A 120,368-nucleotide genomic window follows, 5' to 3' on the forward strand; every position below is an offset into this window, starting at 1 on the left:
AGCCCTGGCTGGGATGATTTAGCTGGGGATTGGTCCTGCTTTGAGCAGGGGATTGGACTAGATGACCTCCTGAGGTCTCTTCCAACCCTAATCTTCTATGATTCTATTCTATGATTTTAAAAGCTGACAAGTGTCAGATGATCTTCAAGTCTAAAGAGCGATCAGATGAGAAGGAGAGTTCCCGAAAGAATGACCATTCCTTTGAATGGGGCATGAGGATAAGCTAAGCACATGTGGTGGAGGAGCATATTTATAGCCATGCCGCACACTTGGATTAGCATCAGACACCTTAACTGGGAGGCAAAGTTGGATATGCATTTATTTTGGAAAACAGGTAAAATGGATTGCTCGCCCCACCACCTGCACTGACTCCAGCCCTGTACTCCTTTTACAAAGATTCTTCCAAAGGAACCAAAGTCTACCCTGGCTGCATCAGAGATTCCAATAACATGGCCATATTTTCACTAGCACCTAACTAGAAATATAGGATTTTGAGTCAGCTCTCACCTTAAATCCCAGAGTCCCAGTGCGGAGTCTGCCTGGTCAGCCAGTGTGACACTGTCCATTAGGGCAGTGCAGAGCTTTTCATTGCAACCTGTTGGCTGGATGCATTGTACAAATAGAAAATAACACTACTACCTGGGTCCCATGTCCCATAGTGGATTCTTAATGTGCTCGCTCCCTGGTGCCTGGCTGGAACAGCCCAGACTGGACTCAGGGTGTTCACTCCCTGCTGTATCAGAAATAGAACTATCTGAATTTCTCTGCTCTCCCTTGCATAACTCCTAACAGGGAGCTTTAGTGCTTAGAGCAGGGCACAGGGTACATGGAGTCCTGGGTTCTCATTCCCATTTTGCCAATGACTCACGATGTCTCCTTAGGCAAGAGACTTTGGCCAAAGTTTTCAAAATTGGCCTCTGATTTCGGGTGTCCAGTCTGAGGCACCCTGGGCCTAATTTTTTTCAGAGGTTCCGAAGTCAATGGGAGCAATCCAGTGTGTGAAGTCAGGCACTCAAAATCAGAAACCACTTTAATCACTGTGAGCCTCAGTTTCCCCTCTGTAACGGGGGGCCAAGGACACCTGCCTTTGCACGGCACCTTGGCTCCCTTGATGAAAGGCGCTCTGGGAGTGCAAAGTATTATTCTGACTAAAGATCATCATTTTGCTGCATGACCAGGTGCAGACACAGCCCAAAGATTCCATCTATTTATGCCTCCTTGATGTTTCATTTCTAGTCCTATATTCAGTTCTCCCTCTCCCCCTTCCCCCCCTTGCCACACTGCCTTTCATCCTCATCCCTCAGGCGGCCTGCAGCCAATTTGGCACTGAACCCGTCTCTATGGAAACCAGCGAAGATTATGAAGCTGCCACAGATCTAATCACACTCCCCCCAAGACTTTAAGGAGCAATTCACTTTCTGGATTTTGTTAACCTGCATTACGGTGACGATGCTTTAAATGGTGCGACAAAAATGGGAAATTAAGTTAACCAGCAGAATCACAGAAGGCTAAGCCCTGGGCTCTGTTCTGCCCCCGCGGCCTCATTCGCCTCAATGGAGCTGAATGTGTATAAATAAGGGCAGGCTTTGGTGAACAGGAATGTGAAATGGCAACATCTTGCCAGTCCCCTGGGGGGCACTGCAGAGTTGTTCCCAATGGTGTATAGTGAACAGCTTGTCTAGTTCACTTTTCACTAACTCAAGTGATGAGGCTTTCACCACTTCCCCTTGGAGCCCACTCCACTTTCTAACAGGTCTCATGGGGAGGAAATTCATCCTGCTCTTCAGTTTCCCTTCTCTGTTACATCCCAGCTAGCTTCCTCTCTATATTCTCTCCTGACCTCACCTAATGAGCCCTGCCACTTTTGAATGTGGAAGGTTGGCTGCTTTAGTGCAGTTCCCATTTCATACCAGCCATGCATTATTCCCGGAGATCTGTCAGTGCTTTGTGAATCCCAGACCTTCCTCTCTGCACCTCCAGTTCATCCATCGGTCGGTCTCCAGCATGTTCTTCTCATTTCCGCTTGGTGAAGGAAGGGCTCGGGGGAAGATCTTCCACATTGACCTCTGTCTCCAGTTCTCTTTCCCACGTTTGATGATGTTCTTGATTCCTCCAACTGTACCATCACTCAAAGTCTTTGTTCCCATCTGAACAGCTATGGTGACCAGATGTCCTGATTTTATAGGGACAGTCCTGATTTTGGAGTCTTTTTTTTACATAGGTTCCTATTATCCTCCACCCCCATCCCGATTTTTCACATTTGCTGTCTGGTCACCCTATGAGCAGCAATAAACAGAAATTCTTCAGAACTGAAAAATAATAAGAAACAATCCTTTGCAGTCGCCTAGGGCTTTTCATTCCGGGATCTCAGAGGTGGGCAATCATTACTAGCCCATTTCACAGATGAAGAAACAGACATACAGACAAGGTATGACCAACCCTTTCAAAAGTGGCCACTAATTTGTGGGTGGCTTTGCCTTCTACTCCTTCCACACAAGTCAAAGGCATCTGGGGATGCTCAGCACCTCTATAAAATCAGACACTGGGTGTTCCAAGCAGGGCTCCCAAAAACTGAGATGCACAAAAAGTTCCATCTTGGAGATTTTCTCAATGATATAAACCCCCACCATAATTCCCAGCCTAGCTGACTCCCTATCTGCAACTTTTCGTTTAACTAGCACCTTCATTCCAACGCTCAACTAAAGCTTCCACAGATGTTAACAAAATAAAGCAATAATCATTAGGAAAAAATGTATTAACTCAACAAATAAAAAATAAAAAAGGATATGTTAATCTTTACCAACAGCTGATAGCAACTCAGCCAATATTAGCTGAGTCCCTTGCCTCAATGCATTATGAGTTCATCTGCTTGCCGATGTCAATGTCTGAGATGGACCTGAGAAGCTCTGGCAATGTCAGACAATTCATTCTCCCATCTCCATCCTGTCTATGTGATGAAGGAGAGGGTCATTTCTCCTTTAATTAGTAAATGTCCCATAAAACGATTGGGTTTAATTCCTAGCCGTTGACTCATCCCACTACTGTCTGGCTCAGGGATTCCTATTCTAGAACACAAACATTTCTCTTCCCGGGAGTTTTGTTGTGAAACATACGAGTCATTTGAGGGGAAGTGCTGCTGGGTCTTGTCTTGCATCTCTCCATAGAGAGAGAGTGGTGTTCACCGAACAAAGGCAGGAGAAATAAAAGAAAGACCAGAGGAAAGGCAGAGATGCCTTCCCCTGCACTTGCCCAAAGTGTTATCATCCCCTTAAGAGATGGTGTTATTCACGCTTTTATATTTACACTGAGATAATAGACTGCAAAACAGTCGAGGTCAGCACTGCAGCTTCTTCCCCTGCAGGCTTTTGTGGAAATGAAATTATGAAAAGATCATTACAAGCTCATTTCCAGTATTTGCTGGCAACAGAGGAGGGAAGCAAAGGAACGTTTTTGGATGAGATAACTTCAAATACATTTAGCGCCCAGCTCTGAACTCCGAACTCAAGAGCACTCATTGAATCTGATTGTTCTGGGACAGGCTTGCTAGCTTCAGTATCATTTTTTTTTGGAAGGGACGAGGGTGGGATTGTCATTGTCAAATCTTCCTTTCGTGCTGTTCTCAGTACTGCTGGCTGCAGATACCTCCACCAGATGAGAATGTTGTTCCTAAGATTAGGAAGGATGCTTGGGTGGATAGGGAGCTAGCCTGTGCTGTGGGAAACCTGTGTTTAATTCTTTGCTTGGCCACAGACATCCTGTGTGACTTTGATTAAGACACTGAGACCCAGATCCACACAGGTATCTAGGCTCTTAATTTCCATTGATTTCAGTTGAATGGAATAAATAACTTTGTGGACCTGGGCCCGAGACACTCTGTTTGTCCTCTGTAAAGTGGGAATAACACCTTTGCCTACCACAGCAGAGTGTTGTGAAAGTAGGGTTGCTAATTTTCTAATCACACAAACCAGAACACCCTCGCCTCCCCCCTGCCTCATCCCTTCCCTGAGGCCTTTCCCCCGCTCACTCCATCCCCCCTCCCTCCATCACTCCCTCTCCCCAACCCTCACTCACTGGGCTGGGGCAGAAGATTGGGGAGCAGGAGGGGGTGCGGGCTCCAACTGGGAGTGTGGGCTCTGGGCTGGGGCTGGGGGATGAGGGGTTTCAGGTGCAAGAGGGGGCTCTGGGCTGGGGCAGGGGATTGGGGTGCAGGAGGAGGTTTGGGATGTGGACTACAGGAGGGAGTTTGGGTGCCGGAGGGGGCTCAAGGCTGGGGCAGGGAGTTGGAGTGTAAGAAGGGGTGAGGGGTGTGGAAGAGAATTTGGGTGCCGGAGGAGGCTCAGGGCAGGGGCATGGGAGTGAAGAGGGGAGGCTCTGGGAGGTAGTTAGGGTGCAGAGGGAGCTCAAGGCTGGGGCAGAGGTTTGGGGTGAGAGAGGAGGTGAGAGATGCGGGCTCTGCCCAGGCGTTGCTTAAGTCAGGAGGCTCCCGGTAGCAACCCACATGTCACTCCGGCTCCTAAGCTCAGGGGTGGCCAGAATTGCGTTCAGTAGTTCCTGGGAGATCAATGCCGATTCCGGTAGACTCCCGGCCAGTCCAAGAGAGTTGGCAACTAGGTGAAAGTAAAATATTAAAGACTGCAAAGGACTCGGATACGAGGTAATGGGGCCACATAGGCACCCAAGGTATCTAGATAAAGGTTTGTCATGTCGCCCAGCTACCTGCTGCCATCCTGGTCTGAAGTATCAGGGCTGGGGTGCAAACCGTCCAAAGAATATGATTACATCATGCCAACAAGTATCACTCCGCTCCAATTAGATCTCCAAGACAGCAAAAGCCTTTAGGGCTTATTGAGCCTGGCTCGATGCCTTTCAATAAGGCTTTAGTGGTGTGACAAGCTTTACCAAAGCCTATGAAAAAAGTCAGGCCCCTGAGTCAGGGCCATGCAGGAACGATCCATTTGTCATTACTCTCTGTTCATGATCAGGTGCTAAGAAGCTCTCTGATGCGATGCCATCTCATGGGTATGGGCGCACGCCAGGAGTCTGTCCCTTAAAGTTCAGCTGCTCTCCTGAGCCCAGGGACTGCTCTTTGTTAGCCACCCCGAGGTACAAGCTTCCCTACTTTTGGAAGGACCTTGCCCCTTTCAGCTCCGAACAAGCCAGTACAGGGTCAGAGGGGAGCAGACACTGCACCCTCCGTAGGGGTTATGCTGTGGGCACTCTTCCCTGGTGCGGCAGGGGGAAAAGGCTCTGGGGGTCTCTGCACCATCCCCACAGCAGCCTGCCTCTGTCTGTCATCTTTGCCCCCAGCCGGCTCTCTTCGGCCGCCTCCTTTGAACTGAACAGACAATTTCATTACAGGGAGGTGAGGCTCAGACCATCTTATCCCAGCCCAAAATGTCGCTTTTTGTAGCCGGGGAACTCCCTCTTCTGAGGAGAAAATGGGGGCTGGCTCTAGGATGTAGTTAGGTTGGGTTTTTTTTGGCGGGGGAGGGGATTGACACAGAGGGAGGGAGGCAGTCTGTGGTCACACATTTAAAGTGACAGCACACTCGAAGGCGATTGACTAGGAACTTTAAAATCATTTAATGTGTGTGCAATGTGTTTTTTAAAAAATCATCGCTCCTTGGGCTGGGGTGGGAGCCTGAGGCCATGGGTCTCTGGAAGGGTCCCAGTGGGTGCTAGAACTCCCCTAGCAGGAAGCAGCTGTTAATGCTTTGGCTGCAGATCAAGGCACCTGGGGCAAGAGAGGAGGAGGAACAAAGGAGACCATGGGGGTTATCCTGGAAGATTCCTCTACCCCCTCACATCCCATAACACAGTGGGATTTGCTGCAATGAAATCGAGCTGGCCACTAACTGTGAAATGAGAGCTGAGACCACGGAGCACAGGGTGTGTGGCTGGGGGGGTGCATGTGCACTCATGGGTGGGCGCAGGTGTGTGGCAGGTGGTTTGTGTGGTACCTACACAAAGTCTTTAAGGTTTCTGAGCCACAGAATGCTGCACAACCCCATCTCCTTTCATCTCGAGCTGCCCTCCTGGTGCCATGGCCAGGAGCCCCATGCTGATATGAGCATTCCCAGCTTGTTCGATTCAACTGCATCCTGCTGTGCATGTGGCTAGGGCGGAATGGCAGGGAGACACCAGACAAGTATAATGAGGCTGGGGGCCGGGGGGGAGTGTCAGGAGATTAACTGAGCAGACCAGGCCAATTAGTGCCAATGTTAATTAGCAGTTTAGGTCAGAGCCTCCCGTGGTAACCGTTTATGTGGAAGTGCAGCTTATTAAGCTCATAGATCCATCCAGCTGCTTTGAGATCATCTATGGGCTCCCCCAGACAGCAGCTGCTGGAAGCCAAGAATAAATGAGGAAATTCTCTGTCTAAATGATCAAAAGGAGAAAGAGGGGAAAAAAAGCCACCATTCAAACCTATCAAAATACAATTTATTTTAAATCAAACATATCCGTGTTACAAACAAATCAGCCCTCCAAGACAGACGTTCACTGAAAGGAAGGTCTGATTATACCCCCTTCCTTCTACTGCTTAGTCTTGTTTTGCAAACGTGAGCGGAATGGCAAGCTGTCTGGTAATTGAAATCTCAGAAATGTTCTGTTCTAGCAAAGGAAGAAAGGTTGGGATTGTATCCAAAACAAACTCTCTTCCTCGCTGGGTGAGTCACTCCAGAACGGATGCGTAGCTTTCTTCACTCTGGATTCACAACCTGCTCCAGAGCCCTCTCTAAAGCAGGGATCCTCACCCAAGAGGCCTTTCTACAGCTAAGCTCTCAACCCGAGGCCACCTGTACAGCACTAATCCCCACCCAAGTTCCTCTCAAGTGCACATTTTGCTGGGCTGGATAGGACCAAACTATGGGAGAACCCTGCTGTAAGCATGTCCATCCCCCTAAACTACACCAGATGCGCTTCACCATCATACCCAAACACAGTGGCACTGGTGCTCTTGGCAGGTGCTGGCTAAAGGAAGGCACGCAGCCTTGTAAAAGTTTTCACTGCGCTGTGTATTAGACCCTGAAGACCTATGGTGTGGTGCACCCAGACAGTTGGGACGCTTGCAGAGCGAGAAACCAGAGTAGTCACAAGTAGCAACATACTAGGGACCCTCCTCTGACATAGATTCTGAAAGAAAGGACCTCAGGAAATATATTATTGTAGATTCCTTTGAGAGATCGTGAAGGATTTTGAACCCCAGCGAGAGCAGACTGGAGTGAACATGATGTTTGCAAGCTATCATTCTAAACAGTCTGCTAGTGCTCTGTATCTCCCTCCCACCCTTCGCCTGCCTTCTTTATTAGGGCAGGGACCATCTCTGTTCTGCATGTAGCACAACAGGGTCCTGAACTCAACTGGAGCCTTTTGCCACTCCTGTAATACAAATAATTATTAATGAGGCTAGTGGCCTAAACAGAGCATCTTGGAGCCTCAGGAGCTATCAGGTTCTAATCCTGGTTCTGACACTACCAGCTCCGTATGGCCACAGGCAAACCACTTAAGTATGTTATGGCTGGTTTCTATAGCTCAGTGGTTTATGCATTGGCTTGTTAAAGCCAGGGTTGTGAGTTCAATCCTTAAGGGAGCTATTTAGGGATTTAGTTGGAGATTGGTCCTGCTCTGAGCAGGGAGTTGGACTAGATGATCTCCTGAGGGCCCTTCCAGCCCTGATATTCTATGATCCTAAGAACTGATGCTGTATGTGTTAGAGGCAGAGCCCCCATAACAGATCACTTTCCCAAGCAGGTGCAGCAGATTGGATCTGCTTTCTGAGCAGCTCACACCTTCAAGGTCCTGAGTCACTTTGGGAGACTTGGTGTATTTGTTTTAATTTTTATGAGTTTAGCGCAGAAATGGAAAACCCAAACCTGGGGGGGGACAACACAGCTCCCTCCAGCTAACACAGATCACTAGGCTGAGTCAGAGGCAGTAGCAGATTCTAAATCCAGACCTGGATCAGAACTAGTTGTGCATATGGTGCCATGACTAATCTCACGTTGTTTTCAGGTGTTAAATCATGTGGTCCAGGTTTGTTTATTTATTTATTTTTCATCTGCCCAGATTTCTGTGGGCGATAGCTATGGCAACAGGAATAAGGTGAAACTCGTAGTGAGCATTCACTGGGAATGCTACTTAGGGGGTTGGGACCGCCACGTGCATGTTTCTGAAAATAATGATGGAAGAACCTCAAAGAATTTGTGGCTCTGTTCAGAGAAGCACTTTGAGTCTCAGCCAGAGCTTACTGGAAATATCTATATCTCTTCAGACTTCAAAATTGGGGCTGGAAGCCTTATGGTAACAAGTTACTCACAAGATTCCTGGCCGTGTGGGCAAGAAATACCATGCTAAGAGTTTGTCTGGCAGTATTTTGACCTTTCTGCTTCAGGTCTTGGGTGGAAGCAGGAGATAGTCTTACAAAGGAAAAACAGCAGGGAATATTAAGGGAACTTTTTCAAACCTCAAAACCTTCTGGGAATGACATATCGAACCCTCATTGCCCTCCTCAGCTGAAAACTCATAGCCCAGGTCATCCAATACACTGCACCTTCCACACTCCCCTGCTAAATGGTCTGTCACAGGCTGGGTGGCTGGCCCCTTTAAATGAAGCAGATCCAGCACCCATGTGGTGGAACAGATACTCCCAGTTTTGCCATTTAAGGGACAGGGCAACAACTTGGCCTGTAAAGAACCCAATTGCCCCTAAGGGGAAACAGAAACAGCAAGAAGTGTCTGGGGGAAAAGGCTGTTAAAATCCCCCCCTCCCCCCATGAGGTGAGGCGAGGCAATGAGGGAACTAGAGGAGAAGGGCTTTTAGGGAGAAACCTCTGAGAGCTAGTGCTCTGTTAAAAGAGGAAAAAAGAATCCTGCCATAGGTCCTGAAGCAGGAGGGACAGAGAGTCAAAGGGAAACATCCCCTGGGAGCTGTAGCGCAGGGTGTTCTGAGGGACTCTGTTGGTTTAAGCGAGTCTAGCTGTGACCAGGTGGCCTTCACAGGCTGGGGACAAGCCATTACCTGACCTGGTTCTTTCTCCCAGAACTGTTTAACAAACCTGACAAGTAAGCCCAGGGAGAGAGCAGTGAAAAGCCACACAGGCTGCTGCATCATCAGCAGTTGTAGCCCAGCTGTTACTCCATTATTATGCATCAGGAGGAGAGTGACACACACAGCCACAGGCAGAAGGAGAAGGAAGGGTGGATTGTTGTGAACTGAGCTGCTCTCCGAGGCTCAGATTTAATTAAGACGTAGGGGCGATTTCACTGGAGCAAGGGAAGAAAATGAAAAGTTTGTTATTAAAAAACTTTTCAAGTCACAGGAGAGGACAGAGGCCTTTAGAACAAGTAAGCCTAGCCGGTGGTTGCGTGCACACATGCTACCAGCTCTATCTACAATCTGTCTGTCGGTATTATTGCAATATGTGAAAGGACAGAAAAGATTCTTATGGAAAAAATAAAGTCTCTCAAGCAGGTATTTTGTGAGCCAAGCTTTAGCCCAGTGAAACGTTCAGCTCCATCATTAAAATATTATTGCCATTCATCACCTGTAACATCAATTAGCAGGACACTGAACTTCCCCACGTAATTAATTCCCTTGTGCATCCAGTTTATGGGGTTCCAAAAGGAGCCACTTTTGGGGATGGGGATATTGACCCTCCACAACCTTAATTGTGGCCCAAATCCTACTGCTTCTGATGCCCCTTTGCTTTGGATCCTCTACCCATGAGATCACTGCTGGGAAGAATCGACAGATAGTACGAGCCAGTGAGAAGAATCAATCAGGGGCATTAGTAGCATATGCAAAGGAGGAGGGGGTGTAATATTCCCAGATAACTTAACTGCTATAAAAAATTTATTCAGCCCTCTCCCCAGCCCCTGAGGTCTCCTGATAGACATATTTCACCACTGTTAATAGCATCATTACTGGCACTGAGGCAACAGCAGGAGGTGGAGCAGAAGCTGCTAACAGAATTACCAAGTGGGGTTTGAGGTGTTTTTTTTGCTTCAGGATCTGGAGGCAGTTGAATTATAGTCCTGGCTCAATGCCCACACAAAAGGCTCAGTGAGTAATTCAGAGCCCCCAGCACAGGGCAGGTTGTGGGTGAGGCTGGGAGAAAGCACTGGTCCGCAAGATGCTCTTTCTCCCTCTCTCCACTTATTTCATTCCGGTTCCCTTCCCCTTGCCCCAGCCTCTCTCCTTCTCTCTGGGAAAACTCCCATTTCAGCTAAGATTTCATCGGGGCCTTTTTCATCCTCCTCCTCCCCTCTTTTTTCCCTCCCTCGCTCCATATCTGCTTTTTCTCCTTTTGTATTCCAGCTTCCTTCTCTGCACAGGGGCCCAGACAGGCGCTGCGAACCTCTTTTAAGAACAATGTCTCACTTGCCCTGATAAGCATCATTTGAAACCAGCCTGGTAGCTTAGTTCACACCCAGGGTACATCTAAACTGCAACCAGAGCTGTGACTTCAGCACTCATAGGCATACGGGGACTAGCTTGGATCTAGCTAGTTCCAATGACCATAGCAGTGGCAGCATGGGCTAGCCACTCAAGTATGTACCCAGGATCCTGAGTGGGCTGGTACAGCCCCTGCTGCCGTTGTGATTGGAGCTAGCTAGATCAAAAGTAGCTTGGATCTGTCTACACCTGTTGCAGTCACACCTCTGATTGTAGTGTAGACACTCATCTCCCCCTCAAGTGTTTGCATCAGAAACAGAAAAATCTCTGCAAGCCAATAGCTTCCCAGCTGTTGTCTGTAGCTCTTTGGTGGTCCGTAGGGGCCTTGATGGAGGTCCGCAGACAGGTCACCTGGTACTGGTTCTTCCTCCTTATTCCCAGCTTCTAAAGTGTATTGATAGGCAGCAAAAATACAGTAATGACTTTCCTACAGGTAGCAGCATTGCTTGCCACTGGGATGTGATAGGATCATTAATGGAAGTGGGGTGGTCCGCAGGAGGCCTGTTTATAGGCAGTCTCCCTGAGAAAATGGGAGCTGCTGGAAAAGTTTGAGAAACCTTGAGACACAGTTAGAGGCAGGGGACAAGAGGTCCTTGCTCTATGTGCTAGATCTCATGCAATTCACAGTGTGTGAATAGTCAGTTCAGCTGCAGCCTCTCATGCATTTTCCACAGGTTATCCCTGATGGTTACTCTTGTATTTTAGGGAATGGTCTCTAATGTGTAAGGTCTCGGGGCAGGGACTGTGTTTGTTCTGTTTGTACAGCCCCAATCACAACAGGGTCCTGGTCTGTGACCAGGTCTCCTAGGGCCTCCACTGGTACCAAGAACAATGTGGTGACCCCATTCCATTGGGCTACATGATCCACTCCAGAGGTTGTTTAGAAACCCTGGGTTAAACTCAAACCACCCTTGGTTTAACCGCAAGCCCCAGTGGTTTGGACAAACGGAGTCTTGAGATGGGCTCACCAGTTGGGATCTGATTAGACCAGGCTCAGTCTTGAGTCTGAAACTCGAAGGGTCTGAACCAAAGGCCGCAGGAGCCTTCCCAGTGACTTCAACGAGCTTTGTCTCAAGACCAAAGTGACCACAAAATGAGCCGTTTTCATGGTTTCAATAGGTTGGGTGAATGTTTCAAAATGCTGTAATTCTTTTCCTTTGCTGCCTCTGTGCTCCCTCTCTACAGAGGGGATTGGGAGTGACAGCATCCAACCACCATGATCCTCCAGCCTAAATGCTCGCTCTGGGGAGATTTCCAGTCAAGGTGTACAGATCCAAGAGGTCCCGGTAGCTGGGACAGACCCCCAGGATCCATGGCACTCCTAATAGCAGAGCCATTCGCTATCTGATGGGAAGCTGTTTGGGCTGCTGAAAGTCTCTCTCATTTCCTCATGTTTCAGCACACACAGTGATCGCCAGCCATCAAAAGCCAGAGAACAAAGCTGCACGGATGAAAAGCTGAGAGCGTGGGAGAGGGAGTGGGGCTTGTAAAACAAGCGTGCAAGGTATTTTGCTTGAGTGGCCCTGGGGTCTGGGCTTCTGAGGCACGGCCTCTGGAAGCAGCAGCGTGTGCTGCTCCCCGGGAAGGCGGTCGGATCTGGCCCTGTCACTGAAGTGATGGCAAGGAGATTGCAAAAGCCTTCCCAAAGGGACCAATTAGAAATGAAAAACCTCACTTCAGCCATCTCGGCATTGTTTTTATCACGTCCCCTTTCTGTGTGTTACTAGAGCATGCTGTTGTTTTGAATGAAACAGGCAGATCTGGGTTCAGCCTCATGCCAGTCGTGGGGGCCTGGGCCAGAATCATTTAGCTGCACCCCTGAATATAGGATCCCAGATCCAAGTGTACCCCACAGAGAGAGAGAGGAAGTAAGAGAGTGAGTGTGTGTGTGTGTGTGTGTGTGTGTGTGTGTGTGTGTGTGTGTGTGTGTGTGTGTGTGTGTGTGTGTGTGTGTGTGTGTGTGTGTGTGTGTGTGTGTGTGTACACATACGTACCCACCTTAGCTAAAGGCCAGTTGCCTTTTTACTCATGCGGTAGAGACTCATGCACTAGGCTCCAGGTTCGATCCTGACGATCACGATCTGTTGGCATTACACAAGCATCTTATTTTGCAAAAGCAAAATCCAGCTGAGGCGATTTTGCAAAGCAGAACCTCCCTTGATTTTGTTGGTCTCTAATCTCTGCCTCTGAAAGCCCATCTGGTGCATTTGGGGAATATGTTCTCAGCTGCTGCTTCTCCTACTACCTCTACAAAACATTCCAGAAGAACAGAGCTGGGTGATTGCTAAGAGAAACCTGGCTTGATGACTACTGTTGAGACTAATTTGCCAAAATCAGTGCAGCGGGATCTGTGGGGTTGTGTTATTAGTTATTCTGCTGCTTTCTAACAAGCCCTGGGCATTGCTGAAACATTCACAAATTGCCAGCGTCTCATGAATGTGAGTGCAAATTATTATTGGTCTGAAAATCCACACTAGGCAGTGTCTCAATTGCCATTTGCCATTGGCTAGTCATCACTCTAATGTAAAAACTTTGTCATCCAATGCGAGGGCAAACTCAATACCACGTGACTTAGGTAACACACCCCAAATAATGCATCGATGAAGTAAACACTTTGCAAATGTCCGGTAGGCTGGAAATTGTTTGTCCAAACTGGCCAGTGAATGAGTTCTTTTGGTCATGGACTATCTATTACTCAGTTTGTGCAGTGCCTAGCACAAAGGGGGCCATATGCCTGTCGGCTCTACTGGAATACAACTACAACAATAACAGTAATAATCAATTCAAAGACAAATTGGCTTGAGTCACAAACAGAAAGAGCGGGGGCTGACGTCACAAGGAACGTTATTCCCAGTGCATAATTCAACCCGATGTTAATTCCACCCATGACTTGTCCTCTGCATGAAGATGCTATGGGTCACATGATCATCTTCAACCCCCTCACCTATCCTGAATCTTACATTCTAAGATCCATCTTTCGCTCTATGCTTAGAAGTCACATATCCCTGAAACCTGTCCCCATAGTTGCCTCTATTCTAATGTCCAACACCTGTCTGCTGCAGGCATGGAGTTAGTTGCTGGCTTTTGGTTTTTGCGATCAGTCCCTGAATTATTTCTTGATCTTAGTGTTGTGGTTTGGAAGGCCATCGTTCGGCCCTTTCTTTATTTCTTTCCATTATTCCTTGTTCAATCCTCTATGTCCTCTGTCAGCCCCTACTTCCAGGCTTTCCATGGGGTCTCTGGTCTATTGGGTTCTCGTTGCAGCTAGAACCAGACGTGCCAGAGGACCATGAAAGAATTGGTAGTCATGAGCTCAGTTTTGCAGCATCACTTTTGGTTAGCTCAGATGAATATGCAATCTTCTTGGTGATTTTCTGACTGCAACTGAACTTCTCTAGAGTTCACCCATCGTTTGCCCACTCCAAAAATTCAGTCAATCCCAAGGGGGGTCTTAGTTCCCGTGATGACTAGTAGCCACCCACCGGACACTGATGGAACTGAAGATAGAATGGTAACTCGTTTCTGAGAGCTCCCTACATCAAAGCACTGAGAAAAGATGGTGAAGGACACAATGATGAGCTCTACTGATTATGTTTGCACTGCATGGGTAATCAAACAGCACTAGCTAATCTCCCAAAGTCCTGGTCCAGCATCCACTAGGCTCAGAGTAAAAGCTGGGGTGGGATCTCTGGTTTTCCATAGTGCTGGCTTGGGAGCTGGAGAGGATGTCCCAAGGACGTTACAGAGGGCAACACGGCATTCTAGAGAGTGCATGATGGAGCCTCCCTTCTCCTTCCACATTAAGTTCAAGTGGCTGATCCTCACGTTTAGCTCTGCCCTTGTCTACACCACTGCTCTGGTCTCCTCCTACATCGCTAGCAGGGCCAGCTCCAGCTTTTTTGCCGCCCCAAGTGGCGAAGTGGGGGAAAAAAAAAAGATAAAGCCGATCGGCGGCACTTTGGCGGGAGGTAGATCGCACCACTTCATTCCTCGGCAGCAATTCGGCGATGAGTCCTTCGCTCAAAGAGGAAGAGAGGGACCAAGGGACTTGCTGCCAAAGACCCGGACGTGCCGCCCCTTTCCATTGGCCGCCCCAAGCACCTGCTTCCTTCGCTGGTGCCTGGAGCCGGCCCTGATCGCTAGCAGCTCCTGACGGTCTCCTGACTGCTGCTTAAGGGCACCTTCGCCCATTTCAGACTTCATGCCTTCTCTCAGGCTACCTCGTGAGCTCAGAACAGCTTCCCAATGAATAGCCACCAAAGGCCTGGTTGGCTTCCCCCTGCAGGCAATGGGAGTCTTTGCACTGACTTTGGTGAGAGCCGGATGGGATTTAAAAAGCCAGCAAAGCCCCATTCAGGCTGCTGCATAAAACAAGACTCCAGCCTGTCTTTGATCTCCTCTGGATTGTGCCAGCTCATGCATCTGGGCTGTGAGCTCTTCAGGGCAGGGGCACTTACCTTTCAGCAGACCTGCCTTCTGCACGGCACCCTGACCCACCTTGGACATGCTGAATACTGCTGTTGCTAAAGAGGACGTTTTCAGCAGGATGCTGCATCAGGACTGAGAATGCCGGTGCTTAATCTGGAGCATATAGTGGCCTCCCCTTATGCCAGGCTGTATTTTCTTTGACATCACTGTGCAGAGAGCTGAGCGCAAGTCATTGCTTTCAAGATTTCTCTGCTCTATGTAGGTTTTTATACTCCCCCCACCAACCCCTGGCCTGCATTATCTGCCCACCATTCTGGCTGGCTTGCTTCAGCTTTTCATAACTGCAGCTGGTTGGATTTTACAGCCTGGCAGTCCTTGCTGTTACAGGAGGGCTCTCTATCTGTAGAGGGTTCATTAACAGAGCCACAGCAGAGGGTGCTCATGAATATGCAGCACAGCTGCCAGTTTTTAGGATCAAAAGCTCTGGTTGCGGCAGACTGCAACTGGCTTCTTTTGTGCAGCTCTAACCACTGGACACTGTTCAGATCCTGGGTTCACTAACATGTGGGAGCTGGAGACAGAATTCCCAGCTCGAGGAGACACCTGATGGATCTCGCACACCAAATATAGATGTGTAGCCATGGCGGGGGGCTGGGCTAGCCGCCCCGCATAGGGCCTAAGGTCTTGGATGGGATCGTACTGGGGGCAGCTAACCATGCACACATACTTCTGTCTGAGCTCATGTGTGTTGCATTGTTTTATATTTGAGTAATCCATTGGTCATAATAACTATTCATTGTTAGTAACTTCACAGCAGTCTTTATTAGATACATGGTTAACATCTAGACAGAGCATCTTAACTCTGGTCCATCTCTGTCTACCCTAAACCCACCCACCTCCTCACACGTCAGTCCTCACACGGTCAGCTCCCACATGCTGGAGAGGCCGATCAGCCTCTTAAAGCCACAGTAAGACCACACCGCTGTGCCGCTTCGAGCTGGAAATGGCCCCTCCTGCTGCAGCGTGTACCTCCCTGGAGTTACACAGGACTGAATTCAACCCACTGTATTTTGCAGCACCGCCAGTGGCTATGAGGAGCTGGAACCCGGGTGTAATGCATGTAAAGGGGATTCTTCACTGTTGCTCCTGCTGGCTCCTTAGCTCCCAGACTCATTAGTGTTGCCAGAAAGGGTCTCTCTAAGTCATGGATGGGACCGCTTGTGAAATCCCCTTGCGCGGCCCATCCTGGAAAGGAACCTGTGCTGCCCCATGCTGCCTTTTCCCCAGGGGATGCCTGAACTGGAGAAATCATTCTGTGCTTTTAACACACATAGCAGCACCTGGTGCCACCCTCCAGCCCCTCCCTAGCACAAGCTGGCTGTCCTTTTGGGGCATCCAATTTAGCGCCCTGACAGCAAGCGGAGTCCCTTTGATTCAGGCAGACGGTGCGGGTTTAATTATTCTAATTTCCTTTGTCTCTTCCACACTGCATCGTTTGCAGGGCAGGGATGAAAAGCCTGCAGTGTGGTAATTGCTATTGCAGACACATCCCACTAAAACGCAGGGGAGAAACCTTTGCAGAAAATCTCTAGCATTAAATATTCTGCCAAGACTAATGAGTCTAGTAACTAGGACAGAGAGAGACCGGCCAGGGCTGGCGGGGCCCAGTGTGCTGCTCTTAAAGCACAGAGAATGCAGCAACAATATTTTTCTGGCCACTGAGGGTGTTAAAATTCATCTTCTGGCTCTTCATTCCACTCCTTAGGATTCACTCCCTTCCCTGTGTAAATCTGCAGCCGCCCACCCACCAGCTCTGCATGGATTTAATTCCTTCCCTTTCTCCTCCTAACCCTGCATGAGCCAGGGGGAGCTTCTCCCAGTCAGCCCTCTTCCTACCTGCATTGAGTTCATTTCCATCTAACCCGTTCCCACCATAATCCCTGCATGAAACAGGGTGAATGTTTCCCCTTAGCCCAATGGACTGGGATGGACCCCCACCCACAGCCCAGCTTTCTCCATGTCTTTAAATGAAGCTGGGAGCAGCCTGGGCCCTGGAGTTACAGATCTGAGCTGTGGGAGGAGCAATGACCATGCCCTGACTCCATCTCTGGACATAAAGATATAACACATGCTTGTTCTCTTCTCAGTTGCACCGATCCAACCCAATTTCGCTGCAGAATCTGGCCCATTCCACTGAAAATAAACCGGTCACCTTGTGGAAACCTCACAGCTCTCGTAGACCAGCTCGTCCCCTTCCTCGGCATTGGATAATCCAGGAGCTATGCCGAGACCTTGGGTTACGGGCGCCCCAGTGCAGCCAGCATTTGGCTCAGGTCCATTCACAGTCACAGAGAAGGGATGGGCTTGAAACAAAGTCTCCATAGCAGAGCTGGTTGAAACTTGGAATTCCCCTTTTGGGGGAAATTCTGATATTTCAGAATTTTTTTTTCTGTTCCAATTCCAGGCTCACCAACTCCCCTGGCTTCCAGGGACCCAAGGAACCTGGAAACCCCAGGCCCCTGGCTGTGTGGCAGCCCCCACATGGGCTGCTGCAGAGCCAGTGGGGCGAGAAGCCTGAGGGAGCCCCACCAGGAGGGCTGCTGGGGACCTCGAACTTTTGTTTAGATTTTCTCCTTGGAAAAATCAAACTTTTCCGGCACAACTGAAATTTTCCAGCAGAAAATTTCAATCTTGCCAAAAGTGCATTTTCTGTCAGAAAAGCCTCCTGATGGAAAATTCCCAACCAGCTCCTCTCCACTGCCTTGGCCCAAGGAGAGCAGGAACCCAGAGAGCACAGGAGGGGGACGAAGCTTGGCCGGTTTGTTTTTCTCTCTTCAGAGATCACAGACTCCGTTTTGCGGTCTCCCACTCCCGCAGCAGAGGTCTTTGGGTTTGGGAAGCCCCTGAATTCCATCTCAGCTGGCAGATTCAACTCCCTGACCAGGCTCCTTTAAGGTGTCTCAGATTGGTAATAAAATCACTAGAGACTTGGCCAGATTTGATCAGATCTTAGTAGCAAATGTTGCAGTACCGTTTGCAGGAGGTTAGGCACCAAATAAGGGACTTGCTTTAAAACACCAGACAGGTAGTCACCCCAAAGCCTATAGCAGTACTCAGTCCCATCCCCTCCTACGATTGTTATGCAGAGCCCAGAGCAAAGGACGGTCTGCATGGTAATTACTCCTAGGTTTGTTAAATGGCATTACCAAGTAAGCTAAAGGAACCTGTGTCGGTTTTTGTTAGTTGCAAGGTGCTCACTATACCCTTTCAAACATGACAGAGCCAGATCTTCAGCTAGCGTAAATCAGTGCCGCTTCCTTGGCTATGGTAGTGCTACACAGATTTACTCCAGCCAAGAATCTGGCTCCCAGTGGTCCTGTTCCCTCCGACATTCAGCTTTACAGAGAAACATCTGAAACATTTCTTCATATGAAACCATGCTGAGAGACTGGCTGAGACAAATCTTCTAAAGAAAAGCTGACGTTTTGGAGCAAGCATTAAAATAGATCAGGTTGAAGGCAAATCCACTCACCCCAAGAAGTTGTTCTTATCTCAGGATGTACTACTGTGTGTGTGTGCACGTCCATCTGTCTGTCCCACTGCCCCCCTGCTGGATGGAATTAGACCTGCTCAACTGTGTGTCATCAGCCCTGTACTGATACCAGCTGATGGAGCTACTCCTTAAGCTGACATGGTAACGGTTGGTACTTTTGAAGCGGAGGATCTGGGTTCTATCACAGCAGTTGCTGTGTAATTCTAAGTGGCCATAATGTGCAGCATAGTAATGAGGGCTCAGCAAATAGGACAAGTCTTTCCCAACTGATATTTCTTCACATTTTGGCACAAATCTGCCTTTGTACTCATGCCCCTGTTGTGTTCTCTTCCTAACATCCCCCGATTGAGTTTACATGCACGAATGCTCATAGAGATGGATTTTAAGCTCTGATACTCCTGGAAAGCAAATTTTTAAATTAGCTTTCCACAAGCATTTGCACCAGGAATGTGATCATAAGTGTTACACAAACCCATTTGGGGCCCAGACACTCTGAGTGCTCTGTGTCCTCTGCGGCCATGCACTAGGAATGAGTTAGATTGGGCCCAGTGGGCCACACAAGCAGTACTCCGTGACAGTGTCTCTGGCCACTCCCCACTGAACAGCAGCGCTCAAATTCTAAATATTAAAACAAAGAATTCCAGTAAACTGGATTGATTTGAAAACAAATGTGTTTTGGGGAAACCCATCAAACCAGTTATTTGTTACCTATTATTTGTTCAGCTCCAGTGACAAGCTAGACGTCCTAGATTCATTACACTCTGTTTGCTAATTACCAAAGTTCCATTGGCTTCCTCCCTCCCAGCCCAGTCTCCCCTCCCCCCACATGCTCCAGTCTTTATTTATTTATTAAGCACACAGCTGGTGCTTAATAAATACATTAATAAATAAGGGCATAAATTGTGAAATGATGGAGTGTGCCCCTGGAGTGAGGTCATTAACCAGCTGATTCCATTTCGTCCCAGCCCCTTCCCAAGCCGGACAGGCTGTGGGGTTCTTAACTGAAGATGACAGCTTCTCCGCAGGAAGGAGCAGCCCGGGGAGTTGAGCTGGGGATGGGGAAACCGTCATTAAAACGACTCTGCCATCAGTGCAAAGAAGGTACTGAGAAAAATATCGACCTGCTGCATTTCGAGGGGGCGGGGGAAGAAGAGACGAGCCTTCGGCTTGAGCGTGCTGCAGTCAGCATGAAAATCTTTCTCTAAGGAAGATAACGGGTAACATTTTCAAAAGCACCTAACTGACTATGCGACAGTGGACTAGCCTAAAGGGGGTTTCCAGGCAATGCAGTGTAGCCTTCTCTCTGAGAGGCAGAAGCTAGGGCAACACAAGAATCCCTCCACTGACCTAGCTGCATCTACAAGGGTTAGATCAACCAGACTACAGCACTCCGAGTACCAAATTCTTCTCATCCCTGAGCAAGGTAGCTAGGCTGATCTCATTCTGAAGTGTGGACCAGGCCTAAGTCCCATTTACAAAGTGACTTAGGGCCAGATCCTCCAAGGTATTTAGGCATCTCTAGATGGGATTTAAAAAAGAACCTAAGCATCTTTGGCAAATCCCACTCAGTGCCTATCTGCCTCTTAATCACCTAAATACCTTTGAAAATCTCCCTCTCAGGAGCCTAAGGCCTGGTCCACACTTAAAATTTAGCTTGACATAGCTCAGGGGTGTGAAAAATCCACACCCATAACACCGTAGTTAAGCCAACCTAACCCCCAGCTTAGATACAGCTGAGTTGCCAGAAGGAATTCTTCCATTGACCTAGCTACTGTGTTTTAACTATGTTGATGGGAAAACCCCTTCCATCACTGTAGCAAGGGTCAACTCTGCAGTGCTATTGCTGCAGGGCTGTAGCTGTGAGCTGTAGCATCTGTAGTGTAGATGTGGCCTTAGTCTCATTGAGAGGCCCCCTAAGAGCCTAAATCACTGTCAAAAATGGGATTTGGGCAGGGCCAGGTTTGTACACGTAGGCACCTGGTGAGATTTTTCAAGTCTAAATGCCTCTGAGAATCTGGCTCTGAAGTCACTTAAGGGTATGTCTACAAAGTATTTTGGAGCCTGCAGCAGAGAACCTCCCAGCCCGGGTCGGCAGCAGGGCCCGCGCTAGCTCCCTAAAAGTAGCCGTGTAGCCAGTGCTTTGAAGCTGTGGCTCTGGCTGGAGCTCGGGGTCTACAGCCTAAGGGATGGATGGGCATCGGAGTCTGCAGGCCAAACAACCATTGCGTGGGAGCATTTGGTGATGACTGTGGCCCTGAAGCAGATTGCAAGCTAGAGGTGCAAGACTCCATTGCCATCCAATCCTCTATTACAGCAGTCACAGCCTGCCCCCAGGATTCCCTCCCTCCCTCTGTCCTAAATCTGCAGTTCCTTGCTCAGAGAAATCAGGGTTGGTTTGTTTTGCTTCAGTCTCAGTTGTTTGTTGGCCTCCAAATAAATTACACAGCATAAGAATCCGGAAAACAAGTTTGAACCTTCTCTTCTCTGATGGGCTGATCCTGCGTGGTGCTCAGAGCCCTCCTTTCTCACTGACTTCAATGGGATTCCCCCCACCTTGTGCAAAGAACGTCTCTCTCTTTCTATGCAGACAATAGACGGTAATATTTATTTACACCACTTGAAGGGGATTATTTATTAAGATACGCCTGACAACTGGATCCAAACTAATTTCTCTTAATAAAGGCACTTGTGGTCTCCATGGCAACTGAATTGTAGTTTCCCTGTTAATGTGATTTCTTATGTGAAAACAAATTAACCGCCTCAAAATCCCCTCTGGCAAGGGGAGAATAGAGATGGAGCAAGCCCCTTGCACACAGCTCTCTGTACCGGACTGACAGCATCACGGCCTCCAAAAAGGCCACAAAGCAGGAGGGACTGGGGCCACAGCCTCCAGGATGCTCGCTAGGCTGACATGGAGACTCTGCAGCTCTCTGCCCAACCAGGGAATGCTCCTCCCTTGATTTCACCATGCCTTCCAGTCTTCTTTGCAGCCCCAGGCCATCTGGAGTTGCCTGGATCCCTCCTAGAACCAAAACAGGGGGCTGGACTGGGCTGGGCTGGAGTCTGATGAGTTACTTGGTTATTAGGCATAAAGGTCAGGTATTAAATCAGCTGGTGGAGCAAAGTGCTGCCTAGTGGTTAGAGCAGCAGATCCAACTCCCCTCTTCCACAACACCCCACCCCTTCAACACAGGCTCTATTAAACGCACAGCAGGAACATGCCCTCGGGCTGACACCATCTCTGCTGAGTTCCTGAAAGATTCATGGGATCCCAGGAGCCCTGCTGGGTGGCCTCATGTAACAGGGCAGCCTGCCCCTTTAAAGGCCAGGAGGCTTGGGCCAGTCAGCCCTGTTCAGTTAGCCCCATCACTGCTAGAATTTGCTGCCTCAGCCTGAAGAGGTGGGAGGAGTGGGGGCAGATGCCAGTATGGTGAACAACACCAGGGACTCAGATAAAGGCTTGAGGGAGTACAGTCAGGAGAGGAAGCTGTGGTCGAGGCTGAGGAAAGCAGGATCTAGGCCTGGTCTAGCTGCAGTGAGAGGCCCTGAGATGAGGGCTGCAGTTGGTGGGAGCTTGGAAGAAGTCACCTATGGAGGCAGCAGCGAGGGGTCTGGCAGAGCAGAGCAGACTATAGCTGCTTGTTATAGGGTCCCTGGACTGGAACCCCGTGTAGTGGAAACACCTGGGTTCCCTGACCAGCCACTGGGAAGCTGGTACAAAGCCCCCAAGGAGGGGCTAAGGACACTTGAAAGCCCTGAGAGGAAGCGTGTGAGGACCAGGTCAGAAGACTGGATATCAGGATTGGCCTTTTGTTACCTCAGCAGGGGATAGAGCTTGACCAGCAACCTGGCTAGACAGCTGGGCCACGGACCATGCAGCCACGGCAGAAACAGGTCGTCAGAGGTGCTAGAGTGAGAGATCCCCAGTTGGGCTGTATCCTGGAGTGAGAGGCTGCTCTGGTGGTAAGTACCCTCCCCCTCCATTACACCGCCCCTTGGCAAGACCAGGACCTCCACCTTGTTCAGAACATGGCCTCCCTCCACCGGTCCTGCACTGCCCAGGACCTCTGCCCACATCAAAACCCACCCCCACCATCGCAGCCAAAGGTGCTATGATGCACCAATATTACAGTGCCCTCCGTGTGTTTTTTCTGTGGGGAACCTGCAAGGACGTCCTCCCTCTTAGTTCACTGGTTGCTGCTCTTTGTAAGTGAGAAGGCACAAAGCAGCCACCAGGAGCTACCCTACTCAAGTGCTCTAAAAGCCTCTCAGGTCACCTGATAGAGGAGATCTGGGTCAGCTGCACTTCAGAGGTTCCTGGATAAAGGCAGGAAGAGTGGAGTGGGATTTGTCTATGGAGAGCTAGGCAATGGGATGGGGGGACTGGTCTGGCTGGTGCTAGAAAGGCGGTGTTCTTGTTCCAATGGCAAAGGCCCCAGTTTATCATTTCCCTGTGGTCCTTGGGTGCCAGCTGGGTGTATGTCGGCTGGATGGATCCTATGGCCTGGTGCACAGTCCACTCTACCAGCTCTATGCTGCCTCTGCAGTACTTCCCCCCCATGCACACACACTGAGCGACTTGTAGGGCTGGATGGAGCCCAGGTGTGTGGCTGAAGGGGGATGGGAGCAGATTGGGGCAGGTCTGCCCCCTAATGATCCTGCACCCCTGTAGAGCCGCAGAGGGCTCAATGAAGCAGATAAGCTAGGACAGCACTCTAAGCAGCTGTATGCTGCACCAGCCCTGGCAAGCCCTGAAGAGCAGAGGGACACACTGCGTCCCCTGTGTCCCTGCCTGCACTGGGGGCTGTGCCAGCGCAGGGGTGAACCTGGCCCAGGTGTCTCTCTGTTGTACCAGTGCAGCCCCCATTGACATCAGTGGGGTTGCTGAGAGCAGAGTGTGGTCCCCACACAGCGAGGTCTCCTGCCCTCACACAGGGCTAAAAGCCAGCGGTGAGTGGCAGCCTCCAGGAGAAGTTTGCAGTCAGCCCACTTCACCCACCCTCTGTCTGCGTGTGCAGATTCTCTGGTTCCTGACACAGAGCTGGCCAGGCCCTCCAGGTCTGAAATCATTCCCAGTCCAGGGAGGAAGAACAATCACCAAAAGGAACAGAAGGAAAGTCCCTTGTTGGGCTGGGCACGTGGGTGTGGCTCAATGCATGGCTAAGCCCCAGGAATCTGGCTGCTTCTCCAGCTCCATCTGCAGACTGTAGTCTGAAAGCGTGCCCACCCTCCCACCTGGGCTGGCTTGTCCTGAGGACACTCAGGGTTTGGTATGTTCTTAACAGACAGGGCCGGTTCTAATGTTATCCAAATTGATTGTCCCATCCCTGCCCCAAAGTGCCTCTATTCCCCACAGTGGTGTATACGCAGATCACTCCAACAGCAACCACCAGAGAGCAAAGCAAGGTAATGCCTCTCTCATGAGAGAGGCATGTCTGTGTCTGTACTGATACACACACCCCTACATAAACACACAGCTGCCTCTTGGCAACCAATTATTGGGAACTGCTTTTTACGCCTGCTGCTAGGTCGCACTCTTGACCCTGACCCAATTAACTGCAGCTGGCCTGTGTGCCCCTTCCCCTCAGACAGCCAATGCCCCGTGCTGCCAGTGCACAACTGGGCTGTACCTGCTCCCCTCTCCCCTCTACCTCCAGGGCTTCGTGTACCTTCCCTGCTGCCCCTGAGCCAGCTCCCCTCCCCAGCCCAAGGCCTCTGCCCCTGCAGCCAGTCTCACACCCTACCTGCTGCCTCCCCATGGACTTTCTCCCTCTGCTCCTCTGTCCCAGGGCTTTCCAGCCTGTCCTCGAACCCGCCCTCTTCCCAGTGAAAAGGTTCTCATCTGCTCCAGCCTCAGCTCTTTCAGTGCTCTCTGAGCTCACCGCTAGCTGCCCGTTAGCGGGTTCCCATCACTCATCTCCAGGCCTGGTTCTTATGGCTCCTTCTCTGCAGCCTCAGAGCACCCTCTCCATCCCACTCAGCACCCTGTCTATCCCTGCTGCCTTCCCTGCCGCTTCTCGCGCTCCTGTCTCTGCCCCGCAAGCCCCTGGCAGCAAGTGTTCACTCTGGTCTGTTTCGTAGGGATGGTGGCGGTGGCTTGTCCCTGTTTAGCTGGGGTGAAGGGAAACTCACACAGAGCTGAGCTTTGCTGGGAGCAAAGGCCAATGTGGGGTGTGTAAAATGGAAGAGAAGATCATAGCTTCATTCTGGTCCCAGCTGAGGATCTAGTCCCACTTACTTTCAGTGTCCTGTTGCAGAGCTGATTTTTGCAGCCTCTCAGAGCCAGGGTTTGGTTGAGATGACATGCACCACTGGTTGCATTGCTGTTGCTTGTTGCATCCTACTTTTTGGTTCATGGCCCTGGGCATGACAAGAATGGTGGGAGAAGCCAGGTCCCTCACCTGTCCAATTGTTTTCAGAAAGGCAGAAAGATCTGGAGCTCCCTGGGCCATGTGGAAAACTGCCTCAGGGCAGGACCACTCATGAGAATTTGGGTAGAAATCTGGTGTCAGCTGAACTCAGGGATTTTACATTGGAGGTTTAGATGTGGTCAGCACTGAACTTTCTCCCAGGAAACGGGCAGCTCAGAAAACACCAGGTTTAGCTCTTGTCCCGGCCAGCCCCAGATTGGCACACACTGAGGGTCCGGGGGGGAGGAGAGCAGCCCCTCCTTGCTGAGAAGACACTCATTATATCAGTGGCTTTCGAGGGCCACTTGTAAAAAAAAAAATGCTGCTCTTTCCCGGTGGCTCTTGTCACCCTAGAGACAAACAATTTATGATTAGCCCTGGCTGATGACTGCTGCGGTTTAGACTAGCAGCAGAGCACCCCCTGGTGACTCGTTTAGGGGTGAGCTCCTCTCACACAGCCTCAGCCGCAGCTGTTTTCCTAGCAGCTCTGTGCTGATCATAGCTATAATCAGGCTAGAGCCTGGCCTGCGGCATGGGCCCATCGCTGGCTGTTATCCCCTTGGTGCACCTGTGGCATGGGCCAGTTGTTGGCTCATGGCTCCTCGAGGGGCGGGAGGAAATCAGCAGTAAAATTCAGACAGGGGCACTAAAGAAAATCGTTCCTTAAAACGAGTCATCCCTCCCTGCTCCAGCCCCTCCCAGCTGGTGCTGCTGCCAGGGGTAGTGCTGGGACCATGCCCCTCTCATTTCCATGACACAGGCTCAAGGAGAAGGTGTCTCCCAAGCTCCCAGTGGAAGTTCTCCCATCACAAGGGGCTGTTAAGAGTGGAGTGGCACAAGAGGTGCACTGCAGGGGGCTGACGCCTCCTGAGATGAAGGAGGCTGTGTTATCTCGGTGGGACAGGGCATTACCGAGAATGTATCTGAGTTGTGTTGCAACTGGGGGTGTCAAAAATCAGATGAGGTTCATGATGCCTGACAGGTGCTGCAGATGTGCAAATCCCAGTGCCACATGGCAACACTCAGCCCAATTCTCCTCTCAGCAGCACTGGTGTAACCCAGCAGTGATGGCACTGAAGTTCATGGCGTTAAGCCAGGATAACCTGGTGCAAGTGAGAGTGAGAATCAGGCCCCCTGACTGGCTTGGTGAAAGCCCCTGGAAAATAAGTCAGAATACGCCATTCCTACCTAGTGATTGGAGTTTTCAAAGCATTTTGCAAACATTAACAGGCACCATGGAGATGGGTGGTTTATAAATACCTATAATAATTGGCAGGCTAAGAAAAGAAGGAAGGTGTAGGCTGAAGGCAGATCTCCAGCGTGCTTCAAAAGCTGACAGCTAAAACTGCGGCAAACTTCATTGGGTAATTCTAGGAGTTGTGGCGCTGGAGCTGGCAATGGGTGAACCTCTAAAGACTTGAATCTGCTCCCCAATGTTCAGGGGCTGACCTCTGCTGCAGTTAGAACTCCAGTCCTTTGGGGCTTGCAAACTAGACCAGGGACTCTTCAGTGGGTGCTCAGCACCTCTGCAAATGAGCTCATCGTTTTTCATTGGGTAACTGTGGATTTAGGACCTTAACGATAGGTCCTTGGGTCAGAAAAGGTTGGCCTCCATTGCTAATGCTTGGGATGAAAGGTCCTAAGCTCTGGTATTAGTTCATAGAGTCAGGAAGTGAGGAGCGCGGGGGGTGGGGGGAGCTACAGCTTCCCCTCCCTGACCTGCTGTAAACCCACTTAGTGGAGTCTCTGAAATGGTGCTTCCAGCCATTAGCAGGGAGCAGCGGGAAATGCTAGAGGAGGCGGGAGATCCATTTATGCCTGGTGCAGGAAGGCCGAGGTGAACCTGAACTTTTAAAGGAGACTGGAGCATTGCAAACTACAAGTGAAACCATCAAAACTGTTGGGCTCCAAGCTCAGAGAGGTGAAAAGGCAGCCTCAGAACAGGCGGCCCTGAAGCTAACTGCAAGTTTTGGCAAATGACACCTGGACTAAGTGAAAAGCTAAGCAAGCCGGGTGTTAAGGAGAATCCAGAATTACCCAGCTCCACATTCCAGTCTCTTCTGAAACGCTTCAATCGCAGGCCTCCTCTGATCCAACCTTGAAGGTGATCCATATTTATTGGGTCCCACTGGCTCTGATTTCAGCAGGCTCCGGATCCCCTAGCAAAGCACCTGGACCTCAGTTCAGCAACACACTTAGGCAAGTGTTTAATTTTAAGCTTGTGCTCAAATCCCATTGACATTAAGTTAAGCCACGTGCTTGAAGGCTTTGGTGAGCGGCAGCCAGGGAGCTCAAGGGGGACCTTCCATTCTTGCACCACGATCACATCCCTTTTCAGAGCGGGAGAGAGAGGGGCTGGGGGTTGCAGCCGCTCCTCTAAGCGTGAATCCCTTACAGGGGGCTGACCGTGCATGCACTGAGCCTCTCTCTGCTGCTACAAATCACTTTTATCTATTCTGTTCATTCCCTCTGGGGCACCTAGCATTGGCCACTGTCGGAAGACAGGACACTGGGCTAGATGGACCTTTGGTCTGACCCAGGAGGGCCATTCTTAGGTTCTTACAAAGTGAGCCTGGCTGACAGTGGGGAAGTGCTGACCTGATGCAGGCAAAGTCTGATTTCACTTTTCAGTGTGGCTTGTGTTGAAAGAAGTGACAAGGTTCATTTCCTTGGAAAATCCATTTTTCATTCAACCCTCCCCCCTTTTCATTGATAACCATACAAGCAGCTCTACAGGAGAGGCTCTGGGGACAGGATGGCATTCCGTAGAACTGGGGGGGCAAGCACTGCAAAAGAAAGCACTCAAGAGGGCACTGGGCTATTCAAGCAAACCTTGATTTACTGGGATAACCATGCTTCTGTAACAGAGAATGCAACCGCCACAAGGAACCAGCTGACAGACCTTTGCTGTCTCACCCAGAGACATTTCGAACACTGCAGAATGACAGACCCCAATCAATGAGATTACACCAGTGACAAACAAACTGCAACGTGAACAACAGGCTGGAAGCAGAAAGGCTGCATCCCCTCTCCTGCCCTCCCTCTCCCTCCCACCCCCGACATGAAAATCAAAGCTCACTGAACGAGGTGATGTTGCTATATATCAGGAAAGTGAGCGCAAGGCAACAGGTCTTCAATGAGCGGGACAATGTCACTGGCACCACAGTCACTTTGTATGCTAGAGCATGAGGTCACGTCCATAGGCACTTGAGGATCCCGAGGACAATCGCCAGCCATGTCACTCGAACCACAGCAGACTGCATAAAGCCACCCGGTTAATTTGACAGCTAAATTACATCATACACTTCACCAGCAGCAATACAGTTATAGAGAACTCAGATTTGAGCACGGGTGTGGGGTCAATGCATCCCTGGCAACAGGGGCTGAGTCCAAGATCAGATGACAACAGGGTGGTTGGAGAACTGCCACCTTGTCTTACAGTATGTGAGGCAGTATTTGCTAGTGTTTAGAGCAGGGGGGCTGGGAGTCAGGACTCCCAGGTTCTACTCCTGGCTCTGGCACAGGCTTTTCAGGTGACCGTAGGCAAGTCACTTAACCTCCGTGCCTCATTTTCTCCACCTGTAAAATGGAGATCATCATCCTTACCCCTCTTACAAGGGACTGTGAGGCTGAGATAGTGTTTGTAAAAGGCTCTGGTGCCCTTGGCATTGCCTAAATGTGAAGTATTTCAGCATAGTCATGGGTTTTTACACTGGATAAAAGGATTTGCAACATGGGAAGTACAAATCAGCCAGCCAGCCGTACGCCAGGGGTCAGGTAAAAGATTCAGGAAAAGCACTAATCATCCTGCTAACCCCGTCATCCAGAGACAGTCCATCCAGGAGGATGTTCCACTGCTGAACAGATGTCAGGGTAGAGGGAGCTGGCTTTTCTACAGAACTGGGCCTTGGCGCTGCAGGGGAGACATGACGTATGCTGCTCTAAGGTTCTGATCCGCAAAGCAGCCCAAACTCTAAGGATGAGCATTATGCCTTTAATACTTTACCTTGTTATTAAGGGCCAAATAGAGAGCGGTATCTTGGCGATTGTGAAATGAGGTCACCCTCTGGTGGCCAGCCCAGGCAACCTACATCAAAACCTGGAGGCTATGCTATGGGACTTCATGGCAGCAGTCGGTGAGGGATGAAGTGGTGCAGGATTTAAATATTCACCTGAGTGTCCAGGAGACGTGCTATCCTGAACATACCCAACGTGTACAATCAACAGCTAGGGCCTCGGCATAGCCTGTCCATGCTAAAGCTGCTCTGTTGGTACCTTGGTATGAAGGTTTGATACCAAAATTAGACCTCAGATGGCCGAATTTGAGCCTTTTGCCTTAAAGAGCCTGTAAAGGGGGAACATTAAAATGTTTGCAGGTCGTTTCAAGTCACCAGAACTGAGCTTTAAAGCTGTAGGAAATTGCACAAGGGCAGTGGTTCAAATTTCCACTGATTCAGTATCTTTTTTCGGAGAACAGATTGGAACCAGCTTGGTTAACTGTCGATCAGTGAAGCTGAGGTCTGGGTCAAGTCCAGCGGTAAAGCTGATTCAAGGCGTTGCTAACATCTTTGCAGTGACATCCCAGAAGTGTGTGTGGTGGGGGGCGGGTGGGTGAGTGGGGGTTGGAGAAAAGGCAAAAGAGAGAGGTAGGAGTTGTGGGTAGTTATTTTAAAACAAACCCAATGAATTAACCCCAAATAATATCTTATCTGAGCACTGAATTCAAGGTCCCTTTCCCTTGGGGTTAATGACATCTGAATGACGGCATAGGCATTGAAAACTGCTGAGCTGGCAGTTCAAGATGGCCAGCATCTCTGAGAACGGAGCACAGCAGTGGGAGTGCCTGCTGTTAGAGTCTCAGGCCTGCCGATAAACAGCAAGTTATGTGAGGCCAAAAGTCGCAGGCATGATGCATTGCTTCCCCGAACTGCTGCGGGGCAAAGCTGAGACACACTAACCACGCTTGTCAAGGCTGTTCCTATGTTACCATATGCTGTTGCTGTTACATAACATGCTACAGAAGGTGCATGTTTCACTGTTTTGTTCTGAACAGGCCACAATTCTTCCTATGCTGTAGCAAATACACCCTATGTAATAAGATACATCAGCCATGTTACTAGCTGCCTTTTGGCAAGGCTTACGTTCTCTTTGGAGATTCTGAATGCTGCGTCCCAGGCCATATTTTTGCATCAAGAGGATTCTGGCGAGGTTATGCCTCCAAGGTCTGTATGCTCTGTGGAGTTCTTGAGCTGTGTAAAACGAGCAATTAGCATGTGACTTGTGTATTAAGTATCTGCTAAGTCTCTAACTGCAAAACTGTTTTAAATGATCTTGAGAAGCCCATAACCTGGAAGTATCTAAAGTGACCTGAGTGCATAGAAATAAGCTTGTATCAGCTACTGCAGCATTGTGGACAGAGTGGTCATGACACCACCCCATGACCTGTGCATCAGGTCTATGTGTCTCCTAAGTGCACACCTCATGCCTTTGCATTTCACATGTGCACAACCTGTGTGGCTGTACCCCTCTGGGCCTCACTTACCCATTAGCTTCACTAGGTCTGCTGAGAGAGCCAGGTTCTCCCCTGTGGACAAAGGAGACAACGCAGGATGTTTTGCATTGATTTATGCTACTGGTATTTACAAAACGGAGCCTTGGGGCTGGCCAAGGGGAATAGGGGCATGAGGTGAGAGGACAGGACAGTGCAAAACCACTTCACAAACAGGTCAGGTCACGCCACCTACCAAAAGACACTCAGACTCACATCACATGGCCTGGAGCCGGGCCCTTGCCAGATGGTTAAGGAACAGGCTAACAAGCTACACATACAGCTAAACTTCAGTTCCCTGTCTTCCATGATATGGTACTTGAGACAAGAGGAGCAGCTGACCTGCCTGGAAGGGAATGTGACACTGCCACTTGATGAAGAGGTAACATCACCCAATGACATAGGGGTGGCTGCTGCAACACTTGGGCTGGTGGTGCCCCTCAGATCATGCAGGGGATTCCAGCAGGTTCAGAGACTCATCTGAAACCTAACCAGGAAAGACCCTGGAGAGGTTTGGAACACACTCCCACCGCCTGAGTGGACAAGACATCATTGTCCTGGATTGATAGCAACAGGGATGGGAAGTTTCCTGTAACCTGCTCTAGTGACAAAAGCAGTGCTGACCCCCTGCAAGCTGTTCTCACAAGAGCTGGTCAGAAACTGGCAGTTTTCTTGCAGGGGCGGCTCTAGGCATTTTGCCGCCCCAAGCACAGCAGGCAGGCTGCCTTCGGCAGCTTGCCTGCAGAGGGTCTGCTGGTCCCGCAGCTTCGGCGGACTGCGCCGCCAAAGGCAGCCTGCCTGCTGCCCTCGCGGTGACCAGCAGAGCACCCCCAGTGGCTTGCCCCCCCAAGCACATGCTTGGCGTGCTGGTGCCTGGAGCCGCCCCTTCTTTCTTGCAGTCAATGCCCACTGAGTATGTCTGGGTTGAAAACTGTCCATTTTCCATGGGAAATTTCCAAATGAAAGGTTTGGTTTCAAAAGGAAGTGGGGGGGGGGGGGAAAGCCCTACTTTGCGCTTTCTAATTATTTCCAGCTGCAAAACAAACCCAAACAAATTGTGAGAAGTGGGTTCTCCCTCGTTTTCTCACATTCTTTTCACCTCTCCTGCCTTCTTCCAAAGGGAAAAAAAGGGGGAGAGGTAAATATGGGAAAGAAAGGGGGGAAGGGCAGAAAAACCAAAAACTGAAAAGGGAAATTGGTCAGTTTCCTGGGACCAAAAAAGAAACAACAAAAATTTGAAGCTGAAATGAAATAAATTATTTTTAGAATTTTCCTGTCCGGGAAAAAAAAAACAAATCACCCAAATTCATTGAAATCAACATTTTTCCCTCCAAAATGTCAACGTCAACTAAACCAGGTTTTCCGATGGAAAATGTTTGGGTTGACAAACTTTCACCAGCTCCATTCCTCACCCATCAACCTCAAATCTTTAGCTTTCTTTCATCCAAGACCTCCAAGTCTCTGTAGCCAGGGAGCAGTTAATGACTATGGGCCAGATATAGAGAAGCAGGTGCTTTATATTCTATTGACTTCAGTGGGACCTAAACACATGCTTAAGTGTTGTCTTGAACAGGGATGTTTTCCTGAATGTCAGCCTAAAATTTGAATGCAGGAGATGCCCTGATGTTAGGGCATCACCCACTTCCCTGCATGGCAATTAGGATGCGCTCACCATCTGTCCCCATCGATGAGACAGCCACACTTGTTTGCACATTGATTAGGACAAGCAAGTTGCGCTGATTGGTTTGTCATGGAAGGGTCACATTCTGTCCTTGGATACGTGTGTCCAAACGCCCATTGATTTCAATGAGTCCTATCGCTGAGCCCACGGGCAGAATCCGGTCTTTAATTTTCAATCTATTCTGAACTAAGGAGGTTGTAAAGTATTTCATTTAATTAATATGCTTCTGACAATTGTCAGCCAAGGTGGGTAACTGGCATTAGCAGGAGTTAATGGGACCGGTTCTGGTGACGCTGTTGAGAGCTGGAGTCTCTGGCTTAAAGTTGCCTTCCACTATGAATAACTGATTCAGAACGGTTCCTGCTGAGTAATTAGAGTCAAAAAAGGGTCTGTCAATTCAATTTGCTATCAGCTGTCACTTTGTATTAAGAAGCATGGAGCCAGGTATCCACAGATGCTGCCTGTCGTATGCTGTGCTGGGGTATGGCAGTCAAGTCAAAACACAGCACTGCGAGAATGGAAACAAATTCAGCAGCGAGGCTAGAGGAAGGATGATAGAATCCAAGCTGTTCAAAAGATGCAGTCAAGAGACGGATGCTGGGCAGCGCTTAGCTTTGCCCACACACTCAAGAGGGGAGATAGGATGAAAGGTCATGCAACATGTCTGCAGTAGACACAAGAAAGTGGCATTCAGTCTGCATGGGAAGGGTCGGGGAGGAAAGGTGGCCAGTCCAATGGCAAAAGAGCTCCACCAAACCCCTGACCCACAAGCATGGCTAGCAGAAGCTCTCAACGGAGCAGCAGGCTGTTTTGCATGAGGGTCAGAAAATCTAAGTGTAAGAACACAAGCTTCAAAGCCACTGGACAAAGTGGCACAGGCTTAAAGACATGGATACAATGCAAGCCTAGACCTTCTTGGTCAGATTAAATGTAATATCAGTCTAATCACTGATACAGCCTCTCCCAGGAGGCTGCCCTTCTAGCAGGAATGTACTCAATGCACCGATGGGGACTGAAAAGCTTTCACTGCTCTTATCCAAGGTACATTCTACTAGTTCTGCTCCGCTGGGCCTGAAAGTGCCTGGGGAACAGATTTGCTTTAATCTACCTCCTGCATTCCTCCGGCTGCTTGCTGGCAGTGCAGTCTGGCCCCAGCCTACCCCAACTCTGCATGCAAAAGATTCTAGGGCACATTGTCAGCTGTAAACCAACCTGTAAGACTGTTCTGGAACCAAGACCAGGCTATCCAAAGAAGCCTAAGGGAGTTATGCACCCAGGTGGGATTATAGTAGGATTTGGGTATTTATATCCTGTAGGCCCCTTTGAAAATCCCAGTCCAACTCCACAGCTGTAGAGGATGAGTGATCTGGGAGGACCTGGCAATTCACTCCATTGTTTTCCCCATCCCCAGAGTTGCTGTTCCATCTTAAGCTGCTTGGCCGCAGTCTGGATCTCCTGTAACCTTGACCCATGAGGCAGAGCAGCTGCTCAAACACAAAATCCCTGAGACAAGAGACACATGTTAATCTTCACGATAACGCAGTCTAGATGGAGACTGGGGAATGATGAATCACGGCTGGAAATGCTCTGGGTGAAAAGATGAACGTAGGATTGATGGTGACTGGGTGAAAAGGGAAGGGCTTGGCTGGATGGTGAACTGTGAAGGATGAGATGGTTGAATGAAGGTTTTGGATTCTCTTTCTAGGACTGGTGCTGGTGATCAGATGAAGCCCAGCCTGAAGGGAAGGTGCCTAGTACCTCGTGTAACTGGAGATGCTATTCCTATTCACAGAAATGAATAATCCTTTCATTTAGATATTGACCTTAATAACATCCTGCAGCAGAGAGTGCTACAGGTGAATCATACCCTGCTTAAACAACAACAAGAATAATAATTGTTTAGTGCTGGGATTTGAATGACCTTGGTTGTTTTCTGGCCTGCAGAAAGGCTTGTCCTAATAAAGGTGCCTGGCATGGCACGGTAGTGGTGGAGCTCGCCATTAGACTGTGTTTCTTTAAGGACCAGTCCCTGTCCCCCAGAGGCTCTCTCAGCTGGCTGCCTGACTCCCCCCTTTCACACTCCCCCTTCCTACACGTTGTTGGGGTTGTAGCACAACAAGTTGAACTCGAGGTTCTCATCCCAGTGCCTGAGCAGAACAAACAGCTGGCGGGCTGCAGCCTTGACGGTCCCCAGGCTCCGGCCCTCTGGGAACTCCTGCTGGCTCAGCCACATGCTGGCCTTGGCAGCCACCAGCTCCCACTCGATGAAGTAGGAGGCTGAGCTGTGCTCCAGCCAGGCCAGGGCGACTGCTGTGGCCCAGAGCATCCCCTCTGGCTCAGCCCACTGGTGCAGCTCGATGTCAAAGAGCAGAGACTGCAGCTCGGAGCTGTTGGACTCCGAGCCTCTGCCACTGTCGCTCTGCGGCTCCCAAGGGGACTGGGTGCTCTCGGGGGAGGAGAAGCGGCGGATGGTGATGGCAGGGGGTGAGAGTTCGTTCTCAGCTTTCAGGGCCTTTGACAGGCTTTCCACTGCGCTGCCAGAGAAGTGGCGAGGCCGGCCTGCGTCTCCCGTAGCCTCGCCATAGCCGTTCAGTGCTGCACCGGGAGTGAAGTCGCTGTCTGAGGAGCTCTCTCTAGGAATGTCGTTCGGTGCCAGCAGCTGCCGGCTGCATCCAGGGCTCTTGGGTTCCCAAGGTGGGCCTGACTTCTTAGCGTTGTAGGAGCTGGCGGAGGGGCTAAGAGCCATCCGGTGGCAGGTGAATGGAGATGTCCACTTCAGCTTCTCCATGGGAATGCTGATTGCGTGGCAGAACGCCGGGTTCAGCAGGAAGGCACCGCAGGCCAACTGCAGAGACACCTGTGGAGAGGGAGATAGCAACACTTCCTTAGGGAGGCGCTGAGTTAAGGCCCTGGGGAAGAATGCGTTCTGTGTGCACAGCCAGGGCTTTGGAGCAACTTACCCACCAAGAATCCACCCCATGGGCGCCCAGGGCTCCAGATTGACAGGAGAGGCACCACCTGGGCCCTCGTGCCCCAAAGTAGGGGAGTTCCCTCCACAGTTCTGGGTCCAAAAGGTTTCTGGGGGAAGAGGTGGCCCCTGCTGGGCCATATTTTACCCCTTTTTCCCCAATGCAGTGGTTTCTGCTTTGGCCTCTTCTCCCTCTACCAGTTTGGGAAGTTTTCCAGCCCAACTGGGGGATTTGGGGATGGGAGATGGGTGTCAGCTTGAGTTCTGATCAGCAAACGTGTGTGTGTGTGTGTGTGTGTGTGTGGTGATATGCCAGAAGAGCCCTCGCCACCTCCCATCATCCCACTGACATGAGCCTGAGGTCTGGTTTGGTTGCTTACCAGGGGTAGGTAGTCAATGTTTTCATTGCTGCTCTCAGAGCTGGGTTCATTCACCCGACTTGGGGATTTACTCATGAAACCTTTGGCTGCTCGAGTCAGCAGTCTCGTTTTATGAAGGGTCAATCTGCATCAGGACAGACATAACAAAGGAGGCATTTACCAGACCCATTGCCTCCCTCTAACCAATCACCTCTCAGCATTCCCAGTAACTAACACTCCGCTTCCTACACTAAGTCATGCGGTAACGCAGCTGTCAGAGAAACATACGCTCGGTCTGGCTGTGAGACATCAGTTCAACTGGCTTCCCATACAACAGACACAACCCCTTCTCCACTTTCTCTTCTGCACCAGACTGTCCCACGGCCTTGACTCTGGTATGGGAAATTCTCCTCACTCTGCACAGATAAGTCTCCTCAAGCTAGCATATGCCCACAAGAAGGCAAATTCTATCCGAGAACATCTCCTGTTAGACTTTCCAAAAGATCAGACTGGGAGAGGACATTCCGAGGAACATCATTTCTGAGAGGCCCAGAAGCTAATGCTTCAGCTTGTCAGAAACATGGGAACCTGAGCCCTAATCCTTTTCTTGTCACTTTCTGGATGAGCCATGTGACTCAGGGACTCTGACAGGAGTTTCCAAGGACCGGAGTCAGGGAGGTAGCCAGAAGAGAGTGTGAGGAGTCTGTAGGTAGGTAGGGAAGAGAGGGGGCATTTTGCCTTGATCCCTCATCTCTTGAAGTCATTAGAAAAGGGGAAAATTTGGATTTTTTTGTCAAAAATGCCTAAGTGACTTAGGAGCCTCTGTCCCCTTGGATTTCAATAGGCCTAGATTTGCACAATTTCTCCATACCAGATGACATGGAGATATCCCCACCCTTCCCTCCCTGGATGGCTAAGGGGCATGGTAGTAGGCTAGAGAATCTTTCACCATTAAGTCCCTGGTTTAAATCCAGCCTAGCTAGACAGTGACTGCAAAATGTTCCCATTTTTTGGCTGGTCACTGGTCAATTTCACATGAATTTGGGGATCTGTGGGCAGGTAGCCACATCACACTTGGCACTACTCACTCCTCTCAGCAGAGAGACCCAGGCCACTGATCAAGCCTGAACTCCCCTCACTGGTGGCCCTTCCAAGTCAGAGTTAGAGAGCCCTGGTGTGGCAATCTGAAAAAGCTTGTCTTGCTGCTGCCATGTGCTGCCTGTGTCTAGACTAGCGCCTACACAAACCAAATCCTCCTCGCAATGACACCACTGATTTCAACAGGCTGCATCACTGGCCCAGTAGCCCAGTACTTCCCTTCCTTTTACAAGCACCACATTTGCACGATACATTTAAAAATAAAGAATAAAAAAAAAAGAGGCAGTTTGGTTGTCTGTCTGCTAATTGTTGGGCTCAACTTGTTGGCTGATTGTCACTAAGCCTGGTTCACAAGCTGTCTGCCTGGTCCAGTAAACCAGCCAATGAGCTTCACGGTATCAAAGCAAGAATGAGCTGCAGAGCATTCTGGTCAATGAAATTCCCTTTACCAAACCCCCTTTCTACAGTGTAACCAGCTGCCCATCTGCCTGATGTGGACACAACCCCAAACAGCCTACAGGTTTTCCCTCGTGTGGGTTCTTTTTGTCAAACCCACAGCCAGAAGAAAACACTGAGCAGTGGACTACTCCATCCTGGGGTCTCATTGAGTCAGAGAATGCTCTGCTGCCCCTTACCTGGCAGAAAAAAGGGTATCAATGGACTTCTGGGAGTGAGCAGAGGAAGCAGACGGACTCTGCAGCGGAGCTGGGGAGAAATACGGAGCCAAGGTTGAAGTGAGGAAACATCTAGCATCAAGGAAGCATTAATCAGAGAGTTCAGGGAGTGCTGGCTGGAGGCTGGGCTCCTGGGTTCTGTTCCTGGCTTTGATACTAAATTGCTTTGTGACCTTGGACAAGTTACTTCATCTCGCTCTGCCTCTGTTTCCCCATGTGTCTAATGGAGATAATGATACTTCACCACCACTCAAAAAAATGTTAAGCTGTTCATATGAAAGGCTATCTGGGAGATGCTGAGTCCTTAGCACTGCTAGAAATCAGAGCACTGATTTAGCTGCCTAAATATGGATTTAGGTCTCTAATTTTAGGCACTAGTGTTTAAAAAATGTTGGCCAAAGTAGTTCTAAATAATTCAGTTAAGAGCCCAAATCACCAGCCAAAGTCAAGGGCAGGCACCAGATTTACCAGCTAATACATTTAAAATGCAATAGCTGGAAAATCATTTTCTCAGGTACGGAGCTGCCGACACCTGACTTCAGGAGTCTGAGCTTTCTCACCAACCCTGGCTCGGCGCAGAAAGATGTTGCCCTGCCATTGGCTGTGATCAGCGGTGGCAGGAGAAGCACAGAACCCTGAACTTAGATCCTGGCAGGTTTAAAAAATTTTCAGGTCAACCTGAAACCTCAGTTGGATGAAGTGGTGCCACGGCGACCTTGCGAAATCCTGTGCATGTCTTGCTCTTACCTTCTGGGACACTGTAGCGCTCCCAGCCGGAAGAGGCGGGTGTACTGCTTGGCGATTGGCTGTTCTCATCTGCATCTGCAACATCAGAAGCACAATGGCCACATCACCCTTCTCCACATCATTACCATGTGCCAGCATCACCCTGGCCTCAGAGTGAGGGTCACAACCGGCCCCCTTGCCCTCAGCATGACCATCCTCCTCCCTAACAGCCAGCACTGCCTGTCTGTCTGCTAGCTTGTCTGCCACCCTTGGCACCACAACAAACTACCATCCTCCTCCTCCTCCTGGTTACCATGGCTTGACCAGACCTTCCGCTAGTGGACACTGGGTAGCTGCAGTGGTTTCAATGGAGTTCTGCTGATTTACACTAGCTGAGGATGTAGCTACCTTCGACACCAGTCTCCAAATCAAAACCATCGCCATGGCTACACTGAGGCCTTGGCTACACTGGCGCTTTACAGCGCTGCAACTTTCTCGCTCAGGGGTGTGAAAAAACCACCCCCTGAGCGATGCAAGATACAGTGCTGTAAAGCGCTGCACGCTAATCCCCATGAGGAGGTGGAGTACGTACAGCGCTGGGAGAGCTCTCTCCCAGCGCTGGCGCTGCGACCACACTCACACTTCAAAGCGCTCCCGCAGCAGCACTTTGAAGTTTCGAGTGTAGCCAAGCCCTGAGAGGGAAAGCGCCATGTCAGGATTACACAGTGTGACAGTTCTATTAACCAGTGTAATGGTTCCACCTCACTGCCGTGGCGCCTCCTCCTGGTCGTTCTGGGAATTAGTACAGTCTTTTCACAGGGCGTTCTCCTCTGGAGCTGTCTCACCTGCCATCATACTCCGGGTCCCAACCCACGGACCCTGTAGATGGCAGCCACGCTCTGTCCGTTTCCACTGTCTCCACCTTCCGTTTCCCTGGGCCACTTTCCCATAGCCCTAGCACCTTCTCTACCCCGTATCCCGGCTTCAGTCTTTCAGCCAGTCAGGTTGGAGCTCCCTCTCACTCCCCTGACCCAGCCCAGCACTGCTCTGTCCCGGGTGCTGGCAGTTCCCCCAGCCCATCAGGGACCCAGTCCCTTCTCCTAGGGCTCCCAAGGGGGAACTGGCTCCTCTGCCCTGCAGCTCTCTTTAGATATGGGCCTGCTCTGCCCTGATTGGCTGCTCCTTGCAGCCTCTCACTGATTGGCTGTCTGCTGCGCAGCCTCCCCAGGGCTGCTTTTAACTCTTCCTCCACCAGTGTGGGGCAGACGCCTCATCATAACCACATTCAGCATCCTTGGGTCCCTCTTTCGCCTTTATCAAACCTTAATCCTGAACAGAGATCACTGCTTCCCAATCCCTCAACCCCCACCAAATCCAGCTCACCCATCACCACTGCATCGTCATCACTATTTGTTTCATGTGCACCTCTGCCACATCTACTTTCTCTTCATGGCACCTGATGGGCTCCTTCAATGGACCTCAGCTCTGCTTAGGACAACCAGAGCTCAAAAGGTGCAGAGGAGGAAATTCCAACCCCAGAAGATGCATTCTAACATGTCTTGGTGGAGCTGGCTGTACCGTCCTACTGAACTGAAAGGCGTGAGCATCTGAGGTTATTTAGCCTTTTAAAAGGAGGCTCCCAAAGGGTCAGACATTGCTGTGTCTCTCCACAGATCTGAATCCACCAATCAGGCTCTTGTGATCTTCATTCTAGTCTACTCTAATTAGGGTGACCAGACAGCAAGTGTGAAAAATCGGGACCAGGGGTGGGGGTAATAGAAGCCTATATAAGAAAAAGCCCTATAAAATCGGGACATCTGGTCACCCTAACTCTAATCCAGGAAGAGAGTGTGGCCTAGAACCTGGAGCAGAGCAGGAGTCGTTCCTACTCCCATCTCTACCAATGAGTCACTATTTGACCTTGGGCATGTCATAAAAATTAGTTTCCTCTTCTGTAAAAAGGGGACAATCCCATTTTCCAGAGTGCTGTGTGGTTTAAGGTTTGGAAACTGGTCAGGACTGCTGGAATGGAAGGTGCTACAGGAATGTGCATGCCAAGACAGTCTGTATTTTATTCATTCCAGGAAAAAATCTAGAATTTATAACCCTCAAACTCTGAAATAAACCAAGTGAGTTTTGAGAAATGTGATTTATCTGAGCATGTAAAGAAAATGGGAAGCAAGTTACAACATCATCAGATGTTATTGGCTGCACCTGGTTGGCTTTTTTCATTTCTTTGAATGGTGTTTTTCTCTCTTTTAGCCAGAGATTTACTCCTCTTTCTCTTGCTCTCGGTGATGGGAAAACTTTCAGTGTCTCAGAAATGTTTAGTATCGAAGCTGTTGTGCTCAGCCTCCCAATGCAACCCGTATCTCCCCTGTGCTGCCAAGGAACCTGGAGTACACACTGGGACCATGCTAATGATCAAGTGCTGATAACTGAGCTTTTCAGGTTAAATTACCCCTGAGAAGCTGGGTAGCTTGGAGAGAAGTCAATGGAGAAAACAGTTCAAGTTATTCGCATCAATTACACTTCACTGATTGACACGTGTATACACAGGTATGTCGGCTCTGCCAGGCTGGAACAGACCAATGGTCCATCTAATCCTGTATCCTCTCTGTGGCCCTGGGCAAATGCCCACTGGATTATTTAGCAAGTCTAACAATATGAGTAGTGCCAAGGTCTAATCTTTAGTGAGCTGAACCTAGAGCAAACAAGGGCTGGTGGGGCAGTTTTCTGAAGGCTTTATGAAGAGGCCAAAACCTGGTCAAAGTACAACTCTGAACAGTGGTCATATTGGGATACTGAGGCATCCAGTATAAAGGCACTGGGCAGGGAGGTGGGCTGGACTCAACTACCATCATTATGGTTAGATCTTTCATTGATAAGGTGTGGGGATGCGAGCTAGAAGTGACAACCCAATTTTAAAGACCATCAACCTCAGACTGTGGACGCAAATCCTGCAGTAACATTCAGCAAGGATTAGGTGTTTAATTGTACAATTCCGAATAACATCTGTGGGTCCCTCTAGCTAGGGTAGAAATGACTAGAGATGACAATCCTCACAGTCCAAAGAATAAATAGATTATTAGTAGGGGTCAGGGAGAATCCTTCTCCTTCACAGTGGTAGAGGATTGCACAGTTTGATGCATTGTGAGGAGGTTATACCCTCCTCTGGACCATCTGCTTTTGCCCAGGGCCACAGAGAGGACATTGGTCTGTTCCAGCTTGGCAGAGCCGACATACCTGTGTATACACGTGTCAATCAGTGAAGTGTAATTGATGTGAATAACTTGAACTGTTTTCTCCATTAACTTCAATAAAGCTAAGTCTATTTCCGCAGCTATGGATCCAGCCTGCCTGTTGTTTGTATTTATTGTTGTTTCAATACATATAAGAGGAGCTGGCAAATGGCCACTCTTCCTTTCCAGGGACTGATCATAGAAACGCCTGCATTACAATATAACAACATCTGGATGCATAGCAAGTTCAAATCATTATTGTGCGACCCCCTAGACAAGCCCTGTGCAGAGACCTAGCTCAGCTGATTCTAGATATATTCTGAGAGAGAAAACATATTTTTCAGCACAGTTACTTTCAAAACAATCATGAATTCCAGCTCTTTCCTTATCCCTGAAGGAGAAGATCATTTTAATTCAGCAGCAGTCATGACTGCGTGAGACAAAGTCCAACCTAACTTATCTTCATTAGTAGGAGATTTACAGAGACAGTCAAGTGTCTGAAGTCCCCTAGTCTCTAATTACAGCAGGCTCAGCTCCTCATGTCCCCTGTGTTGTGCTGCCAGTTAACCTCAGAGCATCAGCAAGAGTTACTTCTCGTGATCTGAGCGTTTCAGAGTAAGTTCTTTTATAGATGCCCTGTTTCAAGAGATGGATTCCAGCCAGAAACATGGTTAGCTGTCTAGACCACATGCTTTGCTCCTCATCAGACCTTTCATACGGCAGTAGCTGGGTATATTCCTTTCCAAAGAGTGGTCATCTTGGCCATAGGAAAGACAGAGACAATTCTATAGCGGGTGGGTGTGATACAGGAGGGCCAGGGAGCAGTGGGAGAGTGGTGGAGAGGAAGTATATAAGCCCTAGGCTAATTAAGGCATGGTTCCCTGTAGACTAGGGAGGGTTGCTACAGGTTAATTGGAGCACCTGTAGTCAATTAAGGCCCTGTTAGCAACCTAATAAAATCCCCTGCTTCAGGCAGTCCGGGGAGAAGGAGGAAGGAAAGAGGATTGGAGCTTGGAAGTGTGCTGTGAGACTTGGAAGATCAGAAAACCGGAGTAAGGGAGACCCTGCCCCAGCCGGCGAGGGAGACTCCCTCCTGCAGTGTTTAAGGACCAAAGGTACCCCACCCAAGGGGGAAGAGGGTAAGAACCCGCAGGGGTTGAGAGGGACTGGGGCTCAGAGTAAAGCGCAAACGCAGACCCTTCCCCTGCTTCCCTCCTTTACCACCTTCCTGGGCCACTAGTGGGGCCCTTGGTGCCCCAAGAGCAGGGGAAAGAGGTGGCATCTTAGCCCCACACCAAAAAAAGTGCAGGACCCACCATACTACATTGGCCATTTTGTCACATGGGGCATAGCCTAGATGGACTGCTTTCATTTACCCTGGAGCTAGCCAGGGCATTGTAACTCAGGGTTTGTGGCGGTTGGCCTGGTGCGGCTCAGATTACAGATTTCTGAGGTGAAATCCTGTCCCGATTGCAGCAAATAGCAAAAATCCTACTGGCTTCACTAGGGTCAGGATTTCATCCTGAAAATGCTGTTATTGCTTACAGGAGTTAAACTCTGTGCTGTTACTGCCCTTCAAGAAACAGGCATCAGAGCTAAAGAAAAGGCCAGAAGAAGAAAACTGACCAGAGGCAAAAAAATGGAGGGGGCTGACAGCATGTGTCAGTGCATGTCCTATGAAAGGTCATACCCACGGGTTCTAATGAATTATTACAATCTGAGCCTCAGAAGGGCTGCCATCTTACTCATGCTGTAAAATCCATCGTCTGCGCCATCCTGGCCACAAGTCGACTGGGTGCGTCCGAGTCCGACGGAGAAGACTCGGTGCCTTCTGCTTCCTGAGCCTGAGCTCCGTTGGCCACCTTGTTTGAATGCTGACCCTTGGTATGAACAAAGGGAATTCACAGCATTACCGTTCCCAATGGACCGACAAACACGATGCCAATCATGTTCGATGAAATCAGTCACTTCACAGCATCCAATCCTAGCAATGGCACCCTCCTTCGCCCTGGGACAGGCTACTGTACTCCTGTCTGGCCTAGGGACTCCTTCCTCAGCAGTAGGCCACTTCTGTGGTGCTCACTCTATGCTAAGGGCCTGGAGCCCTCTGAGAGCCCACCACTTCCCTAACTGGCCACAGGCTCTCAAGAGAGGGGTGTTCGTCAAACTCCTGCTCTCCAACCAAGTACACCCCCTTTCCTGCCGCCAGGGCTTCCCAGAGGGGGGGCAAGTGGGGCAATGGCCCGGCAGCACTCCAGGTCTTCGGCAGCATTTCGGCTGCGGGGAGGCCCTTCAGTCACTCTGGGTCTTTGGCGGCATTTCGGAGGCGGGGGGCCCTTCAGTGCTACCGAAGACGTGGAGCGACTGAAGGGCCCCACCACCACCAAAATGCCACCAAAGACCCAGACCGCCGCCAGGTGAGTACAAGCACTGCAGCTCCCCCGCTTTTCCCCAGGCCCCCTGAATCCTCTGGGCGGCCCTACCTGCTGCAATGACCTCTTTGTCGTAGGCTGTGGGCCTTCAGAACAGCCCAGGCTAAGAGACCCCTTCATCTCCAGGCCCCAAGCTGGCTGTGATCGGTCAGAACTGCATGGTGGAGCGGAAAGCCCCTGGCCTCCAAGTTTGACAGACACACCCTTGGGCTCCAGTGCTGGAGAGCTCAATCATAGCCCAAGACTAAGAACCTCTGGGGCCAGGATATATGGACACATGAACACCATGGAGACCTGCACTGAAGGAGTAGCTGGAGATCCAGGGCCCAGCTGCCCTGAACCTCACAGAAGAGAATGGATTTGTTATTATTACCTACATTGGCAGGCCTGGTTTTTTTTCCCTGCCCAAGCTCTGAGGTGCTGTCTGAACCAGGTTTCCCGTATGACACCCCCAGGCTGGCCCCTCGCACTGCTGTGCAATGGGGCTCAGGAGATTAGCAGGGAGTGTGGGAGGCATGCCAGCCCCAGCCCAATAACAATGCTATGCTGGAGTGTCCTGTTACCTGCATTGGCATATTCGACCACGGTTGGCAGGTAGCCACTGGTGCTCAGGTCCACCGGGACAAAGGCCGTGTACTTGCTGATGACATTGCAGGCTCTGCTGGTCTGCACAGCGTTTACCTGGTACCGCCTCCCAGACCCTGTGGGGTGAGAGATGTCAGGTTACAATTCGTGAGTTCTGTGGGCTCAGTCCCTCTCCTGGGGCCTAGATCACAAAAGCCACCCACACGCCTCAACCTCCTCACTGGCACTCTCAGCAAAGAGGCCCAGGACTGAACTGACCATGGGGACTGGCATATCCTTTTGCCCAGAGCTGTGGTCTCTCTGGGGCAGAATCAAGGCAGAATGGCATGGGGCAGCATGGGGAAAATTTCTGTGGCTGCTGCAAGCAGCTGACTAGATAGTGCCATTCTCCAGGGCCAGACACTGTATCCTCCAGCCCAATATTGCTGCCCAGGGAGAAGCATCCCAGGCACTCGACCCGTTTGGAGTTTCCTCCCAGGTGGGACAGAGCTGAGAACAGGGGAACGGCCTAGAGAAAGAAGGAGAGAGATGGCTTTGGTGCGAGGGCCCATCCATTAGATTCCCCACGGTGGTCATTCTCCCTCTCTCCCCTGGTTTAGTGTCCTAGGAGGGCACACAGTGAGAAAGGCTTTCAAGACCCCATCCCAGCTTTTATCCAAGAAGCAGGGCAGGTTGTCTGGGAGTGCTGAGTCAGCTTTAGGAAGCCAGCCAGCTCTGATCGATGGGTTCAATCAAGCTGCCAGCTCTTCTGTACATTAATATTGAGCCGTAGAGTCTTAACTCAAGGATCTCAGTGATCTGAGGCACTGGGCCTCTTTGAATGGCCCAGTGTTTCTTTGCCACCATAGCACAGCTGGGATCACAATCAGCACTTGCTGGGGCTGGCACCAGTTGGTATCAGTGCCTTTCGAAAGCCCTTGAATGTGTCTGAATCCATCCGTACCACACCACTGGAAAGTGATGCGCCACAATGCATTGCTGTAAAACACCTCTGAGCCCACCAACAAACCAAGCCACAGTGAAACAAACCATCCCCGCTTGGGTCAACAGGCCAAGCCTAGAGGTGTTACACATCACATGCTTTCAATTAGCAACCCAGTCCAGCTTCAGCTGTGCTCCTCTGATGAGGCGTGTACCCCACACAGGCAATGAAAAGGTTAATGTGGACCTGAGAGCTAATATGCTACCTGGATACAATGCAGGGGGAAGGGATGGCCCAGGCTTAATTAAAGATGAAGCCCAGCAGGGTTGGTGACTATAAAGAAGGGAAATTAAGCTTAGAAGTGGGCTGCAGAGAGGAACTCTGCAATCACTTTCTGGGACTAGAGCAGTGGCCATGGCAGTGCAGGAGTCACATTAGTGATAAGCCCCCAAAAGCCCCAGTCGTGTGAATTCATTGTTTTGTTTACTATACGTTCTAGTCAGATTTAAACAGTATGACGGGAAATATTTTGCTTTTTATATACATATATAATAGTCTCACGACAAATAAGTTAATAACTTAGTGCAAGTTGATAACTTAAATTGGTTAATAACATAGTAAAAGCGCCCAGTGTTTTAATAGCATGTGCTGCAAAGAGCCGCAGGAGACACATTAAAGAGAGGCCTGCGAGTCACTGTCTTGTGTATCAAACTGGACTAGACAGTGGAGAAGCTGGGAGGGTCAAGGAGGAAACTCAGGGGAAGAGTTGATACTGGGATCCTCTTGTGAGTAGACAAGACTGGCAGGAGGCCAGGAGAGAGTAGGGAGCAAGCTCTGGTGATGAGTCCTGATACCAGGGCAGGATCTCGATGTCTAGGAAGAGAGCCCTGGGAGGCATTTAACTGAGGAGCTGTGGAAGGTTAAGCCCAAGGAGAGCAGAAGTTGGGTTAAGTTGTACTTTTGTTTTGGGATTTCTGGGGGGAGTCCAGGGGACAGCCATGCGAGTCCTGGCCCTGAAAGCAGGGTGAACTTTGGAGGGCCTGGGTTCCCCTACCCATCACTGGGAAGGTGGTGTGCAGCCCTGGACAACACAGGATAAGGAGTTTTGAGAGCCTTGAGACAAAAATGGGTTTCAGGACCACAAGGCCTCCAGTGAAGGCAGAAAACCTTCTGTAAGCGTATTGAAGTTTTAGTTGTTGGACTTTCTGATACCCAGAAAGGATGGGACTAAAGCGTGACCAGGTTGGGGGACAGAGTCATGAGAAAAGGCAGAGCATCATGGGACCAGAGTGACCAACAGAAAGGGGCGCTAGAGAGAGAAGAGCTCCTATGCCACGCCCAGCAGCAAACCCAGCACACCCGGAGAAAGTCAACTCTTCAGTCGCTGCCCATGCATACCCAGCTTCCATCTAAATAATCGCATCTTCTCCTCCTTTCCAGGCTGGCTAGTATTCTCTCCTTGTTTCTTAATGCATGCATTTGATTTTACTTCTCCGTGATAATTTCATCCTTGGGTTACTTCAAGAAAGGGATGAAGAACAGAGAGATGCTACTAGCCTGCAGTAGAGGACGTTGCTAGCTGACAGAGCTCAGTATTGTATGCTGGCTCCTGGGCCTGTGTCCCCACAGCCCTCCCTCCCATCTCACTGGGTCTTGTTCTGCAGTGCCAAAGGCCTCCTCCTTATTAACTCCCAGGGGGCAAATTCGTCCCTGCTGTAAGTTCATTGAAATCAGTGAATGCCTTTTTGGTTCATGTGTCTTTGGGAGAGTGTGTTTTCAGACCAATTCTGTGCTGAGTTACAGCACATGCACGTCCCCGGAGTTCAATGGGTTTGAATCGGAGCAGAATTTGGCTCTCTGACTCCCACCTGGATGGGCAAATTAAAAATAACCCTCCCCAGCCACTGAAGCAACACCCCAAACTCAAACCACAGCCAAACAGGCTCAAATCTGTTGGTTTCCTTTCCCAGCCCACTCATTTTCATGTCAGAGGCCTCTGCACTTCTGGGCCAGGACTGGAGGCAGAAACAATGACATTCCGGGAGGGGGGAAACAGTTCTCTGCACTTCTGTCTGTGCCAGAACTGGGAAATAGCAGAAATATCACAAGGGGACTTGCGATCAAGAGATCCCCAGCCCAAGAGGTTTGGCTAATTCACAGACTTGTTCAGAGACGTGTCCAAACAGCTCCGCTAGGAGTGATAATCGGGGCTAGATTTCCTGGTAGAGTCTAAACGTCTGGATACTTCTTTGAACGGAACCGTTTGATGTTCCATTCAAAGCCAGGCCCTGAGCATTGCAACTCCATGGCGGAGGGGGCTGAACAGCAGGTGTTGTGTTATGGTTCTCAAAAGGCCTAAAAGCGTTTGATTTGGGCTCACGACTCAACGTGACTAACCCACTAAAAATATAGCTAGCAGCCCTATGTGGGAAGCAGGGGAGTGTGGGAGAAGGCGAGAGGGACAGGAGAAGGAGTGTGCTAACATGAAGCAGGGATATTTAATGAGCAATTAGGTGAGCTGGAGAAAAGCAGAGAGGGCATGAGGCCAGCCTTGGGGGACTCTCCTCAGATCATCACATGGAGCATCAACACATGGCCACGGTGCATCTCCACCATGTGACCTTGTGTTAACATGTGAGAACACTGAGGGCCAGATCCCCAGCTGCTGTAAATTGACGTGGTATAATTGAGGCTACTGCAGCTGCAATGGTTTACACCAGCTCTGGGAATCTGGCCCTCCATTCTCACTGAGGCTGGCTGGCAAGGACGCCGGCATTACCGTGTTCGATTTCACATTCCTTCTCGGCCAGCAGCTCGAAATCCCGGATGATGGACTTGGCCGCCAAGTGGTGGAAGGTCTCGTTCCACAGATCTCCTTCGCTGTTCTCACAGCTCTCTCTGTCTTGGAACAGAGGCCGGATGTCAAAGGTGATTTCCCACTGGACAGGCTCATTACTCCTTAACCCCTTCACCACCGCCTTGCAGGTGGCCCTGGGGGAGCGCGGGCACCCCCTGGAGGAGCTGAGATCAAGATCTTGGGGATCCCAGTCTGACGAAGTCTCTGTTTCAAAGGCAAAGGAAGGGTGCTGGGCAGATTCTGCAGGCAAGCAACAGGCACATAATGAATTAACATCATAGTGAAGGGCAAGGCTGTCTCCCATCCTCTGCTGTCACTGGTGGCCCAAATGAGGGCCACTTTGACAACATGCCAGAGTAGGAGTTAGAACCCAGGATTGATTGTAAGGACACTTGGGGTCAAAGTCTGCTCCCTATTACACCCAGTGATGTCAGTGAGTTTCTGTATTCTGTATCTGACAGCAAATGACTCACAGTGTGACCTTGGGCAGGTGACTTAACTGCTTGGTACCTCAGTTTCTCCCTGTGTTAAATGTGGATTATACCAATTTCCAGGGTCCTTGAGTCTTCATTTGTGTTTGTAACGCACTTTGTGACCCTTGGATGAAAGATACGATAGCAGTGACAACAAATATCGTTGCCAGGTGGCTGGTTTTCAACTGCCATGCTCAATCGAAAACTGACTCTGGTGGCTACGGTCAGCAACGCCGACCAGGCCATTAAAAGTCCAGTCGGTAGTGCTACAGGGCTAAGGCAGACTAGTTCCTACCTGTCCTGGCACTGCGCTACGCCCCGGAAGCAGCCAACAGATCCAGCTCCTAGGCAGGAGGGGAAGAGGGGATCCATGCGCTGCCCCTGCCCCAAGCACCGACTCTACACTTCCATTGGCCAGGAACCAAGGCCAATGGGAGCTGGGAGGGTGGTGCCCATGGGCAAAAGCAGGGCGCAGAACCTCCTGCCCACTCCCAGGAGCTGGACTTGCTGCTGGCCGCTTCCACGGTGCAGCATGATGCCAGGACATGCAGGGAGCCTGCTTTAGCCCTGCTGCACCTGAGGTAAGCCTGCACCCTGACCCCCAGCCCTGAGTCCCCCCAAACCCAGAGCCCTCTCCCGCACCCCAAACCACGCCTCCCCAGCCCCATCCCAGAGCCTGCACCCCCATCCCAGAGCCCATTCCCCCTCCTGCACCCCAACCCCCTGCCTCAACCCACAGCCCCCTCCTGCACTCCAAATCTCTCTGCCCAACCCCCCAGGTCTGGAGCCCCCTCTTGCACCCCAAACCCCTCATCTCCAGTCCCATCCCAGAGCCTGCACCCCCAGCTGAAGCCCTCACCCCCTCCTGCACCCCACTTCCTGCACCAGCCCGGAGCCCCCTCCCGCAGCCCAAACCCCACATTTCTGGTCCCAACCCAGAGCCTGCACCCCCAATCACAGCTGATTTATTACAGCTGCAGAGTTGGTCCAGCGAGTCAAACAAAGTTTGGTTTACTCCACATATGCTGTGAAAGGGTTAATATGGGCTTGAGAAGCCAATTAACCAGGCTGGGGGCACCAGGAGGCAGTCCCAGGCCTGATTAGGGATAAAGCCCAGCTGGAGGGTTTTGTTTTTCCTCATCAAGCGCCGGGGCATGGGAGTGCCCAGCTGGAGAGAGGCAACCCAGAGGAAAGGAGAGGGGGTGTTCCCTTTCTCTGAAGCAGCCTGAGGAAACAGAGCAGAGCAGCTACTCCAGGCAGGAGCTGGAAGCCTGATTGGAGACCAGGGTCTTAAGGAACTGGAACCTGCCTGGAGCCTTGAGTGAGGAGAGAAGTTTGCCAGCCCAGACAGTGAGGTTGTTGAATGCCCAGGAGCCTGGACTAGTCAAAGGGGCAAACGGGAGAGGATGAGATGTACTTGTGAGGAGGAGGAGGCCAGCCGAGCCCAGCCAGGCTGAAGGTTTGTTTTGTTTACGTTTCTGCAGGACTTTAGTAAAGGATAATAAGGGGCTAGACTCTGTAAAGTGGTCTGGCTGAAGATTAGGACCCTCTTCTGGCTGGAGTAGGCCAAAAGAAAGAGGGGGTGGGGAAACTGAGGCAAGAAGTGGTGCAATTCCATATTCATCCAGGAGGGGGGCATGTTGGGGCAGCAGTTTTGCCACTGGCCTCTTTACGATTTGACCAAATGTTTCCCAGTTTACCTAAACAGGCACCAAGGTGCTATGGTGGGAGGTGCACAGATAGGCTGGTTAGAGTGCTAGGCCAGTTGTGCTCCAGAGGTGGACCCTCTTGATAGCAACCTGCTGGATGTCACTTACCCTGATCCCCAGGGCTCCGGCTTCCCGAGGAGGATCTCAGGAGAGAGCTGGTCTCTGGCTGACCCAGGCACCTGCCTGGAACCATGTGCTGAAGACCATCCTGTGGGTGGGGACCGTCCACGTCCTGACAAAACGACATGCAGCTCTGGTGCAGCAGAGAGGGCCTCCTGGCGCCGGCGCCTCGTATCCGTGTGGTGGCAACATAGGGGCTGGTGGTGAAAGGCTGTAAACAGAGAAAGTTCAGAGTGGGATAGATGGGCATGGACAATGGTTGGGGGTCTTGTTAGGAAAGACACGGGCACAGCAACTGTTGGGGGGGGGGATATATGATGATAGACCACTGGAAAGAAGAGGTTTGTGTAGGGAATGGATGGATTGATAGGAAGGCGAGATCCTACCATACCCACCTGTGTTTGACCCATTCCCTTCCGGACTCAGCTCTCCTATTGGCTCATCAGACATGTAAAACGCTGACATGTGAAACGGCATCTGTTTACTGAACACAAGTGTTTCACCACCACCCTGCAAAGGTCCCCTGACAACCGACTGGGATTTATTTCTCAGTGCATGCCCCAGATGCATTCCCTTTGGGGCTGGAATGAGTCATCGAGGCAGCGCCTTCCCCTGACCAGTGGAAGGATAAATGTGAATTTCCTCAATCCGGCTCTTTTAATTACTTCACATGACAACTAAGAGAAGGACAGAAATAGACAGGCTGGGCCCAGCTACTTAGTTACAAAGGGAAAACTGAGCAGCGTTCTTCCTCCTTAAAATAGTTCCTTGGGGGTGGGCAGAAAGGGAGGGAAACAGATCCCTGTATCAGCGACTCTGCTAAGCCTGAAGGCTCTTCTGCATGAAGCCTAGACTCTATCTACCTATGCAGACAGGAGGGGTTCTCCTCCCAGGGTAGGTGCTCCACCTCCCTGAGAGGCAGTAGCTAGGTCCACCTAGTGTTGCCTATGCTGGGGGCTAATTTGGCTTAACTGTGCCCCTTTGGGGGAGGGGGGATTTTTCATACCTCTGAGCAACATAGGTAAGATGGCTTAATTTTCTAGTGCAGAGCAGGCCTTAGGTGGCAGCATTCATACCTTTGTCCAGCATTTTTAAGGCTGGTCTCTATACAGACACTCCATTCCTGGGAGCAAGAGAGACAGAAATCCTAGTGTTGCAGAAAGATGCCCTGAAGGCCGATATCCTCTGATTCCTCACAGACCAAGCTCAGCATGGCAGTGGCAAGCTTTGCCCTGGCCTCCAGTACAAATACCCCTGCCCTGACCAGGTGGGGTCCTCTCTAGGGTTTGGGTGGGGCATTCAGTTTCCATAGCCCATTCAACCCTTGGCCTCTCTTCTACAACTGCCCACAAGAATGGAGGGGAGTAAGGGCAGAGCAGTTTGGACAGTGGATTTTGGATGATGGGCCCGTCTCCTGTCCTGTGGATTGGCTGCGGATCACCAAACTCATTTCCAGCTCCCCACGGCTCCTCAATTGTCCAGAGCCCGCTCTGTCTGAGTCAGAGGGAATTCCCTGCGATGAAGGGACACTCCCTCCCCCTTGTTCTCAGCTGAGTTTGGCTTCTCCTGATCCCTGAAAATGCCCTAAAGTGGCAGAGCCTAAGCAAGGAGGCATCTGATGTGAGTTCAGTGGAAAGTCTCTCTCTGGAAGCTACTGCCGGCATGTTTCCACTCGCTCTTTCCCCTCCTGAGCCCTTTCTCCTTGGAGATCAGGGAAGGTCTATCCTGACGCTCTGACCTTTCCTTTCCAGTTGTGGTGTGGGCATTGAGGGAGGAAGGGAGATGAACTCTGAGTTCACATCTCTGAAAATGTCAAGCTGCCCCCCCACACACACACCCACAGTGTGAGAGATGGCGCAGAACAAGGCAGCAATTAAAACCAAGCAGAACACGTGTCTAACTCCTGGCTGCATTCTGACAAGGGCTGATTTCTCCTTATCGTCTTCTAAACACCATCATCCCCCACAATGCACAGAGACTGGGGCCTGGCCGACCCTAATGGTGCAGACACAAATACCTCGCCAGCGCTACAGCACAGAAGGAATGAAGCATCCACCCTGGCACGTCTGTAATTAACCACCCCTTAGAAATACCTGGAGTTAGTGATGTTCCATGACTAGCACCCAGTCTCCCTCTACCCCTGAGGCTGAGAGAATAATTCCTCTCCCATGTTTTACTCATCCGTTCCCTTCACTCTTACTGTCTCTCTTTCACAGCTCTCCATCGCCCCGTTTGTCCTTCCCTCGGCCCCCCTCCCCTCCCTGCCAATCTCTGTAACCTGTGGCAGAGAAGAAACATAGCAAAGACCTCAGATACCCTGTTCAGGGTTGTCATGGGAACAAGGATGCAGCAGCAGCTGTTCTTGCTCTGGTCTGCCCAGGCTTGTTGCGGACACTGATTTCGAAGGAGACCACCTCAGGCATGTCAAACACTGGAGCAAGCCATTCCAGCCCTTTGCCTGAAAATCGTCACACTGAGATCAGGTTCAAAGGGGACTGAATGCCTCTGATTCACCACAGACCACGGAAATCACCCTTTCAGCTAACCTCGCCTTTTCATTTCAGTTTATAATGACCTCAGAAGGGAAGCGAGCAGCCTTCTTGTGGGCTGAACCTCGGACCCTTCCCACTCAGCATTCCCAGCATATCCCCGACCTTTTCTTGTAAAAAGCATAGGTGGAGCACAGGTGGCCCTAGGGGCCCACAAGCACTAGGAAGCTGTTCCAGCTGGCACAAGTTAGAGCAGCTTGGAGGCTGCTCTAGCTTGAACCAGGGGCTGAATTAGCTCCCAGCAGTCTCTGGAATGGTGAGGGAGCAAAAACGTGACAAAGCCACCTCTGTCCCCTGCCTCAGGTGCAATGGGTGGGGTTCAGGCACATCTGAATCTCTCTGGCCCAGTGGAGTACCACCAGGGAATGAATTGGACCCACAGTTGTTAAGGTGTGGGAGTGATCAGAATGGCTGGGACATTGATGCAAACTCATTCTGGGGATAATGTAGCCTATTGTGTCTAGGTGAAAAGAAAGTGCTGTGAATTAAAGCAAAATCTCTCTGGAAACTTGCTTGGGGCAGACTTCCTCTCCAGCTCCTTTTGTACCCTATCTTTCATCGCCTTGGACCCGGCGGTATATTAACAGGGGATTTGCATCAAGATTAACTTTGTGTTCTGCTGTGAGGCATACAGGTGCTGCTACAGCTCCAAAGGGTTTATATTATTTGGTCAAACTCTGGTGAAATATGAACCCAAGAAGAATTAAAAGGTATAACTAGGATCCAACAAACAACAGAGCAGAGCTCAGGCCCTGCTGATGAAGGAGACAGTAGAGATGGCGACAAAACTCATGAGCCCAGGCTATGAAAAGAAGTGGTGGACCTGTCGTGCGCCCGCCGCTGGAAATCTGGACAGGATTTTTCTACCTGCGGGGCTTTATTTCTGGCAGCAAAGTTTTCCTCTTGGCACCACGTTGCAGCACAAAACGCGCATGCGCGCACAAGCACACCCCAGATCTGAGCCCCACTAACCTGGGAGCTTTGCCTGCCGCTGCAAGGCTGCCCCTGCACCTGATTATATGGGCGGAGTCACCTGAGTGTGCTTTTAAGGTGGGCAGGAGAGCATTGTGTGACTATAGCAGTTGGTTTGGAGACAGGGCCTTGGGAGAGGAGGCATTGGCTGACACACACTGCAGAGCATCCTATACCCTAGAGGTTGCCCTAGGGCTGCGGAGCAATACTGGAAGCTCCAGCTCTGGGGTGGTGTCATGCAGATGAGAGGGAGGAGGAGATGGCGAAGCAGGCAGGTGAGCACCCTGCAAAGCAGCCACTGGGGTCTGGAAGCTGGAATCCTCCACCGTGGGCCAGATTTTCAGAAGAGCCCAGGGCCAGATGTTTAGTTGCTCAGCACTCACACCTGGGGCCAGATTTTCAGGAAAGCTCTGCTCCTTCCACTCACCCTGCACCTTGCACACTGAGACCATTCAAAAATCAGGCTACTGGTTCCCACCCGAGCTGAGTACGTCTGAAAGCCTGGTCCTATGTGGCCACAGTACAGGGAGGCCAAAGTATCCAGGGGAACTGAGGGGACGGGGGAGTGAGGAGGGTGGGAAAGGCTCTAACCCTGCAGCTTCTGTGCTGGAGACTGGGGCTGGGGAGTCACAGTGTAAGTCCTGGATCTCCAGGCTCCAGTGCAAGAAAATGGCGCATCGGGCAGGAGCTAGGCTGTGTAACAGGACCTCAGGGCAGTGACACTGCCATGTGCTCTGAAAAGAGCCCCTCTGAGCTAGAAAGCAGGGCCCAGGCTGCGCCGGCACAAGAGAGGCAGCAGGGTGCAAATACCCTGGAGAGGCCCCTGCTGGTGTATCGAGGCCCAGTACCGGCCCTTACCTGGAAATCCGCTGGCCACAGCTGTGGCTCCAGGCTGAGTTGGCACAGATCCTGTATGTGAGCTTTGCGAAGGGGATTCTTCCCCAGGGCTGCGCTCGGATCGCTGGCTGTGGGGACCCTCTTGAAAGGCTCGGGGTTGGCAATCTGATTGGTGCTGTACACCCTTCGCCTGGAGGACGATTTAGGGTCCAGCTCTGTTTGAAGGAAGAGCTGATCAGCAGCGGGACCAGCCAATGCCAGCCAGGCTTTTAACATCCCCAGAGAGTGGGAGACCCCTTCCCACCCAATCACTCCCACCAACTCCACAGAGAATCGCCCTGACTCTGCTGGGAAGATGGACCTTGGATGGGAGAGAGAGAAACCAGGTACAGAGAAGGACAACAGAGAGATTTGCGCTTGAGAGACCCAAGGAAAAGAACCCTCCACACTGCTCATACACAGGGGTGGCCCAGGCATGAAGGGGCCAAGCTTTGGAATATAGTACATGGACTTATGTTCATAGAGCGGCTTTCGTCCTGAAGGATCCCTATTCGAATCAGGAATCCCTGCACCCAGGACTGACATGCAGCCCTTCCTGGGAGGGAACAGAGCCGTGACACTGTTGGAGTTTGACTAGGCCAACAGGATCAATACCCTTAGCCTTGAGAATAGTGCCAGGGACTTGTTAATGCCCATAAGGTCAGGACCTTGGTTTTACATCTGCCCCAGACTCCTCTCTCCTCACTGAGTGTGACTTTGATCCTTGTTAAGGGACTGTTTTGCAAGTCTGAGGAGTGTCTAGGCAAAGAGTTGCACACCTCTGTCCTCTCCCATGCTGGCAGGTAGGTAAACATCATTTGCCCCGTTCTGCTGATGGGGAATGTGAGGCAGGGAAAGGCAAAGTGACTTGCACAGTGTTGCAGGCCAAGTCAGTGGCAGATCCAGGAATGGAGAACCAAAGAGTCCTGATTCCCAGTCCCCTAATCTAACCACTCTCCCCCCCTTTGTGGAAGCAACAGGGCCTGGCATGTCCCCAGAGGGATACACTCATCAGGCTGCCTAGTGGTGGGATGGGGTTCAGGAAGATCCTACATCTGGAATTGGAATTTGGCCTGATCCAAACCTTGCAGAGGGTCACCAAGAAGCCAGGAAACCTTTTAGTGCAGATGGTTTTGGCTATGAGAGGGAGCGTAAACATTGCAATAATAATCCCAAGGCCAGAGCCCAGCATGTGCTGCAAATCTCGGGGATGGCTATTCTCAATGGGTTCCCAGTTCGATTCCCAGACATGGCTGGATAAAGCAGCCAAGCCAAATGGAGTCTCTGAGCTTTGTGTGATTTGTTGCCACTTCTCCCGAGACCCCTGTCACTTCGCAGAGATACAGCTGAAGGGATGTTATCTGAAAGGGACAAACCAGTGGCTAAAGGCAATGATCAGGGAGAGGAGTGGGTGATACTGTTGGGTTTACAACAAGGAGAAACTGACCCGTCTCTAGGTCAGATTCTCTCCTTGGTTCTCCACCAACCACCAAGAGATCAGGGGTCTGCTCTGAAGGGACCCCCCCCTCAGAGTCCTTGGGATAGCTCCAGCTATCCGAGCCAGCTCCCTCTTCCTGGGAGTGAAAGAAAACGGAACTGCCTGACTCCTGGGAATGCATCATGCTGTAGCGCCGCCTCTTGTCCTGGGGAAGAAAGGGAAAGAGAAGAATTGGGCTGGAATGCTGCATCCGCTCTGGCCTGCTGGGTCTGGAAAGGGCTTGGGATGTTCATGGAATTGGCAGTCTTAGCAATTCGGACATTATCCCCACACCTCTTGATGAAGTGCCTGGTTACCCAATGTCTAGTGCCCCTTCTCCCTTTATCCAATTGTCCCATACCCCTTCTCCTCTCCCCCGTTGTCCCTGATTGTACAACCAGAGAACTGGAAGGGACCTCAAGAGGTCATCCAGTCCATTCCCAAGCACTCGTGGCAGGACTAATTATCTAGAACATCCCTGACAGGTGTTTGTCCAACTTGCTCTTAAAAATTGCCAACGATGGAGATTCCACAACCTTCCCAGGCAATTTATTCCAGTGCTTAACCACCCTGACAGTTGCAATTTAAGCCCATTGCTTCTTGTCCTATCCTCTGAGGTTACGAAGAACAATTCTTCTCCCTCCTCCTTGTAGGAATGTTCTATGTACTTGAAAACTGTTATCATGCCCCCTCTCAGTCTTCTCTTCTCCAGACTAAACAAACCCATTTTTTTTTCAATCTTCCCTCAGAGATCATGTTCTCTGGACCTTTAATCATTTTTGTTGCTCTTCTCTGGACTTGCTCCAATTTGTCCACATCTTTCCTGAAACGTGGTACCCAGAACTGGACACAATACTCCAGCTGAGGCCTAATCAGCACGGAGTAGAGCGGAAGAATTACTTCTGCTGTCTTGTTTACAACACTCCTGCCTCATCCCTTCACATCCTTATGCCTCAGGTGATTACAGCTGGTGCTTTTCAAGACTGTTGGGTCTTCTGTTGGCTTGTGTTATGTTTGGGAAGGAGAGGAAGAGAACGAAGCACAGTGGGATCAAACAACGACCCCCTTCCTCCTGCACCTCAGTGGTGCACAGCTGACCCGTGAATGGAAGTGGGGCAAGCCACTCAGCAAGACACCCTGTCTGGTGGCAGAGCTTTCTGTGCATGTGACGAGCATAATATCCCAAGAAGGATTCAAGTCAGGGCCACCATGGCCTTGGAAGAGCAGCCCTGCAACAGTATGTGGCTACCAAGCTGGGAACTCCTGCTGATCGAGCTCTCAGCCACGGTGCCCCGTACAGCCACATTCACTTCATAACTCATATCTGAGAGAGAAGTCTCCACACCAGGGAAGAGTGAGAGTGTGTGTGACTGGCTTTCCCACCACACCCGCATACACACACCCACACCCCAGGCACACTCACACATATATATGTATTCACACACACCACGTGCATGCACACCCAAACACATTTGAATGCACAAACAAACATACATTCCTGTGGGGGCTGGGGAATGTGGCAGAGGTTACTTACAGCTCTGGGGTTGGAGATGTACAGGGACGTGTCACAGACAATGCCATACCCAACCAGCCGGTCGCCAGGGAAGAGACAGCTGGCACTGACTGGGGAGATCAAGACCTCAGTGGTTTCAGGAAAGACCCACTCCACAGTTACATCGCTCAGGACGGGTGCCATAGCCTTCTTCAGAGACTTGATCATCTGGCAGGACAGAGCACAAACCCATGTGGACTGTCAAATGGCAGAGGGGAAGGTATTGTGAACAAGTGTGCGGGGACATGTTGTGAGCACGTGCATGCATGGATGCCTGAGCGTGTCAGCATGCACCTGTGGGTGAGTATGTCAGTGTGTGAACATGCCGAGGGGGTCTCAATGTGTTGCACAGTGAAGATAAACAGACCTGCCCAGCTTTATTTCAGAGGCACCGATTGTCCTCTCCAGAGCCCATCACAATGTGATGTCTTGAGTCTAGCTGACAGAACAGGCTGAGCGCACAGGGAGAGGTTGATGGCCCAGCTGCTCTTGTCTCCTGCCTGCATCTTACATATAATGCTTCAGGAGAAACTGGAATAAATCCACCCTTTACACATCTGGCCGATTGGGCAAACTGATTTTGGCAGAAATCCCCGCCTGCCCCATGAAGGGAGTGATAGGGCCCTGTGATCCCTGGGAACTCACCTGCTACATGCTGCCTGTCTCCAGTATTCCAAACCCCTCAGCAGAATGAGCAGGTGGTTTATGCCACCTGATCCTTCAGCTGCCAGACACCAGTCTGGGCCAAGAAAGCAACTTAGAGCATCCCTGAGGCTGCTCCAAATTGTGCCATCTACCACCAGCCCTCTGCACTCCAGCCAATTTCCTTTTTGCCCTGCCAAGCCCCCTACACTAGGGGCAACGAAACCAACCATGGGTGCGTTTCCGAAAATCCTCAGTGTGAATTTCAGCAGACGCCTTTGCTGCAGGATAACACTCTGGTACCTTGGATGGCAGGAAGGGCCCTTCTCTGCATAGGCATTAATCACTCACACACCGTGTGGAGTGCGCTCAAACTCTGTGCCATCCCTTCCCAATCTCCCCAGCCACGAGACACGCTTGCCTTTCTCTAGAGAGCTCCCTGGGGCTTTCCAAACAAGCCTCCAGTGCAGGTGCCAAGAGATCTCTGTACTCGGAATCAACATGTCTTCGCGTCTTTCCAAGGACAGAGAGCCATTCTCGCAAGCACACACAGAGGCTACTGGTAGCTCAGGACTGGGTCAGCTGGGGTCAATTACACTCTGTGTAAATCAACATAGCCCCACTGACCTCTATGCAGTTATGCCAGGTTATGCTAGCTGAAGATCTAGGCCAATATCCATGTTATATTACAGGCAAATCTATTGGAAAGCTCTCCATCCGTCACTGCTTTCCCACTAGGAACTGTTTTCCAGAGGGCAGAGAGAAGTTAAAAAGAGATTTATACACAGGGCATTTTAAACTTTCTATATAGTTCAATGTCCACAATACAGGATCTGTAAGACACTCCAGGATGTGCTTGATGGGGCCATTAACTGATGCCTCAGATGGCTGAAGACCATCTGTATAACAAGTGAGGCCTGTATTAACAGCCCTGTAAAAACACCCTTTCCTGACTTGGGGCTTAATTTATAACACAGACGCTTGTGCTTCTCTGTCTCTGAAAATGCTTCATGGGCTAGAGGGGGAACAGGATCGGGCCGTTTCCGTGACACGTCATTACAGCTGGCATTTCCGACCCTGGTGCTAGGCTGGACTGAACCAATGGGAGCCTGTCAAGTTAATGCACAAAGAAGTGTGAATCTCGGTCTCCCACTGATGTCAGTAAATCATATGAACCCAATGACTGTTGCTGGGGAGAGCTGAGCGTTCTATCCCAGAGGGGCCAGGTGCGGAAATGCAAAAGGTTTAGGGTATGTCTACACTGCAATCATGGCACATGACTGCAGCTCGTCTAGACAGACCTGAGCTAGTTTAATCTAGTTAGCTCCAGATTAAAGCTGCAGCATGCCCTAGCCTTCCAGGTAACTGTACAGCCCTCCTAGGCTTCACTGCATAATCCAAGCTGGTTCCGGTGTGTTTAGACTAGCAGCAATCACCCCTCCCCACCACATGATTTCAATGTAGACAAACCCCAAGAGAACAGGAATGGAAGTGGAGGGGAGGCAGATGATAAAGGAACTGTAACTCCCAGTTTGGAGTGTAAATGCTGTAGGAGAGAGATGGGTGTCGGGTCTCAAACGCTGCCAGTGAGACACGTTGTAACCAGGCGAGGTGGGGATAGTGAGGCTGTGAATAATGAACCTTGCAATGCAACTCCGTGGAGTGAAAGTGACAGGTGCAGGGAGCCCCCTTATTTATGGCATTGGCAGCATGGAAGCCAGACATCAAAACCTCAAAACTGCTTCCCAGCCTGCGTTAAAGTCAGTTTAACCAGCATAACTACTGCATGGTTATTTCCCTTCCATGTACCCTGTGAACCTCCAGGCGGCTGGGCTGAGCAAAACGGGGGATTTTGACTTCACTTCACAGCTAATTAGCTGCCTGGATGCCAAGTCCTCTGTTTCGGTCTGTGCCTATTACTGCAGCTATGTTTGCCACCAGGAGCGTGTCGCGCCTACCGCTTCCATTCCTCCCTGCACACAAGCTCTGACTCCCCAATGAGTCTGACACACAGGCTCTGTTCCATCCATCTGTCCTCGCCCACACGCTGTGTAGGAGTTGGCTAGCCAGTCCCAGAGCAAGGAATTGTGCCAAGAGCAGCTTGTGACCACCTCCTCACCCCAATGAGATGAGAAGTTCACTAAAATGCAACATGTCTGTTCCCCTGGGAAATGGACCATGTTGTTGTTGTTTGAGTCCAGAGAGGCCTACAGGAATTTCAGCTCAGGAGAGGGAGAGGTTGGGAGGGGGGATTCGGTCCAACGGCTCCATGCTGGTGTGTTCAGGATCATCCTGATCCTGCTTCCCACGAACCATGTTTGTGGGACATTAACTGGTCCCGCCATCAAAGTCAGGGCCTGAGAAACATACCTGCAAGGCAGTTCTTGGGCACAGTGATCCCTGGGTTCGAGAAGTGGTGTCTGGGCCTGCAAAATCCAAACTGGGGTTGCTGCTCTTGCAATGGGATTCAGAGGGGTGAAAATCGGGCTTTGCACTGGCAGTTCATTCTGTGAGTGCAAAGATGGTAGTACAAAATAGCAGGCGGGGCCTCAGTTTTTAGGAACTGGTCTCATACTGGGACATATATCAGCAGGCTGGAGATGCCCTCAGCAACACGGGGCAGCTCTCCTCTGGCATATCCTAACAACCCACTGTGGCATAAAATCCACCTAAAATCCTGCTAAAAATGATCCATCCCTCAGCACGAATAAAAACCCACCATACCTCCACCCCTTCCCTCCCGGTGCTCTGCCCTGACCCATTATACAGAAAGAGGGCAGGGTGCCTGGGGCTGGATTGGAAGGTCCCTGGCTAGCTGGGGAACAAATCTCTGGTCCACCAGCAGGCGCTTTGCCACTGGCTTTCCTCTGGAGACATGAGTCACCAAGAAAGAGACGACCCTCATGTCCTGCTACAAATCACCTCCTCACACGGCTGTCAGTGGATTGGGCTGTTGCTCCCTTGGCTTCTAAGGCTTCCTGTTATTATTATTAATAGGACAAACACATAAGAACATCAGAACAGCCATACTGGGTCAGACCAAAGGTCCGTCTAGCCCAGTATCCTGTCTTCCAACAGTGGCTAATGCCAGGTTCCCCAGAGGGAATGAACAGAACAGGAATCATCAAGTGATCCATCCTCTGTTGCCCATTCCCAGCTTCTAGCAAACAGGCTAGGGACATCATCCCTGCCCATCCTGGCTAACAGCCATTGATGGCCCTAGCCTCCATGAACTTATCTAGTTCTTTTTTGAAACCTGTTATACTCTTGGCCTTCACAACATCCTCTGGCAAGGAGTTCCACAGGTGGACTATGCACTGTGTGAAGAAGTACTTCCTTTTGTTTATTAATTAACACAGGACAGAAAGACCTGCCCCAAAGAGCTGATAATTGACTAACAATCCCCGGCTCAGACCCTTTCCAAAGAAGGTCGGTATTATTAACCCCGACACTGAAGACAACAGGTGGATCTACACAAAGTGAGGAACACAGGAAACAATGAAACAATATGAGTCAGGGTCATGCTGGTTACTGGCGTTAGCACGCCTGCTCCCTAGCGTGTACCCTTGGCCCATCACCCCCGCTCATCGGGGCATCGTTAGAGGACATGCCCAGTGTGCATTCTGCTCTCACTGGGGTGAAAAGCACCGACCCCATTGCCTGCCCTCCAGCTGACACAAAACCCCTCAGTGACCCGTGCCATCACCCACCTGCTCAGCTGCAGGTCTGTCAAATCAGCAAATAATCCATCTGCCTTCTTCCCTCGTCTGTATGCAGTCCCAGCCCAGCCCCTTTGCAGGAATGACTCTGATGGGGCAACTGCTCCCTTGCCCCAGCCCAGCTTTCTTTGGGTGCAGAGAAGCCTCCAGTCTTTGGGACACCTATCCAGACAGACCCAAGCTCTGAGCCCTGCATGGTTTGCCCCCTCCCCACAAGGAAAAGCCGGTGATGGGAGGGATTTGGAGTAGCAGTACCTTTGGCTGCAGCCTCTCACCCTCCGCCAGGAATTCTGCACTCCCCTTGGACACGGCAGCCAGCCCGCGCACCAGCCTCCTGCAGGCTTTCTGCCCAATGCCAAAGCTGTAGCACCTGGGGAAAGATGGACATTCAGGATACAGGTCAGGGCAAGAAGCGAGGGGCTGTTAGAGCAGGAGGCTGGGTGTAGGATCAGACCCCTACCCCCTGCTAAGGCTGGGCAATGTAATAGCCGCAGGCACTCAGCCCTTCTGAAATCAGCCCCCAGTGAGGTGCCTAAACGAGCAGCGAGGCAGCCAAATGTTTAGCCTCGACTGCTCAGCCCCAGTCAAAAGGAGATGAAATGAGAGGGGGATGCTGCCCCGCCAGCACCCGAAGGGACGCAGGCTTGCTGGGCATTGGCCCTGGGCCACCCCTGCCGTCTATCTCCACTTGCCAGCTTTTGCAGCAGCTCACTCCCTCCCTCTCTGAATACAAACAGGCTGCTTTTGTGCGGGGCCAGCTGGTTTCCCTGGCTGAGCCCTGCAGTCGATACCGTTAAAGACCTGGCGATTAGCGCTGCTCAGGATTCAAACAAACTTTCTCAAGGAAAGAGCAACCAAGTGCTTTCCCGGCCTTCCCGGCCCTGCTAAAGTGACCTCTTCTTTGTTGTCATTGTTGTTGCTCCTGGCTGAAGCCTATGATCAAGAGGTGGCATCAGGCAGGAAAAACCCTGGGTGTGAGCAAACCCCTCTGCAGCCAGGGGTTGGGGCCTGGCTGGCTAGTGACGGGCAGGGAAGCACTGGTCTCATTTCATCGGCTAAGGGCTCAGCTCTGCTCCCCCTGATGACTATGGGAACTGAGCACAGGGAAATGGCCAGCTGTTCTAAGAGAGGCCGGGAGGGATGGACAGAAGTCAATGGAAGTTGCAGGTGCTCAGCAGCTTTCAGGATTCATCCCCATCTGTTTTAGACACACTCCTGCCTTGCAGCAGGGGTTTCCACCGCCCCTAGGAAAGGACTGTCTAAGGACTGGCGCAGAGGAGACACAAAAAGCCCTCCAGCACCTTGTTCCTCTCTGCTCTTCTCCAGCCCTGCCCATCTGGAACACCCTGAGCAATTACCTCTCAGGGCTGCTGCTAGTCTGAGCAGAACCTTCCACCCTCGGATTGAGGGGTCTGGAGGTCCCACTGGCCCCACAGAAGGGGAGGGAAGGGCGGGGGGGATGGACACAAGAAGGGAAGGAGAATCTTCGAGGATGAGAAGGAAACTGATCATTTGTTTTTTCTGTTCTTTTTCTCTGGTTTCTGAAACTGTGCAGCAGCCTGTCCGGTGGGAAAGATGTGCAGCCTGGTGCTCCAGCTAATCCAGGATCCTGACTCTGATGGTGACCAGCACCAACTGTTTCAGGGGAAAGCACAAACCCCTTCAGAACCCACCTGACTTTGCAATACGGTGCCCTGCAGGGCGGGGAATTCCTTCCTCGCTCCCCGCTGATGCCCCATATCTCATGGAAAGGCCTGGAGGTTTCATTGTGTGGACAGAACAGCAGATCCTGTTATTCGTGCCCCTTCTGTATGGATTTAGGGCTCGTCTACACTTGGAAGTTAATTGAGATTAAGGTAGGGGGTGAATTTAAAATGCAGTTGCTATTCCCCTGATAACTACATGTGACCAAGACCTTAGTAAACGTACAGGGAAAGTTGCTTGATTGCATTTCCTATCAGTGCAAGGAAATCACCAGAAAAGGCAACATTACCATCCAGTGCACACTCAGTTCACATCTTACCGCCACACACGACACCCCTCAAATGCTCGCTGGCCCAGAGCAAGTGTGGGAAGTTGGGTACTGATACTTACGCTTTTTCATGCATACCAGAGGGACTCAATCCCCACCAAAGCTGCAAATCTCAGCACAGCCCCCCCTTAATAAATGTCAGATCCCTTTTTTAAAACCATCCCAGGACATGTGACTCAAAGATATATTGTGGCAATGAGCTCCACAAGTTCTCTTTATGTCACATAAATACCATGCATTTCCTTTAAGCTGCTTTTCATGTTTGCTTTTCAGAATATTTGGGTTTTTGATGCTGCCCCGCACTAGATCCAGCTGGGACTCAGAACTAGATGTATTAAAAGACTGCAAGGAAGATTGTTCTCGGGTCAATCCTGCAAGCAGAAGACATCAGCGAAGAGGCTGCTCTAGTGAAACTGCCAGCCCAGTTTCCCTGGCTCAGATTGTCTGGATGACCTTCCAGAAAAGCACCTGAACTTCTGGGATCCATTCCAAACCCTGCTACTACAAGCTACCATCCAGCCTTTCATTCTGAGTGTGGGATGACTGTGAAATATAAGATGGAGGCCTGCTGCTCGCATTGCACTCCAAGTCCCTTACGTGCTGTTTTTTGCCAGAGGATCCCAGAGTTATCCATACCTGGTGGAGAAAGAGTGGTTCCGCAGCAGCTCAATAACCTTCCCGGTGTTGCTAACCGCTCCGTCGGTCAGCAGGAAGAGCAGGCGCGGGTGGCCCCTGTGGATGGGCTGCCGGATGATCCACTTCAAAGGGGATAAGATGTTGGTGCCACCCATATCCGCCCGGATCTTCTTGATGCTCTCACACGCAATAGCCAGACTCTCCTGCAAAGGGAGAAGAAGCGCCCACTAGCTAGAGTCATCGTGGTAAATACTGATAGATACTGAGCGCTAATACAACACATTTCGTCTGGGGATCCCGAAGCACGGTACGAGATGACGACACCCCCATTTTAGCAGATGGGAGAAATGGGGGCCTGGTGAGGAGAAGAGACTTGCTGCGGGTCAGACAGCAAGTCAGTGGGAGAGGTGGAAATACAACTCACATCTTCTCAACGTTCGGTCACCTGCTCTAACCACCAAGCCACGCTGCCTCTGTAAAAGGCATGCTCCCAATGCATCTGCAGCTATTTTCTGTAGGTGAAATTCACCCCATGCAGAGGGCAGCGCAAGCATGTGCAACACAGAAATCCCAGCTGAGCTTGATTTTTAGGACTTAAAGAGGGCTGGTGCCTGGGCCGGGTGCCACTGCTGTCCCTCTGCAAGGGAGTAGTTTCACTCTGTGTGCAAGGGCATCTGTGATTGTGTAGACCTGTGTGTTTGTCCTTAGACAGTGAGCTCCCTAGAGCAGGGTCTCTGCTTCTTCGGTGCTAGGAAAGAACCTCGCATATAGCAGGTGCTTCTGTAAATAAACAATAATAGCAATCAAGACAATTGCAGGGTGCATATGTGACAGTGGTACATGTGAGTGCATGGGCCCCGCAGTGAAGGTCCTGCACTGTATGTATGAATGAGGAAGAGTGGAAGTCAGCGCATAGGATCTTTTGTTATAGCAGCATGGATGTTCAGGGCTGTACAAGGTATACACAGAACTTTGTGTGCATTTTTCTGTGGCTGGCTATCCAGTGCCTGTTAATCCACACCCCAAGGAACTCTTAGTGCTGTTCAGCCCAAAGCTCGGGATTTGTCTTAGCTGAGGGTGATCGGTGCCATCGACCCAGACATCAGGAAGTAATAGCCTCATGCCTGTAACATTATAGGCGTGAATGACTGGCACCTACCGTAGCCTTTTTATGGAAAGGCTAGATCCCATTTGTCAATGTCTGATGCTATATGGTGTACAAACCCCCACCCTGCAGTATACTGGGCTGCAAGAGGACATGTGGTTCTGTTCTAGTGAGCATGGCGATGGCTCAAAGGCATAAAGGCCTGGCACCTGCTGGAGAAGGGGGCTGGGTTGATGAAGTCTGCAGGATCAGCTCTTTTCTGTTTCAGGAGGTTTCTGATCATTCTGGCCCTCCTACATGCTATTGCTCATTCAGGAACAGCCCAGCATGGCCAGTGCAGAGAGAGTCCAGGAAAGGTGAGTTCCTAAAAGCCATGTGATGGAAAGTCAGAACCTCCAAACCTAGGTCACTACCTTGGCCACAAAAAGAGAGGTTCTGGTGTCTCTGTCCTCTCAGAATAAGTTGCTGGGATTCATATGCCCAGTGTGGAAGGATCTGGGATAGTAGCACCCCCCTGTTAATACCTGTCAAGGTAAGCATAGCAGCCCAAGTGAAGGAACTTGGACACCAGACCAAGGCCAGAGGATTGTGGCTAGTGGTGTGTGTAGCTGCTTCCCACAGAGGGGCAGGGCAGTGATTGAGCTACACAACCAGCTCCCTGGAACAGACGATCCCAGGGCAGGGCACGGTCGGCATCAGCTGCAGCACATTCCCTGATACCATCTTGCAAAGGCAGCATCTGAGCTGCAAGGCTCCTGCCCTCTTCTGTGAGTGCCAACGAGTTCAGAAATGTCTTCACCCACCTCACAGTAAGTTTGACTGGAAGGAAAGAGGGTCTTAAAGGTCGACCCAAATCCAATGACGTTGAAGAGGCAGGCCGGTGCCAGGCTCTTGAGTATGACCAGCAGGGCGTCCTGTGAGGGTGAAGGAAATAAAAGTGAACACATGTCAGGAAGCCTGATATCTGATCGGCAGCCTGAGCTTTACCAGCAGCACTACCCTCCTGGCTTTCCTTCTCCACATTAACTTCACCACTACCCTGCATTTGGCTGCATGCAGTTCAATAACACAAGAGAATAACACTGCTTGTTTCACAGAATCATAGAAATGCAGGGCTGGAAGGGACCTCAAAAGGTCACCAAGTCCAGCCCCCGCACTGAGGCAGGGCCAAGTAAATCTAGACCCTCCCTGACAGCTGTTTGTCTAGCTTGTTCTTAAAAACCTCTAGTGATAGGGATTCCACACCCTCCCTTGGAAGCCTGTTCCAGAGCTTAACTACCCTTAGAGTTAGCAAGTTTTTCCTAATCACTAACCTAAATCTCCCTTGCTGCATATTAAGTGCATAACTTCTTGTCCTATCTTCAGTGGACATGGGGAACAATTCATCATCGTCCTCTTTGTAACAGCCTTTAACATATCTGAAGAGTGTTAACAGGTCCCACCTCAGTCTTCTTTTCTCAAGCTTGGATTTTTTTAACCTTTCCTCATCGGTCAGGTTCTTTAACCTGCTTATCATTTTTGTTCTCCTCTGGATTCTTCTAATTTGTCGATATCTTTCCTAGAGTGTGGCACCCAGAATTGGACACACAACTCCAGCTGAGGCCTCACTAGTGATGGGTAGAGTGGGACAATGAGTTCATGTGTCTTACATACAACATTCCTGTTAATACACCCCAGAATGATATCAGCCTTGTTCACAACTGCATCACACTGATTTGTGATCCACTCTCACCCCCAGATCCTTTTCAGCAGTACGACCACCTCGCAAGTTATTCCCCATTCTGTAGTCATGTTTTTGAGTTTTCCTTCCCAAGTGAAGTACTTTGCACTTTCCTTTGTTAAATTTCATTGTGTTGATTTCAGCTCATTTCTCTAATCGGTCAAGGTTATTTTAAATTCTAATCTAATCCTATTCTTCAAAGTACTAGCCTCCCCTCCCAAATTGCTGTCATTCTTAACTTGTATATGCATACTCTCCATTCCATTATCCAAGTCTTAAGGAAAATATTGAATAGTACCAGACCAAGGACTGACCCCTGCGGGACCTCACTAGATGCGCCCTCTCAGTTGGACAGCGAACCATTGATAATTACTCTTTGAGTAGGGTCTTTCACCCAGATGCACACCCACTTTATAGTAATTTCATCTAGACCACAATTGCCTAGTTTGCTTTTACACGATTCACACATTAAGAAAACACTGCATGCATCTGATTGCTATTCTCCCCCCAAAAAGCTTCTCGAGACAGAAGTGGGTAGTATGCATCCAAAAATGTAAGATTTGGGGGTGGGTTTTAATAAGAGGCTTTACAGAACTTTAATAGAATTGTTTTCATGAACTTAAAAAAAAATCAATGTAAACCATTTTTGGATAGAAATCTTCCTTGTGAATGCAGCCGTGTGTATTGTGTGAGAAACTATCTCGTGTGGTTTTTTTCTTGTGCAAAGTGCACAAAATACACAAAATGGCATAAATACTGAAAAAAGCAATTTTTAAAAAAAAATTTAAAAGCTGCTTTCTCTCAGTGTGAATGATGCAAGGTGTGAATATCAACACAGGTAAGGATGCTTCATTTTCCAATGAATGATTTTTCACCTGAAAAATTCTCTTTAACTTTCCCTTCTGAACTGGTTCTTTTTATTAGAGAAAAGAAATGTAATCAATCTCATATCGTGAATGGTGGGAATGGAATGCTCCAGGATAAAGGGTGCTGCTCGTTTTGACAACAAACAGGAGACAGTGGATATGGAGTTTGCTTGTGAAGAAGAGGACAGTTAAAGGCCAAGTTCAGGTCAGTGATTTGTGGTGTTCCAGAGTGGTTTAGTGTAGTGTGTTTACATGAGGATGAGATCATACATTTGTCAGTTTGCCATGGGCAGCAGAAACCCAAGAGCCAGGTCCTGAAAGAATAGCTCCTAAGGTCAACGGAAGTGGGAGAGCCTCCTCACTTTTCATTGATGGAGGCATGGATTAGATGACCCAAAAGGCCAGCAAATTAAAAATATACCACTTCCAACTGAAGGGGAATTTTAGATTATCAGATGGTAACTGCCCGTTTGTAACTTGGCCAGAGCACCAGAGTTAAACACTTCAGCTCTTAGGGCTTGTTTCAAAGCCTAGTAAAGTTCATGGAAAAATGCCATGGAGCTTTGGATCAGATCCTTAAAGTCTCATGGGAACTTTATTGATCACAAGTTGATAGCACCTCTCTAGCTTCATGGCCACCCCAAATTCATTCCTACAAACAGTGTATCACATCTGCAAGGCATCCAGGTCTGGAACTCCCAGTGACTTCATTGTGGGGGTTATGCCTGAGCCTTGTACTGTTACACACACACACACACACACACACACACACACACACACACTGGCTCATGACTGGAGACTTTTTGAGAGGTAAACAATACAGAGATATAGAGCAATGTTAATCTATGAACATGGATGCATTTTGACTGGCTGCAGATGAGTTAGGGAAAACTCTTATTCACCTCTGAGTTAGTGAGAGAAGATATTCAAATTTCTGCTTCCTGAAAGGTTCAGCAGAGGTGATTTTTTTCCCCCAGGATCTTGAAGTTGATATTTTTAGAAGTAGTTTTCAAAAACAGATTTCCAGATATTTCTAATGAAGCAATTCAAGTGTATGTCACAAATACGGACTTCACCTTTCAGCAAGCAGGAAGATGTATCGCTCCTTGACGTAACTATTGATCACAGATCCATAAACCTAAATGTTCACCTCAAGAGAAGTCAATATCTGCTTCTTTTTCCATGTTTGCCAATATATATGCTTGACACAGTCACACTTAACTGCCCTGTATATAGTGTTTTTGAAATGGTGAGCGGCATTAGAGCAGAATCACCAGAACGAAATCAGTGGCAGGAAATTAAAAGCATTGAGCTTTCCCCTTTAACATTTTAGACTGGGCTTCCCTTCTTTCCCAAAATGAATTTCCTCCCCCTCCACCCGCAATTACACACACACACACACACACACACAGCACAAGCACCAAATTACTCCCTATCTATTCATTTTAGATTCATTTTAATCTACGGATAGCTCTGTTGTCACATGGCATTGTTTTCATACCGTGCAGCACCATTTCCTCCTCCTAACACATCCAGGTTCATCCCATGCAATTTATAGTCCAAGCTGATGACTATGCAAATGTTATTCAATCAAGTTCAATCCATCCAAAATACATATTAAAGCAGCAACTGCATTCATTTACAAATGACAGAAGCCAGGAGAAAACAGGAGAGTGGGGGGGGGGGTTTTTGTTGTTTTTTTTTTCTCAAGATATGTTGCCTTGAAAGGTGGATTCTCCTTTTCTTTAGAAGTGGAAGGGAAAGGGTGGGCTGGCAAGCATCCTTCCTCCATTCAAGATGGCCACATGACTGGAAATCTTCAAGGGCATTTCATACTATGCTAGTTAAACTGCCAGGCAGAACCCAAAGCCTTCCTGAGCAGTTCCATTTCAGTACCAGAGACAGTTCCCTCTGTGTTACCAGGGTGAATTTCACCCCTAGAAAGCAGCTATTGTAGGCAAGGATTTTCAAAGGTGTTTAAGGGAGTTAGGTACATAAATCCAGGGTGCCTAATTCCCTTGGGTTCCTTTAAAAATCCCTGCCATCAAGAATAATGGGTTACATTCAGCACTGATGTAACTGCTAGGGTAGGGTTACACAGGGTGGACTGTATGTCAGAAAATAGGTGGAAAGTGACAGTCACTGGGTTTGTACAGGAGTGTAATTTACACAGCTTCCTGCATCAGCCTGAAATTATTTTTGAGGTCTCCCATGCAAATAATGACCAGGCTTGATCTGCTTAGCTTGTAAGAATTAATGAACCCATAGTTCAAGGTGATACGTTAAATAACATTACACAACACCAATCCCTGATATTGTACGTCTCCTCCCTAGATTGCACCCTGCTACACAAAGATGGGCACAGATGAGTTTAGTTACTAAATAACAATAATCTTTCACAGTTATATAGGGCAGTGGTTCTCATGGCTAAGGACCAGGACTAGGCCCCAGGAGATATGGGTGTGTCCTTAGGTGAGTCACTGAATCTCTCTGTGTTTCAGTTCCCCAACTGTAAAATGGGGGTAATAGCCCTTCCTTTCTCACATCCTTTGTCTGTCCCATCTATTTCGATTATAAGCAAGTTGTATATGTACAGCATCTGGCACAACAGGGCCCTGAATTCAGTTGGAGTTTCTAGGTGCTGCTCTCAAAAATATTAAGTAAATTATAACTAACCTTGCCTAAAACACCCTCGGGAAGAAGATATTATCCCTCTTGGCAGGTGGATAAACTGAGGCCCGGGATATAAGTGACTTGCCCAAGTCCACATAGTGAATCAGTAGCTGAGCTGGGACTAGAATCTAGATTTTCTGACCCACTAGATACCGCTCCTCTGAGTGGGAAGGAATGCACACAGAGTAGAACAGCAGCTCCTAATGACTATCAGGTTGTAAAATGTGGGGGGCGGAGGAGCAGTGTTTCCTTGCACATCAGTGAAGTAATCTTTCATCTCCAGCTGCTCTGACATCTCAGTGTAGCCCTTTGGCGATACCATGGCAGGGAACAGTCAGTTCTGCAGTCAGCTTCGTTTCCTAAGTGGCCCGTGGGTCTCACACTTGCAAAGATGAGTGCAGGGCCGGCTCCAGGGTTTTTGCCGCCCCAAGCGGCAAAAAAAAAAATGCCATGATCGCGATCGGCGGCAGCTCCACTGTGCCGCTTTCTTCTTCGGCGGCAATTTGGCGACAGGTCCTTCTCTCTGAGAGGGACTAAGGGGCCCGCTGATGAAGAGCCCGATGTGTTGCCTCTTCCCCTTGGCCACCCCAAGCACCTGCTTGCTGAGCTGATGCCTGGAGCCAGCCCTGGGTGAGAGAAGTGCTAGTGCCTGGCAGAACGGGACTGCTTGCTTTTCAAAGAATGACAAAGGGAATTTTGAATGGGGTGATGCTTAAATCTATTTCTTTTAAATTCACGTGTGCACCACGAACACACACGTATGCACCCACGCACGCACACGAACACACATGTGCGTACATAAGATTGAGGGTACGAGGCTTTCGCGGCCCCCAGGCAGGCTCCGGGCTCTTTGCAGACGGCCTGTACAAATGAACCCTTCCAGAACTCTGCCAACAGCCAGCGCACAGCCAGCAGAGCTCTCATTCTCTGCAGGTGGGGGCCTTCCTAATCCTGTTCCCATGGAAACAAGAGCCGGCCTGGCAATGGTAAGACTTTGAACAGGGCTCCCGCTGGCAGGCCTCAGGTGACTATGCCCGGAAAGGGGGCGCACCAGGGCCCAGGACCGAGCTCCTGCAGCGGTAGGGGGTTCTCCATCCACCTAGCTCACCCCAGACACAGGTGGCACGGTGGGAAGAGAGGGTGTGGCAGCACACCTGGCACTGAGCTAATTCAATGGCTCTCCCAGGTATTCTCTGCCAGCACGGCATCCACCTGCAACTTGGAGCTGCCCTTTCCTGGCAGAAATTCCAGGGGAAGGGTAGCTTTGCAAACCCCACCTGTCCTCCGCAGGGCTAGGGGATGTAGCAGCCCCTGCTGGCTCAGGAAAATGTAACATGCAGGGGTGAACTGACCCCAGAAAGTCCAGAAAGAAATCTTTCCAGGGCTGCCCCTCCCAAAACTGCAGCTGCTCACTGAGACCTACCAGGGCCAGCTGGCAAACACAGACCTGGCCTCTGACTGCAATAGGCATAGACAAGAATAATTAAATAGTGACCAGAGTGATTTCCCCGTCAATGGCTGTAGGAGTTTCTAGGAGGGAAATCTGGCTCAGTTCTGGTCTGTACAGTTATACCAGACAGTGGTGCACAGCCAGGCTCTGTCCTGATCTACACCTTTTCAGGGGATGTCTGCATTGCAGCCAGGGCGGGTGAATGGCAGGTCTGTACTTGCTTGTACAGCTGGTGATGAAGCCTGCAGTGTGGCATCCTCACTTCTGGTGTTAGCAGCTGACTAGAGTACATCTAGCACGCGTTTGTCTACCCAAACTGCCATTCCCACAGAGTAGACATCCCTGAAGTCTCTGGGGGAAGCTGGCATTGAATCCATCCCAAAGGAAGAATATTCGCCAGCCATACCCAAGCCCCCTGTCTTACTGCCCATCTTCTATTATTTCACTCCTGAGGGAGTCATCTCTAAACCCCCCCATTCCTCAAAGCACTTAATGGGACCTCCAAGAACTAAACAGTCATCTTGGTTCACATAGGGCCCAATCCTGTGAGCTGTATTCATATAAATAGCCCCACTGAACTCACGGAGTCTCCTCATGTGAGTAAAGTTTGCAGGACTGATCCAAAATGTACTGAAAACAATGGAAAGGCTCCCATTGACTTCTACGGGCCTTGGCCAAAGCCAGTTTCCATAATGTCCTCAAAATAATACGACATGTTTATATAGCGTTATAGCTCATAGGTAGGGTCCTACCTAATTCCCGGCCATGAAAAACACGTCGCGGACCGTGAAAACTGGTCTCCCCCCTTGAAATCTGGTCTTTTGTGTGCTTTTACCCTATACTATACAGATTTCATGGGGGAGACCAGTGTTTCACAAACTGAGGGTCCTGACCCAAAAGGGAGTCACAAGGTTCTTTTAGGGGGGGTTGCAGTATTGCCATCCTTACTTCCTCACTGCCTTCAGAGCTGGGCAGCCGGAGAGCAGCAGCTGCTGGCTGGGCCCCAAGATTTGGGCTCCCAGCCAGCAGCCACTGCTCTCCAGCTGCCCAGCTCTGAAGGCAGCGCCACCGCTGCCAACAGCAGCGCAGAAGTACGGGTAGCAGTACCGCAAAACCCCCTGCAATAACCCTGCAACCCCACCCCCCAACTCCTTTTTGAGTCAAGATTCCTACAATTACAACACTGTGACATTTCAGATTTAAATAGCTGAAATCATGAAATTTATGATTTTTAAAATCCTATGACTGTGAAATGGACCAAAATGGACCATGAATTTGGTAGGGCCAGATTCATATGTACCTTTGGATTACAGCGCGTGCAGCACATCCTCTGGCATATGCACTTGTACCTAGCTACCTCGACAGCTCAATGTCACCCTCCGCTGATACAGTCATGGTGCAGTGCAGCAGCTCTTTAACACTGCATGGCAAAACTACAATACAGTTTAGCACAGGCCACAAATAACTCATTTACCAGTTACAGCTGCAAAGGGAATTTAAACAGGTACATTATTGATTATTATTTATAATGGCACCTTCTAGGCAAAGAGCTCAAAGTCCTTCACACATTCCACAGAGGTAGGTACATATTATTATTTTGCTTTTACAGGTAGGAAAACAGAGGCACTGACTGGTGAAATGACTTGCCCAGGGTCACAGAGCAGGTCTGTGGCAGAATGCCACCTACAGAGTGACTAGCACCAACCACTTCCTGCAGTGTTTTGAGTTTCTTTGCGGGTCTTCCATCGAAGTATTGACCTGTCCCAACCCTCTGTGAAGTTTGACCAGACAGATAGAATGGCTGAAGAACACATTATATGCAAACCAGTGAGGTGCTGAAAACAAAACTGCTTTGGATTTGTTCCAGCCACAGAAAGGACACCCAGGGAGCCAAAAGAGATGGGCAGAGATGATTCATCGGCACTTAAAGAAACCCTTTTGCTAGCTAATATTTAACCAGAGTTTAATGCTCAGCCAATTCCCCTCAACTGCAGACCCTTAGGGGTCACGTTTTACCCCCTGTGGTACCTTGACGCGGCTGATGTTTGTGCCGCTCATGCTCCCACTGCGGTCGATCAGAAATATAAACTCTCCCTGGGTTTTCCTGAGGTCTGGCTGGCTGCTTCTCAGGTCAGGGCAGAAGTTCAGCATGATCACTGGGTGGTGAGGGATGTCCTTGTTGAGACGTTTCCTGATGATTTCCGTCTGCAACAAGCAAGAAATGAACTCGAGAGGAAGGGCACTAGTGTTGCTGTTTATCTGTAAAACCCCTCCATGTATTCTCCCTTCCCCCCAACTCTAGGCATGAATCAAAGCCATGTTAGATGGCACAGTGTTAAAAGCTCTGTCTCTGCTACAGCTCCCCCCATTCCTGCCCCGCATGGAGCAGCTCCAGTGCTCAATGGCATGTCTGATTTCTATCTGGGAAGATGCACCCTGGAGGGCAAATGCTGCATGAGACCCCCAATCAGAGACTACCTATGTATTGACTGCCTGCATGAATGCACACTGGGAACACAACCAATCTACATCTTGGGATAAGCACTTATGGCAGAGGAGCTCCGAACACTTTATTCAGTAAGCCTTTCTGGATGAAGTCGGTAAGTATTATTAGCATGTGCATTTTACATGTGGGGAAACTGAGGCACAGAGCCCTTAAGTGATTTGCTCAAGGTCATACAGTAATTAAATGGCAGAGCTAGGGACAGAACACACAGCAACCTCAAGCGTCGTTCCACATCTAAACGGGGCACAATGGCTGGCTCTGTTATTTTCTGCTGATTCTGGTTTTTTTCTACCTGTTTTTTTTTTATCATATTTTATCGCATACATTAAAATACCTGGCCTACCACTCCAGGTATAATTGCAATAGAAAACTGCATGCTACATAGTTTCTTTACTACATATCATACCTCAGACCTATTGGCTTTTTGCTTTTTTTTCATTTTACTATACGTATCAATCTTCATTTTAAAAAATCAATAACATTGAACTTTTTTTTAAAAAAAAGAGGCCCCATGATGCTTTTAGACTCCTCTTTGTTCTGTGTATTATGATTATTTATTTATATTATCATAATGCCCAGGAACCCCAGTCATGGACTTGTACACCATTGCGTTAGGTGCTGTACAACAACAGAACAAAAAGCTGACAGCGCCTCAGCTGATGTGAATCAGTGGAGCTCCACTGACTTATGGAGCGATGCTGATTTATACCAGCTGTGAGTCTGGCCCCTTGTCCCAGCTTTGTGGTATTGAAACACACTCTTAAGCAAACAGTTTTTCTGGGAAAAAAAAAAGAAAGTAAGAAAGAAAAAACCAAGGCTGCCGATTCTCTCTGATTTCATGGGAAGTTCACAAACCTTCTGCCTGAATGATTGGTCTTATTTTATATAGCCAGTGATGCTTCCAGCCCCAGAGCCCTCTATAATGTCATTACTAACCCTTCTTTTTCTGTACTGGTCTGCACATACCGCTGATCTCTCCCCAGCTCAGCCCCACTTTGGGTTGATCTGCACACAGAGGCTTCATTTGTCAGTGACACAGGCAGACTTTCTCTCCCCCTGCCGCCTGTGGAAATGCATATCACATTTACAGGAAAAAGTACAGAACCCTGTAGTTACATTAGCCTGGCTATAAATGACAAGGGCTAGCGACTCTCATGCTTCAGCATCTAAATTGCTCTGGCGGGGGTTGGGAAGTCATTTCGCTTCCAGCCCCCATTCTAATGTCACATTGTTTCACACCTTCCTCAGAAGCATGCAGCTTTGGCCTCTGTCAGAAAGCAGATTAAAGGGGCCATTGGCGTCTTCCAGCACAGTAATTGCTATTCAGTCATATACAGACTGGAATAACACCTTTGGATTTGAGCACCTCACAAGGGATGCCTGGTATCAGCCGAGAGATGGAGACAGCTTGCTGCCTGGATGAGTCCCCTGTGCATGGGATGACTCGTCCTAGGAAAATTGAACAGAAGGACAGGCTGCATGAAGACAAGCCCTAAGCAGAAGGGTGCGTCCTGCTGAAGATGTTTTTAAGTTCATCATGTGCATAGAAGCATCGGCTTAAACAGGACCGTAAGGGTCATCTAGTCTAACCCCCTGCCAAGATGCAGCATTTGTTGTGTCTGTGCCATCCATGACAGATTCCTTTGTCTTTGGATTTTAATACCCTGAAAGATAATACCCAGAGAGCTAAAGCACCACTGCACTGTACCCACAACCAACCATCCCAGACTCCAGGACAGGGTGAGTAGTGCCCCGCTGGGCCACCGCAAAAGCAGACCCTGTCACACTTTTCTTCACAGCACCTCTGGGCCACAGGCGAGCATCACCCCCATTCTGCATATGGGAAATCATGCATGGTAAGTGACTTGCCCATGGTCACATCCAAGCCCAGGGCTGAGCTGCGGGCTGAACCAGGGTCCCCTGAATCTAAAGCCAGTGCCTGCTGTACTAGGGTGATCTGCAGGTGAGGATGCTAAGAAGCATTCAGAACTTCACAAGGTTAAAGGATTCTCAGCTGAGCAGGGCCCAATCCTGGCAGCCCTACAACCCTCCCAATGACTTCAGAGGGAGTTTTGCAAGGCAAGCCTTGGTAAACAGGACACCGAGGGCAGATCTACACCACAATGCAAGGCCAGGGTTAATGGCACTCGAGACAGGGCTTGAGCATCTATACTGATTGCCAACCCTAGGTAAAGAATATTTTAACCTGGGCCTGAACTCGGGGCTCCGGGGGTCTACACTGCAGTAGGCAGACCCGAGTCCAACCAATTGTATCCCAGACTCCCTAGTACCCTCTCGAAATATGGCCACTCTCACCCATCGTGGGTGGCGCAGTGTGGGAAAGCTTGCTGCCTGTTACAGGAAGTTTGAGCAACCCGCCAACACATCCGGCCGAGCCGGCCTTCTGGTCTGCGTCCTTCCAGCAGCCAGAGCCAGCGACATTAAGGAGGTGCCATTTCAAGCACTTCTCTTGCTTTGGCTTGAAGCCCATTTCAGGATGTAGGCAGAGCTTCCATGAGACGCTGGTGGGCATTTCGGCAGCGTTTTCTGACCCACAGAAGGCACTGGACAGATCCAATGATGGAGCAGGAGGGGGAGGATGCAGACATGGCAGACTTGAACTGGCTGATGCTGCTCTCTTGGTACAGCCGTTCATGTCCCCTGGGTCGACCGGCGCTTCTGGAGCAGGGCCATAAGCACAGGCTGGAGGGATCACATCATCCAGCAGACCTGCAATGACCAGCCGTGGGTCCAGAAGTGTTGCATGAAGAAAGCTGTATTTCTGCAGCTCTGTGAACAGATCCAACCCTCCAGCTCAAAGACACTCACATGAGGGTGGCCTGGCCGGTCCAGAAGTGGGTTGCTATCACCTTCTGGACGTTGGCTATCCCACACTGCTACAGGTCCATTGCCAACCAGTTTGAGATTGAAAAGTCAACGGAGGGTAAAATGGTGGCAGAGATTTCTGAGGGAGTTAGGGGTGTGGTTGACCCTAAGATGGCGGGCATAAAAGATATGCCTGAAATAATTGCTGGCTTGTTTCCAGACTGAGCCAGGGCCATTGATGGGACCCGTGTGCCCATACTTTGCCCTCTTCCAGGAGCACAAGTCCCAAACCTGCAAAAGGTGCTACTCCACTGTTGTGGAGGCCCTCATGAATGACAAAGGGCGATTTATGAACGTACGGGTTGGCTGCACTGGAAAAGTTCATGATGTCAGGGGTTTGGAGGTTTTTTTGCCAATTGGGAGTCTACATTCATGGACACACTGAGCTATTATTCCCGCTGTGTGACACTGTCATAAATGGCCTCGCTGTCCCCACTGCTGTTCTGGCCTTTTGCATTGGCTTTTGAAACCAGCCCCTGATCTCGGAGGCCCTGGCAAAAGAAGGTTTCATTCCACTCTCAGTGGATGGAGAATGGTGGTTGAATGAGTTTGGCAGGCTGAAATCCCCTTGGAGATGTCTACAGAACCATTTGGATCCCAATGACATCAGTGCTGTCCACCTCCCTGTGGCTTGTTGCGCTCGTCGCAGTCTTTGTGAAGCCAGAGGTGAGCTGTTTCCCCCTGAATGGGGCTATGGCAGCAAGGGGCTGCTGGCCCATTACACTCAGCCAGAAAGTGCACCTGCCACAGCTGCAGCTGGATGCACCCGGGCAACAGAAGTCAGGGATGCTTTGTGCTCCCACCTTATGGACTTGCATGGGCCAATGGAAGAGGGAGACAGTAATGTCAGAATGTGCTTGTGGTGGGGGGGTAGGGGAGTGTTGATGGCTTGTGTAGGCTGGGAGGTGAGAAAAAGTGTGCCAGGCCTTCCTGACTCCCTGCTGGTGGCCCAAAGCTCCTACTACACCCCACCCCAGGAAGGAGCAGTGGAGGTGGGCCCTCCAGGTCTGCCTGAAAAGGCTGCATGGAAGCAGCCAATCAGAGCCCAGCCGGCTCAGCTAAAAGGAGCTGCAGGGCCTTTGTGGGTCAGTTCTTGGCTGGGACCAGAGGGAGGAAGGGGGTTCCCCTCTGGCCACAGGCACTGAACAGGCTATTATTGGATCTGGGAGAGAGAGGCCTAAGAACTCTAACCCAAAGGTAGCAGGTGGAGGTCAAGGGAGCAGGTGGGAAGAGGCCCAGGGAATGCAGCAGCAACTAACTGAAGGGACCCGTATGTGGCTGCTGTTTATAGGGTCCCAGGGTTGGGACCCGGAGTAGTGGGTGGGACAAGCCTTTGGAAACCAGAATGAAGGGCTGGATTTAAAGGACCTAGAGATGGGGCTGGAGACCCTGCTGAGGGGAGGCAGTTTGTTGACTCATTGATACCCTGGAAGGGGACTGAGTCACCGAAGACCCGCCTAGCGAGTTCAGCCACCTACAAGGGGTGCCAGGAGTGAGGGAAAGGATTGCAGTACTGCTCCCAGCCACTAGGAGGCACTCAGGAGGTGAGTGTCACCTGTCACAGGGAGGTTGATTGTCATGCATTATATTCGTTAATGACGTGACCACTATGAAAGGCGATGAGAGGGACAGTCTGGATTGATGTAAATGACCAATGTAAGGATTGAGACATGGGTTTTGCATGCCACTTCCCAGTTGTCCCTTATCACATTTGCCTTTATTATGTGAAATACACATTACCTGCTGTGTTGCAGTGATGGCAATAAGATTTCTTTATGAAATCAAAACTTTTATTTTGACACATTTTTTGGACAAGTACAATATGAAACTGTTGCAGGGCAGGCCAGTTGCCCTTAACACCCCAAAACACCAGCAACACTCAAACCTTTAAAAGTTACCAAGAATAAAGAGCATAAACACATGCAAACAATGAAACTAGGTATGAGACAAACCCACCTGCTACTGCATCTCCCCTGAGACTCCTGTTCTCCTTTCCCTGTTTGCCAAGGAGCGGGGGCGGGTGAAAGCATCCATAGGGGAGGGGTTCACCAGTGAGGACTGCATGGGGCACATTTGCCCTGCTCAGCCACTCATAGGGCCCTACTGCATGGACCACCCAGCCATGGAGTTGTCCAAGCTGCTCCTGGAGTGCAGGACAGGGTACCACGGAGGGGATGCAGCCCATGGGGCAGGTGCAGCAGCAGCTGGCAACCTGGAAGCCATGAGAGACAGCAGCTGCTCGAAGAATTCTCTCTGTAGCCCTCTCCCTTCCTCCTTTAACTGCCATTCCTGTTCCAGGAACTGCGAAGCAAGTGCCTGCTCTTGTGTCGTCCCCCTGTCCTCAAGCTGTGAAGCCAGCCCGAGCCTTTCCGCTTGCTTCTCTTTGCATGTTTTTCCTCTTGCCCAAGTCCCTTCGCCTTTGGTACTCGACCTGCTTGTTGGCCCTGTCCAGAACTCCAACCATAAATTAATCCCAGAAAAGCTTCCACTTGGAACATGCCATGAAGGTCCAGTGAGCCTGGCTTCTGCATGTGGGTGAGCTGCAGAGATATTGCCACCTGGCGAGGGCGAGGGGCCTAGGATAGGACAAGACACACACCGTTATTGTCCTGAATAGCTCAGTGCAGGAGCTGAGAAAAAAAAATCAGTTTGGAATTTCCAGAACAGAAAATGTTACTTTCTGAGGCTGAATGTCATTACCTTGGCAGAGAGCTGCTCAAACCATAAAAGCTTCCGGCACCCAGCCAGATTCATTGCAGTGAAAGCAGTGCTGAGAGAATGGGAAATTCAAAACCACAATTTAAAACAAAAAATGGAATTTAGGGGGAGGTTGGTGACAGTGCTTCTCTATCATTTCAGACATTGCACATTTTGGAGGACGGACCAGTCCTTGTGGTGCCCGATTGGCAATGAGAGGTGTTCGTCGAAGCTGCTGGTGGGACACTGAGCATGGATGCCACTGACTTATTCCCATGTATGGTGACTGAACTGCACAGCTATGAGTGGAGTGGGCTGGTGAGCTACCATGACGACCCTGAAATGGGACTGCTTCTCTGGAGTTCCTGCTCTGGGAAAAGTTTGCAGCTGTCAGCACCCAGGACTGGGTCAGAATTCATGATGAGGGAATCAACAGGATGCTGCGTTTGTATCCGAATATCTTAGTGCCTCCCCACAACTTCCAATGCAGCCTGTTAGGCCTGCATGCAAGCACACAGACCTCTTGTGCCATCCCCCTTTCGCTTGGCTGAATTCCACCCCTCAGGCAGATTTGGGACTAACGGTTTTGTCACCCAGGGACTGCATGGACTACATTTTACGGAACTGGACTACATTGGAACCTCTGCCTTTCCCCCTCGCCACCTGTACAGTTCCGTCTCTTCGGGTGGCTCGTCACCTTGTGGGTTAGGGCCGAGTGGCGAATATACAGGGAAGATAATATAAGGCTCTTATTTTAACAAACCAGAATGAACTAGCAAAAATGTGCACCGTCCCAGGAAAACGTCACTTCTACGTACTTATTTTACTGTTTGTATTTCCCGGTCTCCAGTTTGAATTCCATGTAGCGGTGGGGGCAGGAGGGGAAGGATGCCAGGGCGCTGGCATGCAATCCACCATTAGTGGATGCACGTTGCTACCTGGGGCGTATACTGTCTTTGGCATTGGTTCACAGAAGGGAAATCCCTCCTATTCCTAAATTAGTAAACACAAAAATAGAGCCAGAAACTTACCAGGCTCATGGGCAGTTTCTTGCTCTTTCCCATTTGTGTGGCCGGTTCCTTGGCAGGCTGTTCCGCTGGGGGGGCATGAAAAAGCTCCACTGAGGATAGCCCCAGGATGTGCTGCAGCTGCTCCTGTGGCAAAGCTTCCTCTGGGATCCATTTCATCAGCAGAGTCACTTCATTTGCCTCATTCGGCACCTCCTGCTGGCTCCCATCGATTTCTGTGCTGGCTTCTGGGGCTCGCAGGGCACCGTCCTGACCAGGTGATCATGCCCCACCAGTGGCTTTGGTGCTCGACGCAGTCCCCAGCACTTGATCAAACTCATCACAAAATGGGCACAGTGTCAGCGAGCTGCCAGAGGTGCAGTTGTGGTCCCTGGTTTTCAGGTACTTCATCCTGAGCCACTTACTCCATTCCCTACACTGGTCACCCGTCCGGTAAATTTCCAGCCTCGCCAGCTTCTTCACTCTTTAGGGATATGAATGGTCATTCCCGGTACTTTGACTAAAATCAGTTGTTTTGCTGGCCTCACTCCAGAGACTAACCGAAATCTGGCGGTGTTCCTGTGCCCATGGGGCAGTGCACTTTGTGAAAGACTTCTGGTTGGGACCCATTGCAAATGCCGAAGGTTCTCCTAGGGTGTGTTTGCAGCTCAGAGGTCAGAATAAAATGGAAGGGTTAAATGCCGAGCTGCTGTACTAGAGCAAGGCTGGGGTGCTTCCATTTCCCTGGAGTTGACTGGCAATTCGTGGAAGAGAGAAGAGAAAGGAAGTCGGCCCACTGAATTGTGGGATACTTTTGGTGGACTCCAGGGACCCGAGCCTGGAAGGGGGACTGTATCTACACAGCAAAACAATAGGGCTTGAAACCTGGATCCCACCTTGATGGGCTTCCACCCTTGAGGGGGTCATAGGACTCTGAGTCCGAGCCCAAGTCCAAGAAATGTGTATGTAGACAGAAGGGGGATTAGGACTTGAGCCTGAGTCAGAGCCAGGTTTACGTTGCAGTATAGACACACCCTCAGTCAGAGCTGCTCTGGGGAAGATGTTTCATCCATCCCATATCTTCCCCCCACTCCCTTCATCCTTATCCAATTACAATAAACTCATCAGATCTCATCAGCTGCCAGTTGATTCCAGATCAGTTGTCTCATAATCCAATTCAAACTATTTGCATAACAAAATGAAGAAGGGAAATTAATGCTGAATTATCCATGTTCATTCATTTAAGCAAAGAGGTGCTCAATGTCATGCTCTCAGGAGCAGCAACTCTAGCCTGTAACCTACCAGGACACTCAACTCAATGGCTCCTCCATTAGAGACTAAATCATGTCTATAGGGGATGGAAAGCCCTGTGTAACCATATCTTTGCTATGGCACCAGCCATACTTAGCTGCTGTGTTCCCAGTGTGATCACGCCTCCAGTCACCCAGGCATGCAGGTGGGATTCATATTGGAAAATGGTTCTGGAGTCAGACACTCACTGGATAATTTGACAGGCTCAAGACAGAATAATCAGGCAGGTGTCTGAGCAGCAGCGTGGGAGGTTCGTATCCTTCCACCTGCCGCACTCAGAACGGAATTACAGGAGAAGCCTGCAACGTACTACAGACGAGGCTCTAATCATTGCATCTAATTGCACAGGAAAGAAAAGAACTACAAGAAAATTGTCAACACGTCTTACATGTAATGAACAGTCACAACAACAACCCAGAAAATTGTCGTCGTGACAGCCTGAGGAGGCCGAGGACACGTGGGACCGGGCGCTAGGATAAGTTACAGCACCAGTACTGATAGTGTCGCCCTGTGTGACCTTGGACTACAATTTTTAAAAGTGGCCACTGATTTTGGATGCCTCCGAATTAGGTCTTTGACTTGAGGCACCTGGGACCTGATTTTCAGAAGCACTCAGTACCCCCAATTCCAGTTGACACCCCCTGCACAGCTACATTGCATGTCAATGTGCCACGACTGTGTATGCAAATCAAGTAATTGCATTAAAAGGACATGACCACAGGTCACCATTTGTGCATGCTGTTACCCATTCCGCACTGGAGCCGACCACCTATGCAGATACAGTGACTATTTATTTAGCAATCTAAGGTGTTTGTCATTATAACTAAATTGTTATGATTATAAGTAATGGAATTAGTGCTATAACAATATAACACTAAATATTTATAATATACTATAATACTATACTAATGGTTATAAACACTAATTCTATGACTGAGTTTCACCCCATGCTAAGTTAATCTGGAGTGCTACCGAATTTTTCTGCCTTCGTCAGCCTTAAGCCCCTGTTAGGGCATGTCTTCACAACAGAGTTAAACCAAGCACTTACATGGGTTTTATCCCGGGCCAAAGCTCTCTGCAGTCCACACACAAAAACCTTCCACCCAGGTTAGGAGGTGCTTTAGACCCTGACTAGCTGATCTCGCTTGGGGGAGTTGAGGGGGCGGGGGCTAGAGCCTGGGCTCTGCTTTAACTCTGGCTGGAAGCCATACACTTTGCATTGACACAAGCTAAATTACTTGAGTACTGAGAGTCCTCCGGTGCCTTCCCACAGTTCTCCCCATGAAGGGCAGTTTCCTGCAATTGACACAAGTGTCTGGGAAGAGATCCTAGAGCATCTCAGCACAAGGCTCCACGGGCTCTGACCCCAGACACTCATGGTGAGTGCAGAAACAGTGAGGACACAATCCTTGGGCAAGGCTTTACTGTGGGGATGCTCGCACCCGGGCTAGGCTAACCCAGGCACTCAGCCCTCCTGGGCTAACTCTGCACCCTCACAGGCAGGTTACTAGACTGCAGGGATTACTGGTCCCATGTGATCTGTGTTGGGATGAACATGTAACCAGAGCCCTGTGGTCCATTCCCAGAGGATCCCCATGCTGCTGCTGCCTCTTCTAACCCCACATGGCAAGTCCTGGATAAAACCTCTCCAGTCCTGGATAAAACCTCTCCAGTCCTGGATAAAACCTCCGCTACTGGCAAAGTCCTTTTCCTTCTTACTTTTTTCTCGGCACTGGGGTCCTTCTTGGTCCCTTTAATGAAATCGTTTCTCCCCTTCAGGTGTTGCTCATATGCTGTAGGGGTCATGTCACCTTCTTCCATCAAGACATGAGGCATATGGGGCTCTGGAAGGTCAGAGGGACAAGCAGAAAACAGCCTTAGACTGTTTGCAAGAGACGCCGAGGGACAGAATTGGGAGGCTGCAGCATTCGAGCTGGTGTAACACCGACAGACCGCACGTGTCGGCGGGCAGGATCGAACCTGGGGCCTCTGGAGCTTAGTGCATGAGCCTCAAGTCATATGGCCCGTATCTAAGGCTGTAGAGCAAACTCATTAATACCTCTTGCTAAGTGGTCTCGGTGCCACTAGATGGGACAGAACACCACACCCAGGAGGTGTGTGGGTTATATTGGCACCTGGACACTATGGGGCAGGAATTGGCACATCCCAGTAGGTTCAGAGGTTTAGTTCACATAGATGGCTCAATGTTTACCACATGAAAGGGGTATTTACCTCCAACATGCAAAGACAGAGCTAATGGCACCTGCTGCCCAGACAACAGAATGGGAGGGACCCCCAGAAAAGGGGTGAACGGTGGACAGAAAGCACAGGCCACCTACCGCTCGGATGGATTAATATTTCCACCGGTCTGTCGAAAGTGTGTTTGTTGGCCAGCGTGATCACGATGCTCTTGGCGGAGCGGGCAGAGGGGTCAGCGTCAGCTCGGATCTCGTGTGTCGGGCTTTCGACTCCTGCCAGGAAAGAGGGATGCGACGCAGGTATGAGGTGGGTGGAGAAGCTGTTTAGTGAAGCTGGCATTCAGGGGGAGCTGGGGCTCAGAGGGGGAAAGCAGAGAGAGTTTGCGTGGGGAGATGGGGGAGGGGGCACGGTGTAATGGAACCAGAGAGTTGAGTAAGGATCTGTGTGTGCTAATGTGCCTGGTCTCCTGCCTGCACCCAGGTGCCCAATGTACCATGTGACAGGGCAGGGTGCTGAAGCATCATTTGCAGAAGTGCAGCCCCAAGAAGAAATAGCAATCAGTGCCAGGAGGGAGATGGTCTCACCCACTCATCAGCGCTGCAGCTGGCAGACAAACAGCTGGTGCCATGGCAGGGTTATCGTGCTGAAACTGACTCTGTCTGGGGGGGCTGTTGTCAATGTTTAGAAGGGGTTGTCAAGTGGACTGGCCTTCAAGGGGCAGCTCTGGTGCTCTCACCTGCGAGGACACAGGGCCCCCGGATCTCCAGGTGGAAGCTGAACTCGTATTCAGTGGGGTTGGTGGCCTCACTCTCCAGCAGGTGGGCCAGACAGAACTTGTTAGCCGGATCCGGGCTCCCAGCTCCGCAGGAATGTCCATCTCTGCTGAGGAGATGGCACCAAGTCAAAGCTGCAAACTCAGGGCCTGCCCCATGCCCTGCACTGCAAACACAGCCCCACGGTTGGGGGTAAAGCAACTGGCAGCTTCCCTGCCTCCTACAGCAGCTCCTAATGCAGCCAGCAGCTCGTTTCTGCAGGGATGTGGGCCTAGACAGCAACCCGCCAGCCCGAACTTCTTGCCTCTCCAGCTCAGCCCCAGGAGCATGTGCATCTCAGCTCCTTGGACTCATCCCCAGCAGCCTGTTGGGTGAGCAGGGGCACCGACGAGGCACAAAGCAAGACAGCAAGGCAGATCAGAAGATGAAGATGGGAGCTGGGAAAGGAGAGATGGACGGGGAGATGGCTAAAGAGGGGCAGCTGGGGCACAAGAGGGGAGCTGAGTACAGAAGTGGGGAGCTGCGGATGTTGCCAATCAACCAGTCTGTTGCAAGGGAGGCTGCTGATAAGATAAGGTGGGGGCCACTGAGCTCGGGGAAATGGGCTTTCACAGAAATGTTCCAATGGCACGTGGCCTTCAGCTCCTAACAATCTAGGAGGAATTCAAGCTCAACCCTACAGCCATTCAGCCCCCTGGAGGTATAGATAGGAGGGGCTGGGGCTACGCCAGAGAAGGCTGCTAGAGGAATGGGGGCATTTCTGCATCCCTCTGAGCGTGACCAGAAGTCCTGATTTTCTAGGGACAGTCCCAATTTTGGGGTCTTTTTCTTATATAGGCTTCTATACCCCCTGCCCCAGTCCTGATTTTTCACACTTGCTGTCTGGTCACCCTAAATTCACTCAGCACCACAGCATCTGGGCCACTCCTCAAAATCAAACCCACTTGGAGACTCTGGCTCCCCCTTACGCTCGGAGCTGATGTCCAGAGAGGCTGGTGCTTTCCATGCCGCACTGGGGCACCTTGGGGACGCATACGGCTGGGAGAAGGACCCTCACGGCACCGCTCGGAAGAGTCTGCAGCTCCGAGGAGGTGCTGATGAAGACGGACACGCTTTTCAGCGGAGGGATCATGCCCAGGTTAGCCACAAAAGCGATTCGCTCCAAATCCTCATCCAGCACGATCCTTCCTGCATGGAGAGGTCACGGGGGAGAGACGCTCTGGGTAGACACCAGAAAGGATGCTCCTCTCGGAGGCCACGTCACTGTCCAGGTCTCCCTCCTCCTGCACCAGCCCCTGCTGCCAGTGGTAAGTGCATGCAATGGCTTTTCCTGTCCCCAGAGTGACAACCCACAACAACTTCCCAGGAGCATCAGGTGCATTAGAAGGGCTTCTGCAGCCATCCTGCTCTGGGCTGGGATCAGGGAAGAATTGCTTGTCTCTTTGTTGCGACTCAAAAAGGGCCTGATCCAAAGCCCCCTGAAGTTAATGAGTCTTTCTAGACTCATATGCTGGAGCTTCCAGAACTAATGGAGCCTTTAAAAACAACTGGAGCCACCTCTGATTTTCAGACCCTTTGGTGCCAGTGGTAAGTGCATGCAATGGCTTTTCCTGTCCCCAGAGTGACCACTCCACTTCTGTTCAATACGCGTGCTCCTGACAGCATATCACGAGCCTGCATAACTGACAGCCCCTCTGCGATTCCTCTTCCCCTGCCCGCTCCTCCCCTGGACCTTCCAAATCACAAGGGTCTCCTTACCGCTGCCATCCTGCGCTCTTCCACTGGGGAGGCTCCCGCAGTCCAAGTAACAGTCATCTATTTTGGCTTTGTCTTTGATCTGCACGGTCACAGCCCGCCTGGAAACAACAGCTTCGAACCCAACCACGGTGGTGTACTCATCCAGTGGGTAGACAAAGAGACCTGCCAAAGGGAAGGCTCTTAGAACAGCCACCCTAGGGGTGCAGTTTCCAACCACTCCCCACCAACAGTCCTGTGCTCTGGTGTGGTGGCCAGAAGGAGACACACTCTGTTAAAGGTTCCTTCCTCTGGCACCACCAGCGGCAGGAGCAAACACTGCGAGAGGCAAGAAGCCTGGAACTGTAAGAAAAAACACTAGGGACTCAGTCCTCTCCCAGCTCCAGCAACTTTGCTGTTCAAAGAGGCCAGAATTTGGCCACAGGTCCTCTGCTGAGCTGTTTTCTGATAGCAGAGGCGAGCTCAGCTGGCTCCTACTCCAAGCATGCCTCACTCACTTTGGCACACTCCAGGGGAGGACAGGGATGTGGGCTGGAGAAGGGGCAGGCTGGAATGCAGCTCTTCTCCACAAATTCTCAGCAGGCATATGGTTCCTTAGGGACAGTAGCCAGCAGTTGTAAGTTAGAAGAGCCTTTAGGCTGCTCTAACCTATGTGAGGGCTGGGGCCGGGGCTGGAGCTGCTATGTCTTGAGAATCAGGTGCCTGTAACTGACTCCCCAATACCCTCCATTATGACAAGCGGTTCTCAGTTCAGGAGAGAATCTGGCTCTACGATTGCACCAGTAGCAATTATTGTACCCTGTCCGTAATGGGGAGGCTGCCGAGCCGGACTCAGGCTGATATTGACACCAGCAGTGACCAGTCTCCCATACTGACTCCTGAGCACCATCCATGCTGCCTACACACCAGGGAACGGAACCTCACCTTCAAAAGGATGGGCCTCCGGGTTGCCGTAGGTCAGGGAGGCGGTCATCCCAAAGGCATAGCCACTGACGCAAGAGGTGACCTCGGAGGCTGTGAGTGGGAGGGGGGAGCTGCTTGTCCGGTTAATGAGCCCTGGCATCCTGCTTATGGGCTCTGGGGTAGCTTGGGTGTCAGGACCTGCAGCAGACTGGAGAGAGGTGGGAGGACGTGAGACACCTGAAAGAGCCCTGATTGCTGAAGCCCAAAACACTCCCAGTGCCTCAGACAGGCAACAGAGCTGCAGCTCGGATACAGGCCCTTGGCAGCATTAACAATCATGCAGCATCTCCCAGCAACTCCCAGCAGCGTCTGCAGCCTCATGGGCTCTACAGATACATGACTGTCCCAGGAGCCAGTGTGCAGGGCAGGCTGCACCTTCCCCAGCAGGATCTGCCTCCAAGGGCCTGTACAGAGTTCACAGCAAAAGGTGGAACTGAAAGGGCCTCGGGGCTGAAGACAGGAATCCAGACAACAAACACCGCTGGTTCCTAATCTCGTTCTGCTGAGCTTCTCTCTCTTCCCTTTGCAGGGTGAGATGAGCCACAGCAGCGCAAAGTGGGACGGGTGTTAGTGACACGTTCCGCCCACCCCTTCCGGGACCCTTCTGCCCCAAGCTGCACCTGTAACGTTGTCTTTTCTAATGGGAGAGGAGGGCTTGTAGGGATAACTGATGGTCCTGGATTTGGCACGGCTGCCTCAGCCCCTTGCTGTGCCAACGGCGGCGTGCATCTCGTGGATCTAGTGGAGGGTGAAAATGGCAATGGTTCTTCGCCTGTACGCTTGGGTGCTAGAGAACAACTTTGTTCTCACTTGATAATGAGGAATTCACTTCCTCACTGGTGACGGTGAATGACCAAGTCAGCCCATGGCATGGAGATGAGTAAACCGTTCCCACCATGATGGGAAAGACACCATGAATCCCCATTCTCTCCAATACCTGGGAACATCTTGAAGTTAAATCTGCATGGACTGTACCAAGGGCATGCTGATATTTCAGGGACAGGATCAAACTTCCTTCCAGCTGCTGTGCTTCTGCCTATAGCTTTATATTGTGCAGAACTGGGTAACTTTCTCACACACACCCCTCTGGCTTTTGTTTTCTTTGAAAGTGTAAAGTTTCTCCGTGATAACAAACTACAACTATGAAAGTTCTCATGAAAGAAAGAAACGTATGGAGATAGACAGATATCTTTTTGGCCTATGATTTCTTTGCCCATTACCAGACAACAACACAATGCTGGCTATTTTAATTCACTTTTCCCCCCTGCATTTCAAGGCAAATGCAATGACTCCTCTTCCACACTCCCCCTGTCTCTATATCACTCCTGCAAAGTATGATTCAGTTCATTGCCTCCTTAGCAGAGCTGTTCTTACTTAAAGTTGTTGCCTCTAACGCTTCTGTTAATTAAGTTTTCCTTGCAACTGTTCTCGCTAACCTCTGCTTTAGCTAATCTTCTCCCAACATGTCTGTCAGCTTGACTGGCAGAGAAATTCAGATAAGGATCTTGCAGATACCTTTCTATCCAGAACTCCCCACACTCACTCTCGGTCTGGAATTCCCAGGGATAGATGCAGCCCGACTGATCCTTGGCTGGCTCACAACGCTCTGTGTGACCAAGGGGAAGCCAGCCGCAGGGAACAACATCGATTTACCTCTCATTTCCTGGCCAACTCTGTGTTATTAAATGCAAATTTAGAGGCAAATATCCCAAAAGGCAAATACAACAAGTCATTAGGGCCAGGAGCTCACCCATGCCTTTGAGTGGAAAAGCAGCAGAGCTAAGCTGGGCCAACTAGGATGGGACATAGTGGACTAACAGGGGTCCACTAGGAGTGGCTGAGATGAGGATATGGGACTTTAAGTACTAGCGAAGGCTAACCAAGATGAGGTACAAAACAAATGAGGCCAGCAAGATGGAGCTATGGGAACTCTGAGGTTAATAAGGACTTTACCAGGATGGGGCTACTTAAGAACATCAGAACGGTCATTCTGGGTCAGACCGAAGGTCCATCTAGCCCAGTATCCTGTCATCCGACAGTGGCCGATGCCAGGTGCCCCAGAGGGAATGAAGAGAACTTGAAGTGATCCATCCCTTGTCGCTCATTCCCAACTTCTGGCAAACAGAGGCGAGGGACACCATCCCTGCCCATCCTGGCTAATAGCCATTGATGGACCTATCCTCCATGAGTTTATCTAGTTCTTTTTTTAAATGAGTACTATTAAGGGACAGCAAGACTCTGAAAATATAATAAGAAACTAATAGTAACAATAAGGACACCTCCCATTTGAGGATCTCAAACTCAGACCTTACTGTAGTAAGCCTCAGAACCTTCCTGTGATGCAGGTTCTATTATCCCTGGGCTACAGAGGTTCAGAGACTTACCCAAGTAGTCTGTGTCAGACCTGGAAATAAAACCCAGTTTCGATTGCCAGGGCCCTGCTCCACCCACGATCTCCCACTTTCCATGGGAAATGTGTAGTGGGAAGCACAGGTGCTCCCCTGGGGCCTAACCCTCCAAAGAAGCTGCAGATCAGTGTCTCTGCTTGGAAAGAAAACTTTGCTTGTGCCTGCGTGTGTGAGAGAGTGAGCCAGAGACTATGGAAAGTTAGTAGCATTTGTGTAAAGGAGCCGCCAGTCACCAGGAGCTGGGTGCTCAATAGGACCATGATTCTTCCAGCCTGGCTGCTCCCTAAGGGGTGTGTCTACATGGGCTGCAATCACATACCAGGACTTCAAGGAGGACATACCCTAAGAAACCCAGGAGCCAGTTGTGTGCAAGGATCCTCCAAGCTAATTTGATAGATGCTATAAAGCTGGCAGGGGGGAACATCAGAATAGTTGTACTGGGATACTGAGGATAATCTAGCTATCCAGACACCCCATCTCCAGATAGCAAAGGCCAGTCAGGATATTGGGGACGTGAGATCTGCCAGGTCGGGGAGGAAGGAGGCTGAATCACCTGCCGTAAGGGAGGAAAATGGAAGAAAGAACTGAGTGAAAAAGGAAAATAGAAGGAAGGAGACAGGTTAGAAAGGAGGACAGAGGAGTAAGCTAGGCCTGGCGGATGGGATTTCTCTGCTGTGCCACATTGGAGAGGTGAGTTCAGTCTCCAGTCCTGAGACCTGATTTTCCCCTCACTTATACAAGTGCAGCTTCATTGGCTTCAGCAGAGCTACTCCTGATTTACGCTAGGCTAAGTGGGGTGAGGTCAGAATCAAGTGCCTGGCCTCCTCTTCTGGCCAGGTGGAAGCTGGGAGGGAGCTTCCCCCAAGGAAGGAGCAGCTGTAGCATAGCCAACGGTGTCTTCTGTGCCTGCTTAACCCCAGCCAGCACATAGGGGCCCTGTGCGGTGAGGTGCTAGGAGGCAGCACAGGCTGTGTTCGAGAGTCAAGAAGAGCTACAGGGGACATTTGCTCCGTAGCGGCCTTGTCTCTCATCTTCCCAAAGGGCCAGACAGAGGATGTAAGACAACGACAAGTGCAGGGACTTAGAAAAGGATGAGATCATTTATATTAGCTGCATCCATCACAACTTCTAGCACTATGGTTTGCTGATTCACAGTCCCTGAGAGCAATAATCAAAGTGCTCTGGCCACCATGGCAGTACATGAGGGTCTGCAATGAACACTCTCCGCAGCTACCTCAGAGAAGCGGGACAGCCGTGATTCTGCTGCTGGGGGAGAATGTAGGTGGGTTCTCAAGACCACATGTAGAGTGTCAGCTCTCTGGGGACACTCTACATGTTCTGTTCTTTGGTTCTGTGTTTGCACAGCACCTAGTACGGCAGGGCCCTGAGTCAGGACATGGGTTCCTAGGCACCATGGCGCTGCAAACTATAACAATCCCATCTGGGGAGAAGGCTGGGGTCCATAGTTATTATTTTGTGACAGTACTTAGGAGCTGCATGCAGCCTCAGGGCCCCATTGGGCTAAATGCTTACACTCCATATAGACAAGCCTGGGAGAAAAGGAGGTGTGATGGGACCTATAAACCCCACCCTGCAACCACTAATAAAGGGTTGAGACCTTCTCAGCTGTGGCTAATTAGCAGACTATCAACCGCTGGGGTAAGAGCTGCAGACCAAGCTCAAAGCGGTGGCCAGGGAGCCTGAAGAGGACTCTGTCTCAGCTGTGAAGTGGGCAGGAAGTGGCTGGCACCCTCACCCTGCTCCTGACAAAGCACTAGAAGGAGTTGCTCTGGGAGATGGGCCAGAGGCAGAGGAAGGTAGGAAGAGGCCCAGGAAAGCAGCAATGTGTCTGGGGCAGCCAACCTTAGCTGCTTAGAACAGGGTCCCTGGGCTGGAGCCCATAGGAGAGGGCAGGTTTGTGTTCTCCTCCCTGCCAGCAGGAAAAGAGGTGTAAAAACCCTCCTGCTGCAAGGGGTTATGGGCTGCTGGGCCCAGGGTGGGGCTGAAGGCCTGGCATAAGGTCATTAGACTGACTGGTTATTGGACTCTGTAGGGGTGAGTACTGTGAGTGATCTGCCTGGAGGGTGAGTCCTGAGAAGGGGCAAATGGCCACAGGGTCTCTGACAGGAGGTGCTACTATAGCAGAGGCTTCTGCGTCACACTGGCCATGTGGGGATGGACTGGCTGGGGAGTGACCCCCTCCACCAGAGATCTTCCTCCTCCTCCTGACTTTACAGCAGGGGAACTGAGGGGATGTCTACCCTGCAGTTAGACCCTGCAGTTAGGTGACTCGGGCTCGTGGGGCTGTTTAATGTGGGTGTAGACATTTAGGCTCAGGCTGCAGAGTGAGCTCTGGGACCCTCGAGCCCATGTCAGCTGGCTTGGGCCAGCCATGGGCATCTAATCGCAGTTTAGATGCACCCTGGGAGAGCAAGTGACTCTCACACGTGGAGTCAGTGGCTAAGCTGAGCTCCTGCATTCCAGGCCACTGCCTTCGCCACAAGCCTTCCTCCTGAAGAGTGGGGAGAAGGAGATGAAAAGTGGGGTGGGGGGTTGTCCCAGCTCCACCTACATCCGCCCCACCCACTGCTCTTCCTGCACACCCATCGCTGAGAGTATCTTCTGTACCTAGGCATGAAAAGGCTTCCAGGCTGTCCCTCTGCTTTTCCCAACCTTTCCTGGTGGCCACTAGGACTGGTGAATCCTACTAGCATGGAGATATAACACACACACACCCGCCCCCCCAGAGCAGACTCCACACTGCCTGCCTGCGGTGGCTCGGCTCCCCGGAGCGGCTGTGGGAGGCTAAGTGCTAACTAAGTGCTCCTAGCGCTCGGAGCCATTGACAAGGACTCAATGGCTCTCAGAAGAGAAGGGTTTCTCATTCCCCCAGGACCCAGCAGAGCAAAGCACTCCTGGGCTCATTCACAGTCAAGTGGGCAGCAGCGACAGCATCCCCGTAGCCGGCTTCAAACCCGCACGCCCCATCAGTCATTCCCAAGCTGTGTATTTTTCATTAGGCTCCTACTGGCTTCCCGTCCTTGTCCCATCCCCCTCCCTCCCAGGTCATACCAGTAGCTACAAGAAGCTTTGTTCTTCCAAGGGGATGAGCCTTCTTTGTGGCTGTTACCAGAACTGAAAGATGAACATGTTTTACTAGCCAGGCCCGAGAGGCTTGGAATAGACAATGCCTCAGGCCCACACCCACAACACGGGCCTCCTTTCTGCAGGCCCAGCCTGGGAGCTAGGGAACCAGAGAGAACCACAAGGTCTGTCTCTGTCCAACAGCCTCACTAAAGAAACCCCTTTCTAGGCAGGACACCCAAGTCCTGCCTCTTATGAGGGGGATGCTCAAGCTGCAGCCAGTTCTGAATTTGGGAGCGATAGGTGGAAGTATTCAGATTGACCTGGCACTGGGAGTCAACCTGTATTTCTTCCACCTCCTCCATGAGCCCACTGGTTCCCCTCCCCCAGCCAAAACCTTCCTATCTGACCTTGTATGTCCCTTTTCCCCTGCAGCAACTGTCCTGGTTTGTCACTTGGAGAATCTGATCGCTGTAAGGAAGCTGGGAACCCACTGGAGAGGTGTGGGGAGAGCTGGGGGCAATGAGAAGGTTGAGAAGAGAGTCAGGGTCTATTGTAGGAACTGTGGAGATGGAGCTCCAGAGACACTAGGACTAGCTATGGGCAGTTATTCATACCAAGCCTCTTAGAACACTCAGATTCCTCCATCCCCTGCTGTATACATGGCTGTTTATATCCACTGCCTGCAGGAAGGCATTGGCATGCTTAGGCTGCAGATTACCAGGTTTTTAAAGCTCCCCTTGGAAAAAGGCACCAAATCCACCTGCAAACACATTCAACCCTTCTGTTATGTGTTCAAGGGAAGGGGCTATTAGTGCATTTTGAATAGGTTTAGTCTGTGGCCCCTCTCCTCCCAACCCGGATGAAGCATTTAAGATCTTAGAAAACAGAGGAGTCCCTCTGCACATGGTAGCAGATCCCTGGGTTACCTAACGGCCCCACCACTTCTCTGTTTGACCATTTCCCTGCCTGTCCATTGCAGCCTTGTTATTGTTGTTAGAAATCCCCTGTGCGCTAGGTGCTGCATGTTTAAACTCATGGCGAGAGACGGTCCCTGCCCCAAAAAGTTCACCATCTGAACAGACCATAGAGAGGGAAAGTGACTCAGCCAAGGGCACACAGCGGAACCAGTTTTAGAACATGGGTCTCTTGATTCAGGCCAAGTCTACATGGGTATAACGATGAGAAATCCACACCCCTGAGCTATGTAGTTATACCGACCTTCCACCTCTTGGGGAGGTAGATTAACTACGCCGATGGGAAAAGCTCTCCTATTAGCGTAGTAGCATCTTCACTAAAGTGCTACAGCCACACCACTGTAGCGCTGTACGTGAAGACAAGCCCTCACAGCCTAATACCCAATCCACTGGGCCACGCTGCTTCCGTAACCAGTCTACGAGGGGACTGGTTATTATCTGCCTCACGCTGCTCTCATCTGTGGGGGCACCTCCTCAGACCTGCATTAGGGCCCTAGAGGCACAAACGCTGCATCGTAACCAAGGAATCGTGCCGACGACTCTTTCCGCTGCTTCACCTTCCGAGGCCCTTAGTACAGCAAAGAGACGATGCCAAAAGCTGCTCTGCAAGGCACCATGCAGATGATCACAGCTGAATGGAACGACTGCATGCTGCAGATTGTGTCAAGCATGCCATCAAGTATATGCACTGGAGAGGAGAGACTAGGAGGACCAAAAGAGAGAATTTTTATACATGAAAATGATGGGAAGGATGGTTCTACCCTTCTCTGAGTCCTCAGTCACACAGCACTGCAAGGATTTTGTAGTGACTTGGTAAGGAGCAGTGGAGAGAAACTGCCCTCCACACTCTGCTCTCCGCTAGCTAGGAACTCTGCCTACCATGCTTTCCACTGTGCTCTCTGCTTCTGTGCTCTGCACTTTGCTGTCTGAACCCTACGACTGGTACCTTCTGGCCTCGTCTGTACTCCAGACACTGAGCTGGAATGATAGCTGACCTTCCCCAGGAGAGCAAAAGGCAGCCCCATTCCACCCCAAAACACTGAGCTGGTTGTGTCCTTGCACGCTCCCTTTTACCGTGCTCCCCTAATTACAAATCCGCCAGGAGATACAGATTCACTTACACGCGCAGCAAAGACTGAGTGTAGCGCTGGGGGGAAAGTTTCATTCAAATTTGGCTTTGGGAGGGGGTTCCAAAAAATGCAGATTTGGGTCAACTACAAAATTCTGTGAATTTGATCCAAATTCACTGAATTGTTTCAGTCAAAACAAACAAAAAAAATCTTGTTCTGACATTTTCTAAGCAAAAATTTTCAATTTGCCACATCTATTTGTCTTAAAATTTACTGCAATTTTTGTAAACAAAAAAGATTACATAAAGATCAAAAACATCCAAAACATTGCATTTGACCCAAAACATTTTTTTTAAGTTGGCCAAAAATTTGCTTTAGTTTTTCTACTCCAGTTTTTCAGTTCAGCCAGTGAAGTAACTGAAAGATCAGTTATTGGCACAGCTGTAACCAAAAGTAAAGTAGGGATATCTGATCAGCAATGACTGTCCATTGACTAACACAGGGATCATCATATCTACCTGCTACATTTTGCATAACAGAAAGTAAATGAAGATTACAGTGCTCCAGCAGCTGGACTGGCGTTCCCTATACACGGCCAGCCAGCATGCTCCATACATCAGGCATGTTCATGAATCTGCTTTCAAACTGATGGTGAGGAACTGCCAGTGGGGCAGGGAAGTGCAGATTCACTTGTGGTTTGTCTGGCAAACTCCTGGATGCAGTGATGTTGCTGAGGTGCCTTTTCCTGTATTGTTAATGGTCTGATCCTCTGCATACATAATATTGAGGGAGTTCGATGGAGGTGTGAGTTATTGTGCTTTTCATGTGGCAGGTTGACACTCTGGATGGTTTTATGGTGGATGGATGTTCCTCAGGTGGGGGAGTTTTATGGGCGTGTGACTTGATGGATTGATAAGCGAGAAGGGCAGCAGTGACATGCAAAGTACAGAGCTTTGTTTTCAAGAATAAATTTTATTACACACTAACAAGCTTGAAAGTAGCAGTTTATGCCCACTTTGCACAGCAGCGAGGGCTTTTGCCAGTCGCTGACGTCTTTCTAGTGACTGCAGTGAGCTTTGGATTAGATTCTAAGGGCCAGGTTTTTAAAGGTTAGTTGCTTACAGATGCAGATGGGTGCACTTTTGAAAATCCCATCTGCATCTTTAAGCCTTTAAAAGCCTCTCCTAAATGTCTACTCTATTAAAGAGAGAGGGTAGATCGATCTCTTTAGGGTTTGTTTGCTTGCATTAAATGTCAAGAGAAAGACAGACTGGATTGTGATTGCAGGTAAGCAAGAGCACTTGGTCCTTGCACAAAAGAACTTGGTCTTTTTGTGTGTTTGTTTCTATGTCTGCGCAATGGGTCCTAGACACTACTGCAGTACAGTTCATAATAATGATGCCACAGCCTAGCGAATGGGCCAGTAGATACAATGGAGTGTGACTCCTCAGGCCACCAATATGGGATTGCTTGCAGGAACATTCCCTTCTGTTTTATACCTTTGCCATAGTGGCTGCTGCTCTCTGAATGGCTGGTCCTGCTTGCAGGCTAAGCCAGCCACTGTGCACCCCAGTCTGGGTCCTGTCGGGGAGGACGCCAGAATTTAGGAATGGCAAGGAGTTGGTTGTAACTGCATCCAGGCTGACCGCTCGGCTTTGGAACGGCAGCATTAATAATCAATTGATAACTTTAATATTTGCAACTGAGCTCGCATTTAAAGTGAGCCCTATTCTGCTAGTCTGCGCTCGGGATGATGGGACAGGGCGGGACTTTTAGACCCTAAATCAACCCCCCTTCCAAAAATGCATCCTGCTGTCTTCAGCACTTCCCCACTGCTGTCCCCAGCCTTTAGCATCAGGGGAGGCAAAGATGGAGAAGACCCTGATCGGACAAGGGCCTTGTCTTCATGTATATTTATCCAGCACCTAGCACAATGCAGCTTGCTCCTGACTGACTCCTCCGTGCTACTGTAATGCAAGTAATAAGAAGGTCAGAGAGTCTGAACACCAGGCTTTTGGCTTCCGGTAAAGAGCGGATTTGAAATTAAACTGTCTCTGTGCATGAACTAAGCCAGGCAATGCCCGACAGGCCCCTGCCACAAGCCACTATCTTGCCACACCTTTTCTGGGCTCCACACAGGTTACAGCCGCATCTCCCTGCTGAGCTCTGGGAACCAGAGTTCTACTCTCAGAAGTAACTCAATGAATTTCAACAAAACCCCCCCAGTTGGAATTAAATGGAGAAGGGCCGTGTGCCACATCACAGAAGTGCAGCCCTTCCTACAGTGGAACCCAGAAGCTCTTTAACAGCACATAAGAATGCTATCCAACAGTTTAGGGCTGTAGGTGAAAAATACTGCATCCAATTGAAACGACAGGGGAAATTTTAGCCAGGTGGAATGTAATTACCCAGCCAGAAATAGGCCAAGATACCAAGGCTTTTGCTCCTACTGTTGCAAAAAGTTCACTGGGATGTTTAATGACCACAAGCACGCAGGAACTCCGTTGTAAATCTTTTCAGAAAGATGAGCCCCATGACAGCATACCACCTCCCTAATGCCAGGTTTGGGTACTGGATCAATAATGACTAAGGGACTAGTGACTTCATTAACTGGAACACATGGGTTTCATCGGAGGTCTCTTGTCCAGGAACAGACCAGGCATAGCCCTGAGATGTGAGGAGATCACACCTCCAGATCTCCTCCACATTCAAGCTGCCTTGATGAAGAGAGAGACAGGTTTTCTTCCGCTGGGTAAATATTCCTTCAGCTTCATTTGTATCAATCAACACTGACATCCAGTGGCTTGTCAGGATGATTACAATTGGGCATTTCTTGTGATCTATGAGCATCTCTCCCGGGTTCTGTTGTCTAGACTAAAAACAAAACGGACCTGATATATTATGGCCATTCATTATTACTATCATGTCAAAGTGAATTCAGCGGCAGTTCCCACGGGATGGAACTGGAAAATGAAGCCCTGTTCATCTGCAGAACCAGTAAAACATAAGCAGTAATTGGATAAGCTTCCCACCACTGCCAAGCCAATTCACCTCAACCTTCTTTTGGAAAGCTCACCCTCTAGGGATGAGAGAGGTTTGGTCTCCAAAGCCACTCAGACCCTCACCGCCACCAGCACAGATGCCAAATGGTGCCTTTGCTATATAGCACAGGATGTTCCCTTCAGCCATCTGTCCTTGTCAGAAGTCGGAGGTAAGCAAGGTCAAGCCTTGCCAGACGCCCAGTGAAACGTGGAGCTGGAAGTCTCATTTCCAGTTCAGGTAGATATGCCCATGCTAGCTTGGATCCAGCTAGCGTGCTAAAAATAGCAGTTCAGCCCTGGCCACGGGGTGGCATGGTGAGCCAGTGCCCCAGTACATACCTGGGGATTGCCCCCGGGGCAGCTCGCTTGTCCTGCCACCTGTGCAGCTGCCATTTTTAGTATACTAGCCCAATCAGTGCTAGCTAATACCTACCTCAGCTGGAAACTACATCTCCAGTTCCCGTGTAGACCTACCTTTAGGCAGGACTGCAAACGCGCATGGAGATGTGACTGTAGTATGGGTAGGGATACCCAGGCTAGCATGGGTAATGGTAGTGCGCAGGCGGCAGCAGGGGCTCCACTCCAGCTCAGGCTAGACACCAGAGCACGTCTGGGTGAGCTTGTTAACCCCTGCTACCCTGTCTACACTACTCTTATTACCCAGGGTAGAGCAAGCACGGGTATGCCTACTTGTGCCTTCGCTTGCAGTGTAGACACAGCCTTAGCCTCGCCTTGTAATTTTGCTTGGATCTGGTATCTCTGTGTTGCTGTGTGCTGTTAAAAACAGCTGCTGCATTTCACCTCCAAGGCAGGGGCTGCATTCTAGTGGTGGGTCTTGGAATGTGGTGATGTGCTGACAAAACAGTAACAACACAGGGCTCCCTTAAAAGTTTTCTGGGTCAGCTGGTGATGCATGTTGTCCCCTATGGCGCTGGGTGGGTTGGCCAGCCTGGTGGTGGGTCTCCTGCCTGATCTGGGGAGTGGATCGCCACTGACTGAGGTCAGAAGCTGCACATGCTGCACAAGCTTTCCCAATAGTGATTCTTCAGATTCCAAGGTGGGGTGGGGCAGGCAGGCGCTGATGGGCAGAGCAGCAGGCTGCAGCATCTGCAGGCCTCCCTTTCAGTGCTATGGCAGCTTGGCCTCCTCTCCTCAAGTTGCTGGAGGTGGTGGAAGGGGCAGGGCCAGGTGCTTTGTTTCCCATGTGCTGCAAGCCAGCAGTGAGGATGGTTGGTGAAAGAGGCACTTGAAGCATTAAATTATTTAACCCTAGGCACCTTCTTCACTAGATCTATCCCAGGCCCTGCTTCATAGGGAAAAGCGGTGTGCTCCCTGGGAAGGGTCATTGCCAGGCTGTATCCCACAGAAACAGACCTAGTAAAAGCCCTGCAGACATGGTTCCTAGCTGACTTCAGGATCTCTCTTCCCACGCAGAAGCCCCACTCCAGACGTGTGCCCTGCTGGAAGGCTGCCCTGGGCTAAGTCAAGAGCCAGGTCTGTTACGTCACTTACAAGCTGGCAGGAGGGAGCAGGGGTGGTCTTACATGCACCTGTATGCCCATAAGGCACTAGAGCCCATGAGGATGGGAGCCGGGGGTCCGGCCCTTCATTTCCAGCCCTGACCCAGGTGGCCCGAGACTGTAGGTGGGAAAGTGAGTCTTTGCCAGCAGATTTTCAGGAGCAATCTGCAGCCTCCCCAGGAGCCCCTGCTCTCTGATCCCAACCATCCAGCAGCTCTGCCTGAACCTAGCAGGGGGGGGGTTCTAGGCTGCTGCTGCCTGCCACAACCGGGCTGCGACATGCTCTTGCAAGCACAGTGGGTGTCATTCATCTCTGTCCTGGGAGGCCAACCTGGTGCTCTGAGCTCCTGGTTCCCAGAGCCAGGCACCTGCACATAATCCCACGGGAACAAAGGCAGGTGCGTCCCTGCGCCCTGTGCAGCCAGCTCCTCTGAGATGCAAGCAGAAAGCCCCGGGCCTCAGACGCATGGGACACTGTCCCTTCAACCATCACTTAGCGGCCACCAACATTGATGCTAATTGGCCCCCTGGAAGGCTAGTCTAAGCAAAGCGCTCAGGGCCTGAGGGGGCCCAGGAGATGTCCCTGTGCTCTCACCCTTGTGTGTGTGGGGGGGTGTCTTTTCAGGACAGAGGGGGAGAAGCTCCATCAGCTGCTGCCTGTGGGCTGCGACTGTCCTGCCCAGGCCCTGGCTTCAGCTTTCAGGGCTCATAGACTCATAGACTCATAGACTCTAGGACTGGAAGGGACCTCGAGAGGTCATCGAGTCCAGTCCCCTGCCCTCATGGCAGGACCAAATACTGTCTAGACCATCCCTGATAGACATTTATCTAACCTACTCTTAAATATCTCCAGAGATGGAGATTCCACAACCTCCCTAGGCAATCTATTCCAGTGTTTAACTACCCTGACAGTTAGGAACTTTTTCCTAATGTCCAACCTAAATCTCCCTTGCTGCAGTTTAAGCCCATTGCTTCTTGTTCTATCATTGGAGGCTAAGGTGAACAAGTTTTCTCCCTCCTCCTGATGACACCCTTTTAGATACCTGAAAACTGCTATCATGTCCCCTCTCAGTCTTCTCTTCTCCAAACTAAACAAACCCAATTCCTTCAGCCTTCCTTCATAGGTCATGTTCTCAAGACCTTTAATCATTCTTGTTGCTCTTCTCTGGACCCTCTCCAGTTTCTCCACATCTTTCTTGAAATGTGGTGCCCAGAACTGGACACAATACTCCAGTTGAGGCCTAACCAGCGCAGAGTAAAGCGGAAGAATGACTTCTCGTGTCTTGTTTACAACACACCTGTTAATGCATCCTAGAATCACGTTTGCTTTTTTTGCAACAGTATCACACTGTTGACTCATATTAAGCTTGTGGTCCACTATGACCCCTAGATCTCTTTCTGCCATACTCCTTCCTAGACAGTCTCCTCCCATTCTGTATGTGTGAAACTGATTGTTCCTTCCTAAGTGGAGCACTTTGCATTTATCTTTATTGAACTTCATCCTGTTTACCTCAGACCATTTCTCCAACTTGTCCAGATCATTTTGAATTTTGACCCTGTCCTCCAAAGCAGTTGCAATCCCTCCCAGTTTGGTATCATCCGCAAACTTAATAAGCGTACTTTCTATGCCAACATCTAAATCGTTGATGAAGATATTGAACAGAACCGGTCCCAAAACAGAACCCTGCGGAACCCCACTTGTTATACCTTTCCAGCAGGATTGGGAGCCATTAACAACTACTCTCTGAGTACGGTTATCCAGCCAGTTATGCACCCACCTTATAGTAGCCCCATCTAAATTGTACTTTCCTAGCTTATCTATAAGAATATCATGCGAGACTGTATCAAATGCCTTACTGAAGTCTAGATATATCACATCCACCGCTTCTCCCTTATCCACAAGGCTCGTTATTGCTGCCAAGCAAGCTTGCCACAGTGGGGATTTAAAAACCTGCTGGGCAGCATTCCCATGCCACGCTGGATGGCGGCAGGGTGCCGGCACACTCGTGCAGAAACCAGGCCCTAGTCACTGCAGGGGGAAGCCAGCTCTTGGCCCCAGCGGCCCGCAGCAGCTGGCAGGGGCAGAGGGTTCCTGAGAGAGGATGGAGCAAATCAAACCCACTGCAAGTAAAGCCCTTGGCCCTGGGGGGCTGCTGGCAGGGGGAGCCGCCGGCCAAGTGCTGCAGGAGCTAAGCCTAGCAGCACTGCAGAGTGGGGCTGGGCTGCCTTCCCTCCCTTAGCCCTGCCCCGCTGCCCTGGGCTGGCTCCCAGGGCTTGCCCCCAGAGCTGTGTAATGCAACCCTCCCCCCCCCCCCCCCCGCCTGCACTGCCTGCTGTGCCCTGGCAAGGTCATTGCATGCCACAGGGAGCACAAGCGGTGCCCTGTGCAGCACCCGGCACCTCCCCATCTACCCCCAATACAGACACCCCAGCAGGGGGTAGTGAATCTAACCTCTCCCCCCACACGCACCTCCCAGCAGGAGCTAGTGAATCTAACCTCTCCCCCCACACGCACCTCCCAGCAGGAGCTAGTGAATCTAACCTCTACACACACACACACACACACAGAGCAGGGGCTAGTGAATCTAACCCTCCCACACACACACACACACACACACACACACACACACGGAGCTAGTGAATCTAACCCACACACACACACACACACACGCACGCACCCCCCAGCAGGGGCTAGTGAATCTAACCCTCCCACACACACACACACACACGCACCCCCCAGCAGGGGCTAGTGAAATTCATTCTCCGCACAGAGAGCGGGGCAGAAGGGAAGAGACCTGTTGGGCTTTTCTCCCCAGCCCCCAATATTCCTTTCCCCCACCCCCGCCGGTTGTCACCCGCCCCTGCCTGTTCTGCCCCCCGGCCCAGGGGGCTGGGAGCACGTCCGTGCCCTGCAGCGGGGAGAGGCAGGGCAGGAGAGCGGCACTTTGCGCATTTCGTGCGCGCAGAAATATTGTGACCGGGATTTTTAACAGCACAGCGCTGCGCGCTGCGACGAGACACCGCGCAGCGCCTGGGAAATGCGCCCACGCTCCCCCCGCTCTCCCGCGCCCCGGGCCCTGCGCAGCGGCCAGCGCGCCTTGGGAGCGGGCGCGGAAGGAGCCTCGGAGAGTAGCCGGCTGCTTCTCCTACCTTGGCTGGAGGGAGGAGAGGTGGCGGGGCCGGGATCAACTTCACACGCGCCTGCCGGCTCCGGCCATGGTCCAAGCCCGGCTGCTGGGGCGAGCGGCTGCCCGGAGAGCCCGGACAAGCGGGGAGGCGGCAGCGGGCACCGCTTCAGCCTCTTTTTGTCTCTGGCAGCCAGCGAGACAGCCGGATCAGGAGGCAGACAGGCATGGGGCGCGGGGGGGGAGGCGAGCTCTGCACACGAAGAAACCTCAGCAACATGTGGCATTTAACTATCCCAGCAAGCTCCCCCCCGCCCCCAGTGCGCATCCTGCCCATGCTCCCAGGGGGGTCCGGGCTCCATTGCTACCCCCACACCCCACAGCTAAGTCCTCGGGGGCTTCCTACCCTGCAAGCTGCAGCAACATGTGTCCCTCTGCGAAAGCTCCAGCGTTCCCCTCCAGCTCCTGGGGGCTGGCTGTGATCCTGCGAAGGCTTCTGCTTCACATCGCAGGGACCTAGCTCCGCTGGCAGCCAGCTGATTAACACACACTTTTCCAGGGCTCTTTGGGTGACCATCATTAAGTGGTGCCATTTGTTTTGTCAGAGAGGTAACCATGACAATCACCCTGTACACACACCACATTCTCAGCACCTTCCCCCCCGACCCTGCCCCATGTCTGAAGGACATGGAGCAAATCTCCAGTTTGCCTCTTTTCTCTCTGCCTTGTTTGGGAGCATTTAGCTCAGCAGCTGCAAGGGACAAATAGCTGACACTCATTCGTGTGTCAAAATGGCCAGTCTCTCTCTGCAGCATTCACACATCTGTGTAGCCAGAGGAGATGAGGCTGATAAGAGCTAATGCACCTATGGTTCTCTAAGGTACCTCTTCTGACCATGGCATCTGGAAAGATAAGATAAGCAAGAAGGCAGGCTGGTTGAGAAAGTTATAGCAGACAAATATTGCCCTTGAAATCGAAAAGTTACCAAGAGACTGTATCACAGCGCAGTGCCCAAAGTAGAATCATGGATCGAGGCACTTCTCTCCCAAGGGTGAGTTTTTTCATAGCAATCTATCAGAAAAAAAAAAACCAAACATTCTTTTATTACATTTCTCCGCCCCTCCCACTGCCAACAGTCACCCTTAGCCTTTTAAAATAAAAGTGCTATAAATCCTCCCAAGCAGGCTGTGTTGGCCATTACTGGCCTCCTCTGAGACTGTCTTGAGACCATGAAGTTTGGCAAAATATAAGATCTTCCCTCCTTCCCTCGCCACACCGTTCCCTGCTTTCTTCTGAAAACCTACGCCGTCCTGTCCGCATTCTGTGTCTCCTGGCTTCTGCTCAGTCAGCTGCAGCAGTCACTCTTTGCTTCCTAGACCTGTCCCAGAATCCTTTGTGTGGGATGCAGTGGCCACTCTAAGAAGGCACCTCAGCAGGCAAAGCAGAGGATTGTGGGGTACACATGAGATCCAAGGCATCCTCTCCATCAGCAGAAATTATTTCTATTCCACCTAGAGGCCGCAGCCAAGATTGGATCCCTTCTGTGCTGGGTACTGTATAAACAAGCTGTCCCTGCCCTGAAGCGCTTACAGGGCAAACCAGACAAAGGATAGGAGGGGAAACAGACACAGGGAGGGGAAGCGACTTGCCCATGATCACACAGCAGATCAGTGGTACAGCTGCGAGCAGGGCCGGTGCTACCATTTAGGCAGCCTAGGCAATCGCCTAGGGCGCCAGAATAATTCGTGGGCGCCGTTTTGCCGGAGGGGGCAGCAGGCCACTCCGGTGGAGCTGCCAAAGTGGTGCCTGTGGAGGGTCCGCTGGTCCGCGGCTCCGGTGGAGCTGCCGCAGTCCTGCCTGCAGACGGTCGGCTGCTCACACGGCTCCGGTGGACCTCCCGCAGGCACGACTGCGGCAGCTCCACCGGAGCCGCGGAGCACCGGACCCTCCGCAGGCACCACTGCGGCAGCTCAACTGGAGCCGCGAGACCAGCACGCGGGGCGGCGGAATTGCCGTGAGCCTAGGATGCTCAAACCCCTAGCGCCGGTCCTGGCTGCGAGTCGAACTCATTTCTCCTGACACCCAAAATGGTGACCCACTTAATAGGCCGCCTACCTGGGAGTTAGGGGACCTGGATGCTAGTCCTTTCTCTGCCATGGCCTTGCTGTTTGATCTTAGGCCAGTCGCTTCACCTGTCTGTGCTTCTGTTCATAGGTGCTGGAACTTGGAGTGCTGGGGGTGTGGCCACACCCTTGGCTTGAAGTGGTTTCCATTCTATACAGGGTTTACAGTTTGGTTCAATGGCTCTCAGCATCCCCACTAGACAAATTGTTCTGGCACCCCTGCTTCTATTTCCCTTCCCACCTTTTGCGTGTCTTGACTATTTCAACTGGAAGCTCATCAGGGCAAGGACGGCTTCTTATGACGTGTCTCTAGAGCACCTAGGTGGAACTGTAATATAAATATAATAGCATGGAAGTTGAAAGGAAGTTTAGCATCACTGACAATGTTACCCCAACATCCCTGTGTTTCCTTTTGGACTAAAGAGTCTCAGATGCAACAGAGATATATGGAAGGGCTGGTTTTTCTCTCTTAATACCTGGGTGAATCAGAAGTATTTCTGCTAAAATTGGGGGAGAGAAAACAGTGTAAGGGCCTGATCCAAAGCCTGCGGACATCAATGGAAGTTATTCCACTAACTCCAGTGGGCTTTGGGTCAGGCCCAAAGTGAGCCCTGGGGCAAGGCTAGATTCTCCAACCCACCTATGGTTTCATGGCGCAATTGCTGGAGCTACCCTGGATGGAGTAGGAGCAAATGGTCAATGAGATGCTGTTCTTCAGAACTTTGAAATTTAAACAGATGCTGCTCACATTGTAATGAAAACATGGATTTTCCTGAGAAAATTGACCAGTTTATTTCTCCTGGTTTGTGACAATCCTTGCAAATAGAAACAGTTTGCCACTTACTGACCATTTAACCGATTGGGCCCGTCTAGGATAGATTCTTCATGCACCATGGTGTTCTCTGTGCAAGACCATCTCTCTGCGGCGATGTTCCCGTGTCTCTGTTTCTCAGCACTCCTCATCTCTCCCTGATTCTAGGGCTCTCTTGCTTTCTCCCCCTCCATTTCCAGGTGTATGTCCGTGCCTGTATCACAGGAAAACCGGAACTGTCATAGAGGATCACACCGGTGGTCTGTCTAATCCAATATCTGGTCACTGACCATGGCCAGAACAATATGATTCAGAGGAAAATGCAACAAATGTAGTGGGTGATTATGGAATCAACTGCCCTTAGAAGAAGTTTTCTTCCAAGCTCCCATCTGTTAGAGGCTGGCTTATGCCCTGAAGCATGAGAGTCGATATCCTTTATTAGATAAATAAGTAATCTCCTAGAGCTAGCCCAAGTCACATGTTCCAAATGCTTGCTAAATATTTGCTTAGTAAGTCTTTTGGCTCAAACAGAGGAACTAACATATGTCAGAAGAAAATCACTGGGATCCATCCCAACAAAAGCTGGCACTCGTGCCATATTTATTTATAAAACAGACTGGGATTTGATGTGGGGGGCCCCCCCCCTCCTTCTTTTGCTGGGATGTTGTTCTTTGCTCTCCTCCTTCTTCTGTTACTAGTAGAACATTGCGCGTTAGCGTGTGCTGGTGTCGGGGAGACAATGGAGAGGGTGCAATTCCGATGCTTGCTGCTGATCCTCCTTATGCATGAAATCCAGCTGGAAAAAGCCTTTGATTCATATACCTGGAATGGGTTAAACGAATTATTTTAGGGTGTAGCAAACATTTCATAATGAGGGATAATAATCAGTCATCACTCTTAGTGCTTTGTACTTCCAAAGCTCTGGACAAACATTCATGTTGTTATTTTCAGAAGCACTGAGCATCCAGCGCTCACCTGGACCTATTTGGTGCTTATTACCGCTATTGTTTATTTCTATTGACACAGAACCCCAATCAAGGATAAAGAGCACTTGTGCTAGGCACTGTACAAACAACAAAGAAGACAGTCCTGTCCCAGGGAATGTAAACTCTCGGTATCAGAGAGGTCACAATAGGTGGCCAATGGGGTAGAGATGAATTGGTAGGATGAGATAACAATACAATGGACAGAGTTTAGCATAAAAACAAAAGTTGTAGGGGAGACAGTGTGGCCTAGTGGACAGATAACTGGACTGGGACTCAAAAGAACTGACAGAGTGGATTGGCCATTGGCCTGTTAGCTGACCTTGGACAAGTCACGTTACTGCTCCATGCCTCAGTTTCCCCACCTCTGAAATGGAGATGATGATATTGACCTCCTTTGTAAAGCTCTTTGAGATCTACTGATGTAAAGCTCTATATTAGAGCTAGGGATGATGATTATTATTAGTTCACCATTTGCCTGCCCCATGCACTTGTGACTGTGAAGCATCTCTGAAAATCAAGCCCTGACTCTCCCCCTTGTAGAAAAGCATTTCCAGCCCCCTTTCACAGACTAGGGGGTGAAGTTGTTATATGATTGTCTCAAGGACACACAATGAGTCAGTGTCACAGTCAGAATTAGAATGCAGACTTTCCTGGCTTCCTGCCCAGTGCTCATTTAATTAAATCATGGTTCACTGTTACATGTATAAGCCGTATAGGTCCCTAATGTTTCTATATTCCAAACACAATCTGTGTCAGATCACTGGGTGGTTTGGGGTATTAAAAAAAATGCCTGGCTCTTGCTGGATAGACAAGCACCTGGTTTGTATGTAATGCAGTTTTTCTAGTCTCAGCATGCTCTGATAAATCACCGTCTACAAGAGGCAGTGGTGGTGGTAAGGGGCAACAAATTAGTAACCTTCACTTCCCTTCTCTCCCAGATTTTACACCTGCGAATGAGGATTCCCTCATTCCATTTTACAGGATCACCAGTGATTAAAATGAAATCAGTGCCTATAAATTTAGCCAACAAATGGGCCTGGGTAGCTCGCAGAAATAGGAGTGATCTATGGAGTCTTTCCCCTCTAGCTTACTGGTTCAAATATATCCTGTAGTTAGCAAGGGATGGGAGTTATTTATTAGTTATATGACAGTAAAGTCTAGAAACCCTCCCAGAGATCAGGCCCCCATTGTGGTAGGCGCTGCAGAAATAGCAAGACACAATCTTTGCTCCAATTGTTCTTATGGAATAAGTCTCAGTTCATTTTCTAACAGACATAACAGCATAAATCACAAAAATAACTACTAACTGTCACTCTTGTTGACAGTCTCTGCGGAGAGGGTAACTACTGAGCTTACCGGGGAGACCTATCTTCTTCCCCCTAGAGGTAGCCCATTGGTGAAGCGGTGTTCTGCTGTTGCCAATGGTGTGCTTGTTCCATGCATAAAGGATTCAGGATTCAGCAAGCTACTTAAGTATCGAAGTCAATGGTTTGGTATTTGTTGTGGATGTTTAGAGTGGCATATACTTTAAGCACTTTGCTGAGTCAGGTCCAAAGATAGGTGTCCAGGGCTGCCAGTCTGGTACCTTTCACAAACGTAAATTCACTGGAAAAGAAAATACATACCAAAAAAGGAAGAGACCATTTTTACAAAACGATTTGCAAGCCCAACTGAACCCACCGCCAGTCACCTCTGGGACTCCTCTTTCTTGACCTTCCCTCATTAGGAGGGAATCTCTCCCTTTCTCTCTCACTTTAGACTCAAATTGATATTAATCTCTTTTACAAATATGGTGACGCTGCACTTTTATTGCTGTAAATATCGACATCAGAAATTTGCAGAATCACGACTGGACCTTATGGACAATGTTACTTATGGCAAAGGAACGAACAGTCCTGCTGCAGGTTAAGCTCTCTGCAGCAGTGATTCTTTTCAGCCCCTCGTTGTGGGCCTGAGTTGTGCATTGAGGATGAAATTCACCCCTGTGCAAAGAGCCAGCCCCTCTTAATCTCCATGTTGAGGACTTATGTGGCACTGAATTGGTGTATAAACCTCTGGGTGAAATGTGTCCTGTATTTGGGGATCACCTAATTGTCCCATATTTAGGGACCCCCTGAATGCAATGAGTCACATTACCAATTTTTTCACTTCCATGATACCCAGACCTCCACCACCAGCTGCAAACCTGACTTTGCCCAGAGGAAAGCATGGGATGGCAGCAGCAGTCTGTATCAGTGAGCGTGTCTACACTGCAAGTGAAGATGTGATTGTACCATAGCTAGGCATACCCATACTAGCTTTACTCGAGCTAGCATGGGTAACCATATATGGGCTTCAACACAGGCTAGCCATCCAAGTACATATCCAGATTCCCTAGACAGCTTTGAACTCATGCCACCGCATCTACCCTGCTATTGTTACCCTGCTAGCTAGATTAAAGCTAGCACAGATTTGCTACAATCTCGCCTTCACTTGCAGTGTTGACATACCCGGCAGAGAGCCTTTGGCCATTCAGAAAAGTTTCAGCTAACTTTTTTTTTCCTATATATGGATAAATTATTTTTATTGCACATTTCCATGTACTTGTAAGTTTCGGGTAGGAGCCGAAGTGGCAGAAGCACTAGGGGAAAAGTTATTGTCAAGGGACTGTCAGCATAATCAGAGTACGATGTGCCCGCAGTCTCGAGGGCACTGGCTGTGCTGTGAGATGCAGCAGATCAAAGATATGACAGGTCATCCGATAGCTGCTGCCATGCCAATGGGCTCCAGAGGCTGTAACTGTGAATTTTCCCTCCCTTTTGTGCTACTCTTTTGTGAAGAGATGTTGTTTGGGCCATTCATTCAAAAGCAATGAGCTGATCAGTGTGCCCAACAATTACATAACATTTTGAGATGGCAGGAGAGAACACAGACCAACAAAAGTTGTCCGGGGCATTTAGATATATAATTCCCATTGAAATGAATTGGGATCATGCATCTAAAGCCCCTGCAGAACTTTGAAAATCTCAGCCAGTCACTATAGCTACTTCAGAGTATTGGGGATCAGGGCTCCTGGGTTCCAGTCCCAGCTCTGCCATGAACACCGCATGACCTCAGGTAAGTCACTTCACTTCTCATGCCTCAATTTTTCCCCACTTGTCAAATGAGAATAACATCCTTTACCTACCTCATGGAGAGATGTGAGTCTTAGTTATTGAATATTTAAATGGAAGGTGCTGTTAATATATTCCAACCAGCTTTTATATTTTTCTTTTAAGACTTCTGCCCTTCACCTTTAAAGCAACTTGGAAAGGAGATGGAGCAGGATTAATATGCAAATAGCAGAGGAGAAAATACAATGCAAGATGAGATTTTGCATGTGAAAGGCAGAGGAGGTCGCAAAGGGTCCATGCAACACCAGAAGCCTTCTGATTACAAAGGTTAGATCTCGTCTGTGATTTCCTGCCTTTCTGATGTTTCCTTTCTTCTTTTTTCATTTTTAATTTATTACTATTATTATTTTTGGCCTCTCCTTTGGTTGTTTGCTCATGTAAATAGTTTGGTTCCAATCGAAAATCTCCTTGTGCGCCGCTCTTCAGCACCCTCTCAGGCATTGCGATGTGTTGCCATGGAAAGGGCCATGATGTCACATTGACAGATACATTCGAAAGCCCCCCAAGTTCACTTGTGCAACTGGGCAGAGATTCAGAAGCCCGGGAGACACAAGGGTGGGGGGTGTTTGCTTAAAAAAGGAAACTTAATTAGGCGAGGGAGAATGGGTTAGAATACAATGCACTCAGTGGTCACAGAGCTCTCCTGATTCCAGGTAGCAAATATTGCCTTGCAGAGAAAGACTGGGAGGATAATTGACAGAGCTGGGGAGAGCGATTCTCAAACAGGCAGAGAAAGGGGAAATGACAAATGGAGGCAGTGAAAGGAAAGCTGAAATTTAAAAGAGTAGGGACCTGATTTGATCTTGATAAGTGCTGAATGCCATTGAATGCTTATTGACATCGATAGGCACTGCCCAAGCTCGGCACCTCTCAGGATTAGGCACTACCAATGCAAATAGGTGTTCTTACTACCTAGTTACAACAAAGGAAGAAATTAATACTAAAATGGGTGAACTAGAGTGCCTGGCATGAAATGAGGCTATTGATATAATAGGCATCATGGAAATTTGGTGGAATGAGGATAATCAGTGGGACATCGTAATACCAGGAGACAAAATATAAAGGAATAAGAGTGACTGGTAGGAGAGTGGCACTATATGTGAAAGAAAGCATAGAGTCAAATCAAGTAAAAATCGTAAATGGATTAAACTGTAATATTGAATCTCTATCGATAGAAATTCCATGTCTGAACAATAAATGTATAGCAGTCGGAGTATACTACCGACCATCTGACCAGGATGGTGATGGGTTGTGAAATGCTCAAGGAGATTACAGAAGCTACAATGGTAGAAAACATAATAATAATAATTAATACATTAATAATAACAGGGGGGTTCAACTATCCTCCTATTGACTGGGTCTATGTCACCTCAGGAAGAAAGGCAGAGAGAAAATTTCTAGACACATTAATGACTGCTTCTTAGAGCTGCTTGTCCTGGAATCCACAAGGGGAGGGGCAATTCTTGATCTTGTTCTAAGTGCAACACAGGATCTGACCCAAGAGGTGAATATAGCTGAACCGCTTGGTAATAGTGAGCATAATATAATTAAATGTAACATCCTTTTTTGGGGGGATGGGGGGGAATACAAAAGTACCCACCACAGTAGCATTTATCTTCAAAAAGGGGAACTACACAAAAATGAGGAAGGAAGTTAAACAGAAATTAAAAGGAACAATCACAAGGTTGAAATGCCTGCAGACTGCATGGAGATTATTTTAAAACACCATAACAGAGGCTCAAACTAAATGTATACCCAAAGAAAAAAAAAACAACAAGAGGACCAAAAAAATGCCACCATGCATAAATGATCCAGAAAACGGGGTGAACAGTGAGGTGGCAAAATTTCTAGCTGATACAAAAAAAGTTACTCCAGATAGGTAGGTCCAAAGCTGACTCTGAAGAGTAAGAAAAGGATCTCACAAAACTGCGTGGTAAAATAGCAGATGAAATTCAGTGTTGATATGTGCAAAGTAATACATTTTGACAAAAATAACCTCAACTATACATACAAAATGATGTGGTCTAAATTAGCTGTTACCACTCCAGAACGAGATCTGGGAATCATCAGGGATAGTTCCCTAAAAACATGTGCTCGGTATGCAGCAGCAGTCAAAAAACCTAACAGAATATTAGGAACTATTAGGACAGGGATAGATAAACCAGCCCTGTAAAGAGCACCAGGAAAGGGCTAGGGGGTTGCAGAGAGAAGATGCAGGAAGGAACGGTCTCCTGCAATAGTTTTTGGAAAAGGGAGATTCCAGGTGGAAAGCCTTGGGAGTCCTGGGTAGAAAGCCCCAACTGAAAGTTTTCTTTTCCATTAGTGAATTTGTTGGTTGGATGGATGGATGGACAATAAATGGAGCTTTGAAGCTAGAGCGAAAGAGTGATTTGGGTATGGTTGACAATTCCCCAGACTTTTAAGGAAGGCTGTCAATTTACAACCTATTATGATCACGTGCATTTAGTACCCAGCACCAAAATGTATTTTACATGGGTTGGATTAGGAGCAGCTAACATTTATCCTAAGACAGGGAGCAAATACATTGCAATCTTCCACTGCATTGCAACATTAAGGGACAGAGATGGAAATAGCCTAGTCAAGGAGTTAGATGCAAGGGGATTTCAGAGTATGCAAAGCAGTTTTTCTTACAATGCATTTTAAATGTGGCCACACCAGGACCAGCTCTAGGCACCAGCAAACCAAGCACGTGCTTGGGGCGGCACAATTATAGGGGAAGTTTTTTGTTTGTTTGTTTGTTTTTTGCTTGGGGCAGCAAACAACCTAGAGCCGTCCCTGGGCCACAGTGTTAGATGTATTTCTTGCAGGGATGAATTCCAGAAGTGACTATCTGTTACCAAAAATTACCTGCCTCTAATGTTGCCAGGAGTCCAGTGGAACATCCAGTCGAAAAGGGACCCTGGAGGCCCCGGTCAGCTGACCAGATCGCTAAAAGTTCAGTTGGCCACAGTGCCAGCGGAGCAGGCAGGCTCCATTCCCAGCTCCGTGCAGCTCCCGAGCAGGGCCGGCGCTTCCATTTAGGTGACCTAGGCAGTCACCTAGGGCAACAGGATTTGGGTGGGAGGAATTTTGCCGCCCTTGGCGGCAATTCGGCGGCGGGGGGTCCTTCCGCACTCCGGGTCTTCGGCGGCAATTCTGCGGCAGGTCCTTCACTCGCTCCGGGACCTGCTGCTGAAGTGTCCCGAAGACCGGGAGCATGGAAGGACCCCCACTGCCACAGAATTGCCACTGACCAGGAGCACGGAAGGACCCCTGCCTAGGGCGCCAAAAACCCTGGTGCCGTTCCTGCTCCCGAGAAGCGGTGGCATGTCTCTCCGGCTCGTAGGTGGAGGGGCAGCCAGGGGGCTCCTCAAGCTGCCCCCACCTGCAAGCGCCACCCCAAGTGTCAGCTCCGCAGCTCCCACTAGCTGGGAACCGTGACCAATGGGAACTGCGGGGGCAGCGCCTGCAGGCAGAGGCAGTGCACGGAGGCCCCTGGCCACCCCTCCACCTATGAGCTTGACGGACATGCCGGCGCTTCCCGGGAACCACCCGAGATCAGCGCCATCCAGAGCCCGCACCCCAAACCTTCTGCACCCTAACCCCCTACCCCAGGCCTGAACTGTCTCCCACACTCTGAACCCCTTGGCACCAGCCCAGAGCCCTCTCCTACATCCCAAACCCCTCATCCCCAGCCCATCCCCAGAGCCTGTACCACCAGCCAGAGCCTCTCACCCCTTCCCACACCCCAACCCTCTGCCCCAGCCCGGTGATAATGAGCAAGTGAGCAAGGGTGAGGAAGAGCAAAAGACAGAGGGAGGGCAGATGGAGTGAGAAGAGGCGGGCCTTGGACAAAGGTTGGGGCAAGGTGTTTGGTTTTCTGCAGCTGGAAAGTTGTCAACACTACCTACCTCTGGCTTGCTTGAACTTTCCCCTTGGTACGGAAAAGTGAAGCACTATAGATGAATGCAAAGTTGGCTAGTAAGACCAGAGAGGGGGAGGTACCTAGGGAAAAAGGCAAATTAAGGTAACAGAGGATGGGTGCCTCAGTCTGCAGTGAGGAAATTCCTCAATATGCTTGACTCAGAAGCAAAACCCAGAATATTGACATGGCTCATTTTCAAACAGGTCAGCCTGGAAAGGAACATTTCAAGAAAACTGGAGAAGCTGGACCCAGCAGAGAAAGACTCCAGATACGTCACCTGATGAGGCTAACCCACCAGCAGAACAGACAGGTAGTGCAGGCTGCAAACGCGTCATAGAATCTCACGGTTGGAAGGGATCTCAGGAGGTATCTAATCCAACCCCCTGCTCAAAGCAGGACCAATCCCCAGCTAAATCATCCCAGCCAGGGCTTTGTCAAGCTTGACCTTAAAAAACCTCCAAGGAAGGAGATTCCACCACTTCTCTAGGGAACCCATTCCAGTGCTTCACCACCCTCCTAGAGAAAAAGTGTTTCCTAACATCCAACCTAAATCTCCCCCACTGCAACTTGAGCCCATTACTCCATGTTCTGTCATCTGCTACCACTGAGAACAGTCTAGATCCATCCTCTTTGGAACCCCCTTGACTTTAAAAAGCAGAAGGAGCCACATTGCCCCCAAACAGCAAGAGCCTCTGGGGGTCACTTACTTTCCCTGAGGCATTTCCCTCATGCTTCTGTTATTTCCCGTTTTCCACTCCACATTGGGAATACAGTTCAGCCCAGCACAGAGAATGAACATAAGTCTTTATGCTCTGCCTTCATCCTCCCCTTTCAGATTTACAGGAAACATAGAACCATGCACAGTCCTTCTGCGGTGCTGTAATGTTCACCGTGGGATAACAGCAATTGGGAAGAGACAACAGACTTTTTTTCCCGCTCTCCGACAGTGCACTGTACCTCACTCTTGTATCTAATTAGCGGAGGTGCCTGGTTATCTTCAACAGCAGCCAGTTACCATCTTCCCAGACCAAGGACAACCTTGAATGTTCCAACAGCTGTCAGCTGGAAGTTCCCAACAGTTACCCTATCTGGCGGAGTGGCAGCACCATTTGGCCCTAATCATGGACTGGTACACAAGATGCCACAAGGGTGTGATTGTCTCACCAGGCCTTACAAAACAGTACCTCTCCATCTCCAAAGCCTCTATAACCAGGGATCTTCCACTCCCTGAGTGAAATTAACTCCTCTGCGGAGAGGCTGCCCAAAGTCATGCACCACTTACAGCTCTCTGCAGGGGGTGAATTTCAGCTTCACGGCACAGATGGTCAACAATACAAGAACTGTAATGTCACATTATATATGTCCAACCCCCCTTTGCAGCCTCTGTCAAACTGTGCCTTTGTCATTCAGTTTTAAAAGCCTATGTAAAGTTTGGGAGCCTGGAAGCTTCTGACACATTGTGTCTTTTCATATCTGTACGATGTCCTTTTCTGTTTTACATGCTCAGATACTATGGAGATGAGCATTGTATAAACTTAGATATATCGTCCTGATATGCTTTTAACAGCAGTATTTACATGCTGCAAACACAGCTTATGACCCTGATCACATGGGTAGCTCGCTACAGAATTGGGGTCAAAGATAACGCTAACATTGTGCCAGGGGACAGCAATTTGGGCACTCCCAAACCTGTGATTCGCTAGGGCTAGAGGGTTATTTTTTTGTTTTGAGGTTGGGGTTTTTTTTGTAGTTTTCTATATCTTCTTTTTTGTTCACCTGTACATTGATCTACCACCTGGCAATGTTAGTATTTTAATCACAAATCTCAAGATATTTTGTATTTTTAAAGCCCCAGCTCCTGGAGTCATATAATTATATGGGAATCTCCGTTTTAATTAAAACTGTACATGTCTAGCCCCCATGGTTGCAGAAAAAAGCTTGAAAATGTGACCCATAAAGGCTCCAAAACCTGCAGGTAAAGCTATTAAGACCCTAAAACTATTAAGACTCAGACCTTTTATATTTAAAATCTCATTATTCTTAAGTCAATCTCATGATTTTAGCAGTTTGACGCAGGATTTCTGAATGCCTAAGGGTGACAATATTGACCTGAGTAGGTGACAGTGTAACAACAAAGCCTGGCTTCAGCAACTACACAGACCTACCTCAGTGAGCTAACATTGGTCAAGCAAAAGTGGAAACTTTGAGATGGGAGAGGAATTATTTAAGCTTAGTACCAATGTGGACACAAGAACAAATGGATATAAACTGGACACTAGGAAGTTTAGACTTGAAATTAGATAAAGGTTTCTAACCATTAGAGGAGTGAAGGTCTGGAACAGCCTTCCAAGGGGAGTAATGGAGGCAGAAGACATATCTGGCTTTAAGACTAAGCTTGATAAATTTATGGAGGGGATGGTATGATGGGATAGCCTAATTTTGGCAATTAATTTGGCAATTGATCTCTGATTATCAGCAGGTAAGTATGCCCAGTGGTCTGTGATGGGATGTTAGATGAGTTGGGATCTGAGTTACTACAGAGAATTCTTTCCTGGGTGCTGGCTGGTGAGTCTTGCCTACATGCTCAGGGTTTAGCTGATGGCCATATTTGGGGTCAGGAAGGAATTTTCCTCCAGGGCAGATTGGCAGAGGCCCTGTAGGTTTTTCGCCTTCCTCTGCAGCATGGGGCACGGGTCACTTGCTGGAGGATTCTCTGCAGCTTGAGATCTTCAAACCACAATTTGGGGATTTCAGTAACTCAGATATAGGTTAGGGGTTTGTTACTGGAGTGGGTGGGTGAGATTCTGTGGCCTGCATTGTGCAGGAGGTCAGACTAGATGATCATAATGGTCCCTTCTGACCTTAAAGTCTATGAGTCGATAAGTCACATAAAACAACTGTGTCTAGTGAATATGCAGGTCCTAGTACAGGTATCACTATGTAGAATCACACATTTTTTTATCATTCTTTTTGGTCATCTTTTGTTTCCAGTACGTGTTGGTTGTCCCTCATTTCCCCAGCCCCTCCTAAATTTGTTCCTGTCTTGATGTTTGGTGGACCGCACAGCTAGTAATTGCCAAGTGGTTTTAGTTGTTTTGAGTCATACCACACACTTTGGTTTGTGTAATTTAATTTTGATTTTTACATTCCATATTTGAATTTGTCATTATTTATTTAATGGTGCTGTTCTCCAAACACCCTGGGGTGCTGCAAGGCACATTCGTTAAATAAAATAATTATTTTTAGTTTATTTTTGTTAAGGCACTGGTGGCTAAAATTAAAGGTAATGATTAATACAAAAGCAGGGAGGAGCATAAAAATCAGTGATGACATCTTGTGCACTTAAGGACACTGAAAGCAATTTAAAGGAAACAGGTCTCGTTCATTGTGGATGCAGTCCCCATTCAGACAGGATCATCTTTCCTTGAAAGAGGGAGCAGGGGGCTAGGGTATTAGTAAGAGGCCCTCACTGCTAGGTCACTGGTTGAAATTCAGCCTTTGCCCCAGCTGGCTAAACACCAAAAGTCAGTGGATGGCAAGTTTTCAGGAGCCTATATGCAGTGAGTTTGCTGGGTCTCAGTCCAACTCCTGACTGACAGCCATCATCACAAATTCACCAGCACAATTAGCCCAGGCTGATGTTCCCATTAGTGCACAGTGCCTTCCACGGACAACACCAACACCCCACAAAAAGTGGGAAAGAGAAAGGAGGATGGAGAGAAGGTTTGGGGGAGGGGTGGTTACAGAGGAGATAATGGGGGAGAGGAGGGTTTGGGGGAGAACAGGGAGGGGATGGGGGAGAAGGTTTGGGGGAGAGGGAGGTTACAGAGGAGGTAATGAGGGGGTGGGGGAGAGGAGGAAGACAGTGAGGAGGGTTTGAGGGAGAAGAAGGAGGGGATGGGGGAGAAGGTTTGGGGGAAGAGAGGTTACAGAGGAGATAATGGGGGAGAGGAGGGTTTGGGAGAGAAGAGGGAGAAGGTTTGGGGGCGAGGTGGTTACAGAGGAGGTAATGGGGGAGAGGAGGGTTTGGGGGAGAAGGGGGAGGGATGGGGGAGAAGGTTTAGGGGCAGGGTGGTTACAGAGGAGGTAATGGGGGAGAAGAGGGTTTGGGGGAGAAGAGGGAGGGATGGGGGAGAAGGTTTGGGGGAGGGGTAGTTACAGAGGAGGTAATGGGGGAGAGGAGGGTTTGGGGGAGAAGAGGGAGGGATGGGGGAGAAGGTTTGGGGGAGGGGTGGTTACAGAGGAGGGTTTGGGGGAGAAGAGGGAGGGATGGGGGAGAAGGTTTGGGGGACAGGGAGGTTACAGAGGAGGGTTTGGGGGAGAAGAGGGAGGGGATGGGGGAGAAGGTTTGGGGGCAGGGTGGTTACAGAGGAGATAATGGGGGAGAGGAGGGTTTGGGGGAGAAGAGGGAGGGATGGGGGAGAAGGTTTGGGGGAGAGGGAGGTTACAGAGGAGGGTTTGGGGGAGAAGGGGGAGGGATGGGGGAGAAGGTTTGGGGGCAGGGTGGTTACAGAGGAGGTAATGGGGGAGAAGAGGGTTTGGGGGAGAAGAGGGAGGGATGGGGGAGAAGGTTTGGGGGAGGGGTAGTTACAGAGGAGGTAATGGGGGAGAGGAGGGTTTGGGGGAGAAGAGGGAGGGATGGGGGAGAAGGTTTGGGGGAGGGGTGGTTACAGAGGAGGTAATGGGGGAGAGGAGGGTTTGGGGGAGAAGAGGGAGGGATGGGGGAGAAGGTTTGGGGGCGAGGGAGGTTACAGAGGAGGGTTTGGGGGAGAAGGGGGAGGGATGGGGGAGAAGGTTTGGGGGAGGGGTGGTTACAGAGGAGATAATGGGGGAGAGGAGGGTTTGGGGGAGAAGAGGGAGGGATGGGGGAGAAGGTTTGGGGGAGGGGTGGTTACAGAGGAGGTAATGGGGGAGAGGAGGGTTTGGGGGAGAAGAGGGAGGGATGGGGGAGGTTTGGGGGAGGGGTGGTTACAGAGGAGGTAATGGGGGAGAGGAGGGTTTGGGGGAGAAGAGGGAGGGATGGGGGAGAAGGTTTGGGGGAGGGGTGGTTACAGAGGAGGTAATGGGGGAGAGGAGGGTTTGGGGGAGAAGAGGGAGGGTTTGGGGGAGAAGGTTTGGGGGAGAGGGAGGTTACAGAGGAGGGTTTGGGGGAGAAGAGGGAGGGATGGGGGAGAAGGTTTGGGGGAGGGGTGGTTACAGAGGAGGTAATGGGGGAGAGGAGGGTTTGGGGGAGAAGAGGGAGGGATGGGGGAGGTTTGGGGGAGGGGTGGTTACAGAGGAGATAATGGGGGAGAGGAGCGTTTTGGGGAGAAGAGGGAGGGATGGGGGAGAAGGTTTGGGGGAGGGGTGGTTACAGAGGAGGTAATGGGGGAGAGGAGGGTTTGGGGGAGAAGAGGGAGGGTTTGGGGGAGAAGGTTTGGGGGAGGGGTGGTTACAGAGGAGGTAATGGGGGAGAGGAGGGTTTGGGGGGGAAGAGGGAGGGATGGGGGAGAGGAGGGTTTGGGGGAGGTTACAAAGGAGATAAGGGGGGGTGGGGAGA

General features: G+C 50.1%; 1 protein-coding gene across 1 annotated transcript; it reads right to left on the reverse strand.

Moving 5' to 3' along the window:
• Positions 1 to 27,909: 27,909 nt before the first annotated feature.
• Positions 27,910 to 103,891, reverse strand: VWA5B1 (von Willebrand factor A domain containing 5B1). Its single transcript, XM_050931121.1, has 22 exons — positions 103,858 to 103,891; positions 88,569 to 88,755; positions 87,648 to 87,809; positions 86,858 to 87,077; positions 85,853 to 85,995; positions 85,257 to 85,388; positions 84,637 to 84,761; positions 74,539 to 74,715; positions 66,605 to 66,715; positions 64,697 to 64,899; positions 62,284 to 62,398; positions 57,650 to 57,835; positions 56,086 to 56,281; positions 54,621 to 54,814; positions 50,230 to 50,452; positions 47,862 to 48,179; positions 44,139 to 44,276; positions 42,889 to 43,023; positions 37,923 to 37,997; positions 37,137 to 37,206; positions 35,425 to 35,548; positions 27,910 to 34,933 (listed from the first exon to the last, which is right to left on the reverse strand). The coding sequence occupies exons 2-22, from the start codon at positions 88,705 to 88,707 to the stop codon at positions 34,166 to 34,168; spliced, it is 3,954 nt and encodes a 1,317-aa protein (XP_050787078.1). The 5' UTR covers positions 88,708 to 88,755; positions 103,858 to 103,891; the 3' UTR covers positions 27,910 to 34,165.
• Positions 103,892 to 120,368: the final 16,477 nt, after the last annotated feature.

Source organism: Gopherus flavomarginatus, chromosome 21 (genome assembly GCF_025201925.1).
Source record: "Gopherus flavomarginatus isolate rGopFla2 chromosome 21, rGopFla2.mat.asm, whole genome shotgun sequence".
NCBI classification, from domain to species: Eukaryota; Metazoa; Chordata; order Testudines; family Testudinidae; genus Gopherus; species Gopherus flavomarginatus.

Excerpts from the sequence above, each read along its gene's own strand:
- VWA5B1 (XM_050931121.1), bottom strand. The coding sequence starts at position 88,707 with ATGCCAGGGCTCATTAACCGGACAAGCAGCTCCCCCCTCCCACTCACA. Across the intron at positions 57,836-62,283 it reads GTGAGAGGCTGCAGCCAAAG|ATGATCAAGTCTCTGAAGAA; the intron begins GTACTGCTACTC and ends CTGTCCTGCCAG. Across the intron at positions 35,549-37,136 it reads GATACCCTTTTTTCTGCCAG|ATTGACCCTTCATAAAACGA; the intron begins GTAAGGGGCAGC and ends GTCCTGATGCAG.